General features: G+C 35.5%; 1 protein-coding gene across 4 annotated transcripts; it reads left to right on the top strand.

The window, feature by feature from the left end:
* Positions 1–30,165: 30,165 nt before the first annotated feature.
* LOC149579488 (putative small nuclear ribonucleoprotein F) lies at positions 30,166–92,473 on the top strand. Of its 4 annotated transcripts, none has more exons than XM_089833069.1 (6): positions 30,166–30,312; positions 31,276–31,368; positions 81,491–81,578; positions 81,685–81,722; positions 81,831–81,895; positions 92,036–92,473. In XM_089833069.1, the coding sequence occupies exons 2-6, from the start codon at positions 31,363–31,365 to the stop codon at positions 92,091–92,093; spliced, it is 255 nt and encodes an 84-aa protein (XP_089689195.1). In that variant the 5' UTR covers positions 30,166–30,312; positions 31,276–31,362; the 3' UTR covers positions 92,094–92,473. The 4 variants fall into 4 exon arrangements, with proteins under 4 accessions (XP_089689195.1, XP_089689222.1, XP_089689215.1 ...); XM_089833089.1 differs by lacking the exon at positions 30,166–30,312 and adding an exon at positions 30,335–31,132; XM_089833079.1 differs by lacking the exon at positions 30,166–30,312 and adding an exon at positions 30,427–30,492.
* The last annotated feature ends 51,706 nt before the right edge of the window (positions 92,474–144,179 follow it).

Raw genomic sequence — 144,179 nt, 5'->3', positions numbered from 1 at the left:
ATCAAGTATCTTATTTTTTTTGTCAAAGCTAGCTCTAAAATTAGATCAATTGTGTCAAACCCCATCGAGACCATTGGTATTAACATTTGGATAAAAAGGCCTAATTTATTATGCATATAGTCGAAAGCCTCTCTCTCTCCAACTATCCATCAAGAAGGGAAAATCCCTTCCTTATCTAAAGCCACCTTAACTATATTTAATTCCCCACACATAACCAAAGTTGTACATGGCAAGAAGTCTTCAATCCAACACCACATGTGTTATCTTTAAACCACATCATTGGGAGCATAAACGTTAACTATCCCAAAAGAATGATTGTTAATGGACAAAAAAATCCACACAATTATTTGCATTGGGTCAAAGCCTTGATCAACAACAACATAATTCCAACAAGGTGCAAAAAGAATAACCATACCACCTTGAACAACCTTATACTAAGAAGAAAAAACTCTTCTATTTGGCTAACTAACATAACATGTTGACTTGAGCATGAAACCAATAATTTTGCCTTCCTATAGGCAAAGAACATCCAAAGTACTAATCATTTGTCTAGTATCTCAAACAAAATATTTCCTGTGGAGGTTAGTCATACCTCAAACATTCTATGAGAGAAAATTCATGACAAAATGTCTTACATATCACCATTGTCCCTAAGAGAAGAGAAGCTATTTTGCAAGAAATTTGAACTACATCTAAAGCTAGGAAGAGAATCTCCCCTAGATATGGTTCTTTACATTCTTTTTATTGTCGTTTGTGTTCTCAGCTTGTCCAAAAGGGATGCAAGAGTGGCACAAAGATGAGGAAACACCAATAGCTAAAGAAACCTATGGAGTGGAGACCCAAGGAGGCCAAGGACCATTTAGAAACCTATCTTTCCCTTGCTGGCTAGAGTTTGAAATAGAATTATTTAATGGAGGAGCATCTTGGGTGTAAGGGCAATCTTGTATCACCTAAAAATATTTCTATTCCAGTTTTTGTGTTTTTGTGTTTTTAAATAAGGGTTATTCTATCCAAAGTTGTTATTTAAGGGAGCTTGCTAGTTTTAGTGAGTTGGTATTATGTGCTCAAATTATTCTACTCTCACATTTGAAGGTTCATCCTAGGCATATTGTCATATCATATTTATTGGTGCAATCATTATAGATTTTTGGTATGAACTTTGGCTATCCAAACTTTAGGTCCAATGATAAAGGTCAATATGGCTCCAAAATGAGGCAAAACCTTAATTAATGGATGCTTTCACCAATCAATTATTGTGCATTGCTAGCTGAGGATTTTGTGTAATGGGCACCCCTGGATGTCCCAAAAAACTAAACCAAATTGCTGAAAGGAATTTTGTCAAACAGTTTGCATGCAACCTCTTATTTCTTCGTTTAATGTTTTAAACCCCTTATAACTCTGGAAATCAAACGTTTATTTGTTTGTTGTTTTTTGTGCATGGAATTGGTATCATACAACATAAACAAGAAAGAAACTACAATAATATGCAAAGTGGAAATGAACTGCTGCTAATAAAATGTTATTTTTAGAATTCATAAAACCAAATACATGGCAGATTTAACAACTCACTAATTACTTCAGCAGTATTGACATAATACTCCATCCCATGCTTTCGAACTTTTTGCTACAATAATTTGTCCTTCAATGAGTCCACTACCTTCGTAATACCATTCCCTCAAAGCGGCATAAGCGTCAGACAAGTAGTGAAGAAGATATGAGCAAAATACCAAATCTGCCTGTAACCAGAAATGCAACTAAACTGCCTGATAATGAAGCCAATAACAAAGAATTCCAAAGGCCAAACCCCAAGGGAATGATGTCTAGAATGTTGCAAGAGAGGATAGATGTCCTCAAATGCCAAGAACAGAGCTGCAACTCACACACCAATTTCTTCTCATATACAACCCGTCTAATGAAGCCACAAATGCTTCCTCTTATTCTATTTCCAAGGGTCCGCTCAACTCATATGGGCAATGTGGGATAAAAGATGTGTAATATATATAACATATATTAAAATACCCCTTATGTCTCCCTTGGGTACACATCACCATAAAATAAATATTAAAGTAACACTTTAATATTTTACAATTAAATTAGACGTTACTTTAATAAAACTTCAGGCATTAAAATGTATTAGCAATCGAACTCCGAATAATGCGAGTGATAGCTCATCGAAAAGCTCTCACTGAGGAGTATCGAATCCAATCACCAAAATTGACATGCATTGTGTCCTGCCGACTTACTAAAAATAGTAAGTATGCCTGAAACTGAGTAAATCAACTTCATTTTGGCCCAAACTGGAAATGACTAGGCCAAAACACTCCAGGATCCCATTAAACCCTTTGTTAGCCCTCGGGACTATGTAGAACAAGGCTAACGTACACACACTTGGTCAACTGCTAAAATGGTTCAACTCCGCTCTTCTTGAGTGATGACTATCTATATGTTGTAGCCTCAAGTAAACCATATCCCCTACCTCGAAGCTATGCTCTATTCGGTGCTGATCAGCATACAATTTCTATTGATTTTGGGCCTGTTGTATATTCTCTTTGAGCACTTTTAGGATGTCCTGACTATCCTACAATAAGTTTTTGGCTTTGGGCACTCTACTGTCCCCCAAAACTAAATCCATGAAGCTAGGTGCTTCATAACCATAGAGTGCCATGAAAGGAGTCATCTTGATGGACATATGATAAGTGGTGTTATAACAATACTCTCCCATATGCAACCATCTGATCCAAGCCTTTTGTTGTGTAGTTACATAGTTCCTCAAATATCCTTCCGCCCATTTATTCACAATCTATGTTTGCCCATCTGTTTGCGGATGATAACTAGTGCTAGGTGTAAGATCTGTACCACACAACCTAAACAACTCTTGCCAAAAAACACTCATAAACTTACTATCCTGGTCGCTGACAATGAATTTGGGCAGCCCATGTAACCTGAATATCTCTCTAAAGAAAAGAAGGCTAACGCACACACACTTGGTCAACTACTAAAATGGGGACATTACAGTCCGCCCCCCTTGAAATTGCTTGTCCTCAAGCAATCTCAGTCCAGCCTGCTGAATAACCTGCTCACTCTCCCATGTAGAATCTTCCTCCGGCAGGTCTTTCCATCTGACCAAATACTCCTTCACTATCATGTTTCTAAGCTTCCTCTCTCTGGTGTTCAGAATAGCCTCGGGTACTAACACAAGCTTCCCCTCCTCATCCAAAGGGGGTAAATCTGCAGAAGGCGCTACACTCTGACCAATGGCTTTCTTAAGCCTAGACACATGAAACACATTGTGCACTCGAATGCCCTCTGGAAGCTCAAGCTCATAGGTGACTTTGCCCACTTTGCGAATCACCCTGTAGGGACCATAAAATCTAGGTTTCAACTTTTCAACTCAGCTCTTCTTGAGCGATGACTGTCTATATGGTTGTAGCCTCAAGTAAACCATATCCCCTACCTCGAAGCTATGCTCTATTCGGTGTTGATCAGCATACATTTTTTGTTGATTTTGGGCCTGTTGTATATTCTCTTTGAGCACTTTCAGGATGTCCTGACTATCCTACAATAAGTTTTTGGCTTTGGGCACTCTACTGTCCCCCAAAACTAAATCCACGAAGCTAGGTGCTTCATAACCATAGAGTGCCATGAAAGGAGTCATCTTGATGGACATATGATAAGTGGTGTTATAACAATACTCTCCCATATGCAACCATCTGATCCAAGCTTTTTGTTGTGTAGTTACATAGTTCCTCAAATATCCTTCCGCCCATTTATTCACAATCTCTATTTGCCCATCTATTTGCGGATGATAACTAGTGCTAGGTGTAAGATCTGTACCACACAACCTAAACAACTCTTGCCAAAAAACACTCATAAACTTACTATCCCGATCGCTGACAATGAATCTGGGCAGCCCATGTAACCTGAATATCTCTCTAAAGAAGAGATCTGCCACTTGTGTTGTTGTGTAAGTGGACAAAATAGCAAAGAAGTGAGCAAACTTCATCAAGCGGTCTACCACCACATAGATGCAGTCCCTTCCCTGCACTCGTGGTAAACCAGTGATGAAGTCCATCGAAATACTTTCCCATTTCCTATCAGGAATGGGCAAGGGCTGTAATAAACCTGCAGGAAATGTGTGCTCTCCCTTATTATGTTGACAAACCACACACTCCCTGACATACCTCTGAACATCATCCTTGAGCCCTTTCCATGAAAACCGCTCTCAGATCTGCCTGTAAGTCTTGAAGGCCCCCAGATGTCCAGCTATGGGTGCATCATGAAATGCCTTCAGTATCGCCTCTCTCAAATGTGATGATGGAATCAAATAAACCCTGTCCTGAACTCTGATCAATCCATCTATCACCTCATAGCGATCATCCTGTATGGTACCTGAAATCAATCCAGAAGCCCAAGCATCTCCGACATACTCTGCTATAATCTGATCTCTCCAATCTCCTAAAATCTCTGCCAGAGCACATAAGTGAGGCCTCCAAGATAAGGCATCAACCACCACATTTTTCTTACCTTTGACAAACTCTATGTCAAAGTCATAAGCCTGCAATTTAGTCACCCATTTTTGTTGCCGGTCATTAAGATCATGCTGGCTCATGAAGTATTTAATACTGTTGTGATCAGTCTTGATCACAAAACATCCACCTACCAAATATGATCGAAATTTGGCCAATGCATGCATTATGGCCAACATCTCCCGGTCATAGACAAAATAACTTTTCTCAACTCCCCGGAGCTTCCTACTCTCGAATGCAATGGGATGCTTCTCTTGCATCAATACTGCTCCAATCCCATCACCTGATGCATCACAATGAAGCTCAAAAGGCTTCATGAAATCTGGTAGAGCTAAAACTGGACATGAAGACATCACTTGCTTGAAATGCTCAAAACACCTCTGTGCTGCCCCTGTCCACACGAAGGCTCCTTTCCTGGTAAGATCTGTCAAGGGTGTAGCAATCTGTGAGAATCCCTTAACAAACCTCCTATAAAAACCACATAAACCAAAGAATCCCTTAAGTTGTGTAAGGTTTGTGGGAGTAGGCCACTCTACAATAGCTCTAATCTTTTCGAGATCAACACGAACACCATCTGCACTAATGATATGCCCAAGGTAAAGGAGCTCAGTCATGTCAAACTCACATTTATATTCCTTGGCATACAATGAATCTCTCTCCAGAATAGATAACACCTCCTCCAGATGATGTAAGTGCTCCTCCCAGGTCTTACTGAAGACCAAGATGTCACCAAAGAAGATCAAGACAAATCCCCTCAGCTGCTTCCTGAATACCTGGTTCATACAACTCTGAAATGTAGCGGGTGCATTGGTTAGACCAAACGGCATAACCATGAACTCAAAGTGGCCAAAGTGACATTGAAAGGCTTTTTTCTCAATGTCCTTTGCTCTCATCTTGATCTGATGGTATCCGGATCGCAAATCAATTTTGGTGAAGAAGCATGCCCCATGCAACTCATCAATCAACTCATCAATCGTAGGAATGGGATACCTATTTTTAATTGTTTTCTTATTCAGCACCCTGTAATCGATGCACATGCACATCGTCTCATCCTTCTTCTTTACCAATACTACTGCTGAAGCAAAGGGGCTCTTACTGGGCCTAATATGCCCCATCTCTAACAAATCCTTAATCGCCTTCTCTATCTCATCCTTGTGTTTCTTAGGATGATGATAGGGAGTAATCATAACTGGTTTGGCTCCCTCCTCGAGCTCAATAACATGTTCCATCCCTCTGTCAGGAGGAACCCCATGAGGAATATCGCTAAATACTTTAGCGTGTCTATCAAGTATCTTCTGGACATCTAGTGGATGACTATTTTCTTGTGGCTCTGGTGAAGTTGGCATAATGTAGCACTCTGTCGCCCACTCTATGTCATCATGATGAAAAAGTATTTGCATTCTCCTCAAGGACACTACTCTGCAACCTCCATCTGAAAGTCCTCTAAGTACCACAGTTATGCCCTCATGCTAGAATTTCATCTCCAATTTCGCTAGATTGAGTGTGAACTCAACTAGTGAAGCCATCCATGTCATGTCGAGGATGACATCATAATCTCCCATGTCCACAACATAGAACTCATCCTCCAACTCATAGCCATCTCCAAACTTGATGCGAAGATTAGATATCTTCCGAGTGCATAATAATTTATCACCGTTAGCCACCATAACTCTAAACCCATCATGCTTCTCTGTCTGTAACCCTCTCCTAGCTACCAACTGTGCATCTATGAAATTATGTGTAGCCCCAGTGTCAATAAGAGATATCACTTTCTGCCCCTGGATAGTACCCCTGATCTTAAATGTGATTGCCTTTTGGGCCCCTGTCAAGCATGCCAACGATCTATCATCCTTAGGAATGCTGCTCTCCTCTATAGTGTTACCCTCATCTGAATCGAAGTGCTAACCCTCCCCCTCTGACTCTGACTCTTCTGCTGAAAAATACTCCATTTGATTTGTGTTAGCCTTGAGAGAACATTTATGAGATAAGTCCCAAGGCTCTCTACAATGGAAGCACAACTTCTTCTTTCGAAGTTCATTCAAGGTTTCATTGTCTAGTCCTTTTGATCCTTCTTTGGGTTTGCTATACTCTTTCTGAAATGGTTTTTTGTCTTGGTCCTTGCGGTAGGAAGAATCTGTTGGATGGTTTTTTCCTTTGTATACCGAAGGGGCTAAATCTTGTGCCTTTTTAGTTGCTTCAGCTAAGGTGAGTGGATCATGTCCCTTCACCCAACCTCGTAATGGATCAGCAAGACCATCAAAAAATAACACCACCAATCTCCAAGGAGAGATATCAGTAACAAGTACAGACAAGCGCTAAAACTCGGCAATGTAAGCATCCACAGAACCTAACTATTTTAACTCTGCTAGCTCCTTGAAATGTAACTCGGGATCCCTAGTGTCAAATCTCTCAATCAATGTTTCGGTGAATTCCTCATAGGATGTAATCTGATTATGCCCCAAAGTCACCATTCATGTGCAACGCCATCCAAGGGTATAGCCGCATACTTGATAGCCTCCTCCTCAGGCATAGGATTTAGCTGCAAGTATGTATCTACCTTCTATACCCAAGCTTGTGCAGTCATCTTCCTTGAAGCATCATAATAAGGTAAAGAAAGTTTTCCAACTTTCTTCCTCAGCTCAAAGTTTTGATTCCTCCCTCCTGCTCTAGGCATGTGTCTCATCCTCGAGTCCATATAATCTCTGAGGGAAATATCCGCCTGAAACTCCGGTCCACTATCCTCCCAGTCCCTCCTGAACTAATCCTGTAACTCGATAATCTGCGGTCGTTTACTGGTTGAACCGGATCTCTGGGTGGGACAGTGGGTAGAAGAGGTCTCAAGCTCGCAGTCCTCGTTGGGCGTGCAACGCGTCTAAAGTTATCAACCTCATTCCCATTGTTGCTGTGTCCATTATTACCATTAATATTATTCTCAGGACCATTGTTGTTGCCTTGGCCTCCATGGTTATTGTTTCCCCCATTGTTATTGTTTCCCTCGTTGTTATTTTTCTGTTGCTGGCATCACCTAGATTAATATTAACATCCATATGTCTAGCCATGAGCTGCAACATCATGTCCATTCGCCTATTCTGCTCCTGCTGCATACGCTGCCCCTGCTCTAATGTATCCAGTAACTGTCTGAACAGTACCTCCCCTTGATCTGGACCAGCATTTCCGCCTCCGCCTAATCCTGTATTCCTGTCATCTCGATCACCCATATTATTGTCCTGATCAAAGAATATCTCTTCTGTGTCTATATTGTTGGATTCAATGTCCACCTGCACAGATGTACTAGACTATTTGCTTTGCAAGTCTGAAATCCTATTTTGTCTTGCTCTAGTATTGCGGAAATTATAAGACCCCTGTCGCATGCTCAAACATAAATGCTTAGCTTGGGTTATTTATTTATTTTTGATTTTAGTGTTTTGATATTTCGTCAAACACTTTGTCCCTCTATCCGGCTGTTCCAAATTCCCTATAAGGCCTCCACAGGATGGCAGGACTTATAGCTCTGATACCACTATAATGGGCACCCTTGGATGTCCCAAAAAACTAAACCAATTTGCTGAAAGGAATTTTTCAAACAATTTGCATGCAACCTCTTATTTCTCCATTTAATGTTTTAAACCCCTTATAACTCCGAAAATCAAACGTTTATTTGTTTGTTGTGTTTTGTGCATGGAATTGGTATCATACAACATAAACAAGAAAGAAACTACAATAATATGCAAAGTGGAAATGAACTACTGCTAATAAAATGTTATTTTCAGAATTCATAAAACCAAATACATGGCAGATTTAACAACTCACTAATTACGTCAACAGTATTGACATAATACTCCAGCCCATGCTTTCGAACTTGCTGCTACAATACTTTTTCCTTCAATTATTCCACTACCTTCGTAATACCATTCCCTCAAAGTAGCATAAGCGTCAGACAAGTAGTGAAGAAGATATGAGCAAAATACCAAATTTGCCTGTAGCTGAAAATGCAACTAAACTGCCTCATAATGAAGCCAATAACAAAGAATTCCAAAGGCCAAACCCCAAGGGAATGACGTCTAGAATGTTACAAGAGAGGATAGACGTCCTCAAATGCCAAGAACGGAGCTGCAACTCACACACCAATTTCTTCTCATATTCAACCCATCTAATGAAGCCACAAATGCTTCCTCTTATTCTATTTCCAAGGGTCCGCTCAACTCATATGGGAAATGTGGGATAAAAGATGTGTAATATATAAAACATATATTAAAATACCCCTTATGTCTCCCTTGGGTACACATCACCATAAAATAAATATTAAAATAACACTTTAATATTTTACAATTAAATTAGACGTTACTTTAATAAAACTTCAGGCATTAAAATGTATTAGCAATTAGACTCCGAATAATGCGAGTGATAGCTCATCGGAAAGCTCTCACCGAGGAGTATCGAATCCAATCACCAAAATTGACCTGCACTGTGTCTTGCTGACTTACTAAAAATAGTAAGTATGCCTAAAACTGAGTAAATCAACTTCATTTTGGCCCAAACTGGAAATGACTGGGCCAAAACACTCCAGGATCCCATTAAACCCTTCGTTAGCCCTCAGGACCATGTAGAACAAGGCTAACGCACACACACTTGGTCAACTACAATTATTGGGGACATTGTATTTTGGAATGGGGTTATAGTAGCCCATCAGGTCAATGGTTTACTAGGTATTATCTCTAAAAGTGGACCTATCAAAAAATGTAATTTGTAAATTATCTTAAGTCGATCTTATGTAATGAAGTGTAATGAAATGATATAATACAAGGTTGGTTGACCTCAAGGGTTAGGGCTTAGTATCTACAACATTTTCAAGTAGTTAAAAATGCCTATATAAGGAAGGCCCATATGTTGTCTAGGGCAGTTCTACGTGCTAATCATAGTTTTGTCTTGTAGATTGTTGTAAGGAAGGTTCCCACGTGGGTTTACATATTGTAATTTTTGTAATTCCATATTCGTGGTGATAACAAGAAGCCCATTATTTTTCTCTCAATTTGTATTGTTCTTTGTTTCTATTATATTTCATGGTATTAAGCAGAGCACTCTCCATCAAGTGGTATCAAAGAAAGAGTTCCTAAGTGTGTAAATAGATTGTTGATCAAGAGGCAGTTTGCACCAGGACCGTGGTTTGGACTGAGCATGTGTTTAGATCATCGATTATGAGGTAGTGTTCTCTAAGGTCTTAGTGGAAGTGTGAAAATGCCTCTATGAAGCGAACATGGTGGAAGAGTGGTAAGTGTTATGCCTGATGGTTTTAGAGAACTCTAGAGACAGATGCAAGCATTAGAAGAACAAATGTGCAAAGAAATAAATCTTGTCATAAGAAATGAAAGTGAGGATGAAGAAGAAGAAGAAGCAAATGTTTTTTTGAATCTAGAAGAAGAGAAGCTTTTTAGGGCAATTTCCAAGATTTGAAAAAGACCTAAATTTGAGGTTTCCACATTTTTTAGAAATCTTAACTTGGAGAAATTGATCGATTAGATCAATGAATTAGAGGAATACTTTGTGTACAAAGATATTGAAGATTCAGATAGGGTCAAATTGGCAAAGGCCGCACTAAAGGGTCATGCAAAGATCTGGTGGCAAGAAATTTAGTTGGTGATTGGATGATAGCTACATTGAAGTTACAATTCATTCCTATGATTATGAGCTCTATCTATTGAATAAAATCTAAGGGTTGAAGCAAGCGGGAAGATTTGTTCATACCAAAGAGTTCTACCAAGTTCTCATCAGAACAAACCATGCTGAAGATGACAAATAGAAAGTTGCATTATCTTAATGGGTTGTGGCCAAGCATTCGAGAGAAATTGAGTCTAGTCCAAATGAACAATATTGAAGAAGTATACCAATTTGCCCTAAGAGTTGAGAAAAAGATGGATAATGAGTTTGATAACATAAATATTGCAAGATGTTGCAGTATAAGATCTAGCAGACAATCTTATGGAGGCCAAAATGGTGATCAAAAGAACAAGGATGAGGCCAACTGTAGCAATCAAAACCAGAGGAGAAATGATTCCAATCATTTCCATGATCATAACAATTGAGATTGGAGAGGAAGAGGAAGAGGGAAAGGATCTGGAAGAGGAGGTTTCCATGGAAAAATGTCTTCACTGTAGAGAAGGGCATAGGGCATTTGAATGTTCCCAACATAGAGGAAGGACTGATAGAAGAATAGAAGGCTAGGACAGAGTTGCACATGTTGATGACAATGCCAAATCATCACATTATGAAGACGTTGAAAGAGGAAAAGTCCTAGTTAAAGAGTCTTGTTGAGTGGTGAGAATGAACCTGATCAAAGGAGGAGCTTATTTTTCACTAGATGCAAATGTGAAGATAAGTGTTGTGATGCAATCATTGTAAGAATTTGGTATAGCTTTGATACCATGTAAGAATTTGCCTTAGGGTAAGATTCACCCAAGATCATAGAACTCAAACACAAGCACAACTGTAGACCAAAAAGGAGTATGATCAATATATCAGAGTATGTCCTCCAATCATTTCCATGATCATAACAATTGAGATTGGAGAGGAAGAGGATGAGAAAAAGGATCTGGAAGAGGAGTTTCCATGAAAAAATGTCTTCACTATAGAGAAGGGCATAGGGCATTTGAATATTCCCAATGCAGAGGAAGGATTGATAGAAGAATAGAAGGCCAGACCAGAGTTGCACATGTTGATGATAATGCCGAATCATCACATTATGAAGACACTAAAAGAGGAAAAGTCCTAGTTAAAGAGTCATATTGAGTGGTGAGAATGAATATGATCAAAGGAGGAGCTTTTTTTACACTAGATGCAAATGTGAATATAAGTGTTGTGATGTGATCATTGTAAGCATTTGGTATAGCTTTGATTCCATGTAAGAATTTTCCTTAGGGCAAGATTCACCCAAGATCATAGAACTCGAACACAAGCACAACTGTAGACCAAAAAGGAGTATGATCAATATATTAGAGTATGTCCCCATACATTGATTTGTATTGTATTTGATGAATGTACACACTAGGAGAGCCTATATATAAAGGTCTCTCAGGAAGCACCTAGAATGTCTCTAGAAAGAACTAGGAGATAAGATAAGTGTGACAACTAAGCACACGTCTTATCCATCATTTTAGATGATAGGATAAGAATGATAAGGTGTATCTCAAGTGGAGATGTGTAGACACCATGTGCTTAATTAGTGTGCTAACTCTTGTGTTGTAGACACCATGTAAATAAAAGAGGTGTAAACATACTTCTAGGTGACTAATAAATAATTATTAAAATAATGCATTAACCTAAATAAACTTAAGTAAGTGTAAATAGGAAATACGTATTTACACCAACACCCCCCCTTAAGTGCAACTTAGGGGAATGCCCTTAAGCTTGCAAAAACTAAGATGAAATACAGGATAAGTCTCAGCTACTAGGCCATGTTAGATACCCATGTACATAATGATATGCAATCTCTCATAAACCAAAGAAAGAGGGAAAACCTCATGGGAAAAACCCTCCCCCAAAAAGAGAGATGAAAGGGGATGCATGGATGGATGGAGTAATCAAGACCCCCCCCCCCATTACGACATACATCAAGTACAAAGGAGAAATGGGAGAAGGAAAAAGTCCCCCCCATAAAGGAGAAGAAGAAGATGAGGTAGTCCCCCCACCCTCTTAAAGTAGTGTACTGACCAATGAGAAATGGTCCAATATAGAAGTTGATCCATGATCGCTAAATGGTGTTCCTCCCCTTTGGAAGAAACAAATGCAAAGGTACAAAGGAGATGTGTCCACTGTATGGTGAAAGAATCTCGATGATGTAAGGCATCTCTGAGACCTATTCAAGTGTCCATGTGTCAATACTGATGATGTCTCCTTCCAAAATTTCTAAGAAGAAGTGAAGATCTATCAAGGATTGTTGTAGAACCTGTTTCAAAGAACTAACAGTCTCCTCAAATGATAGAAAGACTTGTTGCAACTACTGTACATAAGGATCCACAATCACATAAGCCTGTAAAGACTGATCATGTAGAGAATGGATATGAGGGTCAGAGTGAGCCCTTGAGACAACTGTAGAAGGATCATCCTCATCAAAGAGAAGCAGTATATCATCAAAAAAGTCTCCCAAATTAGCTATGTGTGACTCCACAAACAAAGCTAAAATGTCACTCAAGAAGTCATCACCTGAGGCAGGAATTGGAAGACAAAGTATACCCTGTTGTGTTGAAGTACATGAATCAGTCACAATGGCAATAGATGAAAATTCACCTCAAAGAGATCATGAATATCATCGAGGATGTCTCCCACATCTTCAATGTGAGACTCCACAAACAACTGTGCAATGTCTAGAAGGAAGTCGTCGCATAAAGGTAAAGTAGGAAGACATGAAGTGTCCTACTGCACTGAATCTGAAGCATCTGTGGCTGAAACAAGATCAGTAGGAGCAATAGGAGCATCTGGAGGTGTGATCACATCTGGAGTTGAAGAAACCATAGCTGGAGTGACTAGATGTAGAATGTCCTCTAGAGATGGAGGAACACATGGATCTCCATATGCTTCCCAAATAGACATCCAAATATCATAAGCAAAACTTGTCATTCTAAGAGGAGCAAAAGATTCCTTTCTCATACTACTATACAGAAAGTGACGAAGGTGCACAATATGTGTCCGATTAAAATGTGGTGGCAATGAATAGAGATAAGGAAGCAATTCTTGATGATCTCTTAGATGATCAAGTATCAAAGCACTCCATTTGTGATAGTTCCTTGTTGTCAACTGTGGTATAATACCAGACTAACAAATTTGACAAGACTCCATGAGACCAATCAATGAACCCCCAAAGAATCAAAGAACCCCCCCCCCCCCCCCCTAATGAATGATTTAGGCACTTGGTAGCCACTTGCCAATGTAGAGCCTATTTTTGAAAGTAGTATTTCTGTCCACAAAACCTATAATATGATTACAAATTTGGAAAGTAGACAAAAAAAATGCACTTTCAAAAAAATGGAACTTGATTTGGAGTTCAGATGAGCCCGTACTAAGCATTTTAAGTGGCAAAAATTGAGATTTGTGAGTTGCAGAAATATTCAGGAACAAAGATCTCAAACCACCTACACCAATGTGTAGATCACAAAATTCTACCCCGAAACAAAAAATATTGCTCGCAAAAAGGTGTCTGTATGAGGGAGATATCGCTGCTTGAAAATTGTTGTTACTATTATTTTTTCTAAATCGCCACAATCGCGCCTCCAAAAATCAAATGGCTCTAGATTTTGTCCCAGATGTTCGATTTGGATGAAACAAAATTCGATCTGGGGGTTTTTGGACCTTCTAAATGTGATGCAAATATTTGATTTGCACTAGTAAGCTCCAATCTTCACCTGCAAAAAATCTCTCCTATGGCCCGATGGCTAGTTTTTTTTTGGAAAATAATACAGATAAAAAAAAAATAGGAGAGATGCCGATGAAAAAAATGCAGATCTGAAAATTAAATGTACAAATCTAAAATGATCATACCAATTCTGCAAATTGATCCTTTGGGTGTCGGTTTGCAAATTTTTTTTTGCCTTGCAATCAACTTTGGCCTAGGGTAGGCAACTTTATAGTCAATTTTCATTGAATTGATGTTCTGGATGCAATGGCAAGGTTAGATCTAGTTCTAAATGCTCCCAATGATTGCGATACTCCAAATTCAGGCCGAGGTGATGAAGCAAGAAGATGGTCTCAAACGGCTATGTGAAGAGAGATTCTCCAAGAGCTCTGATACCATGTAAGAATTTGGTATAGCTCTAATATCATGTAAGAATTTGCCTTAGGACAAGATTCACCCAAGATCATAGAACTCGAACACAAGCACAACTGTAGACCAAAAAGGAGTATGATCAATATATCAAAGTATGTCCTCATACATTGCTTTGTATTGCATGTGATGAATGTACACACTAGGAGAACCTGTATATAAAGGCCTCTCAGGAAGCACCTAGAATGTCTCTAGAAAGAACTAGGAGATAAGATAACCATGACAACTAAGCACACGTCTTATCCATCATTCTAGATGATAGGATAAGAATGATGAGGTGTATCTCAAGTGGAGATGTGTAGACACCATGTGCTTAATTAGTGTGCTAACTCTTATGTTGTAGACACCATGTACATAAAAGAGGTGTGAACTCGTGTGTTGTCAACATGATAACACACAAGAGTGCACATACTCCTAAGTGACTAATAAATAAATATTAAAATAATGCATTAACCTAAGTAAACTTAAGTAAGTGTAAATAGTAAATACATATTTACATCAATAATCATTTATGGTAGAAACATTGACAATATGGTGTCAAAAAATATGGTCACGAAGTTAAATCTCAAGAGGTAGAAACATTGTGCCCATACGGTATTTCTTGGGTGCAGGATGACCACAAAGTCACAATAAATGAGAAATGCTTAGTAAAGTTCAAGATTATAAGCTATCAAGATGAGGTGCTATGTCATATCATACCTTTGGACATATGTCATATGTTGTTGGGTAGGTCATGACCATTTGACAGGCATGTTGTAGATGATGGGGTACAAATACCTATACTCTGACAAAGGATGGAGTGAAACATAAGTTGAAGACATTGAAAGAGAAGGATGAAAAAGGTATGTAGTGTTGCTAGAATATGTTTTATTGATGGAAATGAGTTTCTCAAGGATATGAGGCATGAGCATATGTGTTTGTTGTTATTCCTAAAGATGGTAAGGAAGAAATAGAGGAGGTACCTATAGAAGTTGCAAATTTGTTGGAAGAATTTTCAGATAATGTACCTGATGGATTAACCCAAGTGTAGAAGATCAGTCACCAGATGGGATTGATTTAAGGAGTTAGTTTTCTAAATAAGGCAACGTATAGAATGACACCAATTGAAAGTGAAGAGTTGAACAAATAGGTGCATGAGTTATTGCAGAAGGGGTTGATTCGAGAGAGTCTAAGTCCATGTGTTGTACCAATAGTGTTGGTACCTAAAAAGAGTGGAGAATGGATGATGTGTACAAATTATCAAGCTATCAATAAGATCATAATTAAGTACATATTTCCATTACCACAGATGGATTTTACTATGGACTATTTGAGTAGAGCTGTGTATTTCACAAAGATAGATATGAAGAGTGGATACCATCATATTCACATTAGAGAAGGAGATGACTGGAACACTACCTTTAAGACAAAGGAAGGATTGTATGAGTGCTTAGTCATGCCTTTTGGGATAGCTAATACACCAAGTAGTTTCATGAGGCTCATGAATGAGGTACTAAAGGATTTCCAAGGTAACTTTGTCATTGTTTACCTAGATGATATTTTGATCTTTAGTAAGACATTGGGGGAGCATGATGCACATTCGTAAGGTGTTTGATAAATTGAGGGAGGAAAAGTTGTTGACAAACTCGAATTAGTGTAGTTTTGTGAAGAAGGAGTTGGTGTACTTGGGATTTGTAGTATCAATAGAAGGTTTAAAAATAGATCCTAAAAAAGTGAAGGCTATCCTCGAATGACCTACTCCAAGGAGTGCAACAGAGGTAAGATCTTTTCATGGATTGACTAGTTTTTATAGAAAGTTTATTTGAGGTTTCAGCTATAATTGTGGACCTTTAACTAAAACAATGAGAGGAGATAGGAAAGAATTTAAGTGGACTGTAGGTGTACATAAGAGTTTTAATCTGTTGAAACAAAAAGTTACAGAGCAACCTATTTTAGCACTTCTAGATTTTAGAAGGTATTTCAAGTAGATTGTGATGCTAATGGTACTACAATAGGAGTTGTCTTGTGCCAAGAAAGTAGACCTGTTGCTTATTTCAATGAGAAATTAAATGATGCCAAAAGAGAGTATTATGTTTATGATCAAGAATCTTATGCTATAGTTCAAGCATTGAAGAAGTGGAGACAATATCTTCTTCCTGAGGAGTTTTTTTTGTACACTAATCATCAAGCTTTGCAATATTTGAATAGTCAAGGAAAATTGAATCAAAGGCATTTGAAGTGGGTTGAGGTTTTGCAAAGTTATACATTTTTTTTGAAACACAAGAGTGGGAAGTCTAACAAAGTTGCAGGTGCTCCTAGTAGAAGATAAGTTTCACTAACAAAAATGCAGATTGAGGTGGTTGGGTTCAAGGAACTCAAGAATTTGTATCCAAAGGATCCTAATTTTGGTGAGGCTTGGAAAGCCTGTACATATTCTATTACACTTTATAGGAAAAATTGGTTGGATTTCATAATCCAAGATGGTATGTTGTTCAAGGGAAGTTAGTTGTGCATTCCCAAAACTTCCATGAGAGAGAATCTCATCAAGGAGAAGCATAGTAGAGGATTGGATGGACACTTTGGTAGAGATAAGACCACTACTTTGGTTGATGAGAATTATTATTGGCTACAATTGCAACAAGATGTGAAGAAGTTTGCGCAGTGTTGTAGGGTATGTTAGATGGCGAAAGGAGTGAAGCAAATACGAGATTATATCAACCATTACCTGTACCTAAGAAGCCATGGGAAGATGCTAGCATGTGTTCCATTCTTGGTTTACCAAGGATACAATGATGACATGATTCGATATTTGTGGTGGTTGAAATTTTTTCAAAAAATGATATATTTCATTCCTTGCAAGAAGACTAATGATGTTGTTCATGTGGCAGAGTTGTTTTTCAGAGAAGTGGATGGTCTACCAAAGAGTTTAGTTTATGATTAAGATACCAAGTCTGTTGGGTATATCTGGCATACATTATGGAACAAATTGAAAACAAATTTGAAGTTTAGTTCATCCCATTATCTACAAACTGAAGTTGTGAACCTGAGTTTGGGAATTTTGCTAAAATGCTTGGTTAGAGACAAGCCAGAAGGTTGGGATCTGAATTTACCATAGACAAAATTTGCATACAATAATTTTTTCAATAGGAGTACTGGTAAGTTATCATTCTAGATTGTATATGGGAGCAGTCCTAGAAATGCTTCTGAATTGAGGCAGTTGGATAAAGGAGAGATAAGTAGTGTTGAAGCAGAAGATTTTGTTGAACATTTGAAGAACATCCGTGAGGAGGTGAGGAAGAACATTACAAAGATGAATACATAGTATAAGGCCAAGGAAGATGTAAATAGGAGGTATAAGGAAGTTTGGATTCATGATGAATTCATGATTCATTTGAGGATGGAGAGATTTCTAGTGGGTACATATAATAAGCTGAAAATGAAGAAGTTTGGATTGTGTAAGATAGTGAGAAATCATGATTCTAGAAATGCTTATGAAGTAGAGTTGTATGTTGAACTGGATATTTCACCGGTGTTTAACATTTTAGATTTGATAGAATATTATGAGGGAGGCGATGGAGATGAAGTTGCAGAAGCATAATGAAGTATTCTAGCATCTACTTTCACTACACAAGAGATCAAGAAGATATTGGGCAGTCATGTGGGAAGAAGCACAAGCAACAAAACATATAAGGAGTATTTGGGTAAATGGAAAGGGTGGCTAGTGAAAGATTCATCATGGCTAGCATGTGAGGAGGTTGATCATCTTGGTTTTCCTCTCACTACCTGAGATATGATAGGGTCGCTTCTCAAATTGCCCCGAGTGTCTGATGCAGAAGCATCCTGGGTGTAAGGCCAATCTTGTATCACCCAAAAATATCTCTATTTCCACTTTTCTAGCTTTCGTGTTTTTAATAAGGGTTATTCCTATTCAGAGTTGCTATTTGATGGAGCTTACTAATTTTAGTAAGTTGGTATTATGTGCTTAGATTGTTCTAATCTCATATGTGGAGGTTCATCTTACACATATCAACCTGCCAATTGAGTTGTATTGTCATATCATATGTATCACTGTAGTCATTACAAATTTTTGGTATGAATTTTAACTATCCAAACTTCAGGTTTAGTGTTGAAGGTCTAAATGGCTCCAAAATGAGGCAAATTTTGACTTGATAAATGCTTGTGTTATTTATAGTTATAGATCGCTAGCTGAGGATTTCAGAATGGGGCTATAATAGCCCATCAGATGAACAGTTTGCCAGTTATGATCTCTAGAAGTGGATCTATATAAAATTATAATTTCTAAATTTTCTTGAGTCGATCTTATGTAATAAAGTGTAATGAAATGATATAATATGAGGTTGGTTAGCATCAATGGTCAGGGCTTAGTGTCTATAACCTTCTTGGGTGGTTAAAAGTGTCTATATAAGGAAGGACCATAGGTTTTCTAGGGTAGTTTTGAGGGATATTCGCACCTCTATCTTGCAGATTGTTGTAAGCAAGGCACTCATGTAGGCTTGCATATTGTAATTCTATAATTTTGCATTTGCAATGATAATAAGAAACCCATATTTTGTTCTCTTAATTTGTGTTGTTCTCTATTTTTTTTATTTGTCATAGTATTAAGGGGAGCATGCTTCATCACTATCTTTCTTCTATTGGATAGAGTTTGAAACATGCTTTGACTAAGAAGAGGTATCTTGGCTAGGAGTGACTCTGCCCGACTGAGAAGCCAAACCAACAGGCTTCATCTAAGTTGAAGTAGAGGCATTTTTATCTTTGTGAACCACTATGGTCCATTCATCTTTTTTTGTAGCTTCAACTAAGCAAGAATCACTATCTTTAAGAGGGGGTTTAAATGTTTAAGGCACTGTCAACAAACAATCCTTAATCTTATGATTTCTAGATTGACACCTACAAAATGTGTTAGAAAGATTCAATACAACACCTTGTGGGTGAAGGTGTGACCCCCAACTTTAATGTCAATAGTTTCCTTGAGATCATATGAAAGGTTGACCTCGACACATACCCTCTTTTGAGGATGGGAATTTTAAAATGGTTGGTTTCAAGACAAACCACCTTGCCAAGAGTTTATGTAATGACTTGCATGAAAGGAAAATATGACAAAGGAAGGCCAAGCTATTTGACCTACATAAGAACCCTTAATTTTTTGTCATTTGAGACAATGAAATCTTGAGACCAACACTAAAAATCTAGTAATTAGGAGTGAATAGACCAAGGCCCATGGTTGAGGACAACCTCAACATGGGAAGAGTTTTAAAAACTAAATAGAAAAAAGATCTTAGTGAGGCTTTGGGTGCCATCAAGGCATAATCCTTGAGGATCTCAAGCCTTGACAACCCATTCTTGCAACATGCTTTCAAGAGGGATCCTACCCAAAAAAAAATGATCAAACTATTCTTTTATAGCCATTCATAGGCATTATCAAAGTTTTGGACATGAAGCATAAAAATGAGGTGAGGACATATCTCATGAAAAACCTTCAACACAAATTATTGTGGAAATTTGTTTGGTGGTGGTGCCATGAGCATACATCGCAACAACTCTAACACCAACACCAATTTATTGGGCTAAAGTTTGTTCGAGCCAAACTATGCTCTAAGGGATCTCACATTAAATGCAGTATGACAAAGGTAAATACATAAAGATTTTGCAGAATGAAAAGTTAGACTCAAGAAACCTTAGCAGAGCTCAAAGCATGCATAATTCAAAACTCTCATTATTGCAGAATAATTCTCTATACTGAATTTTAAAATTAGATGAGTTATTTTAAAAATATATTTTGTTATAAGTTTTCATTAACATTTTTAAAAAGATCGGTTATTTTGCAACACAAATTTGCGAGGACATTTGTTTGGTGGTGGTGCCATGAGCATACATCGCAACAACTCTAACACCAACACCAATTTATTGGGCTAAAGTTTGTTGGAGCCAAAATATGCCCTAAGGGATCTCACATTAAATGCAATATGACAAAGGTAAATACATAAAGATTTTGCAGAATGAAAAGTTAGACTCAAGAAACCTTAGCAGAGCTCAAAGCATGCATAATTCAAAACTCTCATTATTGCAGAATAATTCTCTATACTAAATTTAAAAATTAGATGAGTTATTTTTAAAATATATTTTGTTATAAGTTTTCATTGGCATTTTAAAAAAGATCAGTTATTTTGAATAGAAAAAAATTGTGATCTTGTTTCATTAAAAAATAAGAATTACTAGTGACTAACTCAATATAACCCTCACCAATAATTCTCTTGGCAATTGTTAGAAAAAAGTAATTAAAAACCATGAACTTCATATCTTAGATATTTAAGATTAGGAATGAATCAAGGAATGAGTTTTAATGACGCCCACATGACCATCAATCTATAGGATGAAGAGTGCATCTTTAATAATTTTCAAATTACTTCCAACATCAACTCTTCTCTTATGACTCTTGATCACATGTAATTTTATGAAGTATGGCCACCCCAAATAGCTCATTTAGATTACTCACCTTCAAATAATTTTCTTCCAACATTCATATATCTACACACTAGATACTAGTGATGAAGTTCCATTGCGTTTTAGCCACACTTTGGTGCAAACAAGACAAGTTCTTTCTTCCTACTCTTCTTTGAAGATTTCCCATCTACCTATATCATATATGAGATCATGAGATTTGGTTCATATCATCTCAACTAGTAGTCTAGCCTTTCCTTAAATGCAACTCTTAAATAATCCTTTTTATCGTATCCTTATTGATATAGTTTTTTTTTACTAACTTGTTTAGGTCATATTCACATAGTAGTCATAAATTTTTACAAATATTTTTAAAAATCTCTTTATTAAATTTGAAACAATCTTGTAAATCAATACCCCACTTGCTCATCCACTTCTTGTTCTACTTCATCCAAATCTTTTCCTTATGATTTAATAATAACTTATTAAATAAATTATAACTTACAAAATATTGTTAGATTGGACCTGTTTTTGTCAAAAGAATTTAACAAGTGCCACATAGTGGCTTGTATTTGCCATGAGTATAATAATTTAATTAGATAGTATAGTAAAATTAAAAATTTGATAATGTTTGATATATATAATTAATATTTTAATATTTGATTAATGTGTAACATTTTTAAATGAAACATTTTATCTTGTTGCGTATTGTAATTATTATTTTTAGACATGATTGTTAAATAGTTCTCTTATTAGAATATAATAGCAGCATAAGAGTTTTCAAAATTTGATTAAGATCATTAAATTACACATGCTAATAGTATCGTAGTGATTCCTAGAAATCTGCCCCCATAAGACCTCATATATATTAACCAATTATATTTAAGTAAAATATTTAAATTGATTTTAGAAATTAAAAAACTAACAAATATACATTAATAGTAACAACTACTAGTATTATCTCAAATGATTGAGCTATGCAACTGGTTGACCCATTATCGCCTAGTTTTGAATTTGAATTTTGAATTCCATGGCGAGTCCTGAGCCTCTGGATCCTCCACCTTGCTCGGATCTGCAAATGGTGCTTGCATTATGCAAGGATTTGGAGGACACGATGGATGGATGTGGGTCCATAGGAAATACAGGGAAGAGTTTTCCTGAGACTGTTGCTTTGGGTAGTGGTGGTTCTGCTGGTTATCCTATGGGTGGTGGTCAAAAGCTGGCAAATGGGACACTAAGTGGATGGAAGAATGCACTCGTGGGTTCCTCGGTGGCTAATGTCTCTACGGAGGATCCCAAGATTGGTCGTGGCATAGATGGTCCTATGATCTCCCTCCCTGATAGTTTGGTGGAAAGCGTGACCTCTAGCCTCAAACTTTATATTGTAGGCAGATTCGTCGCCTTTAGACCCACAATTGAGATGGTTCGTAAATGGATGAGTCAAATGGAAAGTTAGGGGTAGTGTGGGCATTTTAGTAATGCCTAGTGGCCTCTTCTATTTTAAATTCATGATGGAAGAGGATATCAACCTCATACTTTCACAGACATGGTATTATGGGAAACATTGTCTCGCCTTAACAAAGTGGCATCTAGGCTTTGATGCAAGTGCGAAGTTAAATAAGCTAGCTTCAGTTTAGGTTAGATTACCTGGATTGCCCCTTTAATTTTGGGATGAGAAGATCCTAAGGTGGATGGGGAATTCTTTTGGTCACTTCATCACTATTGACAAAGTGACTATGCAAAAATCACGACTAGTTTATGCCAGATTTTGTATGAATGTAACCTTGAACCGAGCACTCCCGACTATGGTTACTCTTAAGACCAAATGGGGAGAGAAAGTCCAACCCATTGAATATGAGAATGCAGGCCTGTTCTATTAGAAGTGTGGTCAATTTGGAGACCTTATAGTTAACTGTAAGGCCCAGATGCAAAAGGATAAACAAAAGGAGGGTTCCCTGGGTATTGTTATGGAAGCAGTGGGTGAACTGTCGAAAGTCCGAAGAATAGAGGAGGAAACTGTTGATACACAAATTACAGAGGACAACCCAGTACTATCCACCCTAGGCAAAGGACTAAGGGAGCATATGGATACTAGGGAGGGGGAAGCTTTGGAGGATAAGAAGAAATTGGAAGAATACCCCTTTAGATGAGAGCTGGAGGAACTATTGAGTTCACCCATGGGGGGACTTAAGGAAGGAGATTTGTTGGAGGAAGGCAAAATTGTGAATCGCCACCCTCTTCCTTGCTCCCCAGCAAATCAGGGAGGTGAGAGCCTGCAGGAACTTATGGCCACAAAATGTGATACCTAGGAGAGGGTTTGTACCCCCTTAAGGATGATTAAAGCCTTCCCAGCAGAGATTGCAACTAAAGTAATGGCAAGCATTAACAAGGCTAAAAAGGACCTTAGCCCCACCTCACCATAGAAGGGGGATAATGGGGAATGGGGGGTTTAGAAAAAGAAGAGAAGGGGGGAAACAAATCAGATGTGAGGAATGTGGGACAGTTGGAAGACCGTCTAGCAGAGCAACCAAAACAAAACAAGCAGTAAGGGATGTGGCCAATGGTAAGCAACTTACACTGGAGACCATAATTAAAGGTAAGAAATGAAATTCCTCTCCTAGAATTTAAGGGGGTTAAATAATCCCCAAAAGCAGTATGCTCTAAAACAGTGCATATTTCAAGAAAAAGTTGATTGTGTGTTAATACAAGAAACTAAAATGTCTAGTGCTAATTTTGATAATATTGTTAGCCATGTTTGACTGGGTGCTACTTACATGCATATGGATGTTGAAGGAGCCTCAGGGGATATTGCTACTCTGTGGAATCTATACTCTGTGACAGGAGTTGAGGTTTGGAAAGATAGAAATTTCATAATTACTGATTTCAAAACTAGTATTCAACATTGGGAGCTCATCAATATCTATGCTTCTAATGACAAGGTAGGGAGAAAGGAAATGCATGATAAGCTGGTTAGGATCTTAGAAACAATGAAGGATAATCAAGTAATGTGTATGGGAGACTTTAATACCCCACTTTACCATTCAGAGAAATTTGGTGGTAAAAGGGACTACCCTAAAAGCTTGAAAGATCTCCATGATTTTATGACCAAAATGGACTTTATTGATGTGGAATTGAGAGGGAATCCATTTACTTGGACCAATAATAGAAAGGGGGGAGACCTTATCCAGGTTAGACTGGATAGGCTAATGGTGACAAGAAACTAAAATCAATTAGGCAATTCCCTTTTGGAGAACCTCACTAGAACTGCTTCTGATCATTCCCTCTTAATCTTCTAGTGGGAGGATGGTTTAAAAAGTGGGCCGAAACCTTTTAGATATGTGGCAGACTCACCCAGAATTCAAGCATAGAGTTCAAGAATGGTGGAATATAAGGATAGACGGTATTGCAATGTATAGACTAACCCAAAAACTGGATAATATAAGGAGAAATGCTAAGGGCTGAGCTAAGAGTTCTTTTGGAGACTTGTTTAAAGTCAAAGCCAAAGTGGAGGAAAAAGTTAAAAAACTCCAAGGGGAGATTGCTATAGGAATTAACCTAGAAAATGCTACTCAAGAAGAAGAGGAATATAGAAAAAAGTGGAAGGATATTATTTTGAGGGAGGAAATTTTTTGGAAGCAAAGATCAAGAGTCTAATGGTTAATTAAGGGTGATAAAAACACTACTTTTTTCCACAGGTCAGCCTCTGACCATAAAAGAAAAAACACAATTAGCAAGCTTGAAGGTGAAGGGGGAAGAATTTATAAGGATCGGGAGGAGGTGGGAAGACATGCAAGGGAATACTTTAACAAGGCTTACATTAAGGACAATAAAGCAGGAAATCCGGTGATTAGAAGAAGCTTGATTAATACGATCCCTCATGTGTTGGCTATGGTGGAAAACAATCACATTCTAAGTAACATTACAGAGGAGGAGGTGAAATGTGTAGTGTTCTCTATGAAAGTTTATAAGGTCCCAGGTTTGGACGGTTTCCCTCCAGCTTTTTTCTAGCATTTTTGAGAGGTTGTTAAATTTGAACTTGTTTGGGCTACTAGAGATTTTTTTAGAATTGGGAAGATGCTAAATAGTATCAATAAGACTTTTATTGCTTTAGTCCTTAAAACTTCGACTCCTTTGAGCCTTCTAAATTTCAAACCTATAAGCCTATGTAATACTGTTTATAAGATATTTGCTAAAGTCCTAGTTAACAGAATAAAGCCTTTCTTAGAAAAAACAATTGGCACTCCACAGAAAGGATTTGTTCTGGGTAGATAAATCCTAGATGCAACGATAACCACACATGATATCATTCATTCAATGGAAAAAAATAAAAGACTTGGAATGGCCTTCAAATTGGATATATCTAAGGCTTATGATAAGGTTAAGTGGGATTTTCTCTATGATGTACTCGAAAGAGTGGGGTTTAATGACAAGGTTATAAATCTGATTAAGATGATGGTTGGCTCGGTTCAATACTTTGTTCCTCTAAATGGTTCCCCCTAGGGCAATTTTAGAGCAGAGAAAGGTCCAAGACAAGTTGACCCTCTTTCTCCCTACCTTTTCATTATGGTTGCTGAGGTCTTAGGGAGGTCTTTCTCTAAACTAGTTAATACTAGTTGTGTTAAAGGGGTTAAGCTTGCGACTACTACTGATACTAAAGTTCTACAGTAATTTATAGATGACACATTCCTTTTTGAAGAATCTTCGATTATCGAGGCTGAAGCTTGGAAGACTATTCTTCACAATTATGAAGAAAGTTCAGGTCAACAAGTTAATTACCACAAGAGTAATATCTATTTCTTTAATATTGATGCCTCATTACAAAGGAGGATAAGGAAAATTTTGGGTTGTTAGTCTGCCAACCTCCCGGATACCTATCTTGGCCTACTGCTAACCACTAAAGAGGTGACTAATCAATTTTGGAATACTATAGTGGAAAGAATTCAGAAGAAACTTATAGGATGGAAAGGGAAAATTTTAAGCAACGTTGGCAAATTACAATTGCTCTCGGTAGCTCTCTAGGGCAATCCTATTTACTTCCCGTCTCTTTTTAAAATCAACCAAAATATGGCTGATAGGATTGAGAGAATACAAAGGAATTTCCTCTAGAACAAAGGAGAAAAATAAATTGAGCCTAGTCAACTAGGAAGAGGTGTGCAAGCCAAAGGAGAAAGGGGGGTTGGGAGTACGAAGACTTCGTGACCTTAATAAGGCCCTCCTTACGAAGATTGGCTGGAGATTGGGAGAAGATAATACTGATTGGGGTAATATCATGAAAGCTAAATATCTATCAAATTCTCTTTTCAATTGGAATCTTTTCAATAATGATCTTCCAAGAGGCTCTAAAATATGGATGAATATTGTTAAGAGCAGAGGCTTATTGAGGGAAGGAACAAGGTGGATAGTGGAGAATGGTCATAGCATCAGATTCTAGGAAGACAATTGGATGGGAGGGAAACCGTTGGTCTTCAGTAAATTTAAAAGACTAATATTACTTAAGAAAGACATGGGAAGAAAGGTGGAGGACTATATCGACTAGGGGACGAAGTGGAAGAAATTGTATAAAGATACTTACTCCTAGGAGGATATTCAGCTTCTCAAGGAGTTAAAAGAGCTGATAAGAGCACAAAGACCCCCAACTCGGATCCAGTAGAATATTAGAGTCTAGGACTTAACTTTGAGTGGTAACTTTACAGTCAAATCAACCTACAAGCACCTCTTTAGCAAGGACCTCTGTCCACCATCATGGAGTAATGTTTGGATTAGTAACCTTCTCCCTAAAATTAATTTCTTTTGGTGGATGGTTCAGCATGGCAAAATTTTAACTATAGACAATCTGAAAAGAAGAGGCTTTTATGTAACAAACCGATGCTATCTTTGCAAGGATAAGGAGGAGAATATCTCTCACCTGTTCCTTGAATGCCAGTATGCCTTAAAGTTATGGGCTATGGTGTGGGAGAGATTTGGTTTGAATTGGGTTATGAAAGACAACTTATGTCAATTTGTGGAGAACTGGTGCTGTCCCTTCTACCAACCAAAATTGTTCTTTCTGTGGAAAATTGTTCCACCATATATTTGTTGGCATATATGGAAAGAAAGAAATAACAGAATATTTTGGGAAGAGGAAAAATTGGTGGAGGTGGTTTTTGGAATAATGGAGAAATTACTGAAGGAAAATATTAGGGTTTCCAAGTGTAAGATACCAAAGGAAGAACCAGGTAGGCAAGAAGGTCAAATTGCTGAAAAATGGGGTATTCAAGAGGATTTTTACCTTTTCAATAACTCAAAAATGTTAAAGAGGCAACAAACAAGATGGAAACCAACTACCTTTACTCAATTCAAACTAAATTTTGACGATGCTACTAGAGGAGGTATAAGAGCGGCGGGTGGAGTACTGCGGGACGGGAATGGAGATGCGCTATTAGTCTATGTTGGGAAGGTGGGAAGTGGAAATAATAATCTGGCCGAGGCAATGGCTTTGCTTTGGGGTCTTCAGATGATTAGTGAAATTCACCTTAAGGAAATAACCATAGAGGGGGGACTCAAAATTAATTATTGATTTGGTTAATGGAATGTCCCAATCAAAATGGAATATTCAGACTATCATTATGGATATTAGGCATATGTTAGAAGGGATGGAAAGTGTCCACCTGCAACACATCTACAGGGAAGGAAATAAGGTGGCCGATGTAGCAACTGCCATGGGGTTTAAATTAACGGTAGTTACGTGCTAGAGAGAAATGGAAAATCTAAACGAGGATATTAAGTCCTTGATACGCAAGGAAAGAGGGGGGAGAATCATTTAATTATGGCTATAAATTTAAGGCTGGGGCCAAATTTGGCAATCCTTTCCTTGGGGAGTTGAAGTGAGCTAAATTTAATAAAGGTTTTAGGGAAACGAGGAGAAGAAGTGGCCGTACAAACGAAGAAATAAATGAATGCAATTTAAGAAGAGTGTCATTTCATCATTATGGTAACACATTGCGAAATTCAAATTACTTCCCCTTTGAAAGTACAAATTATATCATTATACTTGTCAGAGATTTTCGAGGTGTTAAAATTATGATGTTAAACAAGCACAATTCCCATAATGATTTCGCTTGGGATTTTGAAGCTTATTGAGCATGAGTTTGTAAAACCTTTTTGCTAATTGCTAAAAATCTCAGGGTTGATAGTATTCACAGTGTTATCGCATACAAGGAGGTTTAGATGCACATCACTAAGGTGGAGGAACTGAAAATTGGCGGGGAAGATATGAGTGGGGATTTGAATAGGCTGGAGCCCACGAAAATTGAGAACTTCAAAGACAGGATGGCTACATGGTTCCCGCTAAAGGAGGGGGTTTTTTTGCTGTACATGTAGGCGATGGCGGGGTATGACGAGAATTGTGACCTCCAGTTTGTCAATGGGTGGAACGACCACAAGGTGACCATTAACGAAATCACTTTTCAAGTGAATGAGGAAGTTATCACAATGGCTACTAGTCTTTCAATGAAAGGGGAAAAATGGAGAAAGGTCACTAAAACTACTGACGAGGCCAATACGAGCAGTTTTTTTGCGAAGGGTGAGGAACCAATGCATTACAAAGGAGGTTTTAAGAGGGATAAGCTGCCAGCCCCATGGGACGATGTTTGCCTGGTTCTCATGAAATACCTTACGCTGGAGGGCAGGTTCAGTGTTTACTACTACTATCATTTTCCCTTGTTGAATCATTTTAGAATTAGGATTTTATTTCTATCCCATTTTTTTTGCTACATTCTCTAGAGGATATGGTCAGTAATGTTAGGGAGAAGAGGAATAAGGGGCTTAACTTCACCATTATCCACCAAGGCCTGATTTTTCGCCTTTACCAATTCCACCTTGCTATTTGCCCCCCTAGGGTGGTGGTAGTTGATAACCAGTGCCACCGGCATAATTCACCCCCGAGTACCAGTATTGGTACCAGAATTCACACCCCACGACCCTCCCCTAGTCGTGAAAATAAGAAAAAGAAGAAACCTGATGCGACTATGGAACAAAAGGGTAGTAAAATAATTAAAATGGAAAAAATCGTGAAGGTGGAAGAGGAGGAATCAAAGGAGGAGGCATGTGGAAAGGGTAGGAGAAGATTAAGAAGAATTGCTCAATTCCAGTCAAGGTGAAAGCAAAAATCTAACAGATTCAGGGTGGAGGAGGTGGAAGAGGGGAGCTCAAAAAATAATGAAGAAGAGAGGGAGGAAGAGGATAACTCTATTTCCAAAAGAGAGAAAGGGAAGGAGGAGGTAGAAAAAAGTGTTAACTCTGCAGACAATTCTGTTGATAATGCCCAGATGTCTATTGAAAATACTAAGGTGTTGGCTAGAAATGCTGTTACCACAGAGACTACCCATGTTTCGGCCAGCTTCACCCTACAACCCATTACTTTTTGTGAAGATAGTAGTAAAGTGGACACCTCCCCCATTACCATTTCCTCCCCGGTCAAGGAAAAATCTAAGGTTTTTACTAACCCAAGGGTTTTGCAAGATAATAACCAGGTGGAAAAAGCTAAAGAGGATGTTAAAAAGGTGGAAATGGAAAACAATGAGGTCACTGAGGAGCAATTGGAGGAGTATGCCAAATTGGACAAAAGGGTTAAAACTCTAGAAGAAGGGTTTGTCACCTTCTCTAAATTTGCTCTAAAGGTCATCCACGCTGCTGCCACCACCCTCCAACTGCTGGCACAAGAGAAAGAAGAAACAAGAATGGACATGGAGGATCATAAGCTCCTTTTTAAATTCCTTGCTGATGATTGGGCTCGGGTATTGCTGGTGGGGAAGGGAAAGGAAAAAACTGAGAATTAAGTTTGTTAGTTTTAGTGGATCCTTGGATCCAAGTTGTTTTTTGTTAATCTAGTGTTACTTGTTTTGCTGGTTTTCAGCTGTTGCTTAGACTTGGGTTGGCCTGGTTGTGCCAACATTTTTTTTGATGAACTTAAGTAGTATAGCAAACATTATAGACTTTTATTATAGTTTAGTTACTTCTGTTCTTAGCAGTATGCTGGTTAGTTACTTGCATAGTATTATTGTGGTTAAGTTGAATTTTAGTATGTTTTTACTGCAGTAGTGTTCTTTGCTGGTGATGTGCTGGTTACAAGCATTTTGGTTGTAAGGGTCGACCCCCTTGTTTTTGGTCACTTTTTATTTCAAAAATAGTAAAAACTAACAAATATACATAGATGTAATTGGTTGAGATTAAAAAGATTTCACTGGATAAGTGGAAGTGAATGGAATATTGTATATTGCCCAAATATGTTAATTTCACCTCAAGATAAGTAGGCTAATGATTTTTTAAAATAGAAAAATAAAAAATGATTGAATGAATGGATTTAAAAGACCAAACTATTTCAAAATGATCATAATACGTATTATTTCAAATTTTCTTATTTTCCGATGGAATGAAAGTGACAGCATATTTCAACTATATCGATATCGTTGGCGCCTGCAGACATTTTTTGAGCTCGTTCTGCCTATGAACGAGCCGAGAGTCTCTGTCCTACTCAATATTCATTCTAAATAGCAGGTACGTACACATTTCATTTTTTAATAAGAAAAGTCATTTTTCCTTTTTTTTTGTTAACGTTCTTGACTTCTGTTAATTCCAAGAACAATGTTGCCTAAACCTTAAACCCTTAATTTCTGTTTTTCTTTGGATTTCACGGACCATCAAGCAATATCACGGATTGCCCATTATACCTATTTAGTTATGTGTAGTGCTTCAAATTCTATCCTAGTTTGAGTTGAGTCTGATATATATTCGTAGATGTTTTTTGGTTCATTGACCCTTTGTTCTGGTTATCTTATTTCTTCTGGTTATCTTGGTCCTTTTTTTGCAAGTCTGTAGGCAGAAACAACTGGATACATTCATTTAGTTTATCAAGAAAGTCGTGGGTTAGGTTACATGCCACATATAACGGGGTTCGCAGTATGCTTGGACCATGTTCTCTAGGACTACATTTTGTTTACTTTATAAACATGGGTTACACTGGAATATATCCGATTTGTTACAACACGATTTAAATATATGCCTCACCTGAAATGTTTAATAGGTCAACTTGAAGAGCTGGCTAATATTCCATTCTTCCAAGGTTTTAATTGCAGTCCAATCTTTGTAGTGGATTTCCTTATTACGGTGAGGGGATTTGAGCCTAGTTTGTTCTCTAACAATCCCTTGGTCATTCTTTTACTATTTGGGATTTGAACCTAGTTCGTTCTCTAACAATCCCTTGGACATTCTTTTACAATTTTCACGGTCAGCCTACTGCAGTTAGGTTAGATCCTTTAAATAGAATTTTGCACAAAGCTATGTGTTGCAGGACGAATCCATGTTTCGGGTCAACTTTGTGAGCCATTAACAGAATGAGCTAATAATAGTTTTTATTTAGTAGATGGTAGTTTTTATTTTAGTAAATATTTCTCATAAAGAAATGTTCTCGTAATATTTCAGATGTGAGGTTTTCTATCTAATACTATTTGTTTCGTTCAGTGGAACTTATTGACAGATATTAGTGTGGCAGCTGATCCTTTCTGTTGGATTGCTCAAAGTTTTAAGGATAAAAGACTTAGATAGATAATGGCGGTTAGTTTCTTGAGTATACCTGGGATTCTCATTTTGATTTTTTGTATATTTTAATTTAGTTATAATTTTTTGTTAGACAAAAAGGAAATAAATTATGCCTGGTCTTCACTTGTGGTTGTGCGTAATTTTCAATCTGTAGAATCTGTGGGGAACCAAGCCCATAGGTTGCATTTGGGTCTTGACCATATCTTGTCTTATGAGTAGATCGTGGTTTACTGGACTTCAATCTAGTCTGATTTCTTTATTTAGTTTTTTGAATTTTTTTTTGAGAAAAAGCATTAGTGACCCAATGTGATAAAGTATCCCTGTAGGTCTTAAATATTTGATCAATAGACTGATGTGTAAAGAAATATAGTGAGCATTTTTGGCTAGCCACTAACAAATGAAGTTATTGGATTGATTTTGCAAATGATTCTTTTGATAAAACTATAATATCTATACAACTAGGGGACAAAAGGTTCTGAATTTTTTTTGCAGATAAGAAATCCTTCAACAAACTCAGATTTACATTCAGATTATTGATATGATCTTTCTGCCAATATAATTAAATTTTTGAGTATAGAAAAATTATAGAAAAGTGCTCTAATTCCGCCCAGAAATTTCAGAAATGGTTTACATTGATTTCTTTTATTTTTTTGAGATGAAACTGATATAAATATGTAGATTTACACACAAATACCTGAGAAATGTCTTCAAACCTTAGATGTCCTTGCCAAAACTCTCAGAAAATGAGCACTAGGTTTGTCCCAATTTGCCCTTTTTATTGTTATCTATCATCTTCAACCATGCTCAAAAATATGAAGACATGTTGTAGATTATTCAAATCTGAACCTGTAGCTCTGAATCTCATTGCCAAATTGGTTTCTAAACCTGTAGCTCTGAATCCCATCTCCAAATTGACCTCTAAACCTGATAGAAAGTTTTAGAACTGAAAATGATGTGCTAGGGCATCACAGACTAGAGCCCTTCCATTGAAACACACCCTTCTGACTAGGGGGAGTCTATATATCTCTCCAAAAGAAGGGATGTTCAAGGGTTTCAGTCCTTAAACCAATGATTGCAGCAGCAACAGATAAAATACTGATAATATAATGAGCTCCAAAAGAGCCTTAGAATGTTATATAATGACTCCCAAAAGGATGATTTAATTGCAACCCTTGACCCACCATCAATTCAGTCAAATGCTCCACATAAATACCGTAAAAAATGAGCCTTGGCCTTTCTGGTACATGCTTATTATAATCACTTGTTCATGTCACTCGAGTCATTAGATTTAAAAATGGGACAAGTTGAGTCTTTAGATTAGGAGTGACTTGAGGTGCATAAAAAACCGTGCCCCCAACATAAAATCACTTGAGCTCAAGTAAATTGCATAAAAGATGTCTCTTAATTTAAGAATAGAATAGAATATATTACAGCTATAGATCACACATACCTAATAATGCACCGTACCCTCCTCCTCTTGGGTAGTCTAAGGAAAGGCAAGTTTCTCCACTTGAAGGATATTTGAAAATTACTTTATTCCTCAACTTTCTCTCTCTTACTTGCCACATCATAATGTTGAATTCTCCTATTGCATAAGGCATCCTCAAAAATCTTGATGTTCTTTTGCTGTGCATTTGAGATCACTCACATGAAACTTGGAGCAAATTCTTTTTTCTTAGGCAAATCATTGTACTGATTGATTGTGAGAGGTGAGGCATTGATTTGAATCCATGGTGCATGCTGTGTCATTGTCACTTGTGTTGGTTGAATCACTTGAGCTTGGGTAACTTGGATTTAAGGAACTTGAATTGGGCTGCTAGAGGGACTTGCGCAACTTGAAGTATTAGCTACTCAAAGATTTCTTCCTTTCTTTTGAAATTTCAACTCTACCAACTCTTCTTCTCGATGTGGTATAGATCTTAGTGTTCTTTGTCTTCTTTTTGATTGTAGTCTTTCAAACCTTTCAGGATAGAAAGAACAATCTTCTTGTCCAACTTGTTTTAATCTGGATTCACTTGGTTCCCTCGAAGTTGGATTCCTCTTAGAGGGGATCTCTGAGCTTACCTATGGACTTCCCTTTCTCTTTGTATTCTTTCTCTTTCCTCATGTACTGATCTTTCTCTAAGCTACTTTTCAATTCTTTTTCTTTCTTTGTCAAATTCAATATCCACTTCTTCTTCTTCTTCCAAGATGGCTCGAGCAATTGTGTAGTTTGCATCATCCTTTCTTTGATTCCAAATGAAAGCTCCAAAATCTGAAATGATATCTTCCTATCTTACGTTTATATCTAATCTTGGTTGCACAACAAGATAGTGAGCGCAGGAAGGCAACACCATCTTAGATCATCTTCTCAATTTTATCTCTCATGTTCCAACCTTTCTCGATTCTCCCTTTTAATCTTTTGAACCTTTTCTTCTTCTTTTTCTAGTACATCAGCGACCTGCAAATATTCAAGGGTATTTCTCTTTTGATCTCAAGCAAGAGAACGAGATGTCGGAATGATCTCGCTTTGATATGTCACCCAATTCGCTTTAGGTTGTTGTGGTTGGGAAAGTCCCATATTACATCATCCTCAACTTGTGACTACTCTTAAATGAGCTTTGCATAAGGCCCTCCTTGTGCCAATTTCTGTAAACGCTCAATGTTTCAAAGTGAAACATCAAATACTCAATCCTTTCTTAATATAAGGTCATCTCTCATGCTAATGTTGCAATGTAAGATCCTGAAATGACTTCAAGATTCTTTCGTTGAAATGATGTGATTTATTGGATCACTAAGGGGACTTACGTTGTTCACTAAGATTTGTCAACTTGATTTTAAAGATTTGGATTTACAATGGGCAATGACAATATACTTTTGATCTCTAACTTCAACTTACACTTGCTAACTTTGACTACTTTACTCCTAACTATGAATGCAAGAAATCATGGATGGAGACTCTACTAGATGAAGCTTACTCAACAACTCCACCCACATAGTGCAAGCTTCTAAGAAATACTCAAGTGGTTTTCAAATCAATATCTCATCTTCAATCCCATGAAATGCTTGCAAACTAAAGATTCACTACCAATTGAAGTTAAGTACTTGCATTCAGCGGCTAACCGCAAAAGGCACACTTACAATCATCAAGAGGCTAGTGGCCTGAATTTGTTCGAGTGAAGTAAGTGAACATCCACAATTACTTTCATTCAATCAAACCAAATTAATTAAAGCAAATTCTATTCTAACAACGTGAAATGAAATCTATTTTAAGTGAGGGATGTAGATCACCATGCAATAATGCAAACTTGATCACACAATTCACCATGCAAAACACACCAATGAGAAGTAGAGCAAATTTGGCATTATATTAGAGACAATTCTCAAACAACCTCCTTTACAACTGAGAGGGATGGGGTTTATATATGGCCCCAATAACAATGAACGACCGAGAAAGAAGTAACATCAAGGGTCCAAATTAAACCATTACAAACCCTAATTAGGGCAACCAAAAGTAGCTAGTAGAAATGAAGCACCACCAAATGAGCTAATGAGAAAATTTAGTGGCTTGAGGACCAATAGGAAGCAAGGAAACTGTCTAGTCATCATACAGCTCTCATCCAAGATGTACACACCTTTTTCCTTCTCCCTTTTAGCAAAATCAATACACTTAAGCAAAATTCCTCTAAGTTCCTCCATGTCAATACTAGGCAGGCTGCCTTGTTGTATCTCTATAACTTCTCACCAATCAAGTGTCTAATGTGCTACCCCAATCTGAAGTGTGTCACTATAGATCATTTATAAGAACCATCAGTGAAAGAAATTCATTCAAGTGACTCTTCTCAAGAGAGTCTCTGTCTCTAAAATAAACTGATCTCATTCTTGCCTTCAGCTCATCCAAATCCAAGACATAGGAGCATCAAAGTCAAGACCGAGCAATTCCTTGATCACAAGGACCCTTGAACATATCCCTATGATAGGACCCTCAATATCCTCATACTGTGTGCATGCATGCTCATTTGTGGTCCTACTGGTAACTAATGAGAGATACCAATAGCCAAAGTCATATGCACTCCCTCTATCATTAATTCCCTTTTGAGTTAGGACCGATGTGGGGATAGTCCTTTTTTCCTTGAGATGAGGAACAACCTTATGTTTAATGGGCTGAAATTCCTTCTACACCTCATCCAATTCTTGCACTTTATCTGTAAGTGCTGTGGTCTTTTCATGTGTTTGAATCAAGAAATGTCTCTGCCTGCTCATTGAAATCCTCTGTCTATTCCTTCACCATGCCGCCAACATTGTGTAAAGAATTTTGAGGGGTGGGGGCATATGGAACAAGTGTAGTGCTCTTATTCCTAGATGGATTCACATATTTGTTTATGATCTCCTTTATCATTAAGTTCTTCATTTCTTGCTCATCTCTTTTGTCTGTCAGTTTCTTTACCCTTTCCTCAGTAGTCCATACAATGTCTGTCATTTCCTAAAATTCTTGCTCCTCAGTTGTAGGCCCTGTATGAAATGAGGATAAATGATAATCGTTAGGAGTAATCTCGACATCATTCATTTCACTAGTGGTAACAACGAAATGCATAGTGTGAGATCCTGATTCACCTCTGGTAATTCTATCAACCTTCCCTAGCTGGGTTAGGTTGCTTTGCTCATCCAATCCTGCTTAAAAATGTATCAATGTCATCTATAGGGATAACATCTTTTACCTTTCTTCTTTTCTTCATGCACACCCTTAGTCATTCAGGAACTTCAAATATATCCATATCATCCATTCATTCATTTTCATCAAATCCCTTCAATGCTGAAATGATCTCATCTTCCATCTCTTGAGTGCTAGGGTCAGGTTCTCTCATGCCATCACCCAAATTGACTACCAACTGTACTGCAGGGGAGAATGGCAATATCTTTGTATCTTGCTGTACTGAATCCATGGATGAAGCTGCCTCCTAACTTTGTTGAGGTAGAATCTCTGTATCTCCAATCTGCATTGAATCATTAGCCATAGTCCGTGTCTCTATTTCCCTAGTTGATGAAGAACTAGGAATAGAAATAGGTGTGGTGGACTTGTGTCTTTGGCTCCTAGATTCCCTATTGATGGTCTTCTCACTAGATGCTTGTGATATTCCTGCCACATTACTCCCTTCCTTTCAAGCATGTCTTGTATCCTGAATGTGTAGTTCTGAAGTTCTGATAGTCCCTTCATCACCCATGGAGGAAGATTCCTTGTTCTGTATCTTTGCATGGGTGAAGGTAACACCTTGTTTCATCAAACTTCTTTCTTGCTTATCAAGCCACGTCCTTGATTTATCTGTCACTCCTCTCATCAAGGTGCCTAAATCTGAAAGTTCCTCCTTTAGTGACCAGTTAGTTGGCTAAATTGACTTGATCTTCTCATATCCATAACCAGGATGAACTATGTTCTCAACATCCTTAACCTGGTCAGAAATAGGGACTCCATATCTTCTCATGAAATCCATCATCATCGTAGATCACACTTTTCTCTTTACGGCCTCTTCAGCCATTAGATTTGATCATTAGTCTTCAATGTCCACTTTGTGTCTGTATTTCATTTCTTTGTAGGCTTGGATCTTTTTGGAATGGATCAAAATCCTTCCTTGCTTTGTATGTTCCCAACTGGTAGAATTGTTCTCTGTACTGGCTGTCCTTGCTGCCTGTAATGAAGGGCGGCTCAAGCTTTTCCCCAAAGTATGGAGAAAGACATTGTTTGTTTGTGCTTCTCCTTTTGCATAAGATCAAAACTTGAATGACCACCTCCAAGAAAACCATTTTGTTTGTAGGATACTTAAGAAGCTTGCATTTCTGATGAAAATCCTTGGATCTTGATATAGGTGAAAGTAGGAAATTGGATATACCAATTTCTATACTGCTTGATCAATGCAATTACATCCTTGGATAACCTTCTGTGTGTTTCTTCCTAAAGTGCGCTAGTGATGTTCGTAGTGAAGATGTCATTGATCCTCCTATAAGTTGCCTTCTCATATAGCTGCAACTCGGGATAAGAGTCATATACTTTACACTGATCCTTGTCATTCTCAATCATGCTTTTGCATATGACATCTGGATACTTGCCAGTAGGTAGACTACATAGGAACTCATGTAGAACTGCTTTGTTGTCCTTAAGTTTCTTAACTGGACATATATGTTGTCAGTTGTCATTCTTGCCCAATCCATTATTACCTCCTTTGTGACCATCTTTGTATGAAGCAGAACATCCAGGTGTCAACGTGTTATTTTTATGATCATATTTAACAAAGTATGCAGATTTTAAATTAATTCACAAAGTGCACAGTATGAACCCTGGGAAATCCTTCCAGTGTCAAGGTGAAAAACCCAGTAATAATATTACTTATATATATATATAATTTGACTGGTTGCAATATAGCCAAACAACAAAGTCTATCTGCAACTACAATGATATTGTAAATTATGTATTGTTGAAGATGTATATTCCTGTAGATATATCTATTGCTGTAGATGTATAATCACTATAAACCCCCGTCTATAATTTCGGTCTCCTTGTCTTCTTATATAAGTGATTGCTGAATGTCTGTATCTATCCACCTGATATATATGGCTGCAGATATAGGAATCTCTGTCTATATTGTTGTTACTGTAAGTGTCACAGATGTTTCAATCTGTCTGATGTATATCGATGCCCTCTAGTCAATCTGTATATTGTTCTTTTGTATTTGGTGGTATCTTAATGACTTGTGAACCACTTTATATATCTCCCTTAAGGTCAAAGACGTCACTTGGGATGTGTCTTATGCAATAGGGAGATGATACCCTTCCAAGCCATGACTTATGGTTATCAACTCACACCTCTTTGTTATGGTAACCGCTGCTTGAGTTTATGTTTCTTTAATGATAATCATACATTTGTTTGGAAGTTCCTGCCTTTAACATTCTAGTTTTATTAGATGGACAGTATTCTAATCAAACAACATGTAATTAATTAATTGCTGAAGGTATTATATAATTAGTTATTGCCTGAAGTGATGCGATGCATCACTGGAGATAATTAGATGGTCTTGATCCTCCTGATGCTAATCAACAACACCCTCTCTTAGCTAGGGAGGATGTACTCAGATATCTGAGTTAATAGAATAATGCCTACCATGAGGGCTGAAACTTAAATTCTACTCAGAGGACTGCACTAAGTGGGCTAACACCTCAAATTTCTCCTCTTAGAGAAATGCACTATGAGGGCTAGCACCTCAAATTTCTGTCTCAAAGAAATGCACTACGAGGGTTGGCACCTTGATTTTCTGTCTAAGAGCAAATGCACTACAAGGGCTGAGACCTCGAATTTCTCCTTCTCAGAGAAAACGCACTATAAGTGCTGGCACTTCAAAATTTCTTAGTCTTAGAGAAATTGCGTTACGAGGTCTGAAATCTCAAATTTCTTCGTCTTAGAGAAATTGCACTACGAGGATTGACACCTCAAGTTTCTCTGTCTTAGAGTAATTGCACTACTAGGACTAACACCTCAAATTTCTCCATCTCAGAGAAATTGCACTACAAGGGCTGGCGCTTCAACTTTCTTTGTCTCAGAGAAATCACACTACAATACATCTTAAGGAATCACAGATGGTAAGACTCCCTCTCAGCCAGGTCTTCATTTTCTACGATTCCAAGTTTGTCTCGAATGTGTGCACAAACTTCACTTTGGCAAGTGGCTTGGTGAGATATCAGCCGTCTAGTCATCAGTGCTAATGTACTTCAACTAGATAGCATTTCTTTGCACCATATCTCTAATATAGTGATATTTGAACTCTACATCCTTTGTTCTGTCATGAAATATAGGATTAACAAAAAGCTTCACACAACTTTGATTATCGCAATGAGTAATTGTAGGATCCAATGATTGTCCAAACAATCCTGCAAGGAACTTTCAAAGCGACACTCCTTGTGCTGCTACACTGGCTGCAACATTTTCAACTTGTGTCATACTTTGGGTGATATAAGATTGTTTATTGCTGCACCAGGAAAGCATAGCAGATCCCAAAGTGCAACAATAACTAGAAGTGCTCTTCGGATCAGTGACACTTCCTGTCCAGTTAGAACTTGCATAGCCTTGCAAGTCCAAGTCCACACCAAACGAATACTTCAAGCCATATCCAACTGTACCATGCAGGTACCTCAAGATATGCTTGGATGCTACTAGATGTATCTATTTGGGTTCACACATGAACTGGCTAAGTGCACTAACTGCATAGCAATATCTGGTCGAAGCAAATATCTGGTCTAGTATTTAGCTAGATACATCAAGGACTCAATGAACTATTTGTAGAGAGTAGGTTCTGTGAGATCCAAACAAGTTGTTGATTCACTCAACTTTTTCAAAATTGTTTTCATCAATGTGGACATTGATTTACAATCTAACATCCCAAATTTCTTGAAGATATCAATGGTGTGTTTTCGTTGACTTAGGATGATACCATCAAGTCTTTGCCATACTTCCAATCCTATAGAGAAGTGCATATGTCCTAGATTCTTCATCTCGAATTCCGAAGTTAGCTTCTTGTATCTAGAGATGAGATGTTCTTCTCTTGTGAGAAATAAGTCATCAACATGTAGTACCAATAGTAAGGCTTTACCATTGACTACTTTGAAGTAAAGATTCAAATCAACATAATTCTTGCAAAATCCCAAACTCATTAGGTATTTGTCTATTTTTTCATACCATGATCGAGGAACCAGTTTAAGATCATGTAAGGCTTTTTGTAGCTTACACACGTGAGACTCTATCTCATTAATCACAAAGCTTTTAGGTTGCTCAATATAGACTTCTTCTTCAATAACACCATTGAGAAAGGTTGTCTTCACATCCATCTGATGTAGCTTCCATCCTTTAGCTGCAATGGCAATCATCGTCTGATGGAAGTGTATTGAGCAACTAGATCAATTTTTTTTTCATAGTGTATTCGTTCTTTCTAAGAGAAACCTTGTGCAATAAATCTAGTTTTGTATTTTTTAGTGCTTCCATCAGCTACATGCTTGATCCTGAATAGCCATTTGGAAGATACAATTGACTTCCCTTCAAGTCTATTTACATTATCCCAAACATCATTCTTAACAATGGATTGATATTCTTTACCAATAGCATCTTTCCAAAGTTGTTTAGAGGCTTCGTCAACACTAGAAGGTTCAATCTCAATAATATTACACATCAATGCAACATAGCTAGAGAATCTATGTGGTCTTTTACATTCTCTAAAAGTGCCTTTAGGAGCTGCAAATCGTTCTGCCTTTGCATAGTTTTCCTTGCCCAAAGATTTGTCTTTTTATTTACAATGATATCCCAAGATCCATGAGTAGGATTCAAAGGTTCAATTGCGTCATCAGTATTTTCTGGTTCAGTGAGCTCCCTCTGAATCTCAAGTGTGTGATCAATGTCCATGTGTTGAAGAGATTCCTGCTCTTCATTTATTTCCATGCATGAACCTTTAGATTTTCTAAAACAATATCTTTTACTTCTATTTGTTTCCGAGTAAGAATATAAATCCTATATACTTTAGAATATTCACTATAACTTGGAAATATTCCTTTCTTGCCAGAGGGTTCTAGTTTAGATCTTTTGTCTTTAGGTACATGGACATACATTGTACCATAGTTTGCAAACTCTCCAAGTACTCCTCGAATTGCTAAGTACTCTCTTTTTTTGTTGGGCGAGTACTCTCAAGTTTAACTCGTGTTTTTATAGACACAAAAAACCATGGGTAGAATTGTCAAAGCAGGTAAAATGATGGTTGAAATGTGTTTTTCACATATTGTTGTTGCTATAGAACCATGCATTTTCTTTGTCAAGACGTCAATTTTTAATTTAATACATTTTGTTATTGAATTTAAAAAAAAAAAAATTCTTAAAGAGATTTTATTTTTTTGTTCTTTCTAAGTTACCGAGTTTTTTGCATTTTCTTCAAGTTGAAAATTTTGGGCTTGCCAAGTACACACCAAGTCTGAGTCTGAAAACTATGCACCAGACAACCAAAGATTTCTCAAGTGACTAATATCGTGCTCATATTCTGCAATATTCGATGAGGGCATCTATTCTGGAATCTCAACATAGACTGCAATTTTGGAGGCTTTTGCCCGTAAGAAAGTTTGAAGGTCTTAATCATGCATCATGGCTTTTGTTACTTTGGTAATGGATCTGTTCTTTCTTTTTGTAACCCCATTTTCTTGTGGGTTGTAAGGGACACAAAACTCCCTCTTGATTCTTGCCTCTATACAGTAATCACAGAAGCTACTAGAAGTATATTCTCCTCCATTTTTAGATCTTAAAATTGCAGTTCTCCTTCCAATCAAGTTCTCTACTTTTGCTTTACTCTTTAAATCTTCATAGGACTTCATATGACTCTTTAGACCTTAAGAAATAAATCCAAGTTTTCCTAGAGTAATCATCTATTAAAGTCACATTATACAAAAATCCACTTGGGATGCCATTGACATTGGACTCCATAAATCATGATCTACAAGCTCTAATATTTCTGTTGACCTACTTTCACTAGTGTGAAATGGACACTTAGTATTTTTACCCGTAGCACACCCTTTATAGGTACCATTTTGTACATGACTAAGTTTAGGAATTCCCTTAACCATTTTTTCTAATTATGGAAGAGCTTTGTAATGTAAGTGTCCGAGTCTTCTATGCCATAGTTCGCTAGAACTAGAAGATTGGTTGTATTGAAAGCTTGGATTGGTTGTATTGAAAGCTTGTACAAACTCTTGTGTTGATGCCCAATCACACGTACAAACATGATGCTGGACTTCTTTGGCCATACAAGAACTTTCCATTTTGAAAATGCTACTTGATAACGGTTGTCTTCCAAGGCTGGAATAGAATAGAGATTCTTATAAAATCCTAGAATAAAAAGGACATTATTTACATGAAGTGAAATCCCACACTCTAGGTTAAGGACATTATTTACATGAAGTGAAATCCCACACTCTAGGTTAAGGACATTATTCATGAAGTGAAATCCCACACTCTAGGTTATAGTGAAAATTCTGGCAACCCTAGGAAAACATTAAAAATCCAACAATACTAGAGAGAGAGAGAGAGCACCGATATGCCACATAAGAAGAAATGGCAAATTAAGACACCCAAGAAAAGAGAAATGGCAAATTAAGACACCCAAGAAGAGTTATTTTTAAGGGCTGGGCACGAATCCTACACTCTTAAGGTTAAAAAGTTAAAAATCCAACAATACTATAGCTGAGAGAGAGAGAGAGAGAGAGAGAGAGAGAGAGAGAGAGAGAGAGAGAGAGAGAGAGAGAGAGAGAGAAAACAACAAAGTCGATTTGCAACTAAAATGATATTGTAATATACATATTGTGAAGATACCGATGCTTGGCAGTTTGGCTAGGGTGCGGATGTGCGGGGTTAGGATGCAGATGCGCGTGGATGCTTTTGGAAGCGTCAGGGAGGTTGGTAGGAAGCATGCCTTTTGCCTGTGGGTGCTTGCGGGATGCTTGGGAAAGCATCTAGGTGAATTGATAGAGCATATAGACTTTTTAGGTGCCAAGTCACTTAAGTGACACAATAAAACATGTGTTCAAATGTTTTTATAAATTACATTTTGTCTCCTTTTTGCCCGAAAACCCTAAAATGACCCTAATATAGGCCATTCATTGCTCATTCCTCTCATTTTGTTTGCAGCTGGACTCTCTTCTCATCTGGTCTTCATTTTGGCATTTTGCATTTGTTAATTGCTATGGAATGGTTTATTTTTCATTTTTGCATTTCTTTGCATACATAAATTATATTATTATAGTATACATACATACATACATATATTTATATATATATGTATATGTATATATGTGTATACATATATATTTAAAAATATATATATTTATATATGGATGCACCCAAAATCCCCCCCCCCAAAAAAAAAAGCGCATCTGCACATCAGCACCCCGCACCCGCTTCAGCATCAGAACCAGCATTGGTAACTTAGATATATTGTTATAGATGTATATTCCTGCAGATATATCTATCGCTATAGAAATATAAACTTCTGTCTATATGTTCAGTCTCCTTGTCTTTTATATAAGTGATCGTTGAATGTCTATATCTATCTACATAATATATATTGCTGCAGATATAGGAACCTCCGTCTATATTGTTGTTACTGTGAGTGTATGTAGACGTGTCAGTCTGCCTGATGTGTATTGCTGCCCCCGAGTTGATTTGTATAGTGTTATTTTGTAGTCGGTGTTATTTGAATGACATGTGAATCACTTTATATTACTCCCTTAATGTCAGAGACGTCACTTGTGTTGTTTTTCTCAGGACTGCTGCAAACGTAATAGCACTGTCATAATATTTGGTATGTGTTTTCCAACTGGCAACTATCACTTATTTATATTGAGATTATATCAAGAGGAAACATGTCCCATGATATATTGAGATTATATCAAGAGGAGAGATGTCCCTTCATGGGACATGTCTATTCATTAAAATAATAACAACATAATCATCTCTCTCTCTCTCTCTCTATATATATATATATATATATATCACACACACACATATATCTGCACTTTATTCTCATAGTTTTATCCGATTATATATATATATATATCTATCTATCTATCTATCACACACACATATATCTGCACTTTATTCTCATAGTTTTATCTGACTGAAGCTAACAAACATCATCACTCCCCTGTAGTTAGGGAGGATAAACACAAGAAAGATATTACACCATTGGTAATATTATTAATGACAAGTTTTAAGGATATCTTTGATCAAAAGATATCCACCATTTTAATATCACATTTGATATCATCAGTGTTGGGCTCTAGAATATCAACATCTGATATTAACCAAATACTCTGAGTAACATTTGATATCATGAGTATTGGCTTGCTATTCACCAATTACTCAATAAGGTTTGATATCAACATATGCTATTCACCAATTACTCAATAAGGTTTGATATCGCATCTGATATCATGAGTATTGGTCTTCCAAAATATCAACACGTGATATTCACGAAGAACTCAATAAGGTTTAATATTACATTTGATATCATGACTTGGTCTTCCAAAATATTGACACATGATATTCACCAAGTCTTCAATAAGGTTTGATATCACATCTAATATCATGAGTATTGGTCTTCCATAATATCGACACATGATATTCACCAAGTACTTAATAAGGTTTGATATCACATCTGATATCATGAGTATTGGTCTTCCATAATATTGACGCATGATATAAACCAAGTACTAAGAAATGTTTATAACGTATGTGCACATGCATTCTCATAATGGGTACCATATATATTTTAAACATCTACCATGCAAATTCTAATCTATCATGATTTGCATAGACATCGTAAGATATCCATCAGAATAGAAAATTAAGTTATTGTAAGATCGTCACCTTTCGATTACTTTTGTAAATTCAAATGATGATCATTTGGAAGTTGTCACTTACTCATGATGTACACAGGGGGTAGGCCCATTAAATCATGCAATCACACGCATGATACCAAAAGTTTACATGAAGTCAAAACTCCCTCTGATTCCGATATGATCAAGATTTTCAAAAATCAAGTGAAACATATCCTCTATCCACTCCTTTAGACAGATGTGTCAGACTCCTTTGAACTTCAGTCTTTTGAGCCCCTCATCCAATGTTGCCTTTGATGAAGTGTCAGACTCCCTCTAAATCTAATATCAATCTCCCTTTGCCTACAAGAACATACCCAGAGAAAAAGGAAAAGTGTTGAAGATGGTAGCTACAATAGAGATCTTTATTTCTGGAAATATGAACGTTATTGTTACGTTTAGCTGAAAAGGACACTTATGTTTAATTGTAATATTAAATATAAATGACATGTGTCATTCACATGCACTGAGGCACGTATATTCGATGAGTTGTAATTAGTTATAGGAGTTATAGGAATCTCAAGAGACCTTTGGTTATAATGTGAAGAGTCTCTCCTATTGTTATATATTCATCTCTACCAAAGGATATTTTACTCTCAAACATTTCATTATCAATAAAGATATTTTTGTTGCGTGGCTGTGTTTTTCTCTTCATTCTCGAAGGGTTTTCCCAGGATATTTCTGGTTGGTTCAGTTTTATTTCTTCTTATTGCTGTTTATCATCATTGATTTTTGGGCTTTAGATTTAACATGGTATTAGAGCCTAGTTATCTTATGATTCTGATGTTTGTATGCATATTTTTGTGATTCTGATGTTTAAGTGCATGCAATTTATTTTGTACTGTCGTTGGATCAAGTCTCGATGTTGTATAATTGTAATCTCTGCATATTGTCCTAATCTTCATGTTTGAGCAACGTCATCATGTTTTGCATAATTGGTCACATTTAGTGAACTATTTGCACAGTCACAAACTTTCCCACACAGAGTTACGATTGGAGAATGTTCACATAAGTTGTGTGGATAGACATATTAAGGTGTGTGGGATTTATGATGGCTAAAATGGTGTTGCGAGAGCTTATGGATCCTTCCATATTCATGAAGTTCAAATCCTTTTTAACAATTGAAAATAATTCTTCAAGCTTGCATGTGTTTTTGTTGTCTTTTATATACAAAAAGACGTTTGCAGGAAGTATTGGTCTTCAATGCATGCTCGAGATGCATGTATGCAATAGTGCATGATTGAATCATAAACACACAGTCGGTATATGATCAGAGCACTGTGGTTCTTCGTTGTCATAGCACTGTGGTTACTCTGTTATTAAGGTGGCTCGCATGTTTATTCTGAAAGTTTTTTTTTCCGACCTTTTCACTTTGTCTTTCTTGGTTTTAAAATCTCTTTTGATTGCATGGGGTCTCAGTTTTAGATTATCTGAGAGTTTTCGTTGCATGCATATCTCGATAATTGCAGAGATTCGCTTTTTGCATTTTTCGTAATAGTTTTTTCGTGTGTTGTGTATGGTGTTTCTTCAATATATTTCCTCCCATAAGTTTGAGGCGTTATGCGAGTCTTTTCTTTGCATAATTAATGTGCTTGGGCCCATTACTTTTTAGATATGACGATTGCGTATGTGTGTATCAAAGTTCTATTGCTTGGTCATTGACAAACATTTTGAGCAGCAGGAAAATCAAAATGAAAGCAGAAATGGAGATCAAAAGCCTCCCACAGGAGCAGCAGATTTATTTTATGTTCTGTTAGAAAAGTCTGACTGCTACGCCACAGTACGCTTGCAACATGCAATTCTCAATTACACTGTTGGCAGCAGATTTTGTGTCCAAGATTTCCTGCGCTAGAGATTTGAGGTTTGAATATGTTGAGCCCGTAGTAGAAGAGGTGGTTGACACTTGTTGTTTCTTCGTCAATAGACGGAAAGGAGAATAACAAGGGGGGTTTCTCTGGTTGATGCTCACTCTCCTCCTAATGTAAGAGGGACAAGGCCGCCTTGATTGCCCACATCACCAAGTTGGAAACTGAGCTGTCGGAGGGATGTGCCGAAGAAAGCTCATTTAGTTACACTTTACTAGGGTAGCCTAGGCCAGCAAAAAAACTTATGGTCATACATGGATCGATTCTATTGGACCAACTCTGCTACAAATATAACACTGAGAGGGAGCTTATGTTTTTCTTAAGGAGGTTTCTTTAGCCATCTTCTTATGATACTCAAGGTTATATTTCAATCATTAATGCATGTTACTAATAAGGTTCCTTATTTGTGATAAGTTATTGGCATTGTAGAATTTAAGATTCTTGCTAGAAAAGAGTTTCAGATGTGATTGCATTCTTCAGCTACAAAGTGGGACTTTGTTGTGAAATAGTATTAGATAAGTATTATGTTGATATCATATTCTTATAATTATATTGATGCTATGAGATTTACAGGCATTATTCTGAACCTCTTTGTTTATGTGTGTTTATTGAGATTAGACCACAAAGAGATGAGTATTTATGGTTATTGCTAGAAATAGAGTATGCTATTGTTTGGCATCTTTGACTGATTAATCTTTTATATCTCATTGTTGCAGCTGCAACAAGAAAGGCAATAGGTTGCTTTGGGAGATGTTAGATTCAGAGGGAGACTTCATAATCAAAAGGGAGTGCTTATGGAATCCCCTTCACTCTCATAGATACTTGTGATGCTTATGAAATTTGAAACTTAAATGGAACTAAGTCTTGTTTTGTTATGTCTATTTTCATTCATGTGAAATCAACAATGAGATTGTAAGATCAGCTATGATAACTCTTTCACTATGCGATAGTGAACATCATGTTGAGAGAGTCTATGATGTCATCACGTTGAGAGATTCTGTGATGGGAGTTGTATGTCATGTTGAGAGATTCCATGACAGTTCACGTTGAGAGATTCCATGATTAAAGGCTTAGCTGTGAGTCTTACAAATCTTTCATGTTGAGTAATTCCATGAATGTGATTAATTGTTACAAGATTTCATGTTGAGTAATTTCATGAATGTGATTAATTGTTACAGGATTTCATGTTGAGTAATTTCATGAATGTGATTAATTGTTACAGGATTTCATATCGAGTAATTCCATGAATGTGATTGATTGTTACAGGTTTTCATGAGTCTTATAGGATATATGGGATGAGATTTTATCATTAACTTTTTGGTTGCAGTCTTGTGTGCTAAAGATCTCTCTCTGGCTAAGAGAGAGTGTTGAAGATGGTAGCTACGATAGAGATCATTATCTCTAAAAATAGGAATGTTATTACCGTTCTGGCTAAGAGAGAGTGTTGAAGATGGTAGCTACGATAGAGATCATTATCTCTAAAAATAGGAATGTTATTACCGTTATTGTTACGTTCAGCTGAAAAGGACACTTATGTTTAATTGCAATACTAAATATAAATGACATGTGTCATTCACATGCATTGAGACATGTATATTCGATGAGTTGTAATTAATTATAGGAGTTATAGGAATCTCAAGAGACCTTCGGTTATAATGTGAAAAGTCTCTCCTATTGTTATATATTCACCTCTACCAAAGGATATTGTACTCTCGAACATTTCATTATCAATAAAGGTATTTTTGTTGTGTGGCTGGGTTTTTCCCTTCATTCTCGAATGGTTTTCCCAGGATATTTCTGGTGTTTATTGGTTCAGTTTTATTTCTTCTTATTGCTGTTTATCATCATTGATTTCTGGGCTTTAGATTTAACAAAAAGATCAAGGCAAATAACTCTTATAATACAGATTGAAATAAAAGTAATTCTACATAATAATAATAATATCATTCTAAATATAGATAAATATAATACTCAAGGAAAATACTTATCTGCATATAATCATCTTTGATGCGATCTTTTATCCTTCTAGCTATCAATACTCCCTCTTATTCAGGTTCATTGCTCTTTTGAATATTTGGCGCTCTTGAGTATTGATGTATTTTTTGCAATTTATATTTTCTACCCCCTTCCTTACTATTTCTTAAACTCGTCTTTTATTATTATTTCCTCATAAGTCTAAGGGAGATCGACATTAAGGTTTAAATGTATTCCCTCTCCTTTATCAACTCATGGTGGGTCCCTTGTATAGTGTGACATGGGATTGGGCAGAGAGGTGTAATTTGTAATTGGTACTAATCTTGCCTAGTGGTAATGTTTGACTTGTCTTTGTTTTATTGGAAACATTGGACTGACGTCGTGTAAGGATTAAATGCTCTTTAGAAATGTGCCTTAGACCCCTATTTAATACCTCGCTTATGTGTTCCCTTAATATGTGTTTGAATGAAAATCAATTTGTACCCATATGTATTCATCAAAGAATAAAAAATCAGAATCGGATTGGAATTGGCAAGGCTTACTCGAATCATGAATCACCTATGAATTGGCTATGAATTGGCAAAGTGAAAAACCCCTTGAAATTTAAAGATTTTAACGTTTGAAAACTTATTTCATGCACCCTTTATTGAATTTAACTTAAAAACACTATAACATCATCAAATAGAAGCTAACATACATAAACAATAAACCTAATTGATAAATCCATTACATACGTAAAATGTAAATTGTAGCTTAAGTAAATAGAAATCATGGGATCATAACGAGTCATGACATAGATATATAGAATTATAAATTATGTCAAATCATAAATGTATGTAAGATGAAAATCCATAAAACCAATGACATCAAATCATAAATGTATGTAAGATGAAGATCCATGAAATATATGTCTATTTGTAAACCAAATGAAAAAGCAAGGCTCTAACTCAAGCCTCATCATCATCCTCAAGCTCGGCTATAGCCTCGACTTAGCCTCTGAGTATCTTGTATGCCTTCTACAAAGGTGTCTAAGATAGGTCTTAAGGACTGATGAGCCATAGCCTCTGCATGTGAGATGGGTGCATGAACATCACTAGGGCTTGTGTTTGTGGCGTGCTTTGTGCATCTTTCGGTGCTTGAATGTGCTCTAGCCTCCTCCTCTGCCATGGCCACAGCCTCAACATTGCTATCTACTTGGTTAACCCACTCATGGTCTTCCTCAGTGAAGATTGCTGCAGCTGTAGCTTCAACGAGCCTCTTTGACTCTGGATCAATCTCCTCTAGAATGATTGGAGAGGAGTTAGTGGCCAAAATCTGTTTGGTCCTAAGGTGGAGGTTGTAATGAACAAATGCAAGAGCATCCAACCTTTGCACAGACAACCCGTTTCACCTCTTCAAGTGGATATGCTCGAACATGGACCACTTGCGTTCACATCCAAAAGCGCTGCCAGGCTGACTCAAAATGTGAATGGTAATCTTCTGAAGATTTGGGGTTGATTGCCCAAACATTTGCCACCATCCATCTTAAATAAGGGAAAAGAAAAACAATTAGTCTCATTTACAAGCACAACTTTAAGGCTAAATTACAAAATCAAAAACCAAAATGCATAAGTCATAACAATTAACTTTAAGAATATATTATTTTTACCTGGTTGTAATGATGTGTGAGCCTCTATGACTATCTTGCTAGAGAAAAGCGGCCCTTCCTTATTATTGAATTTGTCTACCTCAATGGTTACAGTTGAGGCACTGCCATCAGGACTCAACCTCTGCATGACTGTATATAGGCCGGTTAGAACCTCCTTATCTGCCCTGAAGTCAGTGTCATGTCCCCATATTTATAAGATTTAATAATAAATAAATTAATAATATAATATAATAATAAATTAAAATATAATTTATTATAATAAATAGAATAGAAAATTAGTAGTATATTGATCAATATAATCATATCATGTATATGATATGATTATAATGTAATTAGTTGAGCACAATAATATAATAAATAAATAATAATTACTAAAATATATGAACTATAATCTTAATCAAATATATTATTAATTCTTAATGAATATTTTATAAAAAAGATAATGAGACTAAAAGTGACAATCTAATTTGAATGGTCACGACCCAACACCAAATGGGTTATATAGAGGATGCAGCAAAGGAGAATAGGGGAGGAGACGAGTACACAACAGGAGGGCATCAAATGGCGATGATAACTAGAAGTATAGGAGGAGAAAGGCGACAAGTCATACCAATATTGACCAAGTATGTTCAGAACATCAAATCAACGTAGTCTACATGGTACCGAGATAACTAAGGCAGCCAATATATCTGCCATAAAAATTCCCTGATTACTTTCATTGTGTTACAAAGAACGCGAATATGGAGAGATAAATATTAGTTAGAATTCAGTAAACGATCAACCACAGTTCATCGTGAAGGATATACTATCAAACAATACCCAAGCCAACGGCTACGAATGAGATAGTAATCTGAAAAGAACATACTGCCTGTACAGATGCAACCAGCATGTGAGCACCCAATCGGCACAGTGAAAAATAATTGCAGTCCAGCTCTTAAAATACCATGGGTGTATAAGGATTGGAAGCTAGAATTACAAGGAGCATTTCTTGTTTAGAAGGACATAGCAAGAAGAGTTACAGTTAGCCGTCCGACAGTCTACATATTGTGAATAGTAGCATAGACTCCTGAAAGATATGACTATTTTATCCCTTACAGAGTACTGAAATGAGAGCAAGGCCCAGAAGACTAACCAATTTGAATAAGGAGGAATTCATAAGAAACCTTCACTAGGAGAGGAACAGACGCTCATCAACTGCACTGGAGGAGACATCAGTGTTCAGAAGTAAATAGAAAATTTATAACCAGAGAAGGAAAGGAAATATGCAGTCAGCAAGTAAGAGATAAAGAGACAAGTAGAGGTGACAGCTTTGCAGTTCCAGTCAACAAACATAAAGACTTAGAGATAGAATGGAGAAAAATAATATTCAGATCAGATTCATAAATAATTCCAAACAACATGTAGAAAGCTCAACTATTCAGTAACGATTAGCATTAGATTTAGAATTCAGAATTGAACAAGGAAAAGAAAGACACATACAATCATTACGATTAAATAATTAAAGAATCCGAGTGAGAGAGGACGGTGAAAAGAACCTTATCTTTCAATTATATAATTGGAAGATAGTTAAAGACCATTTTTTAAGGAAATGAATCTCTGGCAATCACCTTTACTAGTAGTATAAGTCAGTCAGTGATATGATATACAGATCTTGATAATATTTGATCAAACCAAATTAACTGTATTAAATAAGAGACTGGCTCTTTTCATCTCACAAATCTCAAACCAATTGATAGACCAGTTGAAACAAACAAACTATCTGTAGCTGCAGATTTAACTTTGCCTCGGTTCACAATTCCTAATCATTTGGAATATAAATCAATCTTACATAATGAAGGGGGCTTCTATTATAAGGAATTTATAACATTGTCAAGGATCATAACAAAGGATTGTTTTCCTACCAAGGAGATTCAGAAATAACTATCTGTATACATGATCAATATACCTATATCAGAATTCTAGAGGAAGAAGTTTTCGTGTAATTAAAATTGTAAGTAAATTGTCCTCTACATCTTAAGAGATAGACAAGGGGACATCACAGTTAGGAAGGAAATGATAGGCAGCTGCATGGATCGGCCTATGGAGTTAATTTTGCCACTCCTATCAATAATGTCCCAAATGGGGTCATAATTCTCCAGCACTCTTGTATACCAAGCTCTAATGGCCTCCTTGGCCCTATCCATGCCCTCGTATATGTAGCCTATAGAGGGCTTCTCCCCATCAGCAGTTCGTAGGAGAGATACAAGGGGCACACTGATATGCATATGCCATATAATGTAAAAAAATATGAGTGAAAACTAAATTATAAAAATGAAGCATTAAACAATTAAATAATAAATAATAATATTAAATGTTAAATTGTAAGAAATTTACCTTGATTATTTCTTGAGTAGGTGCCAAAAAACCATCCTAATCAAAGAGGCAATTCCCCACATCTATCCCCATGGTGGTCATAGCATAGGAAGAGGAAAGAAATTCCTCCCCAACAATCATGCACCTCAATTCTTCCCTTGATGTCATGAAAGACTTCAATGTGATGAAATTCGAGGCAAATCTCGTGATGCCCGGATGAGGTAACTCCTTATTTCCTCATTGTGGCGAGGACAAATGTATGATTGTATATAAGCTTGCATATATTTTTGGCCCTTTCTATGCATGATTTGATCCACTCAATCTTACCAATGTCCTCCAACATGAGGTCAAGGCAATGTGCGGCACAAGGAGTCCAAAATATTTGGGGTGCCTCTCCATCAATAGTTTACCTATAACAATTTAAAATTAATTAGACTTTTACACATGTTAAGAAACTTAGAATTAGAAAAATTTAAAATTTGATAAGTTAAACTCAAAACTTAAAAGTTTAATTGCAGCAACATAACTTGCTGCATTATCCGTCACCACCTGCACCACATGTTCTTCCCCCACCTCTGCTATGACTTCCTCAATAACCTCACACAAGTATGTGGCGTGTTTGACATGAGAGGAAGCATCAATAGATTTGATGAACATGGTGGATCCTACAAAATCTAAATAGCGCGAAACATTTAATTATCATAGACCATCCACAAATTAGCAATCAACAAATCAAAATTTAAATTATTCAATCATAATTCACAACACATGTAGGAAAGTAGAATGATTAATCACCTCTATAGGAAATAATAAAATTGAGGAGTGTTCTTCCCTTCCTATTTGTCCAACCATCAGTCATGATGGTGCAACCCTTTACGCCTCATTCCTTTTAGTGGTTTGCTAGCTCAAACTTCACGTTCTCTACCATTTCATCTAAGAGGTAGCTATTGAACTTAGCCTCAGTAGGGGCTTTAAAGCCTGGACGACAAATAGTTACAACATCTATCACGCCTTGCTGATAAGGAGTCTTGTCACAAATAGATTATGACTAGAAATTTAGATGACAAATTATTATGTAATATCAGATATGAATCTATGATTATGCAAGTGGAAATAATTAAAAGAGAACAAATAAAAAAGAGTTAATTACCTCGCTATGATAAATGGAATGTTGCAAAAGTCCCAAAACTTGCAAAGTTGTTTTTTGGCAGCATCATGAATCTACTTGTTCAAACTACCCATGCCCTTAAGCGAGGGCTCTGAGCCAAGAGTAGTGCATGGCACAAAGTAACTATCCAATTTGGACTTCCGCACTCTAGGATGATTATAATAGGCACAGGCTCAGTATAAAAACGACTACCACTAGGACTAGGACTAGGACTAGCACTAGCTCTAGCACTAGTAGTAGGACAAAAGGGAGGCCTAGAAGAACCCTCTCCAACACAACCTACGGATGCGGATTCAAGAGCATGGGAGCCAATAGCATTTAACTGTTAAAATTGTCTTTTCTTATTTAACTTATCTTGTTCCAATGCCTCTAATGCCGTATAACATTTTTGTTTTGCCTCAGTGGTTTGTTTAGTGTACACGGTAATATCATGTCTAGGTATGCTTGCAATATGGTATTTGAATTTATAGCTGCCACCTGAGTTTATTTCTTTACAAAAGCAACATTTTCTTTGATATTCTGTTCTTCTAAAAAATTCTTCGATATAGATCCAAGCCCCATCCTTTTTAGGTATTGTGGAAAATGAAAGTTAAGGCTGCTGCAATAAGAAATATCCATTAAAAACTTAAACTAAAAAAACAATAACAAACCCTACATCGTTTTTGAGCAAATTGTACAATGTAAAATTAAATATATTTTTGCAAATTTATTATAAAAACATTGTAGGGTTTGCAAAATTGCATCTTGCAATTTAATCAAAAACATATAAAAACTAAAACACATCCAAGATTTACAAATGAAAACTAAAAAATTTGACAGAAAATGAAAAATACACTAACATACAAAATAAAATCAACACTTGCCTCTTGGAAATGCGTTGAGGAGTGTTGCTATTGGTTCCTTAATGCTCCCAATGCAATCTTATGTCCTCCCCAAATTGATTTTTGATCTTGATGCTCTTCTTTCTTGCTGTTTGCAACCCTATGGTTTCTCCTTTCTCTTCGTCTCTCTTGCTTTTCCTCTCTTCTAAACAATTAGAAGGCCTTTTAGGCTTATAAGAAAGAGGAAAAACAATTTTTTTAAAATAAAAATATGTATTTTATTTATGCTTTTATGTTGTCCCAAATGCTTTCAGCATGACTGATTTCACACAACAATTTGTGGTGATTTTGGTGGTTTTTGCTTGAATTGCCTAAACTAGCAATTTAGATGATTTTTGGCTCAGAAATTGGTGATCCAATTTGGTGACTCACCAAAAATCCCCTAGCCTTCCTCGAATTGCCAAATCGGAAAAATCGCTTGAATTGCGACGATTTTCGTTACTATGGTATTCATGCTTGTCCATCATTTGTGCGTGACCTATTAGCTCGTCATTCCTTATATTGAATTTCAATTCATGCTGGGGTCTCAACCTATGCAGCTATCTATGTCGTTAATAGTATGATCATTATTAGGATTCGATATGACCTGTGACACTCGGCTCATGCAGGGAATGTGCATTAGTCCTTCCGTTAAGCTTCATTTGGTTATAATCTCCCACTGGTGATAATATGTGATGATTAAGCCCAACAAGGAAATTATCCTTTCTCCTTGTCTAGTCCTTTGTCCACTGGAGTTTTTGTTGAGAAATTATTTCCTTTATATGTGGCTATTGTCACACCATCTTCTTGTCTTTGGCACTTTGATTGACTCAACTTACCAAATGCAATTTTACTTGTCGACATGTAATCACTTCTCCACTATCGACACAAGGTCTATTTATTGTTTCCCATAGATTATGTGGTGTGTTTAAGGATGTTTATATCCATTTATATTTACTTATCCGGACACTCTTTTTTGATTAAAGAAGGGGTCTTGGAATGGTGGCAGTACAATGACCTCTCTTATGTGCCAAGTGAATTTGACATTCACAAAACAATGCAGATTGGAGGACGCATCCAGTCCTCCCTTTGACTTTCATAGCCGTGGAAAGGTTCACGACTTGATGAGATGCCCCACGTAACTTGATTATATGTTGTGTTTTCCTCCCTGTATTACAAATTCAAAGTTCGTATATTTATTGTTTGTCATCTTGATTTGAACCGTCTTCTCCACCCAAGCTGTTGACTTTGATATCGTAGAGTACGTTTCTGCAGGATTTCCAAATTGTCTTTCTATTCTTTAATTTATTCAATCTTTTGTTATTCATTCATACATTTGTAGTTCGGTTCTGATACCATATTGTTTTTCTGAGGATTGCTGCAAATGTAATAGCACTGCCATAATAGTTGATGTGTGTTTTCCAATTGGCAGCGATCACTTATTTATATTGAGATTATACATGTCCCTTTATGGGACATGTCTTCATTAAAATAAAAACATATTTATATATATGGAATATCTCATATATAATTTATTATTTTATATATATATATGTATGTATGTATGTATGAATATATCACACAGACACATATATTTGCACTTTATTCTCATAGTTTTATCCGATGGAGCTACCAAACATCAACAAATTGAGATATTGCTTATGCAATATGGAGATCACACTCTTTCAAGTCATGACTGATTGTTATCAACTCACACCTCTTTGTTATGGCACCATTGCTTGAGTTAATGTTTCTTTAACGGTAATCATACATTTGTTTGTAAGCTTGTACCGTTTAATATTCTCGTCTCATTAGATTGACACCACTGTAATCAGACGATATAAATTAATTAATTGCTGAAGGTATTATATAATTTATTATTGTCTCACTTGAGATGATTAGACAGTCTCAAACTCGTTCTCTTGACACTAATTGACAACTCAAAGAAGGCTCCCTCAGGTGTCTGCATAACTTTGTTCAACATAAAAATTAAATCATTGTACTTATCCTTGAAATCCCCGCTCTCTAGCTTCTTTGGTAACCTAGAATAATGCGTCCTTGGCCTGCTAATCCAATTCTTGTTAATAATGTCCATACAAGCATCTGGCTTCCCATCATATAATGCTTTAGTTTGTTCTTTTGTTCTGATTTGTGTATTGGGATTATAGGGAATTCCAAATGTTTCTTTCACTGCTTCTTTGTTAAAAAGTGCAAATGCCTTTCCTTCGACCCTGATCCTTCTAGTATTTGGATTATAATTCCTTGCACACTGGACCATGAGTTTAATGCACTAGATGGATGAGGGGAATCTTGTGTTGATGTGAGTTTTATTCCACTACAACATGCATAATCAAATACTCAATGTTTCTAGGTGAAACACCAAAAGTTCAATCCTCTCTTGATAGAAGATCATATCTCTTGCTAAGCTTGCAAAGTGAGATCATGAAATGCCTTCGTGGTTCTTTCAATTGTGAATACTTGCTGAATGAAATAATTTGATTTGCTATTAATCACTTAGGGGACATATGCTTATTCAATGGGGTATCAACCACTTGCACTTCTAAAGATTTAGTTTTGCAATGGGCAATGAAAAATATGGTTTGATTTTCCAACTTTTCCACTTCAACTTAAACATAACTTCTAACTATGAATGCAAGGATTCAAGGATGAAGTTAGACTCTACTAGATGTAGCTTAATCAATGACTCCAACCACCTTGTGTAAGTTTCTAAGGATGTACTCAAATGGTTTTCAAATCAATATCTACCCTCTTCAATGCCATTAATGGATGCAAACTAAAGATTGAATATCAATTGATGTTAAATACTTTCACAAGCTCACCACACAAGGCACTCCTACCATCAACAAGAGGCTAGTGACCTTGTTTATATTTGAGTCAAGCAAGTAAACATCCACAATCCTTTCATCTAACTAAACTATTTCTCAACAACATGGAATGAAATCTTAAGCTAAGTGAGGAAATATGGATCATCATGCTATAATGCAAACTTGATCACAACAATTCACCGTGCCAAACACAACAATGAAAAGCAAAGAAAATTTGGAATTATATTAGCAACAATACTTCAAGAAGTCTTGTTTTACAAATGAATAGAGTGGGTTTTATATAGGAGCCCCAATTACAATGAACGACCAAGACTGATTTGAAATCAATGACCTAGATTAATCCATTACAAACCCTAATTAGGGCAACCAAAAGTAGCCAATAGAAATGAAGCACCACAAAGTAAGCCAATGAGAAATTTCAATGGTTTGAGGACCAAATAGAAACAAGGAAGCTGCCTAGTCATCATACACCTCATCATCCGAGATGTATACTCTTTTCTTTCTCCCCTCCCAAGAAAAATTTCACTAAGTTCCTCCATGTCAATACCAGGAAAGTTGTTATACTATAACTTTATGACCCTAACTTCTCCATGCAATCTTCATCTTAATTCCACCTCCTTATCCTTAGGAATCCTTCATCATTCTTGGACTTCTTTCTCTTGGATGGCTGGACATTTCATGGCTGGACATTACAATGCTTGAACCCTTGGTATTTCCACCTTCATCGTTTGGAATTCTTCTACTTCATCTTTGGACTTGATTCTTGCAGCAATCCCTTGAACACGTTAACATCTTCCTTGGTATATTAAATCCATTTCCTTGTGTGACTTGTTCATCATCAGGATCACTATCTTGATGGGAAACTTGTCCTTGAATTCCTTCTTTCTCTCAACCTCGAGTTTTCCTTGTGTTCTTGTTTCTATGCTAACCTTGGTGTTACAATCATTGTCAAACATTCCTTGGTGTACTTGTTTCCTTATGGAAAATTGATTTGAATAGGGACAAGTTGGTCTCCTTGTAAGATAGTCTTTATTCTTCAAACATTTAGTCAAGTGTAAAGTTGACATGCATAGGGACACATGAATGTCTGTGATTAAATTCTGTGAACTTGTCCACAGACTCTTTTCAATCTGGACTCATCCCATGCTCTTGCTTGATGAAGGCTTGATCTTGAGATAGTTCCTTAAGCTTGATCTTTGAGTTTGCTTTCCTTTGTCCCAATTTTGAGCTGCTTTATCTTGAAGTGTTTTCCTCCTTTGATCTTGACTGCTTTAGGTTGGTCCTATTTCATTGCTATCTTTGGCCTTGAGCTTGAACTTGTCTTCCACCTTCCTTTGTTCATTTCCTTGTGACTATCCGTACCTTTGATCCAAACAGGATTCATGGTACAAAGCTCAAAGTCAATATGGTCTTGAGGGACTTGAACAAAATAATAAATTTCAGAGTTCAGATCTCTGCATCAATCCATAATGAACTTAAACTTAGTACTTCTATCCAATGAAAGTAATAGCTACAATATGCATTTGAATACAAATCCTAAGACAATTTTATCAACACAGTCTTAAAAAAGTGATGAAATTAGTCTCCCATAAAATTCTGGTTTTGTGAGGACCAACATGGTAAGTCTGGAATGAGTTTTAATTAATACAAACAATGTTTGAAATGAGAGTTTGGAATTTAAGTCTGCACTTATCCATTTGTTAAAACAATGATCCATCACTTAAAATAATAATATCAGACCCCAGCAAAGTTCTGATTTTCTGAATTCAATCCATGGATATTAGTCCAAACACCAATCCAAACAAGACTCAATCAGCGCTCCTGAGTTTAATGAAGGCATGGACGAATTTAGCTTGGCTTAAACCTTGGTTACCGTTTTGGATGTGTATTCGGAAGTGGATGCAGGACATGCTATTTTGTTTGGGGAGGATGTGGATGCGTGTGTATATATATATTGTAACAACCAGTTTTCCCAGGTCTTAATTAACAACTAACATACTCAAAGGAATATAGTTACTACTTTAATTTCATAGGATGGCAGTTATATTAGTCATGTTCACTTGAAATTATAATGACTAACCATCTTACCATTTTGCAAGATTATAACAAATTAAACTGCCAACTGACTTCATGTGAACCTCAACGGCTTTATTTTAAATTAGGTCAAAAATTGGGATGTAACATACTATTCCCCTTGTGGTTCATCATCCTTGATGAACTTGAAATTGAAACAAACATTATAAAGGAGTATTTAAAATTGGAATATAACGTACCATTCCCCTTTGTGTTTCATCATTCTTGATGATCTCTGCAAATTAAACACTAAAAGAATATTCCAAACACAAGATGTATATATAGCATCGTGATATCATCTCTTTTCAGAATTGAATCAAAGTCTAAATCATACTCAGAACTCAAGATCCATTTTTACTTCAATGTTTCTAGAAAGATACTTGCATGATATCATAAAATTAAACACTTACTCACCTGAGTTCACTTTACTGTATTTGTGGTCATCTCAGCATCAATTGAGTTGATTCTATTTCATATTCCTGTCATACTCATGTAGACACTCACCATATCATTAGCTTGATTCCATATTGATATCTTCATTTAAGAGAATTTTTCAGGGTTCAATAACCGAGAGTAAGATAAGTATTCAAAATTGGAATTCTTCAACTAGCAAGTTCTAGATCATAACTTGATCATAATTTAGATCACTTATACATACCATTTGGCATATGACACTTATTAATGGGTAGATCATCCTTGCAAACTTTCAGATCACCTGAAAAAGAGTTGATAGATCCATGTTTTCCATTTATGTAACCTCGGCCTTCTTGCCCATCTTAATCACAATAACATTTCATTAGAGTAATCATCTCTTGATAGAATATACACCTTATCTCCAAAACAATATACAACAGTTCAATATGTAAAGTCAACATCGAATGCGTATTATACATGTATAGCAGTGTGTCAAAGGGTAAAAACATGATACACTATGCAAGATCATCCCATATCTAATCAAGATCATAAGCATCTGAGACAAATTCTCATGAGTAGCTCATCATTCATCTATAAATATTTGGAAGTTTATCTTTTCCATTTGTATGATCTAGGCTTTCATGCCCATCTCATCAATGTAATGTTTCAAGGAAAAACTCAAGTCAAACAAAGGTTTACATTTGTAAACAAACATTGATAGTTTCAATTATGCAAGTGTGTTTAGTCCATACTGAAGCACAAAATGATCTTGTTGTTTAATCAACATCAGAAAGGATCATGGTTCACAGTTTTGTTTTCCTTCAGTTCAAGTTCAAGAATAGATAACAATTTATTTTTGCCATTTCATAAAAACAGGAATTTAATTGCATAAAGGAAATGTTGGGAACTTTCAACTGAAAGGAATTATTTAGCAATCATCATGGGTTTTGATAACATTTTATCAAGATTATAGAAGCTGTTTTGGATTGCGCAAGCTTTGGCCTCGGACCATACTTATCCCCACACATTCTAACATATTAGAATGGCTTCCTTGGGATGTTCTTCAGTCCAGCCACCGAGCTTCCATGTGGTTTGAGTGCCCCATCAGTTATACCTATATGACTGACATCTACAGACAAACAAGTGATCTCAAGATTGGCACACATGCCTAAAACTACCTTGGCCAAGGGTTTCCGTTTGGATTCAACGACCCGATCACCACCACTTGACTTGCCAATCATTTCATCTTTTTAATTCTGTTTCATCTTTATGATTTTGTAGTTTATACATTTGTCCATTTTATATCATCTCAGCCCTTTCTCGGCGATTCTGAATTATTTCCCCGATGTGATTTTCCAGTTTGATTGTAATATCCAGTTATGCAACATAAATCTTTTTCAACATTTACATTTTCAATTTCTCAAAAACAGTGTTGGACCCAAGGTTTCAACATTGAACCCAACGCTCTGATACCATATGTAACAACTAGTTTTCCTGGGTCTTAATTAACAACTAACATACTCAAAGGAATATAGTTACTACTTTAATTTCATAAAATGGCAGTTATATTAGTCATGTTCACATGAAAGAGATTGACGGTTTAAATCAGTTAAACAAAATTTCTTAACTAAGAAACTTAAACACTATCAATGAATTTACTATAGAAAATTAAAAACCACATACCATGGAATTTGAACCGATAAATCATTGTAAGAATACTTCTGCAATCAACCAGATTAGTCCACAAATACCACTATAACAAAATCATATAATGACTATCATTCAATACCGCTATATCAAAAATCAAATGACGATTACTATTAAATACCACTATAAACTAGACTTAAAATAATAGTAATCAAATTGTATATGTTGTTGTTGGTAAAAACTATATTATAGCCGATAGTAGTAGTCAGTGTCCGAAAGGTTGAGTAACCCACTTTGGGAGATATATGTACATCATCCTGATGGAATTATGAATCATCATTGTAATCGTGATCGCATATCTGCTTATATGAATAAAGTATCTTGTTTTGTGTTACATTCTAGTGGCTTAATGTGATAAATATCTGTTTACCCTGTACGGTAAACATAAGTTAAATTTTAATCCTTACTATATCCCTAGAGCAGTGACCAAGTGAAGGGTCACGGCAACAGAATGGTCATGGTCACCGCAGATAATCTGAATGAATGTCAAAGATCTGCTTCTACAAATGAAGTTTCTACCCTTATCTGCTTCCGCAAATAAGTCTACCCTGACGACTTACCTGTATACGTCAGCAGCAGGAGAGTTTCGTTTTGTGATGGGGACCTGCAATTTTTTGGACGCATCTAGCTGGAATTCGTGCCTGTAAGCATTCACCTCCACCTCCATCCTCCAGCCAAACGCATGGGTATCTGAGGATTATACCCTTTGCCACGATTCTGATTTTCTGAATACATGTCTGCAACTTACCTTATTCCAGGTTAATTTGATCTTCAAATCTAGTGATCAATGCACAAGAACACCCACATAACACACCCAGCAACAGCCCCCTTGATGATTGGGTGAAGCCTCAAATAATGAAAATTCTTTCACAAATCGTCCCAGTTAATGCTTCAGATTTATGTCTGAAGACAAGTATGTTTCAGACCTCAAATGGCCTTGGAATAGGCCTCAAATCACCCCCAAAATATCTGCAATGAAGTTAGTAATGTTATAAATGCTCAAAAAAACTTATAATTTTTCTACAAGAATTGCACCATATGGAAGAGTTTTCAGATTTTGGTCTGAAAATTCATCCATTCATCCCATTTAATGTCTCAAATCAGTCCCAAAGTAATCCCTCTTACCTTGCGATTGATTAGAAATCCAATCTGGAGTAGTTTAGGGGGTTATGAATTTTCTAAAAATTTCTCAAAAAAATCACCCCGTGTATGGAATTTCCCGGATTTGGGTTTGCAGACATGAATTTTCAGCCCTTTCTTGCCTTCAAAAACTTAAAAAATGATCTCCAAACAACCTGTAACAGTGCATGAATAAAATTCCTTGCAATTAATTTTCTATGAACTTTCAAAATGTACCAGTAGAGGGTTTTCAGAATTTTGGTCTGAAAATACCTTGCTTCCAGCCCTCTAATGGCTTCCACAAACTCCGAAAATATCACCATTCAGCCTTCCTTCAATCACTTGCATCACTTGAACTTGTAATTTTCATCCTTCCAAGGTTGAGTTGTCTTCCACTTAGCCTTCTTGCTTCAGATTTCAAGCTGCTTGGCAATTGTCATCCTCTTGATTTCGCTTGTTAGTTGATGGCTTTTTAAAGGAGTTTGGATTGTTGATTTATGATCCACAAGCACTGTGGGATAAAAGATCAGTGGCCTCTAGAAGCTTCCAAACTTTATTAATTTTCCGCATATTCTAATGGCGCCAGCTAAGCTCCCGACAAAATGCACTGAAAGACAGAAAAAATCCAGGGAAATCTACAGATGGTGAAAACACACTGTTTTTATAGCAATTGCTTTTTGCAGATTTACAATAGAGAGGGTGCAGCTCATGAATATGATATCCTGAAATTATCAGGAAAATCCATTCTGTTTTCCACATAGTAACATGGAGATGTGTCCTGCCCCCTTTTGCCCCACGCCCTGGAGATGGGGATGCAGCAGGGACTTGGTGCCATCAGATTCTGCCACCTCCACCAAGGATGGGGGATGTCCCGGTGTTGGCTATTTGCTGATTCAACTATTTATGTTCAATGTTCGGTGTTCCAATTCAATGCAAAGTTCAAGTATATGCTCTTTACATCTTTATATCTTATATTGCAATACATCTTTTCATAATGAGCATTTTAAGTACCATATGTATAGTATATCCAACCCCACTCTGTCCCTGCTACTGTCCCCCTGCCGTCCCCAAATGGAGGCCCCTTTGTTCCCCTATCCCAAAAACTTGCCTCCCCCGTTCCACCATCCCCCCGCCCCCCAAGGCAGTGTAACTATGGTTTTCCACATTTTTGAATGTACGTTTTGTAGGGAGGATAGCTGCATCCTGTTTTAATTTATTATTATTAAAATAATGGCACAATAGGAAAAATTGATTCATTTATAGATTTTTCTACAAATACAAAGTCCACAATCTCCATTCTTTAATCCAAGCAAGCATTCACACTTCGATTCCATCCATGCAATGTAGGGCAAATTGACCAAGTTATGGATAGAACTCATTTCACGCTTAAAATAAACTTGATCTCACTTCATCCCCACAAGGGAAATCAACCTTAGTATAGATACCTTTGACACTTGGAAATGTTTTGCAAATTAGCTCTCAAAAGGAAATTTGACTTTAGTTAATTCTTGTACTAAGAAAAAATTCACTCTCCATACTTCCCTTGAGGGAAAAATAAGTCACGTCCGAACACTTCCAACCCTTCGAAAAACTCCTTCATTCAATATTTTTGCCTCCAAGGGGAAAAACAAGCCATGATTGGACAAATTTGACCCTTAAAAACATTTCAGTCTCGTATCTCAATCCAAGGGAAAAATGAACCTAGTCTGGACAACTTCCAAACTTGGTAAATTTTTTGGCTGACGCTTAGGGTAAATCGATCCCTGTCTAGATTTTCCAAATACTTAATTTTTTTTAAAGCAAATATCATCCAAAGTGGTGGAAATTCGTAGTATGCTTGGATTTTGTCCCCAACGCCGAGAAGAATTTCAAGAGAAGGCCAATTAAAGTGGGGAAGTTCATGCTGAGTCCAGCTTTTGATCAAAATATGAAGGGAAATTCACAGCAAGTCCAGATTTTGATGAAAATATAAAGGGAAATTCCGAGTAAGTCTGGATTTTGATCAAAATATGAAGGGAAATTCATTGCAAGTTTGGATTTTGTGCATTTTAATAGAGAAAATTAGTTTTTCCTCAGGATTTGAGAATTTAAAGTATGGAAAATCAATTTCTATAAAGGTTGTAAGGCCCTTATGCACCAACTATGTCATCATATGGAATTTGGACTAATTGACTAGCCAAAATTTAAATACTCTTAGCATACCATGTTCAATCCGCTATAACTTGACCCCAAAGGACTTCAATTTTTATTTTCCCACTTAAGATCACGACTTGATCACTTTCTTTCTTGACCACCCCTCAGTTTGAACTGCCAAATTTACCGCAGAAGACCTAACCAACCTAAAAACTATTAGCAAAAAGAGGGGGTCCCCATTTGAAATGGGGTGATGTGGTGAAAACCTCATATCTTGCTGCTTAGTAAATTCCACTAGTTATTCTATTAGCTGCAATCCTGGAAGGCAAATGATCCCTATATCCATACATTCTCCTCCTTAGTTTCTTCATATCAATGTGCTCCATGTGACCTTTCCCCATTTGGATGCCATTGAAGATTCCAGATAGAAGCCCTTGGATGATTTCTTAATCAATACTGTCCTTGCTGCAATCCCCTTAGGCTCTGCCATTTCCTGTTCGAGGCTTGAAATTAGTAAAGATTTTAAGGAAAAAGGAATTTCAGACTTGAAATCCTTGCATCAATCCTTGGTTTAATTAATGAATTCTATGCTTAAATATAACAGTCTAATCCAAAGAAAGAAATGATCAACAGGAACATGGAATTAAGAATCCTGTGACACAAGAAGTTGATCAATTCTTGGCCAAAAATGAGGAAATTGAAATTTCATTGAAATTTGATGTCTGAAGACAATATGGACAAGTCTGAAATTGAAGTATGGATTTAGTCCCATCATCTCGTGAAATTTGTTACTCTCTATGTCCATGGATCAATTTGTGAGCCTTGGATGATATTCGTGAGTTCATAAACAATTAAAATTACATCCCACTATTCATACCAAATCTGAAGACACCCATAAAGCAGTCCTAATGCTAGATCGAATTCATTCCAATGATGATTCAAGGCTTCAAAACAGATTAAGAATCAAATTGCAAATCAAACATGTTGGCAAACTAACTTTCATCATTCTGAAATGTTTCTACTTTTGAGAACAAGTCTGAAATTCACTTCCTTCCAGAGGATTGTGACCTTAAATGTTGGTGCCTTCGATGCAAGAAAACCCCCGTAACACTCAGCAATAACTCTTATGATGATTGGTCAAGTTGGTGATGTATAGGAAATTAATAAAAATCGCCCCTGTTATAAAAGTCTGCTGACCTGAGTCTGAAACTTGCGTCTTCAGACTTGGAGATATGATCCCTAAATGATGCATGAAGGTCTGCAATATGGTTAGGATCAGACTGCAATTAAAAAAGTAAACCCAGATTTGACAAAAAAAACACAATTCTCATAAGTTGTTTTCAGTTTTTTGCTCATGGCAGGCTTGCTTAACCCCCTAGTGACTGGAATCAATTGCAAATGGTGAGTTTTTGGTCAAGGAAAATGCTGCAAACAAGATTGGCTGATTCAGCTCTTAGATTATTTCATATAATTTCAAAAGAAAATCACCCGTCTGATTTTTTTTCAGATTTGGGCCTGTATATACCTCTGACTCAACCTTGGGATAATTGCAAAATGGTTGCAAGTGATGAAGATCAGTCTGGAAGTAATGTATTGGCAACGTTGATCACTAACAAATTTAATATGATATTTCAGAAAAAATCATCCAACTCCAGGGTATACTGTAGACTTGCTTTCGGTCCTTTAATGGTTTCCAAAGTCTCAAAAAAAAAACCTCCTTAGGTCTGCAATCATTAATGGAAAGTTTGTGAAGTTGAAGTAAACATGAAGATTTTGGCAAGAAATCGATATCCATGGAGGATTGCTTCAGATTTAGATCTGCACATAAAACTTACCTCAAGCTTGCACTATATCAGACCTCTTGTCACAGCTAATGCTTCTGGTTCACTTAACTGTTGGCCTCCCTAGGCTTAGTCAACCTCAGCCCTTGGGTACTTACCTTAGCCACCCCGCTCTTGTCTTCATTGATATTCATGGCTTTCTACTACAGCCAGTCTTTTAAAGGAGTCTTTACTTGTTGATTTACCTCCCACAAGCAATTTGGGATAAAAAAGTTGCACCTTCTAGAAACTTCTACTCTTTATTAATTTTCCACCATTATTTATTAATTAATCAAAAAAAGGCCTTAATGGGGGAAATCGATCCATGCCTGAATCCCTTAAAATTTTACTAATTCCACTTTATTAATCCAAACATGCCATCCATAGCTCAAAGGGTTACATCCACACATTAATTCCATCCGTCCAAAGTGGGGAGAAGTGACTAGTGTAGGGATAAAACACATTTTTACACTTAGAAAAAATTTCATCTTGCTTGCTCTTAAAAGGGAAATTCAACTCATGTCTGGATAATTATCTTCCACACTCAATTTTTTTTTCAATTTCCATAATCACTCGAGGGAAAAACGACCCATGTGTGGATAACTTCCATACCTAGAACTTTTTTCAATCCATAACTACTCTTGAGTGAATAACAACACATGGATAATTTCCAATTGTAGAACTTTTTCAGTTCCATAACTCCTCTTGAGGAAAGAATGACCCATGCGTGGATAATATCCATACTTAAAAAAATATCATTTTCCCATTTCCTCACAAGGGAAAAATGACTTGGGTTTGGATGATTCCAACTTTGCCCTCAAAATTTGGCTTAGTACAAAACCAAAGGGAAATTTGCCTCTTGTTTGGACTTCATTTTCATCTTTTGTCTTTGGATTCCAATTGGGGGAAAATTGACCCATGTCTGGATAATTCCAACACTTGGAAAATATTTGAGAAAATGTCATCCAATGTGGTGGAAATTCTTTGTTTGAATTTCATCACCAACACTACAAATATTTTTCAGGAAAAGGCCAACTAAAGTGGGGAATTTGATGCTGTCTAGATTTTGATTAAAATTAAGTGGGGAAATTCATTAAGTCTGGACTTTGATCAAAATACATGGGAATTTCATGCTATGTCTGGATTTGATCAAACTGAGTGGGAAAATTCATCATAAGTCTAGATTATGATCAAAATAAGTGGGCAAATGCATGCTGTGTCCAGACTTTGATCAAAATAAAGTGGAGAAATTCATTATATGTCTGGTTTTTGTATAATTTTATAAAGGAAAAGTGATTTCCCTCCTGATTTTGGCAATTTTAAGTATGGAAAATTCATATCTATAAAGATTTTCGGGTCCTTGTGCATGGGAAATGGCTTTATATGGAATTTGGACTAGTTGACTGGCCACAATTTTAGTACACTTAGGATTTCATGTTCAATCCACTGTAACCTGACCCCAGAAGACTTCAATCTTAACATTTTCAATTAAGATTGCAGCTTGGAGACTTAACTTGTCTGGCACCCCTCAGTCTTTAAAAGAATTGAATTGCCAATTAATGCCAAAATCTAACCAACCTAACAACTACGAGCAAAAAGAGGGCATCCTTATTTGTAATGGGGTGATGATGTGAAAAGATCACAACAAGACTATGAGAGATTAATGCCAAAATCTAACCAACCTAACAACTACGAGCAAAAAGAGGGCGTCCTTATTTGTAATGGGGTGATGGTGTGAAAAGCTCACAACAAGACTATGAGAAATAATAGATTCAAGATTAATAACCATACTGTAATGCCCGTAGAGTTGATTTAAGGTTAAAAGCAATCCTGTGATACGCATGGGGACTTGCTCCGTCATTTTTAAAACAACATCTATTTTGTCAATCCACCTTGGTTTTATAATGCACATACCATAGCCAAGCAAGGGAAGTGTCTCAATATCATGAAATCTTTATTTATCATAACATTTTATTGTGTAATCTTCACTGGTTTACCATATCTTGTTATTGTTCAACCTTGATAGGAATTGCTCTTCATTCCTAGTTGTCACCACTAATTGATTTTTCCAATCTTCCTCATAAATTTTAGGCTTTTGCAAAGCTAATGTTGTCTTTATTAGACAAACCATGTCATAACTGCTCTCAGGAACCCTGGTTATAAAAAGCAAGATCCGACCATGATGGAATATCAATACTTTGAGAAAATTGTTTTAGATATAAGACATGATTTTCTGTAGGAAAGATCAAAGGCTTTGATTCCAAAGTGAGGATCAAACAATTAAGTAATGGATCGTTGGCATTGATTTTTTGCCATTTTTCATCTAGTGATATCAATGCTATTGACCTAAGTCACAATGTTTGATGCATATAAAGCATGAGATTCAAATATTGCTGAATATATATATTTTATATTAAGCTTATTTAACCTCCCATTTTGGGAATTGAACACAAGATCTTATTACAAAGAGAAGCAGCAACCATTGCACTACAGGCCAATGCCTGCTGAATATTTTTTTCCTAAAATATTTGTTGAAATATTTTTTTTATAATTATCTAATATTATTTTCTCTTATTTTTATAATTTTTTATTAAAAGTTAATAAATTATATTATTATATATTATATTTTATAAATGTGTAATTCAATAATATGATTATAAAATTGCTATTTGCTAATCTTTAACATGTCTAAGTTAATTTTAATAATATTAAAATATATGACATTGTCTTTTTTTAAAATTTAAATCACCGTAGTTAAATATTTAGATGGAGTTTTTAACTTATTTTATTTTGAAGTTGAAAGATTATTTTTAAAATTTGTTTAGTTAATGTTTAAGATACTAAATATCATTTTGTTCAATTGTACAGATTGTAATATGGCTCTGAACAAATCAACTTTAGACGAATGGAAACATGTGACTTGTAATGGTGTTAAAGTTCATTGTAATTTGCATCAAATTTTTTTTACCGGAAGTTTAACAAGGGTCATGGATCACTTGCTTGCTATTGTGGGATGTAAAGGTAGAGGTGTTAATGTATGTCCAGGTGTGACCTAAGAGATCAAAGCTATTTTAGAGAAAGAGCATTCATCTTTTATTGCTGAAAATGAAGAAGGCACAAAAGAAACAAAGAATTGAAGATGATGTCTCTAGATTCACATCTGCTATATCTTCCTCCTCTTGTCTATCTCAGGCCATAAAGGCATCAAAAGAGAGTGGAACATTGAGTAGCTTTTGGAAATCAGGTGAGAAACAAGTGGATGATTTATTAGTTGATTTATTCTATACAAGTGCTATTCCATTCAATGTAGCTAGAAATCTATCTTTTTGTATTGCAATTCAAAAGGTTGCAGATTTTGGCAAAGGGTACATACCTCCTCCTTCTGAGGCTTTCAGAGCAATTCTCTTGGAGAGGTCAAAAGATAACGTGACTGAGAAGTTCGCTGAGGTCAAAGCCTCTTGGAAGGTAATAGGTTGCACTATATTGAGTGATGGATGGTTGAATATATGTCAAAGGCTATTGGTCAATGTTTTAGTGGCTTGTCCTGAAGGTGTTGTATTCTTGAACATTCTCACAACTATGAATAATTTTTTTTTGAATATATATTGTTAGATATTAGAGGAAGCAATTCTTAAAGAGTGGCAAATGTGGTTCAAGTGGTTACTGATGGTGCAACAAATTATGTGGGAGTTGAGAAGTTGATTGTAGAGAAGTATCCACAAATTTATTGGAGTCCATGTGCAACTCATGTGGATTCGTCGCTTCATGACTTGGCTAAATTCCTCTGCATACATGAAGCAATTCCTAGAGGAAGAATATATGGAAATTTCATACAAAATCATTGCCTCATATTGAGCCTTTACAACCAACATGCACTTAGGGAGTTGTTGAGGCCTTGTGATACAAGATTTGCTTCATTTCATATCACTTTGAAAATAGTGGTTGAAGAGAAAGTAGCTTTGAGATCTGTAATTTATTCCAATGAGTGAGGAAACTCAACACTCTTTGATAGTGTTGAGGGGAAATATCTTAAAAGCAAATTGTTTTAAATAATAGCTTTTGGAAAAGTGGGGCAAAGATCTTAAATATATGTGGGCCAATTGTTGATGTGCTTTGTATGGTTGACAGTGACACTCATTGCCTTGGAATGCTTTATGGAAGCATGGACTGTAGCAAGAAAGCTATTTAGAAAGCACTAAATTATGTGGAAATAGAGTACATAGAGGTATGGGAAACTATTGATTCAAGGTGGAAAATGATGCACACTCCTTTGCATGCAACAATTTCCTATTTGGAGCCTAAACTATTTCACATTGATAGACAAGGTAATGCTGAAATTATGGCAGGGTTTTATGAAGCCATTAGTAGATTTGAACCGGATCCAACACTTGCATCTCTAAATCTATATAGAGATGCAAATGTTGGACCTGGTTCAAATCTATTAATGGCTTCATAAAACCCTGCCATAATTTCAGAGATTTAGAGATGCAATTGTTGGATCCAGTTCAAATCTACTAATGGCTTCATAAAACCCTGTCATAATTTCAGCATTGCCTTGTCTATCAATGTGAAATAGTTTAGGCTCCAAATAACAAGCCGCTACATGTAAATGAGTGTGCATCTTTTTTAATCTTGAATCAACAATCTCCCATATCTTATGCACTTTGTTTCCACATCATTTAGTGCTTTTTGAATAGCTTCCTTGCAACGGTCCATACTTTCATAAAGCATTCCAAGGCAAGGATTATCACTATTAACCATATGGAGAATCAACAATTGGTCTACATATATTTAAAACCTTCGCCCCAATTTTTCAAAATCTACTATTTAAAACAATTTGCTTTATGATCTTCCCTTTAGCGCCTTTAGAGAATGTTGAATTTTTCCACTCATTGGAACAAATTATAGATCTCAAAGCTGCGTTCTCTTCAACCACTCTTTTAGAAGTGATATACAATGAAGCAATTTTTTTATCACAAGGCCTCAATAACTCCCTAGATGCATGTTTCTTGTAAAGGTTCAATGTGAGATGATGATTTCATATGAAATTTGCAACTACTCTTCCTCTATGATTTGCTTTAGGTATCCAAGGGAATTTAGTTAAATCATGAAGCAACAAATCCAAACAATGAGTTGCACATGGACTCCAATAAATTTGTGGGTACTTCTGTACAATCAACTTCCCAGTTTCCACACAATTTGTTGCACTATCACTAACCACTTAAACCACATTTGCCACCCTTACATCAATAATTGCTTCCTCTAATCTCTAAAATATATATTTAGAAGTGTTTTTTGGATTGATAGTGTTAATAACCTTCAAGAATTCAACACATTCACAACAGACCACTAAAACGTTAATCAATAGCCTTTGACATATATCTAGCCATTCATCACTCAATATAGCACAACTTGTTGCCTTCCAAGAGGCTTTGACCTCAGCTAATTTCTTAGTCACTCTATCTTTTGACCTCCTCAAGAGAGTTGTTTTGAAAACCTCAGAAATCTCAGAAGAGGGAGGTATGCACCCTTTGCCAAACTCTGCAACCTTTTGAATTACAGTACGAAAAAGTGGATTTCTAGCTACATTGAATGGAGTAACACTTGTATAGAATAAATTAGCTTGTAAATCATCCGTTTGTTGTTTCTCACTTGGTTTCCAAAATTGCTCAATGTTCCACTTTGTTTTGATGCCTTTTTGGCTTGAGGTGGACATGAAGAGGAGAACATAATCTTCAATATGTTGTTTCTTTTGTGCCTTCTTCATCTTTTTAGCAATAGAAGATGAATGCTCTTTCTTTGAAATAACTTTGATCTCTTGGGTCACACCTGAACATGCAGTAACACCTCCACCTTTAGCCCCTGTAATACTAAGCAAGTGATCCATGGTCCTTGTTAAACTTCTAATAAGAATTTTTTGACACAAGTTATAATGAACTTTAACACCATTACAAGTCACATGTTTCTATGCCTCTAAACTTGATTCGTTGGGAGCCATATTACAATCTGTACAATTGAACAAAAAGATATTTGGTATCTAGAACATTAACTAATTTCTTTTGTAAATAAGTAAAAATATATTAATTTTTGAACTTCAAAACAAAATAAGTTTAAACTTTGTCTAAATATTTAACTAGGTTAATTCAACTTTAATGGTTATCTATTTGTAATCTATTTTAAATATTAGAATGTTTGTAATATTTAGTTAGTTGTTAGTTAACTGTTAGCTAGAAAATAATGTTTCTATTCTTTATGATTGTTTCTTGAGGAAACATCGTTTATTAATTTGTATGTATTGATCTTCTGATCACTGTTAATAACAATTAAGTATTTTACCAATTACTTTGAAATATAGTATTAGAGAAAATACTTTAACAAAAAAATAGTTTTTTGAAAAGTTTCGCATGGAATTTTTCCAAGACTTTTGATAAACAATTTTTTTGTTGTCTACATTGTTTTTGGGCTATGTTTTTTGAAAAACCCGAGTAGGGTTCTTTGTGTTGGGTGTTGGTTCTAGTTTGGTTTGTGCGTCCTTCAGTTGCATTTTTTGTCTCTATTCATGGGTCGTTTTTGCAGCCTTTTTCTGCGTGTCTTTGCCTGATATTTTTTTGCAAACTCGTGCAACCATTGTTTGCTTCAAAACGATTATATTTTGGTCATTTTTCTCCCCGCATTTTTGGACTTTTTTTTGTAGTAAATCATGGTCCTTTCTGAGGCATTTCAACCCATTTATTGTTGTGTTTGGTACTTTCAGTATCAAATATGCACACAATAATTGTGTTTTTTTCTGTAAGTCAGTCATTGTTTTGGAGGCTTTTCAAGTCCAAGTCCTTTTTTGTAACCCTAATTTTTTGTACTATATCCAATTTTTTTAATAGATTCTTGGTGGGTTTTTCAAGATCTCAATTGCATTGTCGTCCGTTTTTTTGGGTGCCTCTATTTTTGTGCTTCAATTTTCGAGTCAACAGATCCATAATCTGCTAGCATATTCCTTTTAGATTTTTCAAGCTCTCTTTTGGGTACCTCATCTTTTTGGGTTTTCTGTTTTTTGCCTCGAAGAACGTGCCCTTGCAAATTCGCATGTTTTTCACTACAAAAGTTGCCATGGCATCTCTAACAAATATTTTGCTCGAGTGAAATGAAAATGCAATGGTTAGAATTATGGTGCATGGAAGTAGCGGATGCTAACAATCTTTGAATATTAGAATACCGATTAGATTGTTCTAGGTGTTACACAACGTCCAACTCCAGCTGGTACCAATCATGGGATCAAAATAATCGGAGGCGGTGATGCTTCTCAAATTATCAATAGCCGATGATTAACTCACTCAAATTCCATTTGGCAAGACAACTGTCGAGATATGGGAGCATCTCGAGAAACTACAATGAGACTTTAGATAAAAGCAAGGCCTTCTTTCTCAAGAAGTCTTTTTTCTATTGTCATGGATGAGCGGAAATCCCTTTAGGAACACTTCAATAAGATTCAGGATATCTGTGATGAGTTGCTTGCCATTGGACACAAGATGGAAGAAGAGGACTTTGTGGTAATAGCCTTTAAAAGTTTACCCAAGTCCTACGAGCAATTTATCAAGACTTTCAACATCACTTCTAGTGGTGTTGATATGAAGTTCACAGATCTTTGTACACTTTTGCTTTAGCAAGATCGGTGGAAACAATAGTTTGGTAGTAGTTTCAGCTCCGCCTCCGTAGAGCAAGCCTTTGCTGCTAAATCTTTTCAGAAGGATAAGACCAAGTCTCATTCACAACAATCTTATCAGTAGAAGTCCTCTGCTCCAGCATCAGAAGGATCCAAGAAAAAGAAAATTCAATACAACTACTACCACAAGTATGGTCACATGAAGGTTGAATGTCAGAAATGTTTAGCTGCCCAAGCTAAGCATTTTGGTTCACAGTCCAAAGCAAACAATGCAGATCACACTGAGTAGACAAAATTTGCCTCTTATGCCTTCTTGGCGAAAAGACCTGCAGATCCATCAAGTCGTTTGCTTGGTACATTGATTCAACTGCTTCTTGTCATTTCACTCATTGCAAAGACTGGTTCACTAATTACTAGCCTTTTTCGGATTCAGTTATTTTTGGAGGGGAAGAGTACATTGTTGTCGGCAAAGGCAACATTCAAATTTAGTTTGCTGGGAGGAATCTCATTTTCCTCGATGTGTACTTTGTTCTAGGGATGGAACTCAATCTATTCTTAAGTAGTCTGATACTTTGACACTCTCCACGGTTGGATATTACCTTTAGTTCACATCAATGGACCATCACTAGTAAGGATACTCAATATGTTGTTGCAGTTGGCCTTAAGGATCATGGTCTTTGCAGACTAGTTGATTTTGGTGATTCTCAGGACCTAGCATGGCTGCTTGGCTTTCTTCTATCAGCTCACTTTGGCATTAACGGTATGGGTACTTAAATGTGCATTATCTCTTTTAGCTTGCCTAGAAAGAGCTTGTCCTCGGTTTGCTAGAGACTCAGACTCAACTTGGAGTTTGTGATGCATGTCGGGTTGGGAAGCAACATCACACACCTTTTCCTGGTGGCGACTCATGACACGCTTCTCAAGTACTTCAGCTCGTTCATGCTAATATCTATGGCCCTATAGTTACTCCTTTTGTTCTTGGGTCTAGGTATTTCTATTGTTTGTTGATGAATTTAGTAGAAAGATATGGGTATATTTTCTTAAAAAGAAATGAGATGTGTTTACTGTATTTTAGAAGTTTAAATATCTAATTGCAAAAGAGTCTGAGAAATCTATTATTGCTCTTAGGACCGATAATGGAGGGGGGGGGGGGGAATTTGTTCTACTGAATTCTCTACCTTTTGTGATACTCATGGCATCAAGCGCCCGTTAACCACACCCCACGCACCACAATAAAACAAATTTTGTTGAACTAGATCCATGCTCAAACACAAACACGTTCCTAAGAAGTTTTGCATAGAAGCAGTTAACACTACAATTTACGTTTTGAATTGGTCACCCATTGTGGCGATCAAAGGTAAGACTTTGAAAGAGGCCTGGGCAAGTTGCAAGCCCAAAATCAGTCACGTGAAGATTTTTGGCTCTCTTACCTATGTTTGGATACCTAATGCATCACATACCAAGTTGGATGCCAAGAGTTAAACTCATGCTTGCTAGATACAATAGTCTTCACAAAGCCTACCGCTTGATCGACACTGAGTACAATCATTATGTAGTCTTTGATGAACCTGTTTGTCCTGTTTTTGATCTAGTAGATAAGCCTATGAAGGGTCATGATTTGAGAGTTCGACTTCCATTAGGTCCACTTGATGGGAGGGCTTCTACAACTCCAGTTGCACCAGTGATTCTTGTATAGACACATCCCACTTCTCTTGTAGGATCACCCAGATTTGTGGATGTTTCATTTGAGTTTGATCTAGATTCTTCTAATGAGGAACCTGATTATAGAGCATCTCCTGATGCTAATGTTGGTCTTTCTCCTCTTTGGCCTAAGTGGTTTGCTAAGAAACTTGTTGATCTTTGAGATGATGAGCTCATCGATGGTAGAGATGCTCGTGAAAAGAGAAAACCTTCAGAGTTAATTTTGCTCTTATGGCCAACATTCATAGTTTGTTTCAATCTCAGACACACTCTGATGCCAAAGGAATTCCAGAGTGGGAACAAACCATGAATCAGAATAATAAAGCTTGTTACAGAATCACACTTGGGTCCTTATTGATCTTCCACTAGGGAAGAAACCCGTTGGTGGTTACAAAATAAAATACAAGTCTGATGGTACTTTGGATAAGTACAAAGCTTGTTTAGTTGCAAAGGACTTCTCAAGTTCTTAGATTGGTGAAAGCTCTCTATGGCTTGAAGCGGACCCCTAGGGCATGGTACATGTAAATTGATAAGTACCTTAGTGATCAAGGCTTCCAGATGAGTTCTTCAGACTGAAATTTGCACATCAAGACTAGTGACAGTGATATCATCCTTTTGGTCATTTATGTGGATGATTTGATCATCACTAGTAGTTTGACATCTTTGATTCAGGGAATCAAACAAAGTTTATGCCTGTCTTTTGATATAATTGATCTCGGGCTCATGCATTATTGCCTGGGTGTTGAGGTTTGGCAACAGTCTTTTGATATATTCATTTCTCAGTCCAAATATGCCAGGGCTCTGTTAGACAAATTCCGTATGCAGAATTGCAAGTGTGCATCCACACCCATGGAGAAAGGTCTAAAGTTATCAGCAAAGTTTGCTTCTCCTCTAGTTGATGATACTACATATAGACAACTAGTAGGCAACTTCATTTACCTTTCTGCTACTAGACCTAATATCAGTTTCGCAATCAGCGAGATCTCATGTTTTATGACAGCTCCTAAGGCTGATCATTGGATGGCAACAAAGTGCGTGCTTTGTTATGTGAAGGGCACTACAGATTATGGGCTTCTTTACTCTTGGACTTCTAATCCTATATTGGTAGGTTTATAGATTCGAATTGGGCAGGTTTTATTAATGTTAAAAAGTCAACTTTTGGATATCTATTTAGTTTGGGATCCAGTGGCATCACCTAGACTAGTAAGAAGCATTAGATAGTTTCTCTCTCCTCCATAGAGGCTGAATACAAAGGAACAGTTAAGGCAGGTTGTGAAGCTGTTTGGCTTTGTTAGATGCTTGTGGATATGCAGATGTCACTAGTAGGATCGACTAATTTGTTTGTTGATAACGAAGACATTATCAAATTAGTATGGAATCCAGTTTTCCATGAACGAACCAAGCATGTGGATGTTCATTGTCACTACATATGACAACTGGTTGAAGACGAGACAATATACTTGCAACGTGTTTTTATAGCGGATTAGACTGCAGACATCTTACCAAGCCTCTTGTTTTTGAAAAGTTTGTCAAATTCAAAGGAAAGCTTGGTGTTGTGGATAGATTAACAATTAAGGGAGGGTATTACGATTATAGTTTCTATTATTGTCTATTATTTTTTAACTATTATCTATTTGTAATCTATTTAAATATTAAAATGTTTCTAATATTTAGTTAGTTGTTAGTTCACTATTAGCTAGAATAGAATGTTTCTATTCTTTACGATTGATTCCTAAGGAAACATCATTTAGATCTATGAGATTTCCACAATCCATGAATATGAGTTTTAGTTTCTGGATTTGATTGTGTGTAGTTTTTTACCATCAACGTTTCGGATCATACTACATGATCCATCATCAGGATGCCAGAGAACAAGAAGAACATCAATGTTCTTCTTGTTCTCTGGCATCCTGATGATGGATCATGTAGTATGATCCGAAACGTTGATGGTAAAAAACTACACACAATCAAATCCAGAAACTAAAACTCACAAACATCATTTATTCATTTGTATATATTGATCTATTGATCACTGTTAATAACCAACAACTATTTTTACCAATTATAAGAACAATGTCATATTTTAATATTATTGAAATTAACTTAGACATGTTAAAGATTAGCAAATAACATCTTTATAATCATATTATTTGAATTATATATTTATAATATAATATATTTATAATATAATATATTTATTTATTAACTTTTAATAAGAATTTATAAAAATAAGAGAAAATAATACTAGATAATTAAAACAAAGATTTCATTTCTTAACAATTAAATATAATCAAAATTACAATTTAAACAAGTACTTTGTTTTTGATCGATAAGAGTCCGAAGCCAATATTCATATTAATATTATGTGTTGTGATTAATTATTATTGTTTATTAACCTTGAGTAGATTCGAATCCATGACCTCTCAAATAAGAGGCTCACAATTTACCTTTGTGTTGTGGGCTCTTGCCTAAACAAGTACTTTTAAAACTATATTATCAGTCCCTGCCTTATCTATAAGGCAAGGAACTAATGTTCCTAGATGCCCGAATTCATTAATTATAGGCTTCCAAATAAAACTCAAAACCTAAGGTTTGTCATAAAATTATTTAAAAATTAATTTTCCTGCTGTTTTTTTAATTTTGTGATTGGCTGCTGGGACTTTTGTCGGGGTTTTAGGAATTTTGAAACAAAATTAAAATAAGAAAAAAAATCCTATGAATGATGTGTGGATGCAGAGTTATTTAATGAAGAATTAAATGCCCTTAGCTGGAGATCGGTCAGTATGGAGCATTAGAACAGTCTTTACTATGAACAGGCACAACATTTCTTAAGCAGATTTACCGGTTCTATTCCAATTGATATGTTCATTTGAAGCTGCTGCTGGAAGGTGCGGTGGCCGCTCTGAGCTGAGCTAAGCCTGCAACTGGATATCTGTCGATACCAACAAAGCCATTGTAAGAGATGTGCAAATCATGCTCAACCCACAAGTTTTACTGATTGAAATTCCCCGTTTGTTTCCCCACGAAAAAACCAAAGTCATCCCAAATCATACAAAATTTAGAATAAGTTTTTCTAACCCCCCCAAAAAATGCAGACTTCATCCTTGCAATAGATAGAAGGAAGAAATGAAAAATAGATCTCTGAATGTCAGAATTGATGTTTTGGCTGGGTTTGATAAGATGTTTTGTGAATGAAATCTGTGTTTTTGTTTTAGAAAATTTTACTTGGATTTTATAGTGTGGCCTGATAAAAATTTTCGTGGGGTTTTCCGTAAAGATTTTTTTCCTTTAAAATATGGTAAAAAACCAATATTCAATTTAAAAAATAAAATTCGATAGTTGGACCAAGTAAAACTAAAATAAAACTATTTTCAGTAGTTTTCTTGAACATTGCACCAGATCAAGCTAAAGAGCATTTGAGTTGAGCTAAGGACACAACCAGGTCTGCTTTTCCATTTTGTTTTGATATCGATTTAACTGTAAATCGAAATAATTGAGTATGTAAAAAAATCCTAAAAAGTGAAACTATATGATCGAATGAATAGTGAGTGAATGACGTGAACCCTAGAATTAGTTTCCATGAGAAAATATCAATGAAGAATCCTTGAAATAGTAAACCCTTGAAATGGACCCGTAGGTCGATGTGTACATAGAAATCGATTTGAGTTGTGAGTAATGCAATGAAACCATAGATTTCCTTAGGACATAAATGATAAAACTAATAAATGAGACGAAGCTTTTAGGTAGCAGTTCAATTGTACTTATATATGTATAAATAAAATTCATTTGTATTTTTAAATGGAAAATTATCAAAATCGAATCTGAGCACATTGATTAAATGGAATTCAATGCACCTTTTAATGCATTAATTAGATGTTCAAACATCTACATGGGGTTTAGTGGCAGTACATGACCTATTTTGTGTTCCAAAATGACTTGAGCAAGAAGCAGATGCTGACTAGCTATCAATAGATAATTTTTATATGCAAAAAGAACATGGCATGTCACAAGTGTTGACGTAGTTTTATTCTTGTTCGATGCTACATATAAATTTCTTGGTCGATGTTTTTAAGAAATCTATTGCTAAGTTGCCGGTTTGGATTTCGGTTCAGATGCGGGTTCGAAATTTGCTCAAATTGTTTTTGGACTGGGTTCGAGTTCATTTTGGGTTCGTCCGTACAAGATTATATATATATATATATATATATATGTGCAGCAAATAAGTTCATACACCACTATGCTAATATTAAATCAATTTAGCAAAATAATCAACAGATTTAGTTTGAATAGCATGACAAAATGTCAAAACACACCACGATATCATGTTTACAGCAGTAAATTTTACAGAGCTGTAAATTTTACATAGCAGTAAATTAATTTGTAAAATAATAAATATTACTACTGTATTAGATTTTAATAATTACAGTTTACAGTAAAATTAAAAAATTAAAAAACAAAATGGCCCTGTATGCAGTAACGGCTTACAGTGCATTTAAGGCATTGATATTTAAACATGCGATTAATATATATATATAGCCTCTCATATACTCTCATTCCTAATGCACATGTGTGTGTGTATATATATATATATAAACATTTAATAAACAAGTATATAAGTTCATACACCATCAAAGATATTCCCTCCTGTGTTTTTTCGCTGTGGTCATTGTTTTCCTGTGAGCCTGCATATTTTGCTTTATACGATATATGGGTGACTTTAGACTTCAGGTAAACGAGCAAAAGATGATGCGCGGGTGACTTTAGGTAAACTAAAGACAAAAAACAACCACGTCACCTTCAAACAAAGAATCCATGTCAATTTTGGTTGTTATAATCGAGCTCCATGTCACCAAAAATTCGGTCAAACAAAAGAATTCCACCAAATGCAGACAAATTTGTCTGCAACTCGCCCAACAATTTTACCATTTGGTCAAATTCATTGGATATTCAACCAGGGTCCCGCCCAACATTTTTGCACCAAATACGACAGAGAAATACTGAATTTGAATCGAATTCGAATTACCACTGAATCGTCTTTCAAATGCGGGTCTACACCACCGAATATGGTAACTTAGCTCTACTGTATATGACAATGATATGTTACATGGTTGTTGCTATGCATTCTTCTTGTTTTCTTGTGAAGATGGATTTTTAGTTGGATGTTTTTGATATGAATGTTAGCCGAATCTGTTTCTGTGCTAGATTGCTTCCATTGGAACATTTACCTTGCATCAAACCAAAACATAGATTTTGGAAGAAAATCTGAAATCTGGATTCTGACTTCATAGTTATTGTTTCCTTTTAGTTATGATATAGCTTCTGAAAATTATTTTTAAGTGGCAATTCATTTGGTGATATATATGTGTTTTTGGCAGACTGTACCAGTGAACCCAAAACCATTTTTAAATAATCTGACTGGAAAACCTGTTATTGTGAAACTGAAATGGGGCATGGAGTACAAAGGTAAATTTTTACGTCATTAAATTTCAAACCTGATTTGTGAAAATCCTATTACAAAACCATATGTTGCATTTTACTGACCTTTGCTGTCTCCTAAGCATGTATATAGGTTATTTGGTGTCAGTTGATTCTTATATGAACCTGCAGGTATTATACTCATCTTTCCTGTTTCACTGAATATTTGTTTATTGCATTAGCATTCGGGATTTTAAGTATGACTATGCTTCTAGATAAATGATATTGATGTTTATGCAGTTGGCCAGCACTGAAGAGTACATTGACGGACAGTTCACAGGCAATCTTGGAGAAGTTTTGATCAGGTAAATGTGGGCTGTTTAGTTTTCTGTGTAAGTAAATATCTCAGATGCAGGGAGTTCCTGCAAAAGAATACTTTCAATATAGAGTCTTTTAAGCCGGGTCTGTGTTATGCCTCCCTGATTGTGATATTTGGATCCTTTTCACATCAATTTTGTGAAGTCTCTGAGAGGGAAAATTGGAAAAGCTAGCAAAAGATCATTAAACATATATGTGCAAATCTCAGAAGCCCTATATCTTCTGTAATCGGTATCCTCAGTACCTACTATGACGATATCTGATATAAGAGAAAGCAGTAAAACTACTGAATATCAGAGATCCTGAAGTTGAATATCAGAGATTAACATCCAATCGAAAAGAATTATTGGGCCATGCATATTCTAGGGTGCCACAAACAAATCATTATTGTCCCATGGGCACCATGGAGGATTATTACGATGGCAGAAATGATCTTTTGACATTATTGAATTAAGGAGTGTTGTATCCCTTGATGAGCTATTTCCTTCTCTAAGGGAATTTAAGGGAAGGGCCGTCTTCTAACACACACACACACACGCACACGCACACGCACATGCACATGCATGCGCACACGCGCACGCACGCACGCACACGCACACACGGCAGAAATGATCTTTTGACATTATTGAATTAAGGAGTGTCGTATCCCTTGAGGAGCTATTTCCTTCTCTAAGGGAATTTAAGGGAAGGGCCGTCTTCTAACACACACACACACACGCACACGCACACACACGCACGTGCATGCACACGCACGCACGCGCACACACGCACGCACGCGCACACACACGGCAGAAATGATCTTTTGACATTATTGAATTAAGGAGTGTCGTATCCCTTGAGGAGCTATTTCCTTCTCTAAGGGAATTTAAGGGAAGGGCCGTCTTCTAACACACGCACACGCACACGCACACGCACACACACGCACACACACACACACACACACACACGAACACTAGTTATATTTTATTAATAATACATGAGAAATTAGAATATTCCAGTGAAACACCAGCGAGGGGGGTGGGTCGGGACTTGAATGCTAATTCTGAAAAGATGTTTCAGTATAACACACTCAATACAATATATTTGAAGTTTGTACATAGCAAAATTTGCAAAACAGACAAGGACCAATCAACATAGTAATATATTTATATGATTGATGATTCATATAAATGATTAAATCATTGTTTCAAAGAATCAAATATCTAGTAAATATTATATATTTTAAAGTTGAATATGTAAAGATGATTATGATTACAATAACGAGAGTACCATGGCATGATATAATGAATCACGATCAATATCAAACTCAATGTGAGTGTGAAGTTCTACAATTTTCAAAATCTATGATAACGTCAAATTGACTAAATGTATCAATGGGAGGCCTCTAATGACTAATCATCCCCCGAGGCAAAGTCTTCACCACTAGAACTACCAAACTCAATATTCTCCTCATCAAGGTCTATCAAAGGAACACCAACTAGCCCTACATCGCTGTTTGTTGCAACCTTGTCCTTACCAATATGAGCTGTATCCTCTGGCTCAACATGCCATTGTGTCTCTGGGTGTTTCTTTGTACCCATGTGTCTTGTGATCTATGATACACAAGACACCATGCACAACAACTAGCTTCTCCACTCTCTTTGAGGTAAGTTTGTTCGTCTTAGGAGAGTTGATGAAATTGTATGTAGACCAGTTCCTCTTTGTAACCAAGGAACTCAAAACCTGAGATAGCAAACAAATGGTCATTGTGAGAATCAGAAAATTAGAAAACTAAAACTCTAAAATTTAAATTAAAAAACTTGAATAGGTTATAAAAATGAGGAACTACAAACTTGAGAAAGGAATTCGGTGTCTAGTGTGGTAATCTTTGCCCTCTATGATGTTAATGTTTATATACGTGTTCATCATATATATAAAACTATGATTAAAGTTTATATTATATTAATTATCTAAGTAATGAAAAGACATGTTCCTTCATGAGATATGTCTCTTCATCGCTTATCTCATTATATATAGAAGAGGTCGCCGCCTCTTGGAAAACACATACCAAACGTAATGCCAGTGCTTAGTACATTTGTAAGAGATCTAGGAAAACTAACATGGTATCAGAGCTAGATAGAAAATGTTCTTGTACCAGCATGTGAGATTTTCAGATAAATTAAATTTTGACAATGAGAGGTTTATATTTGTCGTGGAGATTATGAATGGGCCAGCAAGGAAATATTTGATCATTGTGTATTATGGGGATCCTTATACCAGAATATATTAAGCATATAGTCTGATAAACGTGGAGTTAAGAGAGATATATTAATGGGAAAATGTATTTTGATAAAATTGTAGCGATGACAATAGTAGTGGAGTACACGTCTTATTCACTTGGGCAAATTTTGTATTAGGATTCAAAGTGAAATGTTCAGTTATAGAAGATTGAGTGGAATCATTTATCTTAGGGTCTGATTATTGCCTTCATTAACATTGGGCAGTAATAATTGTGGAGTGGTATGATGTTTGTGAAATAATATTTGAAGATATTAATGTTTCAAACAGTAATATTTGGGAACAAATATTTTCTTGCAAACTATAGAGAAATATTTCAAATAATTGTTCGTAAACTATTGTGGAGAAAATATTAAATGAAAGAGTTGGTTGAGGATTCCTTGACAGAAAAGCTATAGTTGTCGGCTTGTCGCACATGCTCTGATTAGGAGGTAGCATCTTGGAAATATGTCGGTACAACTCCCATATTTGTAGGTCAAACAACGATGCTAGTAATATTGTTGCCCACTATGTGAAGTGAGAGCACAAATATCACCGCCATGAGATTGTTACCACAATGGATACCCAAAATACTGTGGTTGGATAAGAAGATGCCATGGTCTACAACCGCCCATCTAGCTCTGCATCATGAGAATTATCTTTGGAAGTGAGTGTTGATAGAGCCCTACAACATTATATCATTCCTTGACATGTCGGTTAAAATTTGTAATCTTGAGAAAGAAGTTGGCATTGGACGCAGGAGTCGGGTTACTTACGATCGTCAAATACAAATTGCGATGTTGGTCTCTCAGCCATTACAAGTTCACGGATTCAACTAGGGCTTCCAATACCACTGTATCATTTAGGGTTCCAACTGTCACCCAATCAATTAGGGCTTCGGATTTCTTTTCCTTCCGATTACTTAGCTGTGACAGTATCTCAAGATTAGAAAATATACTTATATTCGTTAATCATATATATATGAAAGTAATATGGTGGTAACAATGGATTACTTCAATTTAATCTTACCTCCACATAAATAAAAATGATAATGCCTATTTTTCGATAAAACAATTGAATGCATGGCTTATCTCTGTCCAGTGCACATTCGACATCTTGAGAGGTGAAACATTGTCAGGGGCTTAACCACCCAACCTTGGACCACAACATATCCCCACACGATCTCTACCGAGAAAGGCCCTCCCTACTCGAAATTGATAGGGAACATCTTACCATTCATTGAGCATCAAGATATATAACACGCCATACGACTTGGTAGCAGGAGATCACCTTAACAGGAATATGCATGAGCTATCGATTAATTCATATTAAATGATAAATATTGAAATGTCATAACTAATACTGTTTCATATTAATGATGATTCCTTTCTCACACCTCGTCACCCATCTTCTCGGCTACACAGTCGGGTGAGTCCCAAGTATCCGAAATTCTCAAAACAGACGACTTATCATTTATTCAAGAAGATTACATACAAATGTTATTTCACATTCTATGACCATATTCTTTAAAGATCTCAAAATTGACAACATTCTAACTAAGTGAATCATGCAAAAGCTATAGAAATGTTTTATGTATCACTATATGAATATTGATGTCAACCTCTTCACCTCCTCACCCTAGGCCTCCAAGCCGGTGATTCCCAGGTGTATTCAGATTAAAGATCACAAAGATATTTTACAACTTCTTCACCACATATTGGCATCTCTGCCTGGTGAATTCCTTGGTGTTTGGATTTATGATAATATTTTCATCTTTGTATGGCATGAAAGAATGTATAACTTCCTAAACTAAATTTAATCGCTCGCAGCTTTCATTGCTTTTCAATTTTTGGTATGCATGTTTTGATACACTCTTAAGAATTAAGAAACATCTATGATAAAGAACAGTTTCCATTAACTAGAAATCTATTACTGTCTAATATGATTCAGTTTGTGGTTATAATGATTCCAGAACGTTGGCTTTTTTTTTTAATGATTTCTTATTCATTCCCGATGGAAGAATTTAAACTCTAAACTTCATAGCTTTTCCATTCATTATTTGAGACAGTTTATGGTTAAAGGGTCAATCAATGATATGAACATATTTGGACATTAATATAATTAAAAGAAAAACGTCAGACTTATATGCATAAAATAGTGCATAACAAAATCAAGGAAGGCAGACAGCTGGTTCTACTAAGATGACAATCTTAACAAGGTAAAGGACAAACTTTCGTATTAAATATTTGTTATGTTATTCTCAAGGAAACGTTAAACTTGAAAGGAAAAATTGACAATCTTTACACTGATTCATTGCTTTATTGTTGACGGCTCAACATACAAACCTTGATTTCAAAATAAATAAGTAATTGGGAAGAAGGCATAAAGTAAAGGTTACGGTTGTCTCTGGTATCTCTACATGACTGCTCGAAAATCTGATAATGGGCCTTGCGTCTGGAGATAATCTGCCAACCGGCACAGAGACTCACTTAGATGATGCAACATAGTATGAAGTCAGGAACAAATTGCAATTCAAAAAGGATCTCTTAAACAAGGAATTCAATTACCAAAAGGGTATGATTGCCGTAGGAGAAAGAATGGATGCCGGCAGACAATAAGGAAAACTATTATATAAATATATAAGAATAAGCATGCCTCTATGTCTTCCTCTAGTTACAGGATTCATTTCGAATTCCCCAAAAGTCTAAATGAATTTAAAAACATAAATACTATTAAACGTGCCAACAATAATCGGTTAAAAGCAGGAATAATAAAAGGAAGAGAATAGAATTGGGAGATTAAAATTCGAAGATTATAATAAATAAATAATACAATTATTATAATCCGAACATTATTATAATGTACAACTATTAAATTATTAAATAATAATGGTGCCAAATCATTTGATTATATTTAAATGAATATTTATAAACAATTATTAAAAATACTACGACAAAAGATAATTTAAAATCCTTTAAGATACGTTTTATAAATAATTTAATTATTTTAATTAAAATGTTTATCAAACAACTCAATTATTATAATTAAACAATTTATTAAAATAACTCATGCGATTCCACAGATGTATTTTGTTCCAAGTCGCCAGGTTCTCTATCTGTTTGCCCAGTGATGGTGACACCTTGCCTAATTCTTTTTTGACAATGCTTCCACCCCTTCTGCATGCTCCTTGCAAGAATTTTCTCCGTAATTAAATTATAAATTATATAATCATAAATAATCATAACGGTAACCTTTCATCCTAATTTCATGAATTCGCGATTAACGATCAACTAACATGTCATCTGCACTTGAAATCATAACGACCGACTAACTTACCATTTCGCTAGATTATATCAAATTAAACTGTCAACTAACTTCATGCGAACCTCAACGGCTATATTTCAAACTAGGTCAAAAATTGGGATGTAACATCATCACTTATTCTCATTATATATATAAGAGATCGCTGCCATTTAGAAAACATATACCAAACATAATGGCAATGCTTAGTAGATTTGCAGGAGATCTAGGAAAACTAACATGTGATCCATGGCATTTCCACCACAATCTGAGATGCTTCTATGCCATAGTTCTAAGATCCATTTTTGCCGAATCTGAGATTCCTGGAAATTGGCCAAGCATGGAATTGATGCTCTTATAAACCTCTCCAAGGGTAGGTGAATCCCTATCACCATATCTGATGACCTCAAAAACCAGAGAAATAATGGAGACTGTATTTTGCATTAGCCCATAACTAAGCATTCTTCATTGTCTCCTTCACCCTTTTCCCTTGCTTTGTTTTGGACTCAATCCACTGATTCCATTCTTGTGTCCTAACCATGAGCTGCAGTGGCTCTTGCAACTCAAGTATTCTTCCAAGAGAATGTAATATGAAGCATATATAGTCTCAACTGGCTTTAGGAACTCCTTCGCAAAGCCCCTAAAGAGTGCATGTGAAGCATGGTGATTGCAGATAAACATTTGCACCTCTACCATCATTAACCACTGATCTAATGTAGTTGATTTTCCCCATGTTCTTGAGTGCATTGTTTATGGCATGCGCACAAAATGGAGTCCACCAAATATGTCTATAGGCTGCCTCAACAAGCCTCCTTGCAGCTTTGCACACATGTGCAACATCTATCACAACTTGGACCACATTTTGTGCTTTGACCTCCTTAATGGCCTCCCTAAGGACGTGAAGCTAGAAATGAAAATCTTTATGACACTCTGAACAATCAATAACCTTCAGAAAGTATGGGCCCTCAAGGCATGTGGCCATTGTATTGATGAGTGAACGATGTCTAAAGTCTGTCCACCCATTCACTCCATCCAACATGCCTTCATCGTCTCCATCAAAACCCCAACCTTCTTATATTGCCTATCCAAGATAATAGTCTATAGTTTGTGCTCACCAGGTGGCACAAATGATGGCCCTTTGTCCTTTGCCACAATGGACATCATCTTCCTATACTAGGGAGATCGAGTAACATGTAGTGGGATGCCATTGCCAAATAAGAACTCACCAATGACATCATCTAGCTGATCTTGCATGTGCACATTAAACAAATCAACAATGGGGTTATTAGTGCTAGAACCTCCTGCCTTCCTTTTTCCCTTGATGATGTCCCCTGCTGAACTACGAATGGATGAAGGAATGAAAGCTGATCCTGAATATGTCCCTGCTCTTTGATGCAAGATATATGTAGAAGTATCTCGCTCCCCTTGTAACTTCTAAATAGCCTGAACTTGTTGCCTACCAACCAAAGATTTAGGCACTAGAACTACACTATGATCAGGAATGCTCCACAATTTGTTTATTTTAATTATTTACTTCACATTTTCAGCATTCCAAGGAATTTGCAAAAACTCACATTATATCTAGTCCAAAGAGAAGGTGTGAATTAACTCTAGTAATGTTGCCATGCCATTCTACACCATAAAAATTACATTTCCATTTCCGTGTACTGCCACCAGTAGCTGTAGGAAGTGACACTCTAATAGAAAATTGTTTGAGGGGATTTTGGCTCAAAAGGATCCCTAGCAAATGGTGCCAAAGTCTTAGAGGGGCAATTAATAGAAGGTGCTCCTAGTGCAACATAAGGAGGTTCAGGTTGTGTCTGTGGATCATCCTCAGGTCATTCTCAAATAAACTGACATTTTGTCTTCTCTCATGCACTTCCATGTCTTCTACACTTTGACTAAAGGCCATTTATACACTGCATTTCACTAAATCATAGATTCCAGCCTAATTAGTATATTAAAAAATAAATCTAACTACTTTCCGAAATTGAAATAGGTTTCAGCATGGGTTAATAATCCAAAACTATTTTCAACATAATGACATAATGATAATGCATTCAAAATTAAAATCACAACATAAAAACTACCAAGTTACGAACACAAATCTTAAAGATTTAAAATTTTAAAGTTAAACTCAAACAATGCATTCTAATGACAAATTTTAACGTGTGGTTTTTGAAAAAAATTTCCAACAAACTAGAGTGAAAATCTGAAAATAAACAAAATGTAAAACAAAAGAAATGGTAAAAAAAAACAAAAAAAAATTGAAAACCTACCTTGTGCTTGATGAATCACTTGCAAGATTGAATTGCTCTTCCTCCAAGAGATCTTGCAATCACTTGCAAAATCGCTTACCAAGCTCTTCCAAAATCATCTTCTCACTCTTCCTCTCACTTTGCTCTCAACTATTGAAAAAAGTAATTCCTAATGTGAATGCGAAATGAAGTATGAGATGCCTTTTCAAGACTTAAGAGGGTACTATATGGAACCCTCATAGATTTTGGGCTCAATAGTATTTTAAAAAAAAATCTATTTTTGTGTTACTTTTTGCACCCTCATCATCGGCCGCATCCTGTCCCATCTTGAGTGTGGTCGAGGGATGCCAACGCAGTCCCTAGGTATTGTCCCTCTGCACCCATGTGTTGGATTACTGGACAGGGATGGGGATGGGTGTGGTAGCATTGCGGCAGCGGCGAGGGTGCTTGTGTGCGCGGCATGACCATCTCGGGGACATCCCAACACCCGGTTCGGGGGGCTTTGGGGCTGGGTGTACGTCTCCGTGTTACGCTGGTATATTCATAGCCTAATTCTTAATGATTTACTATTGCCTCTTAAGAGGATCGGTTGTTTTTGTTAGGGAGAGGCATAGTAATTTCTCACATGGTAGGTAAATCCCAAGATAGGATATGGATAGGGTCTTGAAGCCTTGAGGGATTGATTTCCAAGTGCCCTATGTTTTCAAGTGATTCCCCACCCTCCTTAGGTTTGATGTCAACTGTCAAAGCTATTTTGAATTGTCAATTGTTTCTTAATTTAATCTGATTTAAATGCATTGATATATGTTGAGTGTTAGGAATCAGTAGCATCCTAGTAGGGAACATTACAGAGAGTAAGTTTAAATTTGCATTTCCAGGCACAATCGAAACCCTAGTTGTGAATTTTAGGGTAGATCAACTGGAGTACCAGTAGGGGACATTACAGACTTTTAAACAGGGGATGATTTTTCACTGACATGTTTCTTCGGTATTTGTTCAATCTGGTCTGAAATACTCCCCCTTTTATTTGTCAGAATTCTCTTTCTATATGTTAATCTTTAATATTCCAAACTTCAATTTATCCAAGCTAAAATTGGATAAAATACAAAAAATGATTTCCATTGCTTATATCTTTTAATCCGCAGAACTATCAACCAAATGGCAGAAGGATCTCCAGTGTTTCTCGCAGAACTATCAACCAAATGGCAGAAGGATCTCCAGTGTTTCTCGCAGAACTATCAACCAAATGGCAATTGTTTTCACTTTTATTTTATCAGGAATAACTGCAAATAATTATACAGACATGATATTTTGTATGTAATGATAATGAATCAAACCCATGACAGAAGGATCTCCAGTGTTTGTCACAGAACTATCAACCAAATGGCAATTGTTTTCACTTTTATTTTATCAGGAATAAGTGCAAATAATTATACAGAAATGATATTTTGTATGTAATGATAATGAATCAAACCCATGGATATCGTTTCTTTAGGTCAGTGTCATTATGCATCCCTAATTTCCTCATAGAATCTAAATTTCTAAGATCGATAGGGAAAAATATAGATATATGGGACAACTATTTGCATAGAAAATTGTTTAGCCTTTTGTAGCAGCCATTTGAGATAAAACAGAAAACACCTTATTGTAATATGATAGAGGCAATCATTTTAAGATGATATTGTTTTTGATTGAAGGTTACTTAGGTTTTAGTAGGCTCCCAAAACTTGTTACAGCAAGAGGCCAGCAGAAAAACAGCTGACTAACAACAAAACAGCAAGCATATGATAGCAATATGATAACAACATATTTATACATTTGTTGTAGAGTGAAAACAAGTCGAGTATCACTGTACAGGTGGTTTTTATGGATCACATAACTTGAAAACCAATGGAAGATTTGGGATCTTGTCCACAAAAAAATACATAATTGTTGGAAATGCCAAGTGTCACTGAAATGATGTCCCATAAATTTACTCACTGTTTAATTAGTTGAAAAAATAGGCAAATAGTCTCATTTGTAGCAACAAATCTTTCTATAGAGTGGTCACTGAGCATGATTCAAGAATCACAACACTTAAAATACAAAATGTCAAAACTCTGGTTACAAGAATTTGGATCATTAATGCAAAGGCTCCTCGTTCTTGCTGAACAACATGTCTTCTTTCCATCTTGTTCCTGATGCATCTTCTGAATGTGAATTTGTAGTAATTTTCTTGATCATTCTTGTAGCGGCTATGCCTATTAGCATTTGTATAATATAATTTTACTACATTGTATCCATTTTCACGGCCCAAATCTTGTTTTACTGCAGGTGCAATAATGTACTATATTTGCGTGGTGTGCCTGAAGATGAAGATATTGAAGAATGAGTGCAATTCTTAAAAAGATGATTTTTAGGAGTATTATATTTTTTAATTCCGACTGTTAAGCTTGCTGCCAATGACCAAGTCACTTTTTGCTGTACATGCTGCCGGGTTCAATAATATTCTTCAGTTGTTTCATAGAGTTCAAAATTTATCAATTGTTTTATTATTTTTTATGATGATCGTAACTGTCTGGTTTGACTCTATTCCAGTTGGTTAGAGATGGTTAAAAGAATACGTGGAAATCAATTGGTAAGAGCCCAATGGTTTGCCACCCCTCATTTAATTATGATATGATTTTTATTCCAGTAAATGTCTGACAGAATTTGTTGTGTCTACATATGTTTTTAATGACATGTTTAATGTAATGATCCCCCTTTTGGTAATGGCTTAGAGATCCAGAACAATTACTTTGACTTCTCGATTCTTCTTTGAATGACGAGATTTCATCCCACTTATATAATTCATAGGATATAAATACAGACACTAGATGTATTTATTTCATCACTTAGAAAATAATGGTTCTTATCAAAATCATTATTGTATCTGATAGAATCATTAATATATCTGATATAACTTGGTTAAGATGGTTTGATAACTTTCTTTGATTTAACGATGGGAATATGCTCTGATTTGATTTTAGAAACTACCTATTGTAATTGAATTTGTTCTCTCCAATGCAACCATTCAAGTCATAAAATTGATCCTACTTGATAATCACTGTGTATGATATGTTGGCATGCTTATGCTATGCTTAAGATACTGCTATGTCTGCCAATAGTCGACTGACTTGCAGCAACTGGGAACTATTTCTGATTTGTCTTTTGTCTATGTTATCAGTCAAAAGATAGTAAAACATTTTTAAATAATGATTTCTGTATGATATGTTGTTGACAGAATTTTCTGACATATCATGTATTTACATTTCTATCTTATACACTAATGTGAATCCTTCTAAGAGGTGAACTAACATCTTATATCTTATACTTTGAGATGATATGACATGTTGGAAGAGACACACCTTATGTCTCTTAATAATCACCTTCATTACTAATAGCACCATTTCCTTTCTATGTTAATCAATCGATCTTATATTCTGATCATATTTCTTTATTAACATTTTTCTGATTGCACCCATTCACTATCATTAATAATGACATGATTAGTATTTGCTGAATAATGATATTAATTTTGCTTATCGATAGTTGGAGGGGCTGCTCATCTATTCATGGTCGCCAATTTATATTAGGCTCAATAGATGACTAATTGTTATAGTGTTGATCTTTATTCAATTAGTTAGTCCTTTATATTGGTTTTGAGATCATTGTCTTTCCTTAAGTTGATATTATGAATTTTCACTACATCTGTAATAGTATATCTTCCTATCATAGGAGATGGAGTTGACTGGTATTGACTAGTGTTCAACAAGCTCCTCTTGTGCCCTTGATTTGTCAGCGTATGGCATCTGCTAGGTCTTTTGATTCTAGTCTTGACTTCAACTATTCCTTGTCCTAACATTGGGTATTTATTAGCACTCCTTTCTTAATATTCTTCTCGACAATAGTGGTGGTGGATCATATAATTTTTGGAACCTTTATCGGCTAAGGCTGAATGTTGACTGACTCAAGTACGTGGATGCTTCCTCCATGTCATTAGTTCTTCTTCGACTATTATTTGTCCTTCATGCATTCATCACTTGGGTGTCCACGTAGATACTGGCAGGGAAGTGGATGGATTGGATAGTTTGCCATCACGTGTATACCTCACAACAACGAGCGATCTTATTTACTTTGTAACTCCTTTAATGTAGCTCTCATTCAAATGGTGATTTGCAGATGTATTTCTATGGTGACTAGTAATGTATGTGTATATATATATATGATTTCCCATTTCTTTTTTCTCTACTCCCTTGTATATATTTGGGAAGAGTCACGACTTCTCGTGTGGTGACTTTAGCTTATTTAAATACGTATTTGTTATTTCATATTATATTTTATGTATTCAAGTTATAATATTTATACCTTAGAATATATGATTCAATATACTTGATTATTTATTTATTATATCCTACCTATAATAGTTGTTTATCAACTATAGGCTATATTTACTCATTCAATATAATTTGGTTAACTATTATCTTATTGATTGATAATACTAAATTATTATAATTTATTCTTTTATCATCTTATTAATCATATTTAAAACCCTATGATTATACCAATCCATATAAATTATATGTTATCAATTTTCTATTTTATTTATATTATTATTTTATTCGCCCTATTATTTTATTATAAATCTTATAAATATGGGGACATGACAGTCCACCCTTTCTCAAATTGCTTGTCCTCAAGCAATTCCATCCTTCGTGTAACTCTGATCTTGAAATGATGTAACATAGATGCTTTTAGGTTAGAGATGTAACATATTCACAAATATAAGCTTATCATTTTTTAAAGATATTTCATCATATTATTCAAAATAACAATAATAATAATTCGAATAAAACTTATCTTGATTTGTAGCACTTGTGATTCTCCTTTTGCTAGGTGTTGCTTCCTTTTCAAAATAAGTCTTCAAAGATGTAGATTTTTTGTCTTAATTCCTTTCTAAGAGTTCTAGGATTCACTAGAATGTCCTCTTAACTTCAATACTCATACAGAATGGCCTTGATCCAACCATGACATAATGTCCTTAATCTTAACACTTGCTAAGAATGTTCATGTTGCTCAATACTCCTTAAGAATGTCCTTACTTTTTGACACTCATTGAGAATGTTGCTGATTCTTGGCATTCACTAAGACACACACAGACACACACACACACACACACACACACAGACACACACACACACAGACACACAGACACACAGACACACACACACACACACACACACACACACACACACACACAGACACAGACACAGACACAGACACAGACACAGACACACAGACACAGACACAGACACAGACACAGACACACACACACACGCGCGCGCGCGCGCGCACGCACACACACACACACACACGCGCACACACGCACACGCACGCACACGCACACGCACACACGCACGCACACGCACGCGCGCGCACGCACACGCGCGCACACACGCACACACACACGCACGCACGCACGCACGCCCACGCACGCACGCACACACGCACACACACACCCACGCACGCACGCACGCACACCCACGCACGCACGCACGCACACCCACGCACGCACGCACGCACGCACGTACACGCATGCACGCACGCAAGCACGCACACGCACGCACGCACACGCACGCACGCACGCACGCACGCACACACACGCACACACACGCCCGCGCACACACGCACACGCACACGCACGCACGTACGCACGCACGCACGCACACATACATATATTAGTGTATGAAGACACGATGTAGACACGAAGTATACACATTAATGCATGAAGACACAATGTAGACACGAAGTATACACATGTTAGACCTGCATCACATGTTAGTACTTCAAAAACCATGATAAGAATATATTCAATCTTGTAAGTCATTAACTTATAAGATCCTAATTCTCAATTTAAACCCTTCTTAAGGAGAAGTCGTGATCAAGTGCTTAGCTCCTGGGGAAGTGTTTCTTAGGGCTGATGCAAGAGCATCCTAGGCTTTCTTGCAATCTTGCATGTTTGGAGAGATTTTGATTGAGTGTTGAGGAGCATCGAGCTTGGATTTTGGAGCTATGTTTTCATGGTAGGGATGTGTTGGAGACACATTGGAGAACCTTTCCTCATGATTGCATAGAGATTGGATGGATTGAGTTGTAGTTTGAACTATTTTTACCTTGTTGTTGGCACTGCATTTTTCTAGTTTCTGGGTGCCTATTGCAATGTGTGTAACTAATTATCTTTAAGGAATGAGAAGCTACGCACTTTAGGGATTGAAGAGGGCCTAGAGTACTTTCTTGTGTTAAGTGCGCACGTTCTAACTCTTTATAGGTTGGGAGATATGACAATTCTTCCGAAGTATCAATTTTTGATAGTTTTGCCGATAGTCTGGTGTGGGTGACTTTTAGAATGGATGCACACTTTTCCTTGGGGAATCAACCTTTGCACATTTAAGGGGTTGTAGAGGACCTAGATTTCTACCTACGGTTTGAAGCATGAGTTCTAATTCAATCGGAGCAAGGAAATATCACGATTTTACTTAGATATCAATTTTTGGACATTTAATTGTTGTTGTAGGTCAACTTATGGCATTTAATTTATATATTTGTATTTAATTTGTGTTATGGGCCAACTTGTGGCTTAGATTAGTATAAGTAGGGGTCTTGGGGAGTCTTTTAGTCATTAAGGAGTTGGGATAGAAGGAAGGATAGATGCAAATTTGCAAAGCTAGAGCTACGACTTAGGAACTAGAGGATCTCTTGGTGGACCTATGGGTACAAGTGTGGATTCTTCTTGGTGTTCTTATCCAGTTGTGTATCTGGACTAGCTGAGATTGGTTGTAAGTTGGATCATGTTGGATCTTGCAGAATTGATTTTTTAATTTTCTATTTGTATTTGGCCCGAATCCGAAAGGCCTTACAATTGGGCATGTTGCATGTAAGCAGTTATCTTTTATAAATCAAGTATTCTAATTTGGTATCAGATCTTGCATTATTGTTTCTTGCTGTTGTGTTTCCACTATGTGGTTGTATAGCTGGGAGCTAGGACATCTCCTTTGGGGATCCTCTTGCCTTGCCTTGCATCAGGTGGTATCATAGCGAAGTTTGTTCCTGAGTGTGTAGACAGATTGTCAAAGTTGAGGCAGTTTGCACTAGGACTTGGGTTGATGAAGGTTGATCTTGTGGTTGATTGATCTTTTGGATTGGTGGATTTGTTTCTTAGGGTTTGCTAAAATTTTGGAAGATGCCTCCAAGAAGATTAGACCCTGGGGCACATGCTGATCTTAGTGATACTTTAGGAGAACGAATCTCAGAGAAGATAAGAGAAGAATTCAGATCTGAGATTGCATTGATGAAGAGTGACATGATTGTTGAAATTGTAAGTGCTTTAGGTGGTATACCTAGACATATGGGTACTGAATATGGTTATAAGGAAGTTGCTGAAGACTTTGAATTTGCTGAATTAAATGGTGAGGCCATAACTGATCTATGGAGAGACCTGTTGGAACTAGGGCTGGTTATTTTGCTAGGCTTGGATCTCAGTTGAAGCTGAAGCATAAGATGGAGGTTTCTATTTTTTTGGGTACTTTGAATTTTGAAGACCTGATTGATTGGATTGGTGAGTTGGAAGACTACTTTGAGCTTGAGGATATTGAGGATCCACTTAGAGTAAGGTTGGCACAAACTAAGTTGAAGGGACATGGTGCTCTTTGGTGGAAGGAACTGTAAAGAGACAGAGAAGAGGAAGGTGAAATGAAGATCACAAGATGGAAATTGATGGTGACTAAATTGAAAGCTAAGTCCATTCTTGCTGATTATAAACTTGAGTTGTTTAAAAGGTTGCAGAATCTGAAACAGAGGGATATGACAGTGAAAGATTATATAGAGGAGTTCTGCAAGTTGACTATTCAGTTTGGGCATAGAGAATTGTCAAAAGAGAAGGTAGCACAATATATTAATGGTTTGAGATTCAATATTCAGGATGAGGTTGGTATGCCGAATATTTCTTTAGTTGAGGATGCTTATCAGTATGCTTTGAGAGCAAAGAAGCTAAAGAGGAAGAATCAAGGTAGTTCTCGAGGGAAGGAGAAGCATGATAGTTCAACACAAACTAAACTAAAAGAAGAAGGTGAACCAAAACTTGTTGATCAGAAAAAGAGGACAGGTGGAGGTAGGTTTAGAGGTAATTGTTTCAAGTGCGGTCAAGAAGGGCATAGATCTTTTGAATGTCCAATTGGGAGGACAACTGCTATTGTGAATGAGGTTGAAGTCCAAGGTAGTCAGCTGGAGCAAGGAGAGAGTTTTCTAGCTCGACGAGTACTGATTGGTGAGAGGACATTGGATTCTTGTTAGTTTATTCAAAACTTGTTGCAAGTCTAGTGGTAAAGTTTGCAAGGTGATTGTGGATGGCGGTAGTCCTTATAACCTTGTTGCTGAAGAGATGGTTCAAAAACTTGGTTCGAAGAGAATGAGACATCTTTATCCTTATAGGATTGGCTGGTTGTAAGGTGAGCATGCTTTGGAAGTGAGGGAGCAATGCCTTGTTGATTTCTAGATTGGGCAATATAAGGATCAAGTGTTGTGTTATATTGTGGATATGAATAGTTGTCATGTGTTACTTGGCAGATTTTGGCAGTATGATTGCAGTGTTGTGCATGATTGTGTTAGGAATATGTTTACTGTTGAGAAAGGTGGTAGGAAGTTTTCTCTGATTCCTTTGTAGAATGAAGAGCTTGGTAGAAGGAACTTGAGTATTGGCAGCCGAATTGAGTTGGCATATTTTGAAAAGGTTGGGGATCAACATGGAAAGCAGACTTATGGAACACTTGCGATGGATGTGAAGAAGAAAAACAAGGGAAAGAGTGTACAAGTTGAAGACTTTGAGGACATATATGTGAAGAACCAATTTGGGATTTATGTGCTGAATCCTATAAGATGTTCTTCTAGTTACTAGAACATCTTTTCGAACCTAGGGTGTTTGATGTAGGAGCATCCTAGGGTTTCCTGTAATCTTGCATGTTTGGAGGGATTTTGATTGAGTGTTGAGGAGCATTGAGCTTGGATTTTGGTGGAGCTATGTTTTCATGATTAGGGATGTGTTGGAGACACATTGGAGAACCTTTCCTCATGATTGCATAGAGATTGGATGGATTGAGTTGTAGTTTGAACTATTTTTACCTTGCTGCTGGAATTGCATTTTTCTAGTTTTTGGGTGCCTATTGCAGAGTGTGTAACTAATTATCCTTAATGAATGAGAAGCTGCGCACTTCAGGGATTGAAGAGGGCCTAGAGTAATTTTTTGTGTTAAGTGCGTAGGTTCTAACTCTTTATAGGTTGGGAGATATGGTAATTCACTTGAAGTATCAATTTTTGGCAGTTTCGCGTGATAGTCTACTGTGGGTGACTTTCAGGATGGATGCACACTTTTCCTTGGGGAATCAGCTTTTGCGCATTTAAGGGGTTGTAGAGGACCTAGATTTCTACTTACGGTTCAAAGCACGAGTTCTAATTCAATCGGAGTGAGGAGATATCACAATTCTACTTGGATATTGATTTCTGGACATTTAACTGTTGTTGCAGGTTGACTTGTGGCATTTAATTTTTGTATTTGTATTTAATTTGTGTTATGGGCTGACTTGTGGCTTAGATTAGTATAAATAGGGGTCTTGGGGAGTCTTTTAGTCATTAAGGAGTTGGGATAGAAGGAAGGATAGATGAAAATTTGCAGAGCTAGAGCTGCGGCTTAGGAACTAGAGGATCTCTTGGTGGACCTGCGGGTGTAAGTGTGGATTCTTTTTGGTGTTCTTATCCTGTTGTGTATCTGGACTAGCTGAGATTGGTTGTAAGTTGGATCATGTTGGATCTTGTAGAACTGATTTTGTAATTTGCTATTTGTATTTGGCCCTAACCTGGAAGGCCTTACAGCCGAGCATGTTGCATGTAATCAGTTATCTTTTATAAATCAAGTATTGTAATTTGGTATCAGATCTTGCATTTGTAATGGACACCCAGGAATGCCCAAAAGTTGAATCAACTACTGAAATTATATTAATTCTAAAAATGCTGCAATCAAATACAAAGAGATGTATTCCAAAGGCCAAACCCTAAGGGAATGACGTCTAGAATATTACAACAGAGAATGAACGTCCTCTATTGCCAAAAAAGGAGTGTGATTCACACATCCAAGCTCTTATCAAATGCAAGTCATAATCATTCGATGATTAGCAATATGACTTTCAGCCCTATTTATCCTTTTCTTCATCCTTTTGGAAGGACCTAAAACATTAATTAATTGCAAGAGCTAGAAACTTCCTCCTTCCAATAATTAATGCATACCCTAGAAATTCCTCTTTGGCAATAATTAATTAAATCACAGCTTCCGTCCTTCCAATAATTAATACATACCCTAGAAGCTATTAATACAAAGTCACTTTTTAATTTTTAATTGAATGACTTTAATTTTTCTTATCCTCCACTTAGACTTTGGAGAACGTGAAGGCTAAAAGATGGGAACATTATAGGTCCGCCCTCCTTGAAATTGCTTGCCCTCAAGCAATCTTAGTCCTGTTTGCTGTAGCACCTGCTCACTCTCCCAAGTAGCATCTTCCTCTGGCAGATATTTCCATTTGACTAAATATTCTTTAATCAACCTGCTTCGCAGAGTCCTTTCCCTAGTATCCAGAATAGCCTCAGGAATTAATACAAGCTTTCCCTCCTCATCTAATGGTGGTAATTCTGCTAAAGGCACAACTCTTTGTCCGATGGCTTTCTTAAGCCTTGAAACATGAAACACATTATGCACCCGACTATTCTCTGGAAGCTCTATCTCATAAGCAACCTCACCCACCTTGCAGATCACTTTGTAGGGGCCATAAAACTTAGGCTTCAACTTCTCTGCTCCACTTTTCTTGAGTGATGACTGTCTATATGGTTGTAGCCTCTGGTAAACCATATCCGCAACTTCAAAACAATGCTCTATCCGGTGCTGGTCAGCATACAATTTTTGCTGATTTTGGGCTTGCTGTATATTCTCTTTGAGCACCCTCAAAATACCCTGACTATCCTACAAGATTTTTTTTGCTTTGGGCACTCTACTATCTCCCAAAACCAAATCCATGAAACTAGGTGCTTCATAACCATACAGTGCCATGAATGGAGTCATCTTAATGGATATATGATAAGTGGTGTTATAACAGTACTCTCCCATATGTAACCATTTGACCCAAGCCCTCTGCTGTGTAGTCACATAGTTCCTCAGATATCCTTCCACCCATTTATTCACAATCTCTGTCTGCCCATCTGTCTGTGGATGATAACTAGTGCTAGGTGTAAGTTCAGTACCACACAACCTAAACAGCTCTTGCCAAAAAGTGCTCATGAATTTACTATCCCTATCACTAACAATGAAGGTAGGTAGCCTATGTAATCTGAATATCTCTCTAAAGAAAAGATCAGCCACCTGTGCTGCTATATAAGTGGATGGAATAGCAAAGAAGTGAGCAAACTTCGTCAGTTGGTCAACTATCACATAGATGCAATCTTTCCCTTGTACTCGTGGTAACCCGGTGGTGAGGTCCATGGAAATACTTTCCCATTTCCTATTTGGAATGGGCAAAGGTTGTAACAACCATGCAGGATATGTGTGCTCTCCCTTATTCTGCTGGCAAATTGTACACTCTCTGACATACTTTTGAACATCATCCTTGAGCCCTTTCCATGTGAACCGTTCACGGATCTGCCTGTAGGTCTTAAAGACCCCTGGATGTCCAGCTATAGGTGCATCATGAAATGCCTTCAGTATTACTTCCTTAAATTGTGATGAAGGAATCAAATATATCCTGCCCTGAAACTTTATCAACCCATCCATCACCACATAGCGATCATCATGTATGGTGCTTGCAATTACTCCAGAAGCCCAAGTGTCCCTTGCATATTCTTTTGTGATCTTATTTCTCCAAACTCCTATAATCTCAGCTAGAGCACAAATATGAGGCCTCCTGGATAAGGCATCTACAACCACATTCTTCTTACCTTTGACAAACTCAATGTCAAAGTCATAAGCCTGCAACTTCGTGATCCACTTCTGTTGTCTATCATTCAAATCACGTTAGTTCATGAAGTATTTGATGCTGTTGTGATCGGTTTTGATAAAAAACTTTCCCCCAACTAGGTAGGACTTAAACTTAGCCAATGCATGCATTATAGCCAACATCTCCCGATCATATATGGAATAGCTTCTCTCCACTCCACAGAGCTTCCTGCTCTCAAAAACAATGGGATGCTTCTCCTGCATCAAGACCACTCCGATCCCATCTCCTAATGCATCACAATGATGCTCAAATGGCTTTGTGAAATCTGGTAGAGCTAGTACTGGACATGATGACATCACCTTCTTGAAATGATCAAAGCTTCTCTGAGCTGCCTCTATCCATGTGAAGGCCCCTTTCATGGTAAGGTCTGTCAAGGGTGTAGCGAGCTGTGAAAATATTTTAACAAATCTCCTGTAAAATCCACAGAGACCAAGGAATCCCTTAAGCTGTGTAAGATTTGTTGGAGTAGGCCAATCAACAATAGCCCTAATCTTTTCAAGATCTACCCAAACTCCCTCTGCACTAATAATATGTCCAAGATATAGTAGCTCAGTCATCCCAAACTCACACTGAGATTCCTTGGCATACAATGATTCTTTTTCCAAAGTAGACAACACCATCTCAAGATGTTGTAAATGCTCCTCCCAAGTCTTACTAAAACTAAAATATCATCAAAGAAAATCAAAACAAATCTCCTAAGCTGCTCCCTAAATACTTGATTCATGCAACTCTGGAATGTAGCAGGGGCATTGGTTAGCCCAAATGGCATAACCAAAAACTCGAAGTGGCCATAGTGACACTGAAAAGCTATCTTCTCAATGTCCTCCTCCCTCATCCTAATCTGATGATACCTTGACCATAGATCAATCTTTGTAAAAAAACATGCACTATGTAACTCATCAATTAGCTCATCTATTCGTGGGATGGGATATTTGTTCTTAATGGTCTTCATGTTTAATGCCCTATAATCAATGCACATGCGCATTGTCCCATCCTTCTTCTTTACCAACACTACTATTGAAGCAAAGGGACTCTTACTGGGCCTGATATGCCCTATTTCCAACAACTCCTTAATTGCCTTCTCTATCTCATCCTTATGTTTCTTAGGATGACGATAGGGAGTAATCATGACTAGTTTGCTCCCTCTTCAAGCTTAATAACATGTTCTATCCCTCTGTTAGGAGGAACCCTATGCAGAATCTTGCCAAATACCTTAGTGTGCCTGTCAAGTATCTCCTGAATCTCTGGCGGATGACTCTTCACCAGTGGCTCTTGTGAAGTTGGCATAGTGAAGCATTCTGCTGCCCACTCTATGTTACTATGCCGAATTTTTTTTTGCATTCTCCTCAAGGAAACTACTCTGCGACTCCCATTTGAAAGTCTTCTAAGTACCACAGTTCTTCCCTCATACTTAAACTTCATCTCCAATTTTGCTAGGTTAAGTGTGAACTCTACTAGCGAGGCCATCCATATCATGCCAAGGATGATATCATAGTCTCCCATGTCTACCACATAGAACTCATCTTCCAACTCATAGCCATCTCCAAACTTGATGTGAAGATTAGATATCTTTTGAGTGCATAATAGTTTGTCACCATTAGCTACCATAACTCTAAATCCATCGTGCTCCTCAGTCTGTAGACCTCTCTTGGCTACAAATTGTGCATCTATAAAATTATGTGTAGCCCCAGTGTCAATGAGTGAGATCACTTTCTACCCTTGGATAGTACCTCTGACCTTAAATGTGATTGCCTTTTGAGCCCTTGTTAATCGTGCTAATGACTTCTCATCCTCAGGAATGCTGCTCTCCTCTGTAGTGCTATCCTCATCTGAATTTGAGTGTTGATCCTCTCTCTCTGACTGTGACTCTTCTGCTGAGAAATACTCCATTTGATTTGCCTTAGCCTTGAGAGGACACTTATGAGATAAATCCCAAGGCTCTCTACAATGAAAACATAACTTTTTCTTTCTTAAATCATTCAAGTTGTCTTTATCCAACTTATCCCTTTTGGGTTGAGCATCCTTGTGAAAAGGTTTTTTGTCTTTCTCCTTATCCTTTTTCATATAAGAATCCTTATGCTGGAATTTGCTCTTAAATGAAGAAGGTGCTAAGTCACGAGCCTTTTTAGTGGCCTCTTGCAACGTACCTGGGTCATGTCCCTTGACCCATCCTCGCAAGGGTTTTGAGAGTCCATCCATAAACAACACTACTAACCTCCTCTCTGAAATATCTGTGACCAACACAACTAACCTCTAAAACTCACTAATATATGTTTCAACTGATCTCCACTGCTTGAGTTGTGCCAACTCCTTAAACTGCAATTCAAGATCCCTAGTATCAAATATCTCTATGAGCTTCTTAGTGAACTCCTCATAAGATGTGATCTGATTATGTCCCAAGGTTACCATGCCATGGTGCCACCACTCATGTGTTGGTCCATCCAAGTGAATAGCTGCATACTTCATAGCCTCCTCTTCAGGCATAGGATTCAACTGCAAGTATGTTTCCATCTTCTGCACCCAAGCTTGTGCAGTCATCTTCCCTGAAGCATCATAATAAGGTAAAGAAAGTTTTCCCACTTTCTTTCTCAACTCAAAGTTTTGACTTCGTCCTCCTGATCTGGGCATGTGTCTCATCCTCAAGTCCAAGTAATCTTTGAGAGAGATATCCGCCTGAAACTCCGGCCCACTGGCCTCCCAATCCCTCCTAAACTGATCTTGTAACTCTACAATATGTGGTTCATTAATGGGTTGAACTGGTTCTCTGGGTGGAAAGGTGGGTAGAAGAGGTCTCGAGCTAGTTGTCCGAGTTTGCTGTGCAACATGTCTAAAGTTATCAGCCTCATTTCCATTGTTGTCATGTCCATTATTACCATTAATGTTGTCTCGACCTCCATTATCATTACCCCTTTTATTGTTGTTACCATTTTTGGCATCACTTAGATTAATATTGATGCCCATATGTCTAGCCATTAGTTGCAACATCATATCCGTTCGCCTATTTTGCTCCTGTTGCATTCGTTGCCCCTCCTCTAATGTACCCAGTAACCTGAAAATTACATTTTCTTGGTCGAAACTGGTATTTCTATCATCTTGGTCACCCATGCTGCTGTCTTGTTCAAAAAATGTCTCCTCTGTGTCTGTATGACTGGATTGTATGTCCCTCTACACAAACAAACTATCCCGTTCATTAAGCGAGTCCGAACTCCTACTTTGTCTTGCTTTGGTATTGCAAAAATTATAAATCCCTTGTTGCATGCTCAAACATAAATGTTGAAGATCTCTACAGGATGGTAGGACTTATGGCTCTGATACCACTGGAATGGACACCCAGGAATGCCCAAAAGCTAAATCAACTACTGAAATTATATTAATTCTAAAAATGCTGCAATCAAGTACAAAGAGATGTATTCCAAAGGCCAAACCCTAAGGGAATGATGTATAGAATGTTACAACAGAGAATGAACATCCGCTATTGCCAAAAAAGGGGTGTGATTCACACATCCAAGCTCTTATCAAATGCAAGTCATAATCATCCGATGATCAACAATATGACTTTCAACCCTATTTATCCTTTTCTTCATCCTTCTGGAAGGAACTAAAACATTAATTAATTGTAAGAGCTAGAAACTTCCTCCTTCCAATAATTAATGCATACCCTATAAATTCCTCTTTGGCAATAATTAATTAAATCACAGCTTTCGTCCTTTCAATAATTAATACATACCCTAGAAGCTATTAATACAAAGTCACCTTTTAATTTTTAATTGAATGACTTTAATTTTTCTTATTCTCCACTTAGACTTTGGAGAATGTGAAGGCTAAAACATGGGAACATTATAGCATTATTGTTTCTTACTATTATGTTTCCGCTATGTGGCTGTATAGCTGGGGTCTAGGACATCTCCTTTCGGGATCGTCTTGCCTTGCACTGCATCAAGGGCTCTAATTAATAGAAAAACTCTCCACTAAGCACTATCTTCTCATGATGCTTCTCTTTAAGACCTTATGGATAATCAATCTTGATATATCCATCCTTCCTAGGAGGGAGTTATTCCTCATCCTAGGCCTTATGGATATTGACTCTAGGTGTATCCATCCTTGCATATGCATATGATTCTTCTTAACAGTATGTATTGTCCTTCAGAGAATACTCGATTCCCTGCCTTACTTCCTTAAGAGTATTCAATTATAGAATATCTTTCAAAGTCCTTCCGAGAGGTTATCTGTCTGCCTTAATTCCTTATGCATTCTTTGCCTCTTGATAGTGGCTACTTGGAGTAGTCTATTTCTTCTTCCTCAAGTTTGTTAAAAGATTATCCCCAATACTGCTATAATGTTTTGTATAATTCAATCATATGTCTATCACAAAGTATCCACAATCTTTTCACATACTTCACCTTCACTGATCATTATCTTTACATCTCTTGTCATATCTTGTTCTTGTAAATATTTGGTTTATCATTTTCTCCATCATAGATTTGCGTTCACTATTTTTCCACAAGATGGCAAGATCATGCTCAGATACCACTTTAATGATCCCCCTTTTGGTAATGACTTAGAGATCAAGAACAATTACTTTGACTTCTCAATTCTTCTTTGAATGACGAGATTTCATCCCACTTACATAATTCATAGGATATATAGAGACACTAGATATATTTATTTCATCACTTAGAAAATAAATGTTCTTATCAAAATCATTATTGTATCTGATAGAATCATTAATATATCTAATATAACTTGGCTAAGATGGTTTGATAACTTTCTTTGATTTAACGATGCGAATATGCTCTGATTTAATTTTAGAAGCTACCTATTGTAATTGAATTTGTTCTCTCCAATGCAACCATTCAAGTCATAAAATTGATCCTTCTTGATAATCACTGTGTATGATATGTTGACATGCTTATGCTATGCTTAAGATACTGCTATGTCTACCAGTAGTCGACTGACTTGTAGCAATTGGGAATTATTTTTGATTTGTCTTTTGTCTATGTTATCAGTCAAAAGATAGTAAAACATTTGTAAATAATGATTTCTGTATGATATGTTGTTGACAGAATTTTCTGACATATCATGTATTTACATTTCTATCTTCCTTATCCACTAATGTGAATCCTTTTAAGAGGTGAACTAACATCTTATATCTTATACTTTGAGATGATATGACATGTTGGAAGAGACACACCTTATGTCTCTTAATAATCACCTTCCTTCATTACTAATAGCACCATTTCCTTTCTGTGTTAATCAATCAACCTTATATTTTGATCATATTTCTTTATTGACATTTTTCTGATTGCACCCATTCACTATCATTAATAATGACATGATTAGTATTTGCTGAATAATGATATTAATTTTGCTTATCGATAGTTGGAGGGGCTTCTCATCTATTCATAGTCGCCAATTTATATTAGGCTCGATAGATGACTAATTGTTATAGTGTTGATCTTTATTCAATTAGTTAGTCCTTTATATTGGTTTTGAGATCATTGTCTTTCCTTAAGTCGATATTATAAATTTTCACTACACCTGTAATAGTATATCTTCCTATCATAGGAGATGGAGTTGACTGGTATTGACTAGTGTTCAACAAGCTCATCTTGTGCCCTTGATTTTTCAGCTTATGGAATATGTTGGGTCTTTCGATTCTGGTCTTGACTTCAACTGTTCCTTGTCCTAACGTTGGGTATTTATTAACACTCCATTCTTAATATTATTCCCGACAACAGTGGTGGTGGATCATATAATTTTTGGAACCTTTATCGCCTAAGGCTGAATGTTGACTGACACAAGTACGCAGATGCTTCCTTCCTCCATGTCATTAGTTCTTCTTCGACTATTATTTCTGTCCTTCATGCATTCGTCGCTTGGCTGTCCACGTAGATACTGGCAGGGAAGTGGATGGATTGGATAGTTTGCCATCACGTGTATACCTCACAACAATGGGTGATCTTATTTACTTTGTAACTCCTTTAATATATCTCTCATTCAAATGGTGATTCGTAGATGTATTTCTGTGGTGACTAGTAATGTATAGATGTATTGATGCCTTATGTACATTACTAGTTGCCACAGAAATACATCTGCAAATCACCATTTGAATGAGAGCTATATTAAAGTAGTTACAAAGTAAATAAGATTGCCCATTGTTGTGAGGTATACACATGATGGCAAACTGTCCAATCCATCCACTTCCCTACTAGCATCTACATGGACACCCAAGTGGTGAATGCATGAAGGATAGAAATAATAGTCGAAGAAGAACTAATGACATGGAGGAAGGAAGCATCCACGTACTTGTGTCAGTCAACGTTCAGCCTTAGGTGATAAAGGTTCCAAAAATTATATGATCCACCACCACTGTTGTCGAGAAGAATATTAAGAAAGGAGTGTTAATAAATACCCAACGTTAGGACAAGGAACAGCTGAAGTCAAGACCCGAATCAGAAGACCTAGCAGATGCCATAAGCTGAAAAATCAAGGGCACAAGAGGAGCTTGTTGAACACCAGTCAATATCAATCAACTCCATCTCCTATGATAGGAAGATATACTATTACAGATGTAGTGAAAATTCATAATATCGACTTAAGGAAAGACAATGATCTCAGAACCAATATAAAGGACTAACTAATTGAATAAAGATCAACACTATATATATATATATATATATATATATATATATATATATATATATATATATATATATATATATATATATATATATATATATATATATATATATATATATATATATATATATATATATATATATTTGATTTCCCATTTCTCCGTTCTCTACTCCCTTATATATATTTGGGAAGAGTCACGACTTCTCTTGTGTGGTGACTTCAACTTATTTAAATATGTATTTGTTATTTCATATTATCCTGCTTTGATACATATATTTTATGTATTCAAATTATAATATTTATACCTTATAATATATGATTGAATATATTTAATTAATTATTTATTATATCCTACCTATAATAGTTGTTTATCAACTATAGAATATAATTACTCATTCTATATAATTTGGTTAACTATTATCTTATTTATTGATAATACTAAATTATTATAATTTATTCTTTTATCACCATATTAATCATATTTAAAACCCTATGATTATATCAATCCATATAAATTATATGTTATCAATTTTTTATTTTATTTATATTATTATTTTATTCTAAATCTTATAAATATGGGGACATGACATTTAATTACCCACTGATGGAATTGCCATAATTTTTTTGTTCAAATGTTTTATTTCTATTTTTGTATTCTCTAGGTTGCTAATTTTTTAAATTAAAAAAAAAAGAAATGTTATTAGTCATTATTTTCATAATTATTTAGCTTTGTTTTAATGTTGAGAAGTGTCTTAAATACTTTATGCTTACATTACTTCTTAATAGATTTATCTATTTGCATTGATCTTTATTATAATATTTTGATGTTTTTGAAAATGGCCACTCCCCCTCGTGTCAATACCCTTGCGACTCTTGCCTCTATTTTTTTTTCATTTGCACACCTCAAGGTAAGGTCTGCATTTTTTCTGGGATGCACTGGGTGCCACTTTGTCGGGATCTTTTGTTCTTGGTCTTGGCATTGTTGTGGGGTTTTCTTCTGATGTGGTACTCACAATACACTCTTCTATGAAATCTATTACTAATGCCCTTCAAGCTACTGGGGGTGAGGTTTTTGCTAGAGATCTACTCATCAGGCACTCTTTGCAGATATTGACATCTCTACACCTTTTTCAAATTTCATGGTTCACATTGTTAAGGATAGACCATAGACTTGATGTTTGGATTATGAGGGCCTCTCCTTTCCTTGTCATTGATGCTTCTATACTAGTCACTTGGCAATTGATTGTTCTCTTTTGTAGTTAAGGTGTTGACATAGGCTTCTAATTCTTCCTTTGATGATGCATCACAAGTTGATGATGACCTCCCATTGGATGAAGCTCTTGTTGCAAATTTGGATGGTGCTCATGCTACACATTTGACTTTAATAATGGATGTGGACCTTGTTGTTGTTGCTAGTGCATCCCCTTTGGTTGCACGGACCCTTTTTTGTGCATTGCTCTTGCTTTACTTCAATCTTTAGTTGATAACATCTTTTTGATGCAAGAGCATCCAATGGTATAAGGACAATCCCCAATCACCCAAAAATATGTCTAGTGATAGTTTCTATTTGATGATTTTGCATTTCTAGATGTCCATTTGGGCTAATTAGAGATCCCAACTCACAAATTTCCACAACAGATTTTTTGAGTTAGTTTTCAAAATTCAGGATGACGTGAAAATGTAGGAAAAATGAACTATTTTGTAGGAGGACCATAACTATAAAGAATTGGAGGGCGAGTTTAGGGAAAGGTGGTAATTAGAATTATAAGAACATTGGGAATAGAGTAAAGTCAAAATGTTTCACAATTTAAAACTTATTGTAGTTTTTAAGTTTTGGAAGACCTCTTGAAAAACCTTGAGTCAAATTTGAGGCATTAAACAGTCTCATGCGACTCTGAAAAATGGGGATGAATGTAGGAAATCATTGAACTGGAGAGCATTTAGGGAACTTTCTGATGGTGTAAATCATTTGTTAATTAGAGTCTCTAATCAAAAGTTATGCATCCTGGAAGTTAGACCACTTTTCAGGAACTTTCTATTGTTTGCACCTACTTCTAATTTGAACTTCAGATCCTCTATTTTGGTGCCTGATTGTCAAATTTCAATATGTAAATTTTATTCTTGTTTCTAAACCTAAAATGGGCTATTTAGGGCCCATTTTGGTGATGAAAAGACATTTTTTGAGGAGTTTTAGAAGAAGGTACTGTGAAGTATTTTTCTTAAGAATCAAATAATATTATAGCTCGTAGGGCATATAGTTGGAGTTTGTTTAGATTGTAATGAATGTATAGCTTATTATCTCAGACAATAGAATTTTCCTTTTTTGTTGTATTCATTGGTGTCTCGAGTTGTGCCCTTGTCAAGTGGTATTAGAGTATGAGTTCTTGAGTGTGTAGACATATCATCGATTGTGAGGATGTTTGCACCATGATTGTGGATGGGGATTGAGAGATAAGTGTGAAAATGCCTCTATGAAGGAGTTGTGGTAGACGAGTTGTAGGTGATAAGAAGGTTTTAGAGCCCTCCAGAGGCAAGCGAAAGCCTCACAAGAAAAACTACAAAGAGGGATTGATATTGGGGCAAGAGACAAAAGTGATGAAGAGTATGAAGAAGAGGTGTAGGTTCAAGAAGTCCAAGAAGCAAAGAGGGATCCAGAGGCTAATAGGCTTCTAAGCCTTAATCCAAAAGAGTTGATTGATTAGATCAATGACATGGAAGAGTATAAAGAGGTAGTAGATTGTAATGTCCCCACTTTAACATATAACTTAAATAATAAATAAGTATTATATATTAATATTAATATTAAAATAATAATATTTTATAAGTAATATTATATTATAATCATGTAATAATATCATATTATATCGTATTATAATGGTAATATGAAAATACAAATTAAATAATAATCTAATACAAAAATAATGATATTATCATTATGATATATATTAATATAGTATTACTATATTAATACAATATAAATATAGTTGATATATTAATTGTAATATAACTATTAATATAATATATCTTATTATATTAATCGTTATAACTAAGCTTAAATTATATAATTAATATAATATAACTATATTATTATTAACATAATGAAAGGATGCGAATCTTATAATAAAATTATATATATAATGAATCAACTATGGAGAAGGAGGGGCAGATAGGAAGATTATGAAATTCGTCAAGAAAATACAACAAAAACGATGCAAATTATAGAAAGGGTCGCACATAAATGAAGGATCTAAAAAGGGTCATTACAAATGGTATCAGAGCCTATGATTCTGCCATCCTGTGGATGATAGTGCATACTAAAAAATATATACAATCCACCATTAATTGGTATCATATATGGAATGTTGGGAATGATGACGTTGCTTTCGGATACAACATGTACGTCTTAGCCTACAAAGTTCTTGAGAAACAATATTTTTGTCTTGATTACGGACTTAACCCAGATTGACGGTTTATGACTTCTCCAATTTCCTCGGAGACGATATGCTGATGATACCAAAAGATGAGAAATTTATTGTGGAAAAGAAGATGGAAAATCAAGGTGAGAATGAGATGATGAGAATTTGAAGAACGTGGTAGTAGAAAGTTAATAATCGGGGTGAGAAACCCATTTCCTTTCTTTTTAAATTGCATCGGGGTGTTCTCTTCAAAAGTTATAACTGTTTGAAAACGTCATGATGGTGGTTATTTTTTGTTAAATTCATAGTTTGTTTTAGTCTTCCTTCATTTCTATTGCCAAAGTGTGTGTGTTCTCACTTAAAGAGAATGAAGGAATATAGGAATTTACCACCAAATTACTAGTTGCACTTACATTTATTTCAAGTGCAAGAAATGATTAAACTGTGTTAAGTGAGGAGATATGAGCTATTGCTAGTGTCTAGATTTATATTTATGGCATGAAAAATGAGAAGGTCCAAATGTTTAGCTGAACCTTTCAACACCATAGTGGAGCCCTATTTTTGGCAAAATTTAGGGCATCCAATTGTGAAGTAATGTTTAAGATTCATCTCTCATCATCAAAACCCATGACATAGTTTTTGTAACCAGTCCAAGCATGACAGAATGCTTCATCTATCTTTTTTTGTCTCACGGTCGAGCCTAAAATATGTTGTTGGATATGAGCTTCCACAGCCAAACTATTATTCCCCGCCTTTCAATGAGGATGCAACCTTGGTGAAAACTTGGGAGGCTTTCTCTTGAATCATTTCAACAATTTCGCATTTCCATTATGCAAGACCAGCAATCATTAATAGAACTAACAATTTTCCAATGTCGTGGGATCCACAATTTTGCCTTGCGTTACTCGTGAGTACTCCAAGAGTCTTTAGGTATAAGGAATTAATAAATGAGCAGAAACTGATCTGATTGAAAGCCTTGAAAAGATCAAATCTTTTTAAAGCCGCTCTGCCAAGGATACAATTATTATAGATCAGTTAAAAATGCAAATCATCCAATTACAGAAAGAACTAAGATCAGCAAAAGAGGAACACACCACACAACTTGCAGGCCTGGAAAAAAACCCTAAGTGAATCCCGTAATCAAGTAATGAAGCTTCAAAGTGAGAATGACATTTTGGAAAATAATGTGAAAATATTGAAGGAGAACAACAGTATTAAGACCACCACATCATACGATGTGAAGGATAGACCACTGTGGAGGTCGAGCTGAACCAATTAACATTATTAAAGAGGGAGTCAAGGTAAGTGACTTCATAAGGTAAGGTAAAAGTATTTAATTATTTTATAATTAAATCATGTTATATTATATTAGTTGCATATTGAAATTTATTTATTTATTTTAAAAATGAATATATATAGAATTTCTATCCTTTTAAAAGACTATATATTTAGATTTAATATTATGATTATAAATATAAACATATATTTGATATATTGTGGATAGAAAAATATAACTCATTATGAGGAAAGATTTGATATTACATTTATGTATTTTAAAGATTACGGTTAGAAGTGAAACCCATTAAAATGAGATGCACAAATATGATTTTATATATTAAATAATGTGAATGCTATTTTATTTAAAATCATAAATTGAATAGCTTAATATGTAATGATATTAATAAATGGATTATGAATCGATTCACATTTAGTGATACCTTATTAATGTAAATTAAGAAGATGAGAAATCATTTAGAGATTTCAAGTAGCTTTCCTATGGAGTCTACAATCAAGGAAGGTCTATAAGATGCCTTATTGTAGTGCTAGTTAAGGGAAAGACTATATAGAAACCCTACCATATTTGACTTTCCTATGGGGTCTGCAATTAAGGGAGGTCTGTTAAGACACCTTATTGTAGTATTAGTTAAAGGAAAGGCCATATTTAACTTTCCTATGGGGTCTACAATTAAGGGAGGTCTGTTAAGACACCTTATTGTACTATCAGTTAAGGGAAAGGCCATATTTAAATTTCCTATGGGGTCTGCAATTAAGGGAGGTCTGTTAAGACACCTTATTGTAGTATCAGTTAAGGGAAAGGCCATATTTAACTTTCCTATGGGGTCTGCAATTAAGGGAGGTCTGTTAAGGCACCTTATTGTAGTATCAGTTAAGGGAAAGACCATATTTAACTTTCCTATGGGGTCTACAATTAAGGGAGGTCTGTTAAGACACCTTATTGTAGTATTAGTTAAGGGAAAGACCATATTTAACTTTCCTATGGGGTCTACAATTAAGGGAGGTCTGTTAAGAAACCTTATTGTAGTGTCAGTTAAGGGAAAGGCCATATTAACTTTCCTATGGGGTCTGCAATTAAGGGAGATTTGTTAAGACACCTTATTGTAGTATCAGTTAAGGGAAAGGCCATATTTAACTTTCCTATGGAGTTTGCAATTAAGGAAGGTCTGTTAAGACACCTTATTGTAGTACTAGTTAAGGGAAAGACTATAAGGACATCTATCCTTCCTATGGAGTCTACAATCAAGGAAGAGCTACTATGATACCCTATTGTAGTACTAGTTAAGGGGAAGATAGTAAGGGAATCCTACCACTTTCCTATGGAGTCTTCAATCAAGGGAGAACACCCTATTGTAGTACTAGTTAAGGGGAAGATAGTAAGGGCACCCTATCAACTTTCCTATGGAGTCTGCAATCAAGGGAGAGTGGTTAGGACATCCTATTGTAGTACTAGTTAAGGGAAAGATAGTAATAACTCCTTTTTCACAAGAACCTTTCTAGCCAAACAAGCAATCCACTAAGTAGACCACCTCGTGTGGATGCCTAACACCTACCACCGCGGCCAAGGGGGCCAAAGTTCCGCTCTTGGGCTTAGCATGGAATTGGCTTGGATTAACTTAATATCATTCAAATTTATTTGAAGTTTATATATATGCATGTACTAATGCTTATTTTGTGGTTGCAGGGTTTATAAGCCTAACGAAGAAGTATAGTCATTGTGCATCTTAGGATCTAATCAAGGTTATGTATGATGTGTCTACATCGTGTCTACTTCATGTCTTCATTCATCAATGTGTATGCTTCATGTTTTCTTTGTGTCTTCATACATTCATATGTATAATTTGCATTCAAATGCATACTACATGTGTGGCTCTTTATAGAATAGAATGAAGTAATCTTATAAGTAAAAATTTGAATGCGATCTAGTAGTCAATATCGTTATATAAGGTGAAACAAATAGGAAAATATTTATTGCTTGAGGACAAGCAAATTCAAGAGGGGAGGACTGTAATGTCCCCACTTTAACATATAACTTAAATAATAAATAAGTATTATATATTAATATTAATATTAAAATAATAATATTTTATAAGTAATATTATATTATAATCATGTAATAATATCATATTATATCGTATTATAATGGTAATATGAAAATACAAATTAAATAATAATCTAATACAAAAATAATGATATTATCATTATGATATATATTAATATAGTAATACTATATTAATAAAATATAAATATAGTTGATATATTAATTGTAATATAACTATTAATATAATATATCTTATTATATTAATCGTTATAACTAAGCTTAAATTATATAATTAATATAATATAACTATATTATTATTAACATAATGAAAGGATGTGACTCTTATAATAAAATTATATGTATAATGAATCAACTATGGAGAAGGAGGGGTAGATAGGAAGATTATGAAATTCATCAAGAAAATACGGCAAAAAGGATGCAAATTATATAAAGGGTCGCACATAAATGAAGGATCTAAAAAGGGTCATTACATAGATCTTGAGAGGGTCAAATTTGCGAAGGCCAAATTGAAGGATCATGTGAAACTTTGGTGGTAGGAGGTCCAAATGGTAAGGAATGGAAGAGTAAAGAAGATAACAAGATGAGATTAGATAGTAGATAAATTGAAGAGATAGTTCATTCTCGTCGATTATGAGCTTTATTTGTTCAAGAAGATGCAAGGGTTGAAGTAAGTGAGAATATCTGTCCAAGAATATACATAGTTCTACCGAGTTGTCCTCAAGATAGGTCATGCAAAAGCTAACCAAGATAAGGTTTCTCATTACCTTAATGGGTTAAGGCCATGTATTAGAGATGAGCTAAGTCTAGTTAGAATGACCGGTATTGAAGATGCATACCACTATGCCTTAAGGATCAAGGAAAAACTAAACAAGAGATTTGAAAGAAAGTGAAGAGGGTGGGGCTAAGGAGGATGGGGTGGTGGTAGGTCTTTTGAAATTTGATATGAGGAGTAGAGGAAAAATGAAAATGTGGGTACCAATTGAAACCAGAGAAATGATGGTTTCAATTGCTTCTGTGATCAAAACCATGTAGACCAAAGAGGCGAAAGAAGAAGGTGGTAAGTTGTTTGGAAGTCAAAACGAGGACCAGAGTAGAAATGAAACTAAAATTAGAGGAATGAGGGTTTCAACCTCTTTTGTGATCAAAATCATGGAGACCAAAGAGGAAGGCCTAGACAAGGACAAGGGGGATGCAATTTTAGAGTAACTTGTTTCCATTGTGGTGAAGAAGGGTATCAGAGGAGAGCTGTGCTATAGATGATGGTTGTGAAAACACCTATTCTTTGACAAGGGATTGTTTTTCATAAGCTGAAACCCCTAATGAAAGAAAAAGAAAAGGTATGTAGGAATGGTAGGGTATGTCTTGCTGATGGGAGAAAATTTTTGGATGACATGAAGCATCAACACTTGTGTATCCTTTAATCCCTAGGGTGGATAAAGAAGGTTGTAGCGAAGTTCTAGAAGAGGATTTAGGTTTGTCAAAAGAGTTTTAGGACATTGCATTTGACAATGCCCCTAAGGGGTTACTATTAGTAAGACAAATCAACCATCCAATAGACTTAGTCCTTGGAGCTAATTTTCCTAATAAGGCTACTTATAGGATGTATTCTATTGAGATTGGGGAGTTGAACATACAAGCTTAGAAATTTCTAAGGAATGACATGATAGTTGAGATAAGACCATTAGTATCATTAGCGAACATTATTTTTGGCCTCAATTGTTAGAAAATGTGAAGAAACTTGTGTGGAGTTGCCAATTGTGTTAGATAGCTAAACGAGTTAATCAAAATACAAGGCTCTATCAGTTGCATCCTATTCCATCAAGGCCTTGGGAAGATATATGAATGGATTTCGTTCTTGGCTTTCCAAGGTCACAGAGGGGCAATGAATCAATATTTGTAGTCATTGATAGGTTTTCAAAGATGAATCATTCCATTCCTTGCCACAAGACCCATGATGCTATTCACATTGTTGATTTATTTTTCAAAGAAGTGGCGAGATTGCATGGTCTTCCAAATATTGTAGTTTGAAACTATGATACCAAGTTTTTTTAGTGAACATAAGCATTGGTAGGTCACCATTCCAAATTATATATAGGTGTAGTCCAAGGATTGCACCAAGACTGAGAAAGATGGATCAAGGACGCAAGGCTAGTGCTAAGGTAGAGGACTTTGTTAAAAATGTCAAGAACCCAAATGAGGAAGTGCACAAGCATATCACCAAAATACACACTATAGAAGGCCAAGGCAGATTAGAAGAGGATGCATATGGAGTTCCAAGTTGGGGATGAGGTTATGGTGTACTTGAGTAAAGAAGGGTTTGCAATTGGCACCTACAAGAAGCTAAAGATGAAGAATTTTGGTTCTTGCAATATTTTGAAGCATGATTTATGGAATGCATATGAGGTAAAGTTACCAGACCGGATCCACATTTCCCTTGTTTTCAATATTGTAGATTTAGAAAAGTATCAGGAAGATGGCATAGAGGAGAAAGTTGTACTTCAATAATGTCCAATTCCAATTCCTACATCTAAGAAGGAGAAGATTGAAGCCATCCTAGATAGCTGTGGAAAGGAAAACTAGAAATAGACAGTATAACAAGTACATATGTAGAAATGATGACTCATGGAAGACTCAACCTAGTTAACCAAGGTGTACGTTGACCATTTGGATTTGCATCAACCAATTGAGACATGACGGGGTCACTTTTCAAATTACCTTGGGTTTTTGATGTAGGAGAATCCAACTGTTCTAGGACAATCCTATATCACCAAAAAATATGTCTAGTAATAGTTTTTGTTTAATGTTTTTACATTTCTTGATACTCATTTGGTCAAATTAGAGATTCCAATTCTTAGATTTTTGTTGCTACTTTTTAAGGTCAATTTTCAAAATTTTAGGTCAAAAGCAAAAATGTAGGAAAAGTAAGGTATTTCGCAGGAGGGCCATAATTATAAAGGTCAAAATGTTTCAACATTTGAAAGTTTTTACAATTTTAAGTTTTCTAATACCTCTTGAAAAGTCTTTGAAGTCAAATTTGAGGCATTAAGCAGTCTCATACAATTGTGAAAAATGGGGGATGGTTGTAGGCAATTTGTAGTGCTGTAGAGCACTTAGAGAGCTTTCTAATAGTGTAAACGATTTGTTAATTAAAGTCCTCGATCAAAAGATATGCCTCTTGAAAGTTACATGACTTTTCTAGAAATTTCTATTTTTTGTACCTACTACTAATTTGAATTTCAAATCCTCTATTCTAGTGCTTACTCGTCAAATTTCAAAATCTAGATTTCATTCTTGTCTCCAAACCTAAAATAGGTTATTTAAGGCACAACTTGGTAGTGAAAAGGCAGTGTTTCAGGAGTTTTGGGAGAAGGCACAGTGAGAAGGATTTTAAACTAGAATATGATAACATTGTAGCTTGTAGGGCATAGAGTTCGAGTTTGTTCAGATTGCAATGAATATAATAGCTTATCATTTTAGATAATAGAAATTTCCTTTTCTTTTCTGTTCAATGATGTCTTGAGTTGTGCCTTCATCACTTTCTCAACACTTTGACCCTTGTGCTGACAATTGCCAAGTATAGTTTCATAATTTGCTTCCCCTTGTGGTGGTACCACTTGGACAATGGTATGGTACTTTAGAAAAAAATGATTCTCTAGCTTCTCATTTTCCTCCCCATGTGGTTGAGTTGTCTTCCCACTAATGAGGTGAGCATCTAGCTTTATGATAGAGTGTTGTTTGTGGCCTATCCCTATAATAGGAAACACCCTTGCTGTTACTATGTTGTTGATCTCTATTGTCACTTAGGTCGTGGTTTCGTAAGGGACAACAACCTTGTTTTGTTGCTAATTGCAATAAAAAAATATTTTGGTGTTTTTATATTTAGAAAATAAAGGCTGGCTATAAACATCTTTCTTTCACTTACTTTTATAGTCACAACATTAGACATGTCTCTCTTGTAGGTTATGATTAAGAGCTTAATAAAAATGTGCCATCAAGCAAGGGTGGCTATTTTTATGTCCACCAAGTAGATACCACATTGTGCATCATTACAATTTGTTTTTGTATCATTTACTTCTATTAAATGCTAACCAAAGCATGCACTATTACAATGAAGATAAAGAATTCATATCAAAATTTAATTGTACTCATGAATTTAAATTTAAATGATAAAATAGACATAATTGTAATATGCGTGCAGATGTACCCCCTGAAATGCGTGCGCGCACACACACACACACATGTGCCTACCCATATAAGCACATCTGCGTGGAGATACATGTACACACACACATGCACATGCACACACAAACACACATGCATGCACGTGCACACACGCATACACACACACATACATAGACACAGATATAGACACACGAGTGCACACACACACACTTGTACAAAATCATGCGTGCACACGTGTTTTAAAATTGAAAACACACACAGACACACATACACACACACACATACAAAATCATGCATGCACAGGTGTTTTAAAATTGAAAAATTATACAATAAAAATAATTTACTTAGGTCATTTTCATTTGATCTGCGAAGCAAGCAGGTAAGTGGAGTTATTATTATCCCTATTTGTAGTTTTTGTATATACAATTTTAAAAATTGTTGGCAAGTTAGTTTTTAGCTTAATTAAGTTTTTGTTGTTGATGCTAATTTGAATGACTATTTATAATAGGTTACATGATGACTAGTAGTGTTTGTTCACTCTATATTTTTAAATAGGTTATGCAGGGGACATTATAAAAGTTTTCATATACCTATTTTGAAAAAAAAATGGTAGCAAGTTTGTTTGGTTTTATGTCTTCTATTGTTTTTTCTAATGGTGTCTCACTTTTCTTAAATATTTTTGATTAAGTAAAACAAGTTTTGAAGGAGACCTAAAACCCAAATAGAAAACATGTGTAAAGCTATACAATTTGTGATTTGTATCGAAAGATAGTCAATACTCTATTTGAAGAGACACAACAGAGACACAACACAACTTAGATAGAGAAGGGGGTGCCAAACAACTTGAAACCGCACCAAACTTACTGGTGGTTAAGGAAAGGATAAACACTAAATAATCAAACCACCCTTCAAGAAGAAAAAGATAACAAATTTTAAGATTTCTCCTTAACCACCTTCTTGTGGGATTTAGGAGAAGAATGAAAGGGAAATTTCTTTGGATGTTTTCCTTTAACAACAATCCATCCCTCTTCAATATTGGCTTCCATAGAGTGCTAGGTCAACAAATCAGCAGAACCAACACCAAAAAAGATAGGGTCAACAATAGCTTCCCCAACAAGAAAAGGTCCACCCTTCATAGAGCCAATTTGAGTAGAACCAATTTCATTAATCTTATCCACGAAAGGCAAAATGCTATTACATCCACTTACAGTCTTAATAGAATCAACAACACTATGTTGGATTGGGACATCAACATCGATCATAATCTGATCAATAACAATATTAGAATTTATATCAGAGGCTTCGATGACTACACTAGCCAGAGAAGCGATTGCAACATCGATCCCCTTTTGGCTGAACTCAACTTCCAATACAGGAGAAGGGACAACATCATGACACTGAAAAAAACAATAGCAACTTGTGAGACTTCTACTTCACATGAAGGGATTTTCACCACTGTATAATGTTGCCGCAAAGCCACCATCCATAATGAGGAGGATTTCTTAGATTTGATCTTTTCAACATCACACTTTGCTGTAACATGTACAGTATTAAAGCGTTTCCTAGATCTGAATGGGAGACCCTCATAATCTAAAGGCTGGATCCAAGTGCCAATAGGACTACAAAGATTTAGCTTCGCTCAACAAGTATTCATTTTTATGTAAAGTGCAAAATATCAGAGGATTCCATATCTACCATTAAGAAATTATTTAAAGCTTCACCAACTTCCTTAAGATTAGAATCATGTTAGAGATGAAGAGGGAGATTAGGAAGTCGAACCTAGATAGGCATTTTGAAAAAAGATTCAAAGGCAAGATTAAAGTCATTACGCCAATGTTTAACTATCAAAGGTAAACGATTTTCCTAAGTGAAGAAATGATCACATGGAATTGCTTTCCCATCTTTGAATTTGGCAATAAAAAAACCCCTTACCAAAGGAAATATTTGGACATAATTTGTAGGATATTGATCCCAACGCTTAGAGATCCAAGCGTGGAGCTCCTTGAGAGAGAGTCAAAAGCCCCTAAGTCGACAAATGAGTGTATCCTCCTTGAGGGCTTCAATTCATTGTTCAATCTCTAAAACTGCATCGTTATCCAAATTGAGTGAAATAGGGCAATGTGTAGGAAAATGTTAAGAGGTTGTCAACTTAGTGCAAGTCCCCAAACAACCACCATTATGCTAAGTTTGGCCATAAAAGGGCCCTTTCAAAATCCCCAAGACCTCCTTCCATGCCCCAACTTCTAATTGGATTGCATCATCAGCGGTAAAATGAGAACCATACAAAATCCTTCCCCCCCCCCCCCCCAACATCCCCCCTCCCAAAACTCCCTATGAGCCACTCACAAGAGCAACCTTCTACACCACAACATCCTTATGAGCCACCCCACTGACAATAGGCTATATAGGAGGAAAAGCCACCGATTTGGGGACCAAAAAACTAGTAGCAAATATGAAAACTATGGAAGAAGGGCCAACTGCAACTACATGAATAAAAGATGCAACATGATCCAGAACCAAAAGGATCATCAATGCCTAGGAGCAACAAATCCTATGCATCCAAAATCCTAGAGCACACAATACAGTTGTAGCAGATGACATTTTTTCGATCATATGATGCACTTTTGCCAAATGTTTTTCATTTATTTTGTTGTTTTAGAAAAATACCCGACAACGATAATGACAATAGTATTGTATTAGTCACATACCATTTTGATTTTTTTAACCCAAAGAACAGTTAGAATATAGTATATACAATATTAAGAAATTTTTATTTGTAATTTATTTGATTTTATATTTTAAATACATTTTCAACATGAATAGAGTGGTTTTATTACATTATACATGTGTGACATATGTATTAAACCTTGTGAAGTATAAGATCCATTTTTTTTTCTCTTTTAGTGATGGAAAATCAAATTTAGTTATAGTGATACATATTGTTTCAAGAGTTCACATCTTTTTAATACATGTCTGGAGATAATGTTTCAAACCACTAGAGATTCTAAAACATATATTAAGAAGAAATATATAACTAATCTATGCTTGTTTTATGTCAAGGCATGCCCCATCTGATTCTTGAATACTTAGGCTCTCTATTCATTCAAAAACACAAAAGCCAAAAGGAGATGACATGCTTTATTACACAACAATAAATTATTAGTGCATATGGGTTTCCTATATGAATTGGATTGAGTCAGCTTGCTAGAATAAGGGCTTATCTTGTTGGGGAAGATACAAGATGAGTGAAATAATATTAGTTGTTTGTTTTCCCTTGGTTGTTTTACCTTTCCTTGCTTATGTAGCAAACTTATTACCACTTTAAAAATACATATTAACAAAATGATTTCTGGCAAAAGTATATATTGTAAATGCTCACATTTATGGCTTAATAGTGGTGTTGTAGCAACTTCCAACACACTTTCAATTTGTTACATTAATCTATGAAACATCTTGCATGACAAGCCATAACTCATCATTCATGGGTACCATGACTCTCATATTTGATTTTCTCATCCTTTGAGACTTGTATTGTATTTTTTCTCATTCCAATTTTCCCTTTCAAAAATAATTAAAAATTATGGCATAGATATATGTATGCATGTATGTTATGAGATTAATTTTTTAGTTTGGATTTTAATTGATGTTATTTTGGATTTCTAGACTAATATTATTACAATTGGTTTAGTTTAATTAGTTTTTAAAATAATTTATTTAAGCGATTTCAAGTTGATGTATTTGTTTATATATATATTTTTCTCAAATCTTATACAATATTCATTTTTTGGAAAAATTGTGACGTAAAGGTTATACTTCTTTAGAATTTTAAGTATTAATAAAATGTAAACTTATGCTAATACAAAAATAATCATATTAAGTTAGATTACATAATTATATAAAATAATTTTAAATTTGGAAATAATAATCAATAAGTTAATATTTTATATACAAAATTTTAACTTTATTATTTATTGTGATAAGTATTTTAATAATTGTATTATAATTCTAGCTTTTCTTAATTATTTCTCTAATTTATAATTTTTGAAACTCAATAATTAATAATTAAGATTGTTATAATTAAATGATTAGTTAAAATCTTAAATTTCTATAATAATTAAATTATAAGTATAATAATGATTAAATTTGAAATTAAGACAGAAAATAATTATTTAGAAGTATTTCATAAATAAATTATAAAATTAAAATATGAAGACTAATTGTTGCATGCCACTTCTTATATCTTTATGTATTCTCTAACGTGTAAAGCTCGAGGTAGGGCCTATCCACTTGGGTTCTCCTTTATCATATCCAATAACCAAAATCCCTTTTTTGCATCGAAACCAAGCTTTTCTTGAGATCTACACATAATTTTCCAAAATCAACACCTATTTTGGGACCTTGGGGGAATCCTGAGGTTTTTTGGGCCCTAAAGTTAGGGACACAGTGCATCCCTATCTCAAGTCAAGGACATAGTGCATCCCTCCCCAAGTCAGGGATGTAGTAGGTGCCTAACTTGAGACCTATTGTGGGACCTCTTTTTGGCCCTTGTGTCATAGTTGATCTAAGATATTATTTTGATTGTTGAGTCAACTGATGGTAGATTTTTTTCTGAATTCTTACACTAATAGTCATTTGCTCCATTTTGCATCCATCACACATAAGGAAAAATCTCATCATTCATATGCACATCAAGCACACACATTGAATTCTTCAACCATTATAGGTCAATTCAAGCATTCAAGAAATTGAAGGACTTTATGCAAGGTCTTTCATAACATTTTTAACATTCAAGATCTCCCTTCATACATTTTGAGATCCTTTATTGCATCTTCTACATTCATCTCTCCAAGATCTACATCCATTCCCAAGGTAAATTTCATGCACATTCATTCACGAAGGTTTTGATTTACTTTGAGTTCTCTTCCTTTGATTTTTGAAATCAAGGCTATTATATCAACATATTTGATTACATTCTAAGTTCAAGACCATATTCATAGGTCTACACTGCTTCATGTTAGATCTACTTCTACTACTTGCTAGCATTCTCTACTTCATTCTCAATTTCAATGTTAATTCCTAAATTGGGGTTTAACCAAGGCAAAATGCCCATAAAAAACAAAAACCCTTTTTCTTATAGGTTATAGATCTCAAAAAATAGAATAGAATGCAGATTCAATACCCTTTCACAGAACTTTAGAGATCCAAAATCTATTTTACAATTAGACATAGAAGGTTAGGGATGTACTATGTTCCTACCCCTAACAAATGGGCCCTAACCTAGATTGACACTGCCTTGCAGGTCGACCATGAATAGGAGCCAAATGATTTTTGAGTTTTATAGATCTTGTTGGTTTCAAATCCAGAGTTCAAGTTTCAATAGTTTTTGATGGCATCTAATAGCCCATTTTCAAGTTTGTATATCTCAAGGTGTGCTTTCTCCTCTTCTATTTTGATGAATATTTCAATTTCTCTATATTCAGATATTTCCATTGCTTACATACTTAATAAAACCCTCTCTTTGTAGAGGTGAGGGAGAAGTAAGTCCAAGTAATTCCCTATTTTTCATTAGGTTACGAGTTGGCACTTGATTTGTGTTAATCGAGCCTAAATTCAGAGGTGAATCTTGTTTTTCACCCTTCATCTTTGCATAGGCTAGTAGATTCATTCCTACCCTATAGGTTTTTCTTAATTTGACGCATCTCCTATTTTTTATATTGGAGTTAGATCCCTTGATCTCTCCTATTTTATATCAGTTTCACCTATACATTTTGGTAAATTCGACTTGCAACATTTCCACATTTTGAACTTGGTGGTTAGATTATCTTTGCATGGATTAATATTAAGATCTTTATGATGCTTTGATATATGGTTATCATTCTTAATATTCTCTTTCTTACATCTCTTTATAACACTTATGAGGTATATGAGAGCTTCTCTTATTGCAGAGTGTTTATGATTCGTCATGCTTTGCTTGCTTATGCTACTATAATATTAACAAACACATATTTTCCTTCTTTCAAATCTATGGCTAGGTTTTTATGTGGTTGGCTTATTTGTCTTTGGATTATGTGAGGGCCTTAGTTGTTTATCATCTTCCTATTCCTCCTATTCCTTTCCTTAGCTCTCTTAACCCTCTTTCTCTTTCTTCATCTCTTAACACTTCTCAAACATGTGTTCAAGCTCAAGACATAATTCATAATGATGATGTTCAAGAGTTCTTTTATGAACCTTCTCCTCCTTCTCCTTCTAATCATGATGATATTAAGGGAAAGTGAAAGATTAACATTCCTCATTCTCCTATCATTCCAATCTACACTACATTTGCTTATGATTATCGTGAAAAATCTCCCGCTTCTAAAAATTTGCAAGATACATATAATAAAATATATAACATGGTTGCTAGGAAAGGATACAAAGATTTAGGGGTTGGAATTAATGAACGAGTTATTAAATACCCTATTCATGTTCTCCTTAAGGAAAATAAAGTTGGTTTAGGGTTTGAGTTTTCACATTTTCAAGTGTCAGATTATCCTCCTAGACCTCCTCTTCATCTTCTATTGCCTACTCTTTACCTTGATTATACTGATACTCTTTAATCTGTGGTTAAAAGAGTCTACGTTCAATTAATATCATTTGACAAGGAAAAATTTCAAACTCATATGAATGATACTTTCTCTAGCTCTACATTTCCATTTCACTATAATAATTCTTATATGCTTGCTGACTGTGACTACTTCCCTTTGTATGTATGAGAAAAATTCACTTCAGGAATTATTCCTTTTATATGTGAGGTATTGCAACCTCTTCATGATTTCAATTAGCTTTTACTTTTCACCTATTTGGAGGGTTCCCCATCATGTGGCATAATGTGCATTCAAAATCACACAATAGGTTTCTCTTCCCCATCCCTTGGTTGGGGACAAGGTCTATTTCTTTCTCTCTTTTCTTTTGGGGATCTATTTTTCTTCCTATATGTATGCATTTCTTTTCAGATATATTTATGTCTATGTTTTATAGGCTAGGAATTATATATCTTGTATCATAATATCTTGTGGGGATATTAATTGGTTATCTCGTCCTCTTCACCTTTTTAAATCTATTTCTAGGAGTTCATTTTTTCTCTTGGAAGTTGTGTTTCTTTATATAGTGATATCATTACTTGCATGCATTTGTTGTTTTACCTTAATGTTGCAACCTTATGCTTGTGTGAGAGTATATCCTTATTGCAAGATGATGTTTTATTTGGGAGTATGTTGGACGTTCTTCCTTCCTTCAGATCAATTATCTTTATAAGTTACATCTTATGAGCTATATATGTGTTGCAATAATTCCTTTCTTCACTATATTGCTTATATTTTTAGGATGTTATTTAGATGATATAATGACATCCTTCTCTCCTTTTCTTCTTATCTATGGCTTTTGTATTATTCTATGATAAGTCTTCTTTGTGGTATGAGATATTTTGTTTCATGCAATATTAGATATCTTTGCTTAACAATTTCCTCTCATGCCCAAGAGTAACATATTTTCATTTAGTAATCATCCATAGATTTTTACTTTCTCTTCATCTTGCCTTTACACTTTGGGGGAAACATGACTTGTACATTCATTTTCTCTGATTTTATAAGAATCTAATTTCCTTTATCTTAAGTGACACTTGTTTATATAGAATTGTGTCTTGAATATGGATTCTCTCTTTTGTAAGAGGAGTATGTCCTATGTTATCACCTCTTCTTTATTAGAAATGATATGCCCATTTTCAACATTTTCTCTTGGTTTGGGTTACAATTTGCATCCTTCATAAAAAATTTCTATTTCCCTTGGAAATTGGGGGCTAGATAGTAGAAATTTTGTTTTCCTATTCTTTATCTTGGAGATGTTATCTTGTTCAAGCACTCATCTTAGGTAGATTTCTTTCATTCATGATTTTTCCCTTTTGAGGATCCTCTTTCCATAAGTGATATATCCTTTTCATGGCTGTCTCTATTCTTGGGTTGTAAGGGTTAATACCATTCACTATGAATATTGTATGCATTGTTGCTTTTAAAGATATCTCCTTGTTGTGTGAAGTAGGTATCATCTTTCTCATTTTTATCATATCTATTATATAGACACGATATGGAGGGGGGCATATATACAAGCACTTTTGTATTATAGTTTTGCATGTTTATAATATATGCTAAATCTCATAGATAGGTAACACATTCAAATTCAATATGCTAAATCCCATACATAGGAAACACATTCAAATTCAATATATGCTAAATCCTATACATGGGCAACACATTCAAATTTGATATGCTAAATTCCATACATGAGTATCACATTCAAAAATAATGTGCTATCCTATACACGGGAGACATCTTTATTTTACCATGCCATGGTCATATAAGGACATTGATCTATGGGTTGAACTTTGATGGGTTTACTAGTAGGTAATAACACAATTATACTATTTAATTCCATCTTTTCCAAACATCTCTTCTTGTGGTTCACAATAGGGTGGTTACCTTATCGGGTGAGGTAATCACCTCTTTCTCTCTCTCATGCTAGTAGGAATAGATCATGAAGCTATGTTATAACTGATGTTGCTCCTTTATTTCTTATGTCATCACTTATACTATTTTGATAGCCTTCCAAATATGATATTAATGGGTGAGACATTGATGGTCAAGTTCTCTTCAGTAGTTGATTTGGGTTTCTTTTAGTTCCAACCCAATTTTTTGTGTCTTTGTCTTTTTAGATTTGTTTCTTTTGGTTTTCTTTTTCACCCTTGTACATGAATGTGGAGTTAGAACCCTTTATCTCGGGGGCTCATACCCTTTGACCAAGCGATATTTTATTTCATTGTGATTTGTCAGACTCTTTCTTCTTCTTTTTTTTGTGAGTTTAGGTTGTGCCCATAATCTCGCTAAAGTGAGGCCTGAATGTACTATCTTAAATTGGAAGCACTCCAATTTAATGATGGTTTAGCACCCATTTAATGTGATTTCATCATAATTTTTTAAAAATTTACATTCTCCCATTTCTTATCTCTTTTTATTCTTCCCAGATGGAATTAGGGTAGAATTTAATGGATCTTCCTTGGTATTCCTATTATATGACACAAAGCTCAAGGTAGAACCTATCCAATTGGGTCCTTTTTTACCTTCCAAGAACCAAAATCTCTTTTCTACACCGAATGAAGCTTTTCTTGAGATTTGCATATAATTTCCAAAATCATCACTTGTTTTGGGACCCTGGGGGAATCCTTAGGCTTCCTGGGCCTTAAGGTCAGGGATGCAGTGCATCCCTACCCCAAGTCACAGATGTAGTGCATCCCTGACTAGGTTAAGGATGTAGAGTGTTCCTCACCTTAAACCTATTTTTGATCTCCTTCTCAACCCTTGTATTAGGGTTGATTAGAGGCATTTTTTTTATTTCCCAATAAACCAACAAGAGAGTTTATTTTGAATCTTTTATAAGAACACTTATTTTCTCCATTTTTCATCCATCACACACAAGAAATAATCCCATAATTTATGTGCACATCAAGCACACACATTCAATTCTTCAAACAATCTAGGTGTTCAAGTAAGTTCTCCATTGAAGATCAAGGATTCAAGCAATTGAAAGAGTTTATACAAAGTCTTTCATAGAATATTCAACATTTGGGACACCCTTTCATACATTTGGGATCCTTTATTGCATCTTCTACATTCATCTCTCCAAGACATACATCCATTCCTAGGGAAAATCTCAAGCACATTAATTCACAAAGGTTTTTATTTACTTTGATTTCCTTCCCTTTGGTTTTTGAAGTTGATTCAAGGCTATTGTATCAACACATTTGATTACATTCTAAATTCAAGAGCATATTCATAGATTTATATTGTTTCATGTGAGATCTACTTCTACTACTTGCTAGCATTCTCTATTTCAATTTCAATTCTAAGGTTAATTCCTAAATTGGGGCTAGCTTGGAAAAATACCTATCAACAAGAAAAAAACCATTTCTTTTGTAGGTTACAGATCTTGAAAAGAAAACATAGTGTAGTTTCAGATACCCTTTTCACAGAAATTCAGAGATCTAAATTTATTTTGCGATCAGATGCAAAAGGTCAGGGACGAACTACGTCCCTATTTATGATAAGTGGACCCTGGCCTAGATTAACATCACCCCCATAGATTGACCCTAACTAGTTGCCAAACAATTTATGGGTTTTGAAGATCTTGTTGTTTCAATCCCAGAGTTTAAGTTTCAGTGGCCTTCGACAACATTTGATAACTCATTTTCAGGCTTGTATACCTCAAGGTGATTTTTCTTCTCTTTTCTATTTTGATACATATTCCCATTTCTCTATATTCAAATATTTCTATTGCATACATACTTACATATATCCCTCTCTTTATGGAGATGAGGGACTATTAGGTCCAAGTAATTCACCATTTTGCATTAGGTTAGAATTGACACTTGATCTTGTGTTAATCAAACGTACATTAGGAGGTGAATCTTAGTTTTGACCCTTCATCTTTGCATAGGGTAGTGGATTCATTCCCCTTTTTACATTTTAAAATTGAAAGCACAACCATTATAATTGTTTATAATATCATATTATATAATAACTAGCAGTTGCATATTTTTGTGCTTGCAAGAATAGGTTGATGAGTGTTTAATAACTAGTGACTACACCTAAGTGTGCAATGAGTATGCCAAAAATATGTAAGTAGAAGCATTAAAATATGTATTTGTTTTGTATTGAAGTCTCCATTAAACAAAAATAACCTTGCCTCCAAATATTAAGATTGTATTTCATTTTGTTATGTATTTGGAGGTAAAGTCTCCATAAATTTAGTGGGGATAAGTGGTAATTAAAATACACATTTATGTGTCATTACAAATGAGTTGTAGACGATTATTTTGAGTACATAAACCAAAATTCTTGCTAGGCACACAGGTCAATGCACAAAAGAAGTTACATTTTATGGAGTTTATGTAAATAGAATTCAACAAATTCATTTTTTTTTGAATAGCCAAACAATTGAATTTAAAGTTTGATTTGCCTTTGACTTTGTCCCTATATTACATGATATTGAAATTATAAATATTGCTTAAATTGTTGTAGATAGTAAAACTATCTCTTAAGTCTAGTATCTTATTTGAATGTTGACAATTGTTGATGGTTAAAATGCACCTACCTCAATTTAAAGAGATACACTGTCAACCACATAATAGATGGAAGCTCATTGGCAGTTGTGGAGTAGAAAAAGATAGATAGATTTCTTTGTTAACCATGTTTTAGGAAACAAATCCAATGTCACTTGGATATTATCTTTTTTGATCTTACTTCCCATTTTGGCAGAGCAATTTTAACTTACTTAGACATTACATGTTATATCAAGAAAATTTTCTCTATCTCTTCCATGTATACATGTCTACTTTTTTCTTTTATAAATCCCAACAACACTTCCATTAAATTAATATCTTGCTAAAATATTTGTGTCATTATTTGAGGTATATCCATACTCGTTTCAAAAACTATCATATCTAATTATCTAAATTATTTCCAATTTTTCTAGAAAGGTTGCAATAATAATTTTTGATAAAATTTTTCATTCCTTATGCCCTGATGTTTGACTGTTAACATTCTTCATAAATTATTTTGATCGATGATCAGAATCTACTTCCATTTTGGTGGAGGTGCAGAGATTCGTAATGAGAATATGTCTTGTCAAATGGGTTTTTAGGAAATTGGTCTTACCATATGCAAATGATATGTCTTGTTAAATTTTATCTTATCTATATATGTCTTGTCTTGGTAGACACGCTTAATTATTTGAGCATGACAACTGTGAACAAGTGAGAAAATGAATGGGAGAGATGGATTGAATCATCTTGCATGCCTAAAAACCTCAACGCACTATCTGATGCTCTTTCTTTTCGAATATGAAATGCCTTCCTTATAACAATATTATTTTTAAAATATAATTTAATGTGAATAAATTAAATCATAATTAATTTTCAATATAAATAAGATAAAATTTAAAAATCTGTTTTAAATAAACTAAAAGATCACATAAAGATCATATGAATAAAATGATCACATACAAATTTCTTCACATAAAAAATCTATTATAAAAATATAATAGGAAAATAACAAGAAAAAATAACATAAATAAAGACAAGAGAAAAAATAATCTACAATAATTATAAAGAATAAAAACTAAACTAATTTGAAAAGCTAATAACTAAACTAATTAAAAAATAAACTAAAATACTTTGAAAAATAAAAAAATTAAATCAATTTAAAAAAATAAAATAAAGTTTGATTTAAAAAAATATTAACTTGCTAATTTTGAAATCATATGCTAATTTCTGAAAAAATAAGAGAAAATAATTGAAGTGAATAAATGGAAAAAAAACTTTTTGGAAGAAGGTTGACAATCTTTTGGTAAGAAAAAAAATTTTTACGAGAGCCTATTTGCTTATATATATAATTTTTTATATAAAGGGAATATGCAAATATTAAATAATGATATACTTATTATAAATATAGATGTAACTATTAAATTATAATATATTTATTATAGATATATGCTTTTATTTTTTAATATTAAATCTTAAATATACAATTATAATATTTTTTGAGTTGAATGTATATAAAAAGACCTCTCTCTCCCTCTCTCTCTCTCTCTCTCTCACACACACACACACACACACACACACACACACAGACACACACACACACACAACCCTCTTCTCATTTATCTTTATCCCTCTATGTCACAAAATCTCCATATGTTTTTATCTCTATTTCAACTACTCTCTATCTACTATGGTATATCTCCATATTTCTCTCCCTTTTCCTCTCACTCCATCTTTATCTCCACTATGTCTGCCGTCTCTATCTCTATATATCCACCTAACTATCCATCCATCACTTGTTCTCTCTTTCTCCCTTTCCCTCTCCTTAGATCTCTATACCTATACCTCTTTGGATTTCTATCTCTATCACTTCATATTTCTTTAGATTCACCTCTTCCTCTATCTCTATCTAGTTATCTCGTCATCCCCACTTCATATCTCTATTTTTATCTTTTATATTTTATTCCTCCCTCTCTATATGTTTATCTCTTCCATATCTACCTATCCGTCTTCCCCCTCACAATCCCTCTTTCTGTCCTTCTCTTCCTATTGTGAACATAACATGAGGTTACTAGTAATGGAGCTTGATTATTTTAATGATTCAAAGGTTTGTTTCAATTACATTTGGATACTTTTAAGTGGATGGATAGTTGATATAAAGATATTACCATTCCATTGAGACCTTTGTTGCACATACATCATTTGATAAATGGTGAAAGAGAAAGATGAGCCCAAAAAAACATTTGAGATCCAATATAAAATTCCAATATCCTACATTTTCCTTTCACATCAAAATTCAAAAATTTATCCAAACACATAGTACTAAGAATCAACATGGAAACAATCATAGTAAATTTCTCATCTATCGACCCTTCAAGGAAAGACAAGAATGTTAGAAAAAATAAAATTCGTCGCATAATGACATATAAATCAAAATTTCAATAACATAAAATAAGAATAATTGAAGTTTAGATATTTAGAGAAGAACCATTGATACATGTGAGGAAACATCTTTTGAGTAAATAAACCCCAACTCTAAAGCATCAAACAAATATATTAATTTGTAAGAAACTATTACAAGAATACTTGTAGGCTCATAGTCTTTACATGGAGTCTATACATTGCTATTTTGGAGGAAAACTAACAATGTAACCTTGAACAATTACCTCAATCCTCTCTCAAAACCAACATAAAATCCATTTGATATGTAAGTAAATACAAATTTGGAGGAGCTTCTATAGAGAGGAAAAACGAGAGGGTCATCCAAATCCTTGCAGCACATTTTCCAACTACTTGTAAGCATGCAAACCATTTTATTACCCCTCTCACATGCCTCCAAACGTGTGAGCTTAATCTTTTATAATAACATGTATGAAAAATGCTCTTGTGAGCCTTACAACTATCATAAAATTTGTCATATATGACGACATTTATAGCTATATGAGATTTTGTCATAAATGAATTGATTGTTTTACAACTTGTCATAACCCAAGATGCCATATAACTCTTCCAACCTATCACATATATTTGTCATAACCTATCATAAGTATTCTTCTTATAATAATAACTTACATATATTTCTAAGATTTTGACCAGAGACAAAATATATTTACAAAAGTGGGATGCCTATTGTCCCATATAAGGAGAATACATTTTTGTGACTATCTTAAGGGAGTTGTGCTAGTCATTTCTCTGAAAAGATGTATCTAGGAAACCACTAACTTCCTAGTCAAGGATATTTAGGAGGTTGTTAGACCGTGCCATGAATTTTGAGGGCATATTCTCAACAATTATTGACAATCTCCTCATTAGTACCATCTTAGGATATTTGAGTCTATTGCCTTGCATTGACACCACTTAAAGGGAGTTGAGCTGGCTGTTTCTCCCAAAAGATGCATGTGTAAAGAAAATATCTACCATCCAAGTTAAGGATCTCACAAGAGGCTAAGGGGATATGATGACACTTACCATGAACACCTTCTATGTCACTTTCCAATATGAAAAAAATACACTGCACCATGCCACACTAGATGAAAAATATGATAAATGATATATTCTATTTAAATAAATAAATAAATAAATACAACATTAGGAATGGTTAATGTTTAGATACATTCATTCCCAACATTCTCCAACTTGTCGAACATGTTACCATGACAAGTTTGAATAGAATGCAACAAGCCAAATAAAGAGATGTGTGATAGCCATCTATGAAATGACATGAATCTCAAGACATTCTCATGGTCTAATAAGATATCTACAACTCCATATAAAATATCCATCATATGAAGCAATAAATTCTCTTATCTTCTAACATACCATACATAGAAGAAAAGGAAATAGGCAAATTGAAAATGCGCCAATCCAAAGAACAAAAGCATCAAATCTAATTGTAACAAAGGCTACAAATTATTGTCACAATTCTATTTCTCTCACAATATTTATAGAAAAAATAATATATCCAACTTAAAACCAATTACTAGAACACATTTGTGACATTCAAAGCATTTATGTCATAACAAGATTGGTCAAATACAGCCAAAATAGTTATAACAAGCACCATGAGAATTATAAACATTAGTAGAACACATACTAAATAAAAAAAATTGTGGAATGCCAATCGCATCAATCAACACTTATACTAAGGATTGGATAGATAGTTAAACCATGGGTAAAAGAACAATTGCAATGATCCACATATGTAAAACCAATTGCTGCCTTATATTTGATAATATACCACAATAACTCTTCCACGTCCATCACACTAAAATATTTGACCACAAACCTCCATTAAGTAACCATATAATTTTCAGCTCTTTAATCCTTGTGTTGATAGTCTCACAAAGAGGGTTCCATCACCTTCCCCTTGTGGTGGGGACTCTAGTAAAAATATTGCTCGTATGATTTCAGATTAGTGAAGGAAAAATATCTATCTAGTCTCTCATTCTCCTCCCCATGCTGTGGGTGAGTTTCCTACCAACTCTTAATATGGATTACTAGTTGTGCTTCTAATGTGTTGTCAACAGTATTTTCTTGACCTTGTTGTAAGTAATTTTTGGGCTTGTAGATTTTACAAATTTTAGCTATATATTTTTAAGGGACACCACTCTTTTTTTCTTTTCTTTTCAATAAAATAAAAATTAAAAACTATAAATTATATTACAATCATGTCCTTCTAACATAGAGTGCTAAACCATGTATCAAATAATATCGACTTCATAATACCATAAGAAATCCTCAATGACACCCAAACATTTAGTTTTGAATTAGATCAAAAAATAAATATGTATATCATCCTTTTGTACGTAAGCTTCTCCAAAATATGAAAGATCAAACCCAAAGTAGTCATTCCCATATCAATAATAGAGCCTAAAAAATCAATTCCTATTATATCCTCATAATGATATCATAATATCAACCATATACAAAAGGATATAAACATGTTATTTGTCTCTCAAATGCACCCTTTAGAAATAATCTTTTATTCATAGCTCAAGATCCATATCTATGAAAGTTAAGCATTAATCATAAAGACCTTAAAAGGAATAGTGAGAAATACCTCTCAAGTAGTAAACCATCAAGTAGACCTAGTGTAGAGAACATCAAATATTCTCCAAGATTTCCAAGTCATCATGAATCATTAAATAACACTCAAATCATAGGTCCACATTGAATTGATATCCAATCAAGGTGTAGGATTTTTAGTATTCCTGCTGAATGAGAGTGTCCATTAAACACACATATCTAGTCATAAGAGACCTCCAACTTCACATATGTCTCCATATATCAATGATTACCTTTAGCTGATCACTTTATGTTGAAATCTAAATACAACATAGAAAAATCTTGAAATAATCATGTAATTGATTGATACAATGAGAACCAATCAATATCAATTCTAAAGCTCAAACCTTGAATGTTAGCAACATAAACATGATAAAATCATCTAGCCATCTCCTCCTAGGAGAACAAATGCTCCAAATAATTTATCTAGCAACTATATCATGCCAAAAATATAACATGTAGAATAAAGCTCATATTCCATGAATAATAGAAAACACATTATTAACAAAGATACATTGTCAAATGATAATACATATATAACACCTTAACCAAAGACTCCACGATTCCTCCATGGATCTAAAATATATAAGTCTCAAATTCCATAAAGATAACTATCTATTATTAGTGAACCTACAAATGCAAAAGAACCTATTATAACTTAATAGGATTGAAGAAATGTTTTAAATATCTTCAACACATAAGAAGATCATCCACCATAGAATGGTGAATCCACATTACTAGGTATAATTTCTATTGAATTGTGATAGTGAGTCACCTATGACATCATGATCTAACCATTTTCTAAATGATGACCATCCACATGTGATAATAACACAATTAGATATTATACTTACAATATTAGTAACAATATGTAGAACAAAGATCTCAAGAACTATCGAGGTATGCAAAAACATCATCCATCTCATCTCAAGACACCATACTAGTGTACACATGACCACAAGAAAAACCAATGAACTAAGTTCATATCAATACTAAGTCAACTAAAAGTACATAATTATTCCATAGTTGTGTAATCCCACTAGAATTAAAAGGCTAGCCTAGCCACATAAGTGCATAGCTCATAGATCAACATACTAAAACAAGAAAACTCACAATCATAAAAATACCATTCAAATATGTGATATTAAAGAGAATAACGTGTTTTTAGTTTAAGACTCAAACACAAAATCTCCAATAGATCCAAATTTTTAAATAAATCCACAACTGAAACATCATAGTTAAGAAACTAAAATCATTTTCGCCAATCTAAATGTTGTCTTTATTTGGAAATAACTAAGAATCTAAACATGATCTCTCCCATAGATCCACAAACAAGTAAATTTTTTTATAACAAAACCTATAAAACACTCTTTCTAGAAAATATGAGTCCAACAAGAATGCTCTAAATTTATACAAAACCAAAACTTTTAGTAGAATAGAAAATCACAAAGCCTTCAATGGAAATAAGTTATTCAAAAGCTTTGAAATGTACAATAACATACCAACTTAACAAACCATAACAACTAACTCTATTACATACCCATACAACCTACCTTTTTGGAATATGATATCCTACTAAGTATTATAGAGCTATATTTTATCTCTTTTCCCGCCCCTACTATGAAGTGTCTTGCTATTTTTATTGTTCTTAGATGGTTTCAACTCTAAATGTGCTTTCAAAAAGTTTCTTTTGTATTTTTCACTTTTATTATGAAATGAATGCAACATTGCCTAAATTTCCTATTGTACTTAACTATGGTATTGATAGTCTTCTTCCCCTTCCTTAAACTTCATCCCTTTTTTTTGATCATTTAAATTTTATTTTAATCTACTAGTTTTGACTTGAGGGTGTGCTATTTTTTAATCCATACAAATGAAATATGTTTGGACATAGGTATTACCAATTTCTTATTGTTTTATCCATCAAAAAGTTTCTCTTTCTCTCGAGGTATCCAAATAATCCTCTAATATATAAATTGTCAATTATTTGTATGACAATTGAATTGATTAAAAAAAAATGTTACCATCCCGGTTAACCCGACCCTTCCTCTGATGGTGAAGCTGCCTGGACATAGAAGGAAACCTATGAGCTACAGCCCCATCCTGCAGATGAAAATTGAGTCGATTATAGATAGCAAGATCAACCGGATCCATACCCCCATCAAGCTCACACTTCACAAGAATAGTTTCCTGAAGAGAATGTGATATTTTCCACCAAAGATGCAAAACACCAAGCCGAACATCTTGGAATATGCGACGATTCCTCTCCAACCAGATATGCCAAAGCATGAAAGATGGGCCAGCAATCCAAGCAACATGGAGAAAAGAAGACTTGGAGGGAGCAGTACCCAAGCGAGCCCATAACTCAGGCAAAGAGGAAGCATGCCGACAAGAGAAACCCCAAGCGCTCCACCAAAGGTGCCATATCTGAGTAGAATAGGAGCAATGGAAGAACAGATGGGAGACAGACTCCTCTCCATTACCACACAAAACACAATAAGAGGGGCCCTGAAATCCACGTTTACAAAGATTATCCCAGGTAAGACAACGGTTGTGAGCCACTAGCCACATGAAAAAATTGCACTTGGACCAAGAAACTTTATTCCAAACTTGCTTCCACCAAGGGACCTCAACATCCCCAAATAATTGTCTAGTTATCTCCTGATACCCAATAGAGACATGATATTTACCAGACAAGGTACCGCCCCAAGCCAAAACATCTGGACCAAGCAAAGAAGAACACTCTCTAGAGGCCAGAATTTGAGAAAGCTCCTGACAATCCATGTTTGTACCTCTAGGAGGCCAATCAGAAGAATGCTTCCATCTATAACCAACAACAGGTCCCAATTGATAAGGAGTCTTGTAATGAGCCACTTTATCCCATCCAGCAGCAAGAAAAGAGTCACAAAGAGGCTGAAGATGAGACCATTAAAAATAAATTTGATTTGATACATATTTATAGATTTTTCAGTAAAACTATTAGATTTTTTTGAATCTATAAGAGGATAATAAATTAAATATTTGTTAAAAAATGATATTTTCTTTTGTTAACTCGAGAACTCTTTATTTTTTCATACTTTCTCTCAATTTCCAATTTCAAAAGATTTTTCCAAACCACCTCTAAGTTATATTCAATATTAAGAACACTGGTGGACTATAAAACCAACTATAGACAATAAAACAACTCTTTGAACTTCTTAGCTTGATTTGATAATTTAGCGATGATTCCTCTCCAACCAGATAAACTCAAGTACTCAATTCTACAAGTACATATGTAACATAAAATATGTTAAATCAATATAAATAATTGAAAATATTAAATTTTAACTGTTATATATATGCACAATCTGAAATACAAATTTAAAATACAAAACACACTACATATCTAAAATTGAACTATGAAAAATTTATAATAATTTAAAAATACTAAAGAAAATCTAAAAATTCTTATTAAAAAATCATCCCAAAAAAAATGCATCATCCATCAAAATTAATTGAAAACCACTAGCTCAGAACCAAATGATGAGGTACAAAATCTTGACCTATTATAGCGTACGATGTTAGCCATGACAAAATTAGAAGCAATTTAATGAACAAAAATAAATTCAAAATCTATTCAAAAATTGACTAAATTCCTACAAAATTGACGGCCAAACAAATTGACTAAAATATTCTCCCTTAAATCGTGAGTTAAAAGTATGCAAGATTTTGGCATACATTTCACGAGTCACAAGACTCTATTAACAAGACAAGACGTGCAAAACATAAGAAGCACATAATTCTGGTTTTAATCATTTCATTTGACTACAAACATGTGTGATTTTAGATCTAGATGTGCACTCCACTTGACTATGGAAAGTTCAATTTTATAATGCTGGTCATCCAGCTCACAAGTACGAGTCATGTAAAACAAGTGCAGGTCCAGAAAAACACAATTCTAAAAGTTAATCTCTAATCATTTTGTTCAAGAGGAGTGAATTGCATAGATAACAGGTCATTCAATCAATATTAACATCATAGTTAGCAAAAAAAACAATATTGAACAATCAGAAGTAGAGAATTAGGTCTGCCGGTTGAATCTCTCATTTGAGTTATTGTTCCAATCCGAGTCCCAGAATTATTCATCCATTCATCAATAAACTGCTAAGTAGATTATTTTGTTGGAAGAGAATCTATTTGTAAAGATAGCATGCTACTGGATCCAGATCTATAGCAAGAAAAACCATGATCAGTGAAGAAATAGTGGACAATAAGAAATAGAAGTTTTGTGTTACTGTTAATTGATTCAAGTTATCATTAGTTATCATTAATGATACAAAATTTCTATAATTTATAAGACATTGTACAATAAATTTTCAAAAAAATAGATTGATATTTTGGATCACATTTTGTTCACATTTTGTAATACATCATTGTCATACTGTTCCCCATAAACCATCTCCATAAACCATCTGATCCCACAAACCTTATGAATCTTTTTCGTTCATCATTAATAAACTGTGAATAGATTGCTTTATTCAAGGAGGATTGAATTGTATAGATAGCAGGCTACTTGATCAACATCCAAACCATCATCAGCAAATACATAATAGGCAATCAGAAGCAGAGGTTGCGGTTTGTTGATTAAATATTCTCTCGCTGTTTCCAATCTCAAATCCCATAAACTGCCTGGTCTCATAGAGATCATGATTTCTTATTCTCATTATTCTTTATTCTACTTGGGCCTTCATTAGAAAGGAACAAGCAAGCGTTTTGCTGCTGCAACATTAGATTTTGAACAACCCTCCTGAATGGATTGATATCCAATTGGATTCCACATGAATGGATAAACTGAGGTTCACCAAAAGTGACAAAAGAGAGCAGACTACCTGATATCAGTGTGGGGATATTCATGAGATAGATGTACATCAAGAAAATGGACATAAGCGGCAACTGCTTTAGCCCATTCCCTCAATCTCTCTTTCATGTAATCTGGATCATTCATATGCCCTTCAAAATCAAAATAATAGATTTGTTCCTCCAAAGCTTTCTCCTCCGTCTCTTTACAGTTTTGCCCATGAAAATCTAAATCCTCTTTCTTTGATTTGTCTTGTTGATCAGGCATGAGATGATTCCATGGTAGATCTAGGCTTCTGTAATCCACACCCAACATGGCCAATGCTTCTATAGAAATACCCACCTCAGAACCCATTGATAAAAGTAATTACCAATCAAGTAAGCAACAAAAACAGATGCCTCTCTTTGAAGGCCTGCCAAATCAAATATAAGTGCTCCTTTTATAATTGGTGAAGTCTTTTTTAATGCACAGTCCTGAGTCTCTGTTAGGAAATGATCAGATCATAAATATGTCCCAATTCTGAATTGATTATTCTGAAATTTCAATCCCCAACAGGCTTAATAGATGCTATCACATTGTTTGCTTGCCTTATAAACCCCCTTGATTGGCTTCTGAAATCTTCCAAATTGTAGACCATTTCAAGCAATCAGATAATTATTGTGGAATTTTTAAGGTTTCTTTTGGGTGAAGCTTCTTTGTATTGTTCCCGAAGTCACAAACAATGCTAAATTAATCATTCTACTTCCATGAAATTCCAAATCCGCGGATAGTTGTTGCACAAAACTGGTAAAGTCTTTTGGCTTGAATTGACACACGCTTGTATTTGATTGCACATAAACGTTAGTCAAATTTAACAGGGAAAGCAGAGAAATCAATTAGAGCACGATTAATGTAATGCATAGGAAGAAGAAGCCTTACGCGTTTGGTAGGGATGGCCGTGGCTTTGTAGAACATGAACATGAACATGAACATGAACATACATTCTATATCGCAAATTCCCGGAAAGTAAAACATATTTTATGTAGACTATATCCTATTCGATTCTATGTAGGCTATATTCTATTCTATTCTATTGTAACAGAGGAGAATGGAAGAATACAACATCGCCATGCAAGGCGGCGGCGGGGCATTACGAAGGGGTGACATGGAGGCGGCGGACTGTAAAAGAAAGCGAAGACCACTCGTGCGCGCTGCGCAGCGACACGCGTCCATTTATTTCACTCTTGTTGAACTAAAATCCCTATCTTTTAAAAATGGGGATGTAAGTAGGTCTATTTTATTTTTAAATAATTATTATAAAATCCTCATGTTTTGTTTGTTCTGTCATGATTTTGTGTTGTTTAGTTTATTGTACACGACTCTCTTGGGTCATATAGCATAAATTGTATTTGATGAACAAGACAATTTAAAAATTTGTATTCCAAGTTTTTCATGGGGCATGTTTTCTAGTAAATTGGATATCATGTCTTATTGGTCGAGGATTTCGATAGTGCATGCCAATAGTTAGAATCAGCAAAGGCCTTCTCATGAACAATCACATTTATCTTCAACTGAGAAGATTCTAGCAGGTCGCAAGATCACCTGAAACCTTGGAGTTGATCCCCAAGATTAAATTTTCAAGAGAAGAGTTCAAAAGGATGCCTGCTGTTAAGCATCGTGCAAAATGACAGCTCAATAGAAGTGGCACTAGAAGGAGGGCCTTTTGACTTTTGTAATAGAAGAGAAAATATGCAAACTTCAAAAATCTGTACTTTTTTTTACAAAGTTCAGAATTTTTTCTAAATTTCCATGATTTTGAGGTGTGCTACTATGTAGGTGCACTAGGTGCGTTAGGTGCACAAAACTCAGAGGTGCACCTTATTTGTGAGAAAGTGTACTTTTGCAGAGGTGTGTTTTTCTAGAATTAATACAAACTGGAGGATTTTGATCCATCATCCCCATTTTAGTGAGCTTTAAGATCTTCACCAAGTGCACATGAGTTCCTTGAACTTAGCCATTTTTGCAAGCCTCATAGTGACAAAGGAATCCCTCAAATTCTACCACTCTCATTCAACATTTCGTCATCTTATTTAGTTCCACCTCCACAATAACCACCCAACGTTCCACCAAATCCTCTGATGGCCTTTTTTCCAAATGTTGTAGACTCAACAATCAACTTAACAAGTGTCCTCAATGATCTCCCTAAGAATCCTGGGAAGTTTTGCCCAAGGTTCATCTACAGAAAGATGCAAACTGTTGAAGATCACATTAAGGTATTCAAGGAAATTTGAAACCGAAAGCAGATTGCTAATGAGAATGTGGTTCTTTTCTTATTCACCTATTCTTTGGGGGAAGTTGCATTTAATTTGTATGCTAATTTTCCACCTGGATGTATTGGAGACTGGGCTACTTTTAAAAAGTGGTTCTTGGAACAATTTAAAACTTTCATCAATCTAGCCGTGACACATCAACAATTCATATCAATCAAAAAGGACCTAGCCAAGATAGTTTCATGCTTTAACCATCGCTTTCACATGGCATAATACAAGTTGGAAACACCATATACTATACCAATTGAAGATGCTATTCAGATTTATTTGAATATTATGGACCATCTTACTGCTATTTTTTTGAGAAGACTTCCGATAATAGATATTGATACATTGGACAAAGTCTTCGCAAAAGCAATTACTTTCAATAAGCAAGCCAATCCTAATGGAGGAGGATTGATTCTTCTAACTCAATCTATTACTACGATGCTAACATACCTTGTTGAAGTGTTGACAATGACTAGCCAGTTCATACCGATGAATCCAACTCCATTACAATAGGTACCCACTCCGCAAAACCTAGGTTTAACATGTCCAAGGTATGGACCTGCTAAAGCTGCTTTCTTTGAACAAAAGGCAACAACTTCCATTGAGGTAGACAATAGTTTCACCTCCGAGTTTGGTCAAATGAAAAAAGACCATGTCACAAATGAACAATGAGCTAACTCTCTTAAGATTGTAGCAAGGACAAAATAATAACTTTCAAAGAAATAGTGTTGATCCTTACAACAACAACAATTACAATCAAAATTACAATAGGAATTTTGATGGGAACAATAATGTTGGAAACAACAATGTTGGGAACAATAATGGAGGAAACAATCTCAATCCTCCTGATCATAACAACAACATCCAAAGATAGAACAGACAATGGAACACTTGCCTGAATAATGGGAGCATTCCTGCAGATGACAACAACAATAATGTTTAATATATCGGTATTAATCAATATGATGATGGTCAACACTCATCCAACAATGATGGTTCCTACTATAATAGAAATCAAGATATGACTCAGAATTTGCAAGCAAATGAAAATGTCCCTCCTGTACAATTTCTACTAGACTCTTATCATTCTGCACATAGCATATAGGTGGAGCAACTAGCCAATGAAGAATTCTCTTTCTCATTAGTCAAGAACTAGACATTCAACCAGAAGAGATGTTTCACTTTCGTAATGACAATCAAAATACGTACAATTTGTGAAGTCAAAAAGAACCTATGACAGATGGAATTCTACCAAGTTTATAACCAATTCCTCCCAATCCAAGAGCAAGTAATAATCTAGTACTAATCGGGCCCCCATATGGAGGAGAACAAAATCAGAACCAAGGAACTATCCCAAAAATCTTGAAAAATCTAGCTTGGTCTACTGAGAAATATAGTGTAGTGGAAGATTTGAAACATACAAAGGCCAACATGT

This window comes from Cupressus sempervirens, chromosome 1 (assembly GCF_028749045.1).
Source record: "Cupressus sempervirens isolate cs-2001-9-10 chromosome 1, ASM2874904v1, whole genome shotgun sequence".
Classification (NCBI taxonomy): Eukaryota; Viridiplantae; Streptophyta; class Pinopsida; order Cupressales; family Cupressaceae; genus Cupressus; species Cupressus sempervirens.
Note: the sequence above shows the minus strand (reverse complement) of the source record. Positions and strands in the feature narration are given on the sequence as shown.

Excerpts from the sequence above, each read along its gene's own strand:
- LOC149579488 (XM_089833069.1), top strand. Across the intron at positions 81,579-81,684 it reads ATGGGGCATGGAGTACAAAG|GTTATTTGGTGTCAGTTGAT; the intron begins GTAAATTTTTAC and ends GCATGTATATAG. Across the intron at positions 81,896-92,035 it reads CTTGGAGAAGTTTTGATCAG|GTGCAATAATGTACTATATT; the intron begins GTAAATGTGGGC and ends GTTTTACTGCAG.